The sequence below is a fragment of the Spermophilus citellus genome (genome assembly GCF_964194105.1).
Source record: "Spermophilus citellus genome assembly, chromosome: 3".
NCBI lineage: Eukaryota > Metazoa > Chordata > Mammalia > Rodentia > Sciuridae > Spermophilus > Spermophilus citellus.
Window position 1 is genome coordinate 174,950,322 of NC_138184.1, and position 144,179 is coordinate 175,094,500.

The window sequence follows — 144,179 nt, forward strand, 5'->3', positions numbered from 1 at the left end:
TTTTAACAAGCAGCAGAGACTGTAAACAATGAACCTGACCTTAATTCAAACACGAAGTGATTATGTTTGACAAAGAAATGTAAACACAGCTCCAATTGATTCATGTGCTCACAATTGGTGGCTCATTTGTTATTGTCTTCTCTATAATAGCCTCCATCTGGGATCTGGGGCCTGGGCTGCTACTGGAGTCTCTGCCACTGGTTGAGTTCAGGGCCAACATTCCTTCGTTGATTCATTCATGTATTTCACACATTAATGACACTGGGTTACACACATGAACAAAACATACGTGAACCTTGCACTCACTCTGATAGGCTGAAGACAGATTAACTCACGAAGAAATTAATAGTGAAAATGTGTGTTAAGAACCAGAAATGAGGGGCTGGGATTATGGCTCAGTGGTAGAGCACTTGCCTAGCATGCACAGGACCTTGTGTTCGATCCTCAGTATCATATAAAAATAAACGAATGGAATAAAAGTATTGTGTCCAACTAAAAAAATTAATATTTTTTTTTTTAAAAAGAACCAGAATTGAAGGGGAAGAGAGAGCTCTGAGGGAGAGTGATCAAGAGGGGTAGTCAAGGAAGGCCTGTCTGAGAAGGGACCTGCAAGCTGAAAAGAGCCAGCCATTGGGAAGTAAGTGGGGGCAACAATGTTCAGATGGGGCAAACAGAACTGTGCAAAGACCCTGGAGCAGGAAGAGCTTGGTGTTCTTGAGGGCATGTGGGCCACGGTGGCTAGAGGGAGCCATGGGGGGCAAGTTCCTTGGAATTAGGTAGTTAATGGGAAATACAGGGAAAATAGAAACATGCTAAACAACACATGGGGAGGTAATTATTAAAATACAGACTGTAGAAATACAGACTGGCCCTGTTTAACAGCAAATAGCAAATATTTGACAAGGGAAAAGAGGTAGAGGGGAAACCTATTGAGTGAAAGTCAAAGGCTCAAACCATAGACGCGGAGAAATTGGAGCCCTCAGACATTAGTGGTGGGAATGGAAAGTGGTGCTTATTGGCAGGGACAGCAATCCTGGGGTATGGGCAGCAGCATTTTATTAATGGCCATGAATGCTGCTCCCACCATCTCACACACTTCTGTACCCTGAATGGTTTCTGTTATGGGTTAAAATGTGTCTCTGCAGAGATGTTGAAAGCCTAACCCACAATCTCTCACCTCGGATTATAGCTATCAGGGCACTTCGGAGAAACTGAACCAACAGAAGATTAAATGGCTGGAGAATGGGTGGATACAGATATTTATTGTAAGGAACTGTCCCACGTGACTGGAGGCTGGCGATCTGCAGGGTGAGCCCACAGGCTGCAGACCCCAGGAAAAGCCAGGGTTGCAGCTCAAGTCCAAAGGCAGCCTGCTGGTAGAACTCCTTACTCAGGGAGGCTTTAACGCGGTGGAGACATTGAAGACAGGTATAGAGAGCCCACAGGGACACAAAGAGCTGCTGAACACCCAACGGACTGAATTGAGACTTATTTTGGAAGGTGGTTACCCGCCACAAGATGTCCAAGTACACCTACATCCAAACATCCAAACGAAGCTTTCCACGTTAAGGGCTAATATGCTTCTGATAAGATGCACGTTATGATTCGGATCTGGAATGTCCCCAATATCTCATGTGTTGAAGGCTTGGTCCCCAACGTAGCAATGTTCAGACATGGGGCTTGTGAGAAGTGATCAGATCATGAGACCTCTTACCTCATCAGTGGATTAATCCATCTGATGGATTAAGAACATGAATGGACTTCTAGGAGGTGGAAGAAACTATAGGCAGGTGGGATGTGGTTAAAGGAAGTAGGTCCCAGAGGCAAGCACTGCAAGGGCATTTCTAGTCCCTGGTCCCTGCCAGCCCCTACCCCCACCCCCTCTCCTGACCCCTGCCTGCCTCCCCCATTCCCCCACTCTCTGTGCCTCTTTCTCCTCCCAACTGCCATGAGCTGAATATTTCCCTCCACCACATTCTTCCTCCATGATGCCTTGGTGTCAGTTGGCCATGGACTGAAATCTCTGAAACCATGAGAATAAATATTACAAAATTAAATATTATAAAAATAAATAAATATTAAAATAAATATTATAAAATAAATAAAATAAATATTTCCTCCTCTAAGTTGTATTTCTCAGGTATTTGTCACAGTGACAAAAAACTAACACAGTGCATATTAAGTTAAATTTTTTTGTATGCGTGAAACATTTTGATTACACAAAGAGAGGAACCACATTAAAAAGGAAGAAAACCACAAGTTCTCAAAGCTAAGCACAATCCATCAAGGAAACACAACTAAATTATTTTTATTGGAAGAGCACACGTTATTTACTTACTTTGAAAATTAAGATAATTTTCACTGAAGTTTTAAAAATACACATGCCTGCAAGGATATAAATAATAAAAATTATTTCCATGTTATTTGTGAAATTTCAAAAGTTATATTTTATATATAGTATACCTGATTATATGACAATATTTAGCAGAAACCTAATTTATAGAAACTTCCATAAAATCTTTATGTTTATGATTCTGAAAATACAACATAACAAAAAAAGTTTGATAAAAATATCATCTACTCAATGAGGTTTCTTATTTGGCAATTAATGATTCAAGCATTAAAAACAGTTATTGACTTATTATACCTTCAAAAACAGAAGTTTGCTATAAGCTTTCAAGTATAGTTAATTCTGGGGCTGGGGTTGTGGCTCAGTGGTAGAGCGCTTGCCTATCATGTGTGAAGCACTGGGTTCAATTCTCAGCACCACTTTCAAATTAATAAAATAAAGGTCTATTGACAACTAAAAAAATTTTTTTAAAAATTAGTTAATTTTGTAGACTAAGAATAAAATAGAACCTGTAATTGTAGGAAATGAAAGAGAAAGCAAAAACCTTAAAAAGTTACCAAAAATAAAATACAGATTTCTCAAAAGAAAAATCCAAACAATTTTCAGACTAACAGCAAACTATTCAGGGATAGGAATAGAACCAAAATACAAGGAAAAAATGCCTTTAAGGAGTGAAGAGAAAAATAATTGTCAATCTAGACTTTTATACTTAGCTAAACTATTATTAAAAGTGAACATGCAATTAAGATACTTCCACATACATACAAACTAAAAGCACTTATCGCCCATGGACTCTTGCTGAAAGAATTACTAAAAAGTATAACTAAGAAGAAAAATAAACCCAGAGAAAATGATTGAGAAAGAAACAAAGAAGAGCCAGGTGCAGTGGCACACACCTATAATCTCAGTAATTCAGGAGGCTGAGGTAGGAGGACTGCAAGCTCAAGGCTAGCCTCAGTAACTTAGCAAGACTCTGTCTCAAAAAAAAAAAAAATTACTGTAATCCCAGTGGCTTGGGAGGCTGAGGCAGGAGGGTTGCAAGTTCAAAGCCAGCCTCAGGAAAAAATGAGGTGCTAAGCAACTCAGTAAGACACTGTTTCTAAATAAAAGACAAAAATAGGGCTGGGGATGTGGCTCAGTGGTCAAGTGGCCCTGAGTTCAATCCCAGGTACTCCTCCCCCTCTAAAGAATTAAAAAGGATTGAGGATGTAGTTCAGTGGTTTAATCCCCAGTAACCCTCCTTCTTGGAGGAGGAGGAGAAAAATTATCAAAGATTTACAAAGAAATCTGTAAAATATCTTGATACGTATAAGTACCGACAATATTTATAGTTAAAAAGTACATCTTAGAGGACTGGGGATATAGCTCAGTTGGTAGAGTGCTTGCCTCACATACACATAGCCCTGGGTTCAATCCCCAGCACCACAAAAAAAAAAAAAAAGTTCATCTTAGGGGCACTTGTGAGGCACTGGGTTTGATCCTCAGCACCACATAAATAAACAAAATAAAGGTATTGTGTCCATCTACAACTAAAATATATATATATATATTTCAAAAAAAGCACATCTTAGCCAGGCATGGTGGCACATGCCTGTAATCCCAGGTTAAGGCATGAGGATTGCAAATTCCAAGCCCATCTGGGTAGCTTGGTGAGATCCTGTCCCAAAATTTAAAAAATAAAATAGAATAAAAAGGATTGAGGATGTAGTTCAGTGGTACAGCCTCCTGGGTTCAATTCCCAATACTAGGGAAAAAGAAAAGAAATTTTAAAAAGCACATTGTGTTGTGTATAAAAGTCAAGAAGCTGCTTAATTCTAGCAGAAAACAGAAAATGGGAAGACAGGTGAAGAGGAAAATTAAAAATTGGCTAAGGTCTTTGTTTTGAGAGGAAGAAAATAAAATAAAATTTTAAAAAACCCAGCTAGGATTGCTAGCTAGAGGGTCTGGAGTGTCCGAGGGACCCCCAGTGTGTCATCAGGCTGGCTCTGGCCTTGTCGCAGGAGGTCTGGTGAGTAAAGACATAACTTTAGGCAAAGGCGGTGCAGGAAGGAGAACGTGGAACACCCCGTCCTGAAGAGTCAGATCCTTCCTTGGCACCCGCATGGTGACAGTGACTGGGGTCAAGTCAGCCATCTACTCAGTCTGGGGCTTTGTGATGGATGGGATTACTGTGTACAAGGCAGCAGACTGACCTGTCCAGAACATCCATGGGCCCACGTCCATGCAAATAAGGGGCCCCAGGCCTGGAAAGGCAAGTCCTAGCTTGATTCCTTCCCGCAGTGGGAGAGGCCCTGTTCTCCTGTGAGTGGCCTGCTCTGGCCTGAAGGGAGTTTCCTTCTCTTTTCTTCCAGGTATACTGTGGCAAGAGGTAGATTTTTTTTTTTCATTGTAATAGTTCAATCCTAATAGTTAATCACTTTTTGAATATGAAAAAAAAAAAAGTATTCCAATGTCCCCAATTCTTTAAGCAGATCATGAGGGCTCTGGCTACTTTAGTTTAAAGAGAACTAACTCCAAGACAGCTGATGGGAAGGGAAGTTCCCTCTGGAAACTACCTCACATCTGAAGGAACTATTCCAAAGAAACCAGAGGCCGATAATTGACAATAAAAGTGTAACAATACTAGAAGAAGATAGGTGTATAAATTGGAACAACCTCTTTTTCTTACAGTATTTTTCATATTTTTTTTCCTTTTTACTTAACAATATATCTGAGAATTCATTTTTAGAAATTTAATTCATAAATATATGCTTGTAAGCTCATTACATATGTTGATTGCATATGTTCAGTGATATTTATTGCAACATTATTTGTAACAGAAAAAGTTTGGAAACAAAGAAAACATCCATCAACAGGGACTGTATAAACAGTGATGCAACTATAGAAAGGATACTATGCCATTATAAAAAAGAACGAGCTGCTTTAATGTACTGATATGTTAGAATTTCCAAGATCTATTAAGACAAAAAACCTGGGTGAAGTAGAGTCTATGAGAAGCAGCCGTTTGCACTGAAGCGATGGCGATGCAGATGGTATGTGCTTGGTTTGTGTAGACTGTCTCTAGGAGGACCACTGTAATGGTGGTCTCTTTGGGAACAGGGTAGAACAGGAAGACTTACTTTTCCTTGTTTACTCTTTGAACACTTAGAATTTGGTATTGGGTGCATATTTTACCTAGTTGGAAAAAAAAAATGTGTTTTCTTAAACACTGAGCTCCCCCAGGGATCCGTCAACTGGCGGAATACCGAGGGGGGAACCACGTTATTACAGACCTTGATGCTATTTCTTCCTTAGCCCAGGGGCTTTGTCCTGCCTTTCTCCGGCTCACTCTGCCACTTGCAAACTTCTCAGAGGGCTCCACTCCCAGGCTGCAGCTGATTGAAGCCTGCTCTCACAGCCCCTGAGCGGGCCTCCAACACAGCCCCTGGCCCACTTGGTTGTGACTGTGGGCTTACCTCTTTGTCTCTGGACAGGTTCAAGGTCTCTGGTGGGACAACGGTGTCAGGATAGACCTGAGGATCCTAGTCCCCAGCCCAGGGCCTGGCACATGGTGGGCTGCCCCGGGAGTGACGGCTGGCCAACTGGATGGATGGAAGAAGTGGTGCCTCCAGAGTGTCAGGCAGGAGGCCAGGGAGCTTTTGTCTGTCTTGTTCCTTGCTGTAAACTTAGCGTGGACAGCAGGGCTTGGCACACAGACCGCAGTCAATATTTGCTGAATGAATAAACAAGTGCCCCACAGAGGGAGAAGGAAGAAGTGAGTAGGTGGAATAAAGATATTTGAGCAAGGAGGCAGAGAGTTTAAGTAGGAGGCCTGTTGCTTGGAGCAGGGGTTCTGGGAAAGCCAATGAAGGCCACTGGCTGGACACATATGAGGGAGAGGACCATGGGGCTCCCAGCCAAGTGGCATGGACACTAGTACCCTCCTAAGGGAGAGGGAAGCATTTCCGCTCCTCTGAGAAGCGTGGTGCCTTAGCTTGGCTCTCATTGCTCTGAGTGTGGGCCTGTCTTCAGGGGGGATGCGGGATGTCGGGGTGCTGCAGTGGTGGAGCCTCCCTAGGGTTTAGGTTCCTGCAAGCCTCTGGCTGGATGAAGAGGAACCAGGGATAGAACTTCCCCACAGACACAAAGGCGGTATGGCACGGGCCTCTGGCCAGCTGGCCAGTGCCCGAGGACCAACTCGAGGAACTGAACGGTTGAACATTCTCAGCAAAGCTTCTGTGGTCATGGTCAGTCTGTGTGGTGTCAAGTGCACTGGAGACTGCGTAAGGTGTGTGGGCTGCAAACAATCCATCCACTGGAAAGTGTGTTCCCAGTTCTAAAGTCAACAAGTATTCATAATAAAACACCACTCCTTTGCCGGCACACTAGGCACTTGCTGGTTCCCAGGGGGGTCCCCTGAAATACTTTCAGGGCTGACCCCTGCTGGGCCAGGCAGGAGACTTAGGAGAAGACTCCCCAGTCCTTCATGGAAGCTGGAGGGGGGCCCTGCCCCAAAGGTTCTGGCCCTGGGTGTGAGCAGCCCCATCTACCAGCGGAGAGCAGGTGGATTGGGACAGCTCCATGTGCTGAAGTCAGGGGCCAGGAAAGCAAGGGGCCCCAGGGATCCCTCAGTCTCTTTGTGATCCTGACCCAGGACCTCGGGATCAAAAGGAGATGGGAACTGACACAAGGCAAAGGCCTACCCTTGTGAGGGTCACACCCTCTGGGCTGGAAACAGAAGCTGCAATTACTAGAGAACACACACACACACACACATCAAAATATGACCTTCCTGCTCCCCGGAACCAGGGAGGGCAAAGGAGGAGAGACTCACAAGATCCTGGTGGGAACAGGGTAACATGAAAAATGCTGTGTAGTCAGGCTGAAAATGAAACAGATGTGAGTTTCTTTAATTCAAAGCCTTAATTATTCTGACGTTTTCCATAACTTAATCTGCGCCATCACTTCAGCTCTAATTATGCTTAATGAAATGGATTATTTACAGTAACTAATACGACAGGAAAAACGGAGGGGTGAGAATTGGTAACTTGGCAACCGGTGTCTACTCCGCTTTTTTTATTGAGCTGGTGCATATTGAACACCTACTATGTTTCAGCTCTTGCAAGGTACTACAGACATCCTTCTGGGAAAAATAGTATCGTTAGAGGACAAAATGTGGGCCAGTATCTTTCTATTTGTTATCTCATCCACTGCTTGCCATTTTCAACAGAGCTGGCCTTATTTCCCCTGATTTATGGACGTGAACAGACCTGAGATTCAGAAAGGTTTTGTAATTTGCCCAAGGTCACACAGTAAAACCTGTTTTTTTTTTTTTGTTTTTTTTTTTTTGCCATCTACCTACTTCAGACAGAAGCCTGTAGTCTAACATTCCAAATCTTACTACCCTTCCTGCTTTATACAACTTTTCCTAAGGGGAAAAAGGTTGTCTGTTATTTTAAGCAAGAAAGAGAGTGATCAAAATTGTACTTTTGGAAAATTAACCTGACAGACCTGGTGGGTTGCACTGGTGGCTATGGAGACAATTCAGGTCAGAGGCAAGGACCTTAAACCAGGGTGGTGGCTTCGGGATGTTAGAAGGGGCCTGATGACTCTTGGACTTTGTGGGAGGGAAGGAGGACAGCCTTGCTGCCCTGGGGTTTGGCTAGCAGGGAGCACTGGCTGGCAGTGCCTCTGGGGCAGGTGGCCCACCCCCTGAGCCTTAGATTCCCTTTAGGCTATCGCCAACCCTAATTCAGGGCATGCAAACCACAAGGGCTTTATTTTTCTTTTTTCACTTTTTCAATGGACCTCTGTTAAATATCCCTTTCTTGTCTCTTTTTTTTTTTTTTTAAAGAGAGAGTAAGAGAGAGATAGAGAGAGAGAGAGAGAGAGAGAGAGAGAGAGAGAGAGAGAGAGACAGAGACAGAGAGAATTTTTTTTTTAATCTTTATTTTTTAGTTTTTGGCGGGCACAACATCTTTGTTTGTATGTGGTGCTGAGAATCGAACCCGGGCCGCACGCATGCCAGGTGAGCGCGCTACCACTTGAGCCACATCCCCAGCCCCCTTTCTTGTCTCTTTTAACATCTTACTTTTGTGATAGCCCAGCTACTCAGGAGGCTGAGGCAGGAGGATCACAAGTTTGAGGCCAACCTCAGTAAACTTAGCAAACCCTCAGCAATACAGTGAGACCCTATCTCAATTAAAAAAAATAAATAAAACAAAAGGGCTAGGGATGTGGCCCAGTGGTAGAGTGCCCCTGGGTTCAATTCCTGGGACCATGAAAATAAATAAATAAATACCTCTGGCTTTCTGGTTACCATCAGTTATTCATAGCCCACTACAGTTTAAAGCTTGCATCTCAGACTGGACTTAAATTTCACTTCCTGCCACTGTCCTGTCCCCAGGCTGGCCCAGCTGGGGCTGAGACTCTCCAAGTGTGGCATGACTCCAAGCTCCCTTCTCCCTCTCTGCCTTGGGGTGGAAGATGGGGAGGGGAGGGGGAAAGGGACAGTCTACTCAGCTGGCCCTGGCTCTTGTCTCTCTGTTACTGTGGCAGCTCCTCTTGCTCACAAGGGCTAACTGGCAGGTGTTCTGTGCTGGTTGCCAGTGGGGTGTGTGTGAAGTTCTTGAGAGCACCTGTCGGGGACAGAGAGGTTCTGTCTCAACACCCCCACTCCACTCCTGATGCCAGCCTTGATCTGCTGGATTCCCCCTCCCAGGGGGCAGCCGGACTATGAAAGAAACAGAGAGACGGTTCCTTCCACAGTCCACGACTATTCTTGCTGCCCTCCACCATCCTTCCTCTGTCCTGTGTTGCCCCTCTTCTAAGTGGAGGCTGGAACCCAAACTAAGTCCACTCAATTGTCACTCCTTGTGCCCTGGAGCAGGGCTGCTTGGTGCATAAAAACATGGTAAAGGGACAAAACGACCCCTGAGGGACAGGCCCTACCATTCCCTAGGGGGCTGAAGCCTCATGACCCTAGCAATCTTCATCCGCATTCTTCTTTAGGGTCTGGAGGGGCGGGGTGATGGCTGTAGTCAAGGGCAGCTCTACCAACACACGTCTGCCTTGAAGAGAAGCCAGCTCTGGGCTCCTCTCAATTCAGGACAGCAGAAACATCCCCACCTCTGAGGACACCTGCTGTGGGAATGACAAGCCTGGTTACAGGAGCACGCTGGCTCTCTGCAGAGCCACAGGGTGCATGAGGACTTTTAGGATGGACTGGCTGGAGGCTGCCGAGGCCTGGTTGCTGGGCCCCGTGATCAAAGAACAAACAGTCCTGTGCTGTTTAGAGTCTCCCTAAGTTACCACCAAAGCCTCTGTTTGATTCCTTGCATGGCAACAAAGGCAGGAGGGGAAGATGAGCCGAGTCTGAGATAGACCTTGGGTGTGAGTCTGGAGTCAGTCCTGGATCCGTGCTGGAGGCGCACACAGGCGGGAGCCGTCATCAAGCATGCGGGAAGCCGTCATCCTCCTGGTCCTCCTGGGTGCCACCTCAGGTGGGAGCTCCATTTGGCTTTGGAACCTTGCAGGGCCTACTTGGTTCGCAGGATACCATGGTGTGATAATGTCTTCCATGGTGGGCTTATCTGCAATGACGAATCAGACGCAGCAGCTTCAGGAGGCCTGGGGGCTGGCGCAGGGGTGCAAGAGAGAGGTGCTCTGAGAACCACCATCTAGTCTGTTGGTACAGACTTCACTCTCCCCCATGCTCTGACTGGCTCGTGCTGGAATTTTCATAGCAGCGCTCTGTGCCCATGTCAAGTCAGGCTTTATGGAGTTTATGGCTCCTCTCTGGAGCCTTGGGGGACAACCTGAGGTTGGCAAGTCTGGGGAAACTGAGGTCCTGAGAGGCTACTGTCTTTGTACGGAGCAAAGAAAACACCTTCTGATAGAAAGAACCAAAAATTCAGCCTAATCCTTCTTATATCCTCCTCTTTCTTAATCAAGAGCTTTAAGAACTGGATGATCTTTTTTGATGTTGTCAGTTTGGATTATTGAACTTGAGATTTTTAAATTCTTTTATTTTTGAGTAGGTCATTTATGCATAATGTATGGAATTCAATCATGTTAATTTGCAGATTAATTTAGGGATCATTTACATCTTGGATGAGTTGTGTAGTCAAATACTTAGGGGAGTGTCTGGAACATAGTAAATGCTTAGTAAATGTTAGTGATTATTATTTGTGCAGCTGAGTCTTCCTGACTGAGGAGCAGTGTTCTAGATACTTGTTCAAGTCTTCCTTTGTTTTCCTCAGGAGTATTTTAAGGTTTCCTTCATATAGATATTGCACATTCTGATCATGGCTATTTCTAGTGCTTTCCTTTTCCTATTTTTACATGTGAAGATGGAATCTTTTCTTCCCTTGTCTTTTAACTTATTATTGTATGATATAGGAAATCTATTAGTGCATTATCTCACCATTTATGCTCTTCTTAGTTGATTCACATGCATTTTCCAGGTTTGAAAAGAATGAACATTTCTACTCTTCCTCTCCTATTTTTATACCTTCTATTTCTCCCTCTTATCTAATTGCCAGGCCTATGCCTGCAGACCATTGTTAAATAATAAGAGTGTGCATTTCTGTCCTGTTCCACACTAAACATGATGCTAGCTTTCAGAGCGAAATGTTTGACATACTAAGGGGTTAGCCTTTGTTCTTGTTTTATTGGGAGTTTTTCTAAATAAAAATGGATTTTTAAGTCAAATGCTTTTTTAATGATCTATGGAAATGACCATTTGATTTTCCTCTTTGATCTGCTAACCGAATAAATGCCTGGGTTTCCTAAAGTGGAGGCTTCCTTCAACTTGGGCTTTCAGACCCTGCAGGGAACAGGAGGAACTGTGCAAAGAAGCAGTCCTTGAGCAGCCCAGCCTCTTGCTTGAAGTAAACATTTGCAGTTTCCCAAGAAATATGGGCTTTTAGGCCATAATCATTTGAGTTAAGAGGTGACATTTATTGTCACTGGAGGGGGGGAGAAGAGTAAGGTTAGGAAGAACCCAGTGCCTCCTACTTGAACACTACCATTTGGATTTTTATCATCAGATGTGTGAGAGGAGCAGATCACAAAGGTATGCAACAAATATTTTATATATATATATATATATATATATATATATATATAGATATATATATATATATATATATATATATATATAGATATATATATCACAAAAAGATAATTCCCTGGAGGCTTTCTCAAAATGTCCACATCTTTTGCACATAGTGGGTCCCCAAAGACCATGGATTTTAGCATGCTTTTACTTCCACAGTTCAAATCCTAGTTTGGAAGGGCTATCGGAATGCAAACTCTCCATCTCTCAACTTTTGTGAGTCCAAGTACCCGATCATGACGCTCCTGATATTGCACATTTTTTTTTGGGGGGGGGAGGCTACTGGGGATTGACCTCAGGGGCACTCAACCACTGAGCCACATCCCCAGCCCTATTTTGTATTTTATTTAGAGACAGGGTCTCACTGAGTTGCTTAGTGCCTTCCTTTTGCTGAGGCTGGCTTTGAGCTCTTCCTGCCTCAGCCTCCTGAGCCACTGGGATTATAGACGTGCACCACCCCACCTGGTGATATGGCGCATTCTGATCATGGCTATTTCTAGTGCTTGAACACTGGGGTGACAGGGGATTCTGGGGGCAAGGGCAGACACATCAGCACCTGCCTTCAGCATGCAGGAAGTAGGCATCACCGTACAGTCTCAAATAACATCCTCACAGGCTTCTCTTCCCTTTCCTTGGGCCCTGTGCTTCTTCCAAGGACCAGTTCAAGCCCCACCTCCCTGTGGAGCTGCTTCAGCTTGGGAAGAGCCCTCTTCCCACTGCACCCCGGAGCTCCTCTTGCCTGCATGACTGTTGTGTGCCAACTGCTTGGCACAGTGCCCCACACACTCAGTGGCACTCAGCAAAGTTAGCAGGAGCTGTCATTCTGTAATGCATCTGATATGCGCCTGTCTCGGCTCTTCAACCACACTGCCATCCCTGCCATATCAGGTTTAATGTTTCCTATTACCTTGTAGGTCCCGAGCGCCACACAGAGGAGACCCAATAAATGTTTGTCATTTCATCAACCACCATGCCTTCTGAATCTAGTGTGGATTGATTTTTTTTCCCCATTTACTGATTACCCCCTCACCAAATGCAGAGTTTTAGATTTATTTTTCTGCCTGCTTCATATTGGCATTTAATTTTTTTTTTAGTTGTAGATGGACACAATACCTTAATTTTGTTTATCCATTTTTATGTGGTGCTGAGGATCAAACCCATGGAGGCTTTCTCAAAATGTCCACATCTTCTGCGCATAGTGGGTCCCCACACGTGTGAGGCAAGCACTCTACTGCTGAGCCACAACCCCAGCCCCTTCAGTTTGGCATTTAAATTAGCTTCTGTCCTTTTCATCTCCTATTAGAATGAGGGAAATGAAAGTTTCTCTTTGGGAAGGGATCATGTCCCATTCCAACAACAACTGACAAAGAAAGCACCTTTCCCCATACTGCCAAAAAAATAAATAAATAAACTAGATGAAACTCTCACTGTATTCATGGGAAAGGGTTGAGACAAAATAGCCTTCTCAAGCTGCCTCAGCACTGAAGAACCACCTGTAATTCTCAGAAGATGAAGGTCCTATTAAAGAAGCCTTGGTGTATTTGAACCTACTGCACACAGAACCTGTCTGCATTTTGAGAAAGTCTCCAGAGGACTAGCTTTTGTATGGCTCTCATGGAAATAGAGCATTCCAGGGTTTTTACGGAGAGAAGGGTTCCTTGGTGATGGAGATCTCCATGAACATGCAAAGGTACCAAGCCATCTGCCTGACTTTTGTCCATAGCTGCAAAGCTATGCCCAGTCTCTCCAGGAAGTCCCTGAGCCCATCTTCTGGGCTTGGTACTTTGCTAGGCAATGTCAACAAGTCAGAAAAAGTCCAAGATTCAATGTCTTATGCCCCTAGAGAAACTAGGTATAACTGCTTCTTAATGCTCTCTTCATTGAAAAAGGCAGGAAGATGCAGTCTATTTCCAGAAAGTCTTTCTCAAACACTCGAGTGAGGGCTCAAGTCCCTGGAACCCATCTGCTTTTCACCTTTGTGGAGCTGGTAAAGGTTTGAAAGAAACCAACCCTTCTCAGATCAGAACCTGAGTGATGCTCCAAGGCAAGCAAATTTTTCTCTTGCCAATTATAATATAGTGCCATGTCCAGAATCATTGAGAGAGTTCTCTTCTTTTCCTCTGTGTCCAATTAAAGGCTCTGGTCTATCAATCTTTTCTGCATGGATCAGCTCTTCCAAAAGGAAAGACAAGCATCCCATTCAGAAAGTACACATGGCGGAAATGAGAGCAATAGAAAAAAAGTTGCACATAACAAAACAAACATTCTGTAATCATTCATAGTTTACTGAATATAGGATTTTCATTTATGGTATCTGGGCTGTAACCGTGAGTTCTAGCAAGCCTGGTATGAGCCTGAGTTGTTTTGCTAAAGTTCCTGCACCATGCTGACCCTGATCAAGGCGTGAAGCAATGCTGCTTAGTAATGTGGTTTTGTAACCATGGGTCCTAGGAGTTTCTGCATGGTTTGTACCAGCTTGTAAGCATTGTTTATGGTAACAGTGAGATTGATGATTTGCACCTGGTCTTATCTAGGACCTCACAAGGCTGTGCTGTTGAGGCTGGTTATATAGCAAGAATGTGCCTACAGCAAAAGAGAAAAAATTCCAGCAGAGGCTCCATTTTGGATACTGTATTTCCAAGGTACTTGCTATGTTTTGAATGTGTCTCCCAAAGTTCAGGTCTTAGAAGCAGTTCCCACAGTGAATAGCAATGAGAGATGAAATCTTTAAGAGATGATCAGGTCATTATTGTGGAAGCTAAATGCCATTATGGTGGCAGTGGATTTGATGCTACGAGAGTGGGCTGGACTTGTCTCACAGAATGGTGCCTTCTGCTATGTTATGAAAAAAGCAGGAAGGCCCCTCGATTCAGACTTTCCAGCCTCCAGAACTGTGAGCCAAATAACCTTCCATTGCTTATAAATTACCCAGTCTGCGCTCTTCTGTTACTGCAACACAAACAGACTAAGATAGCATTTGTGCTTACATCTGTGATTCCTGATCTGACAAAGTGTATCCTGCGTGTTCCTTAAAGAAAGAGGGACAACAGGAGCTTGCTCTTGGCCTCTCTGGATCTCTTGCTATGAGGCATTGTTCAGAGGTGATTACGTATAATGTTCATATAATGTTCTTGCTATGTTGTATATTTTTTCCCTATAATAAAACTGTAGATTTGCAAACATTATCACTTGGGTCCTGTGCAAGTTCACCAGCAGTAGAACCTGTTTAAAAGCCCCTGTTGTAGCATCACAGCCCTGAAAGATAGTTGAAGAGGGAGCCCCAGGGAAACTCAGGCAGGGCCCATCCCACCATCACACAATCAAGTAGCAGCAAAGCCGAAGCTGGAAGCAAGGGCTAATTTCAAATCCCTTGCTCTTTTCACAACTCTGATTTCTTTAACTTTTATTTTGATTAGCTACTAGAGAGTGGCACCTCAGACACGCACTATTCTCTCTGTGTACTGAAAACAGAGCTACAAGTTACAGCAGCCACGTCCCTAGAAGGAGAAGGTGGCTTCACCCCACATCCTGAATCTATGTCACCATTTATGGGGTTGGGGGCCCAGGGCAGTCACATCCTCCCCTGTAACTGAGGCTGAGGAGGCCTCACCTCAACACAGACTCCTGGGAGGAGGCCCCAGGAGCTGTTTCTGGGAAGTCGGTGATTCAGGGGAAACAAGTGAGCACGTCAAGCAGCCAGATCTCAAGCACAAGAGAGATGCTGCAGTGGGCTCAGGGACCGATACTAGATCTCCTGCAGGCCTTTCCTTTTTCAAAGTGTAACCTTCAAGCAATTCTAATTTGAGCATTAATTAAGATTCATGTGTAAGTCAAATTCCATTAAACCCTCATTCCTGCTCTTCAGTATTCAGACCGTAAAAGAAAGCCTTCCGGAAGAAAAGTGCAGTGTCTTCCAAAGACCTGGCCCTTGGCCTCTAACCTGCCCTCTGCTACTGCTCAGTGGGGTGCTTTGGGTACACAGCTCAAACTTATCTGTGTAATGAATGGGTTGACCATTTTGAACACTGTATCTTACTAATTGCTCTATTTATAGCACGAGTCACTTTTTAAATTATTGCTATTGCTATTACTAGTACTTTTTTTTTTAAAGCAAAGAAGCTGGAAAAACTGGGTATTTAGATTGCAGTGGGTCTACTTTTCTTATCAGTATCCACAGAATGTCTGCCTTAAAGTTTTTGGATTCAGGTGCACAACCCTGTACCCTGGGAAGAGAAGTCACCAGCCAAATAGAACATTACCAGCAAGAATGTCCACAGAATGGGCATATCCAAGAACAGCCTCTCTAGCCACACGTGGAGCAAACAATCTCCAATACAAATTGCTTGAGGTCAAGGAATCTATCCACTTCTCCTTCCAAAATATCTTCCTCACTACAAAAGATGACCATTCCAGGAAGACTATGAAAAACCCCATATATATATATATATATATATATATATATATATATATATATATATATATATACACACACATACATACACATACATACAAGGAGGCAGTATAGAGCTGTCCTTGAGTCAGATGCCTTGGGTTGGAATGCTGGTGTTCTTTCATGACATTAGACTCCCAGACACAGTAATGCCAAAGTCATGATCGATGCAACAAAACCAACGGATGCTCTCCCAGCAGAGCAAACCAGAACTGTCAGCAGACAATATATGGGGATGACAGCTTCTCTGGTTTCCCTCAGCTCCTCAAAGGGAATGCATCAAGTCTGGTGGCCATGAGAATCTACCTATTCAGGGCAAGGCTGTGGAAAAATCCAATTGGAGCTTAGCAAGCTGCTCATATATGAACCTCAGCAATCTCATTTCCCAGCCCAATTCTTTGTTATTCTAACAAACAAACAAACAAACAACAACAACAATAACAAAAAAACAGCCTCTTATAGATCACATCATCCAGATTTAGCATCCAGGTGGAAGGTCCAATTTCTTATCAAGCCCCGGAGCCATGTTGCTGCAGTGTTCCCAAGTGACAGAATAACTACTGTGTGTCCCAGGTACATGGCTGTGTTGCAGATACAGAGCAACAGACTCTGTGGTAGGTATGGACTGTCAGTTATCTACAAGATCCAGAGGCAGGAAGCCAAGCCCACCACAGTCACTTACTGAGTGTGTGATGACTTCAGGTATGTTAGGAGTGGACGCCATAGGTAGGAAAGCCCCTGGCACTGTGCCTGGTGAGGTGAGGTTTGGTAAATACAGGTGGTTAATTGCTTCAGTCTGTTCATTTGGGTGGGGCAGGCTATTCATAAAAAATAATTTAAAAAGTAGCAAGTTATGTCTTTGCTCCTCAATGGAGGGGCACAAGTCACTGAGGCGCGAGGAGGGGTGGAAAGGAGTACGGGCAAGAAGATGTGGCCCTAGAAAATGAAGTGCCAATCTCTGATTCTGCTGTGGTTGCCCTTGTCTTGCTAAGCAGTGAGGAAACTGTCATGAGCAGCTTGGAGGGTGCCCCGGTGAGTTTTGCTTGTGGAAAAAAGAATGCGAGCATGTTAGGCCTAAAATCTTTGTCCAACCAAAGTGATTCATTACTCTGCTCATTTTGAAAAACTCTTCATGGAAGCATTTCATCTCTAAATATTCCAACCATACTCTTTAGCTCCTGGTTTTTATTGCAAAACTACTATTATATCAGAGTCAAGGTAAATAGATGTAAAAAGCTACTCATAACCACATCACCCGAAACCTCAGGCATTTGCAGTGTGTGAGTCCTTACACCGTCCCTGCGTATAAAGCGCGATAATTCTGTAAGCAAAAATAAAAAGTATGCATTTTAATCTCTAAACTGAAAGTTTGTATTCATGATGTGTTTCTACTTCAATTTTTCTCACACTTCCATTTATTCCTCTGCATCCCTCCGTTGCTGAAATAAAAGCATCCCCTGATAAAGCCAAACCTTTCCCCAGGACTTGACTGTCTCTAGAGTCTTCACATCTTTCAGTAGGACAGATCCTTCTCCTGTCCCTCCTTACCCCTGTGTCTCCTACCATTCTGGGGGTTTGGATCCCAGTGGCAGATGGTGGTCAAGAAGGGGAAGCTGCCTGGGAAGTAGGACCTCAGCGTAAGTCTTGGCTTTGTTATTTGTTATTTGCTATGTGTCTTTCCACAAAGCTTCCTCATCTGTAAAATGGTAATATTAATACCTATCTGAGAGGGGTGGGTTTTTCTGGGGGATAGTGGTACTGGGGATTAAACTCAGGGGCACTCAACCACTAAGCCACATCCCCAGCCCTATTTTGTATTTTATTTAGAGACAGGGTCTCACTGAGTTGCTTAGTGCCTCACTGTTGCTAAGGCTGGCTTTGAACTTGTGACCCTCCTGCCTCAGCCTCCTGAGCTGCTGGGATTACAGCTTGCGCCACAGTGCCTGCCCGAGAGGAGTGTTTTTGAGAAATAAATGAAGTAAAGGATTTTTCATTATACACTTATTTAGAACATTGGGAAAATGGTCATTGTATTCATTTCCTAGGGCTGCTGTGACCAATCACCTCAAATTGGGTGGCTTAAAACATTTTTCTCTCACATAGTTCAGGAGACCAGAAATCCAAAATCAAAGTACTGGCAGGGTTAATTCCTTCTAGAAGCTTTGAGGAAAAAATCTGTTCTGTGCCCACCTCCACCTTGCTTCTGGTGATTGCTTTTTATTCCTTGGCTCGTATCTGTGTCTTTCCAACCTCTGCCTCTGTTATTTCATGGCCTTCCTGTGTCTCTGTGTCCTGCTTCCACATAAGGACACCAGTCTTGGGGTTAGAGCCCACACTAATCCTCTTAACTTTACTAATTACATGGGTGAAAACTATTTCCAAATAGGGTACATTCTGAGGTTCTAGGTGGACAGGAATCTTTTGGGGGGGGGGAACTTCTCTGTCCAGGACAGTCACGGGAACTAGGAAAGCCTGAGAGAATGGGGTCTCCACTGGCTCTCTCTGTGCTGGTCAAGTCTTGCAGAGTATCCCGAGTGTCTTTCTTGGAAGAAATACCCTTTCTCTTAAATTACAAAGGGACTTGTGTGTGACACAGCCTGAGGCAATCCACGTTCCCTAGATTGAGTCTCATTTTCTCCTCTGTGAAAGGGAGTTAATCAATCACCCAAGAAGTGCTGATGGACTCCCTACATGATGTCCAACAACATGGCACTAACAATGACAAAAAAATTGCGTTGAGATGGCTGGTGGATGTGGAGAGGTCACCCAGGAGGTTGGAATTGTCTAGTCATATACAGATGACCTCATGAATCGAACACTGCTGCGGAGATGGAAAACAAAATTACAAACTGCAAGAGAGAGAGAGAGGGTATCCTTACCACACTAGGGCCTTCAAGGCGGCAGGGGCTGGGGGAGGTCCTCTCTCCTTAGATATCACATTTTTCTTTTCCTAGCTCTTCATAAAAACGGGTGTGAGGAAGAAGAAAAGTAGGGAGACAAGTGAAAAAGCAGCAGCTTCATTGACTGAAGGACAGAGCAGATTGCTGGGGTTGTTCCTCGGTTCCCAGAAGGTCTCACATCTCCTTTTCTAGCACTTGGCAGCAGCATTTGTTCTTGGGGAGTGACCAGGTCTCATCATTGCCGTGAACTAAAGCCACAGACCAAGCTGATAAGTCCCCTGTTCCCAGCAAAAAGCTCTGTGCTCATGTCGTTTTGTGTCTTTTTTAAATCCACAGGAGGAGGGACCTTACATCTAATCCACTTACCTGCCACAAGCAACGTGGCAGAGAATTCTCCACCTGAGACCTTGGTGCACAAGTTTTCTGTGAATTTGTCAGTATCATTGTCACCTGTGATCCCAGGATTTCCCCTGATAATCAACTCCAATCCCCTCACTGAAGCCTTCAGGGTGAACTGGCTGTCGGGCACTGACTTCGAGGTAAGCTGCCTTTCACCAGCCCCACCCCCAGGAGAGTCATCTGCAGAGGGGTGGTCCTGAGACGGGGAGGGCTGGCAGTCAAGATCAGTGATCCTTTTCCCTCTTTCCCTTATTTAAACTCCCCTCTATAAGATCCAGTTGTCCTGTCTGGGGCATCCTAGCCAGCGCCCCCTGTACCTGATCCTCTGTAGCCTTTGGACCTTCTTTCTCCATTGCATGCAGTCCCCATTAGCATTAGGAAATTTGTTAGGAAAGGAAGGCTTGTTTCTTTCTGGTGTGTGTGTGTGTGTGTGTGTGTGTGTGTGTGTGTGTGTGTGAGAGAGAGAGAGACTGGGGATTGAACCAAAGGGTTCTTAACCACTGAGCCATATCCCCAGCCCTTTTCTATTTTATTTAGAGACGGGGCCTTGCTGAGTTGCTCAGGCCCTCGCTAGGTTGCTGCAGCTGGCTTGAACTCATGATCCTCCTGCCTCAGCCTCCTGAGTCACTGGGATTACAGGTGTGCACCACCACAACCTTCGAAGGATTGTTTCTTACTGCCAACAATCCACATGACATCAGGTGTTAGGTGTACTACACTAAATCCTTTGGTTTGATAGTTTGGGTATTAATCTCTTTAAAAACCAGGCTCTGATGAATTTGCGTCAACTGATTTTGCTTTTCCGCGATTCTGTGAGTTTTTTAGAAGGAAATCTAAAAGTAGGTTTATTTAATATGCAAGGCATAGGCCCTTTAATAAAATATAAGTCTCAATGTCCACCTCTAATGTGCAACTGTTTCCTCTTGGGTAACTGAGACATAATAGTCAAGAGCTGTGCCACTGTTACTGCTTTCTTGCTCTTTTTTTTTTTTTTCCTTCAGTGCTGGAGATTGAATCCAGGGCCTTGCTCATGTTAGACAAGTGCTTTGCCACTGAGCTACAACCTCAGCCCTGTTGCTGTTTTTCAGTTTGTCATTTGAGTCTTTCTCAAAGTTGTCACTTCCCCACAGGGAGGACCAACTTGCTGGTTGCATGCTTTACACTCTGAGGTCTTCTCAGGATGTCTTTAGGGTCTAGGTGTCTGGATTTACCCATGCTTTGATACTCCCCACCTTGATCCCCTTCCTCAACTGGCCTAGGAACCTCCTGCAATTCTATTCTCAGCCTTGCCATTGGTCCTTGGGGTCTTTGTGGGACCCAGTGGGCTCTGGCCTGCCTGGTCTAGGCTGGGCTGCTTCTGTGAGGCACCTACGGGGTGTTCTTAAGGCAGCTCAACATCAGTCACTAGTAGAGCTTTCCAGAAGTTTGCAGATCTGCTCTAGAGCAGGTCTGCAGAACCTATGACTTGAGGTCAGCACCCAGGCTTCTGGTACTCTGGTCACCCCAGGACAGGGCTCTCTGTTATGTAAGGAGCATGCTTCTGGTCAGTCTCCACTTCAGCATCCTCCCTGCATTGTCAGGCCCAGATTCCAGTCCTGTGACTGCCTGCCTACCTACTCCCTTCATAGCTTGTCTTCAACAGCTGCTGCCTTCTGTTCCCGTCAGTCTTGCCGACTGCTTACACTTACAGAGCACGTCACACATGTGAACACTCCTGAGAGTGTGTTATAGGTGCTTGCCCCTTGTGATCCCCAGAACAATCTAGTGACTGTGTCTGTAGTATTAGTCTCTTTTGCAGATGAGGAAATGAAGCCTGGAGAGTGTAAGTAATTTTCCCTGGGTGGCACAGCTAATGGGCAGCTGAGCTGAGATCGGAAACCAGGCCGTCAGGCTTCAGAGCTCTCATTATTTTTTAAAACAGCTTTGTTGAGATACAATCCACACAGCATATTATCCACTTATATAAATTGTACAATTCAGTGGTCTTTTGTATACTTACAGAGTTGTCCGACCATCACCACACTCTAATTTTAGAAAATTGTCATTATCCCAACATAAAACTATATCCTCATTAGCAGTCACTCTGTATTCTCCTGTTCCCCGTCGCTGGCAACCACTAATCTACTTTTTGTCTTTGCAGATTTGCTTGTTCTGGACATTTCATATGAACAGAATGCATGTGGTCTTTTGTGACTGGCTTCTTTTGCTTAGCATAAAGTTTCGAGGGCCACCCATATTGGAGCATGTATCAGTACTTCCCTCTTTTTATGGCTGAATAATATTCCATTTTATAAGTATATGCCACATGTTGTTTATCCATTCTTCAATTGACAGACATTTGAGTTGTTGCCCCTTGAGAGTTCTCATTCTCAGCCCTGTGGTCTGCTGCCTTTAGTGATATTTCTCTTCCTTCACATTTGCATAAAGCTTCCCAAGAATATTCACATTCTTGATCTCCTGATTTTTACAATTCATAACAGTATTTCAAAGTTTTAATTCTTATTTTAGATGTAATGCAGAAACAGCAAGTTTAAATGATTTTTTTTCAAGACACGGCCATAAAAGATGGGGTAAGAACTTAGCTCAGAGCTGGGCACAGTAGTTTACACCTATAATCCCAGCAGCTCAGGGGGCTGAGGCAGGAGGATTGTGAGTTCAAAGGCAGCCTCAGCAAATTAGTGAGGTCCTAAGTAACTCAGTGAGACCCTATCTCTAAATAAAATATTCAAAAGGGCTGGGGATGTGGCTCAATGGTTAAGTGCCCCTGGGTTCAATCCCCAGTACCAAAAAAAAAAAAAAAAAAAAAAAAAAAAAAAGAAGAAGAAGAAGAAGAAGAACAACAACAACAACAACAACAACAACAACTTAGCTCAGGTGCTCAGGTCTTCTTTCCCAACCCCAGGCTCGGTCTCCTCTTTTGTTGTACATATTGATGGCCATTTTGGTGAGCTCCCAAATCCTTCCTCATGGGGTAGGTATGCTCTTTCCACATTTCGTGTGATTTAAGTAGGACAACCAATCAAGGAAGAATTCCCTCCTATCCCCAAACTCTTGAAATGGCAATGTCTTAGCCCTTCAGCGAACTTAGGCTCAGGCATTTGTTGCATTATCCCTGTGCTCTCTGGGCACCATGCCCTGCAGCTGACCAGACCTCTGCTTTGGTATGAGGATGGGCTTCTTCCTGGAAACCACTCAGCATCGTCAGTGAGCCCGCGAGTCACTCCTGCCCCCTTCCAGGCACGGTAATGCCGTCTCTGTGAAGGAACCTGGCTCCTGCTTGGGTTCTCTCCACACTCTGGAGGCTGATGGCCAGAAGTCTGGTCACTGCTGGCCTTGAGACTCAGTCATGTCTTCTGAGGGTAAGCTCTGAGTTGTGCCAGAGGCCAGGTTTCCCTGCTTTGAGACACGACTGCCAGGACTTCTCAGGTGGGGGTGGGGGGATGTGAGGTGATTAATGATGACGCCATCAGCAACTCACGTTGACAGAACATTTACCATATGCCAGGAATTTCCAGAATGTTTTATGGTTTCATTCATTTACTGTTTACAATAATGCTATGGAGTCCTTTACTGTTTCATTTGCAAGTTAAAGGTGGGAAAACTGAGGTATGGCTGACTCCAGGAATCCTTGTTCATGGCCCCCATGCTGTGCTGGCTCACTATCGCCCAGCAAGAGAGGTGTCAGCCTTAGTCAGCCACAAGCGGCTGATCCTGGGTGGAGGGATTTTCTCCTGCAGCAGCACCCTGAAGGATAGCTCTGAGAAGCCAGTAGCTGGGAAGACAGGAGCTCTCCAGGGTCCTGCACCTGCCACACTTTCATCTGTTCATCTCTTTCCCCATCTATTTTTTTTATATGTGAGGGGTGTTACCAGGGATTGAACTCAGGGGCACAGGACCACTGAGCCACATCTCCAGCCCTATTTTGAATTTTATTTAGAGACAGGGTCTCACTGAGTTGCTTAACTCCTCGCTGTTACTGAGGTTGGCTTTGAACTCGTGATCCTCCTGCCTCAGCCCCCTGAGCCTCTGGGATTACAGGTGTGTGCCACTGCTCCTGGCTAGTCCTGAATTTTAAAAATTTGCTTATTTATTTTGTGATGCATGCTAGGCAAGCACTGTACTACTGAGCTAAATCCCCTTGGTCATGAACATATGCCCAGCCTTGTCCAGGATGACTTCAGATTTAACATACTCTGTAGTGGCTTGCTTGCAATCAAATCAAGGGGTTGCCACTGTCAGATGTAAACTTAGGAGAGTCCCTTCCCCTGTCTTAGTGTCTTTGAATGTAAAATGGAGCGGGGTGGGGGGTTTACCTTTCACAATTGTTAGCATAAATAAAATGCTCCACAAAATGGCTTGACAAGATGCTAACAAGAACAAAGATAATTTTTTCCTTTGTCTGGATAGCAAGACAATTATTTTGGTTCCAAGATATAAAGTTTTTGAGCCCTTTTTTGAGTGGTTAATTTGCTTGCTCTAGATTGTTAGAGTTGGTTCTCAAAGAGAAGGTGGCAATAGGTAATATTTAGGGAAGAGATCCATCCCAGCTTGGGATGCAGGAAGCGAGGGTATCAATCAGGAAAGCGGGTTGACCATCTTAACAGAGGGTCCTGCTCTGGGGAACACACATTTAAAAAAAACTTTCTTCTTTTTAGTTGTAGTTGGACACAATATTTTTATTTATTTATTTTTATGTGTTGCTGAGGATCCAACCCAATGCCTCACATGTGCAAGGCAGGCACTCTACCACTGAGCTACAGCCCCAGCCTGAATGTATATTTTTGATGGCCTCATGTTGACAAAAGTCAGCATTAGCAAGATATTAGTTCTGAGCCAGGCAATGTTCTATGGACTTCTCATGGATTAGCTCATTCATCTTCACCCTATATAATGTTATTTTAACCCCCATTTTATAAATAGGGAAACTGGGGCATGGAAAGGCTAAATAATGGGAAGGCTGAGCTCTAAAATCAGTCAGTCTGGCTCTAGAGTCTGTGATTGTGACCCCTGTGTCACGCTCCTGACCTTCTATATGTAGAACAGCGAGACCACGTCACCTCCATTTAAGTGGCTACCAGATTGACGACCCTGCACAATATGGACACAACCTCTCTTCTTTCTCAATTCTTTGTGTATTCTTCCTCCACTGAGGGATGCATTTACATCTGAGGTTGTCTTGTCCACTCTTAACCAGGCCAGATCTCGAAAACACAATACCCACCACCTCCTCCATGCAGCCTTCTCTGACCACACACAGCTCATGACAAATCGTCTCCCAATCTTCCATAGGACCCTGGCCTGGCTCTTTGTTATAATACTACATATTATGCTTTAGCTGTTTAACTAGGGCAAGGGATATTTCCCTAATTATCATCACTTGGAAGCAAAATCAGGGGAAGGGAAAGAAACTCCCCCAAGGTCACACAGAAGTTTGGTGATGGGAATGGAATTGCAGCCAGGTGCTCTCCCACTGCAGGATGCTGAATAGCTTACCACCTGGCCCCAGTCACATTAGAAATTTAGTCCTTGTTATCTGTCTTCATCTGATTTCTGCTGCTATAACAGAATAGCACAGGCTGGATGATTTATAAGAGAAGAAATTTATTTCTCATAGTTCTGGTGGCTGGGAAGGCAATGTCAAGATGCTGGCATCTGGGCTGGGGATATAGCTCAGTTGGTAGAGTGCTTGCCTTGCATGCAGAAGGCCCTAGGTTCAATCCCTAGCACCACCACACACACACACACACACACACACACACACAAAAGATGCTGGCATCTAGTGAGGGCCTTCTTCATGGGACATGATGTGGCCAAAGCACCTGCGTGGTGAGAGAGCACCCAAGAGAGCAGGAGGGTGGGACAAGAAGCCCAGAAAGCCATGGCAATGAGGGCATCAATCCATCTAAGAAGTGGACCCTCGTGCTCTAATCTCTTACAGGACCCACCTCTCAATATCGTTATGGTGGCAATCACACTTCAAGTAAGTTTTTGTAGGACATTCACACCATAGCAATGTCTCAAAGGGCTGTGAGCTTTGTAGGAGTTCCAGGGGCTGAGCTGATGGCAGAATGTGCCTATAGATGTAAGAGGTCACAGACCAGCCCCAGTTAGCCTCGGCAGGACCCTCCCGACACAGACCCCAAGCGATCCTGCTGGCAACAGCTCTTAATTGTGGTGATGAGTCTCTGGTCCTGGCTCTTGATCTTGCTATCCCGCCTCCAAAATACTAATAGTGCAGAGGACAACACTTCCTGACAATGGAAGGAAGTGGGGGAAGTCACAAGAAGAGGGAACAGTCTGTTGATTAAGGAAATATTCCTTGTGTGTGCAGATGTATCCTTCTCCTCTTGCTCTTTCTGGCTTGTGGCCTTAGGACAATTAGAGTGGAGTGACAAGTTGAGCCTCAGCTGGGCGGCAACCCCAGGAAAGGGCAGCATCCTTTCTTAAAGATGAGAGACAATCCGACTGTATTCGGGGTACCTACAGGACTTTTCTAGAAGCCTGCTCCCAAAGTGTGGTAGGTGTTTAATTCTCAGGCTTTCCGTCTCTGGTGAATTGCACCAGGATATCTCCTGGATATTTTTCTTTCCTGTGAAAAGCAGCCGCACGCACAGGAGCCTTCTGTGTGGAGTGTCATGGGACTTACATTGAGAGCACTAAGACAAAACAACCGTTTCCTCTGGCAGCAAGTGAAAAATGGTCTTCAGGATGCTGGTTGCTTCCTTGCTAGTAAGGACCCTTTGCAAATGTGCGTGTGAAAAAACAGACCTTCTTTCACTAAGAATTTTTCATTTTGTTTTAGGTTGTCACCACTGGAGAGGAACAGCTAGATTTTGAAACAGGACCAAACATATATGACTTGCAGATTTATGTTAAGGATGACGTGGGTGTCACAGACCTGCAGATCCTGACTGTTCAGGTAACAGATGTGAATGAGCCTCCTCGGTTTCTAGGAAGGTTGGCAGAAGGTAAGATACACCAGAGTGTGCAATGCAGCCCAGACGGTGGCATCAGGGAGGACCCTGGAGGACAGAGAAAAACAGAAAAAAAATAAATAAACAAGCAGCTGTTTCCTTGGAAGAGGCAGCTGCTTAACGAGCAGGGAATAGATGAAATGTCCTCCGGCTCAGCACGCCCAGTCACAGTATCCAGCCGTTTACCAAGCCCTCCACAGCCACTGTTTCTCTTGGCCCCTTCCCTGTCCTATGGAGGAAACTGAGGCTCAGGGACCTCAAGAGGGTAATTCTAGAGGACCCTAGGCCAGGCCCATCATAGGCTTGTCACTGTGCTGCAGTCGGAGACTGACTTGCCCCTTCTTCCCGTGGACTCTTCTCCTAGAGGGCACTGAGTGTTCAGGGTCTGCCACAGAGTGGGGACAACATAAGAGTCTCCACTTATGTTGGAACAGGGGAACCTCCTACCTGATCTCGCCAATCTCCTGGCTTTGATCACCACCTGAACTCCAACACCCCCAAATCTCTAATTTGAGTTAAGGTTCTTGGCCGAACTTCTCACTGAAATGTCTGCCTGTCTTACCTGTCATCACCCAGATGTCTAATGCACTTCCCCAACTTAATGTACCCCTAAACCAAGTTCCTGACTCCCACTCCACCCCGCCTCACCCAAGTCTGCTTCCCCTGTGTCTTTTCCAGCTTAGTTAATAGCCACTCTGTCCTTCTGGTTGCTTGGGCCAATATCTTCAGTCACCCCTCCCTGGCTTTCACACCCAACATCCAATCCACCAGGAAATCTTCCCAACTTCCAAATATATCCAGATCCAACCAGCATCTGCACCCCACCAACAACACGGTCCAAGTCACAGTTGTGTCTCACCTGGATGATTGCCAGGGTCCCCCAGCTGGCCTCCTGGCTTCTGCCCCATCCCTCTCCCTGCGCTCACCCCAGTGGATTCTCCAGACAGCAGCCAGAGGGGTCCTGTTAAAATATCAGTTAAAGCAAATCTGAAAACACTGTGAGAACTTCTCACCTCATTCAAACTGACAGCCAGAGTCTCAAGGCCCCTCCAAACTGGCAAGCCCCCTGACACCCCAACACCGCCCGCCCGTCAGCCTCTACCCTCCTCTTCCTCCCCCTCCCCAGCTGGACCCTGCCACAGCTGCTATATTTGAAATTGCAAGGCACCTCTGAGCACTCCCTTCCCTGACTTTGCTCCATACCATTGCTCCCTAACATACACCTATTTTTTTCTGCCAGATTTTATTATCCATATCTTCCCACTGGAATGCAAGCTCCGTGAAAGCGGGGTTTGATTTGTCTGTGAACTCTTGTCTTTCCAGCGTCTAGATCAGCCTTTGGGACATACGGAGCACCGTCTATTTTATTTTATTTTTAACAAAAGTATGAACAGTGATGAAAGTGAAGGAAAGCTCTGCCCCTATCCCTCTCCTCTGGGTTTGAATTTTGATGCTACCACCGATTGGCTGAGGTGACGTCATCGCTTGTCTGAGCCTCATTTGTAAAGTGTCAATAGCATGGAAAGAATAGTTACAATATCTTCTTCACAGGGCTGTTATGAAGATAAAATTTATGTCAGGTCCTCAGCACAGTGCACCTCAAAAGAGTGTTGCTTTTAATAATATCAGTCACTTCTTAGAGCAGGGTTATGGGGCCCCTCAGGCAGGGCCAGGCAATGTGGCCCTGCGTCCATTAGCCAAGACGATCTCTGAGAGAAACTAGATAAGGCACTTGGCCTTTTCCCTAAGCCTCTGCACCCTTCAACTCTTCTCAGTCCCACCGGTGACCCCTCGTTGAGAAGCTCACTTCTGCTGAGATGCCAAGTGCACGTCAAGGGGTCCCTGAGCACAGCTGAGGAACTCTATGCACATTGCAGTGGATGGGGACCTGGAGCAGTCCCATGCTAAAGGCTCCTACCTGTGGTTCTTCCCAGCCCTGCTCAGCAAGCAGCACCTCGTCACTCTCCGTGGAGGAGATCGGAGATGGCTTGACACCATAGCATTTTGTCAGTTCCCATAGATGGCTCGGCACATGCTCGATGGCCGGTGGTCTTCCTCGTGGCCTGGGCTATTGCTGCCCTCTGTCCCATGATGCCAACACACCTGGTTCCACCACTTGCTTTGTCTAATAAAATGTTTCTTCTTCCACTTTGCACACTGGCACAGGTTTAGACCTCTTCATAGCAGAAAGACAAACACCTGGATTTATTTATCAGGTCGAGGCCTTCGATCCAGAAGACACCGGACGAAACATTCCCCTCAGCGTAAGTCTCCTTGTCAAACTAAGAGGCTCTTATGCCCATGGGTTTTGGCCAGGAGCCTGACGTCCTGAGCCTTGGCAGGGCAGGGAGGGTCAGGACAGTGGCCGTCGGGGGAATATGTTGTCCGCTTCCAAATCACAGAACATGGGGATGGTTGGAATGGGTAGGGGGCTCTGGAGACAATTACCCCAGCCTGGATTCAGGGCTCTGTGTGATCTTGGACAAGTTCTTAACCTCTCTGAGCTTCAGTTTCTTTGTGTTTAACCCAAGGAAAATAATAGCACCTACCACAGACGGAGGATGGTGTATATTAGACAATGCATGCAAAGCCACTTAGCAGTGCCTGACATGTCAAAACTGCTCTCTATTATTTTTAAAATCTAAGCTGTTAAAAATCTACCTATACTGTTTTAAAAGTAAGCATAAAATGTATCCCCCAAAGCCAGGTATTAACATAACCGTCTTCAAGAGATAAAGCCAAGCTGCTTGGGTGTGGGACAGGAGACTGGGCCTGGAGAGCTGTCTCACAGTTCAGTCTGAGACGGCTGAAGTCTCTCCTCTCTTTTTTCAGTTCTGTGCCTCAGTTCTTAACTCTGCCCACTAACGTGCCCTGTGTGTACACCGCAGCCCGGCAGCCCAAGTTGGAGAGAAAAAAAAAAAAAAAAGAGCTAATTCCACCTGACCAGCCTCTGCACAGGCCACACTCCTGCCACCTGGCCTTGCAGAGAAGAGCATCCTTGAAATATGGCTCTCAGGGAATTGGTGACACCAGCAAGCTGCTTCCACTGTTCTCTGCATGATTTGTAGCAGCTGCACCAATTTTGCTCACAGGGTGGAAGTGAGCCTTGGGAATACGCGCCAGCCAGCCGTGGAGGCACACATCTGTAATCCCAGAGGCCAGGGAGGCTGAGGCAGGAGGATCTCAAGTTCAAAGCCAGCCTCGGCCACTTAGGAAGGCCCTAAGCAACTTAGCGAGACCCTGTTTTTAAATAAAATATTTTTTTTTAAAGAAAGGGGGTGTGGGAAGGGGCTCTGGGGTTAAGCACCCCTGAGTTCAATTTCTAATACAAAAAAAAAGTCTGTTGGGAACAAACTCCAGGACCCATATAATATAGTCCACAGGATCTGAAACAAAGCTGTTAAAAGATTATAAGACATAACTTAAAGTTAGGGGATAATCTGTTTTTATTAGAAGATGCTTCTGTCCAAACAACAACAAAAAAGGCTCATCCATTAATTCACTCACTTATTCAAGACTCATTCTTGTCAACATTTGCATGGATTAGTGAATAAATGTGCAAACACTGAATGGGATCTCTACTCTGTGCTAAAAGTGATATTAGGTGCTTTCATGACATACTATGACAATGACATGCTAGTTATGTCAAGTAGGAATATGTTTGTCAACAAATAAGGGAAAACTTAACCATAATGGAAAATAGGGCTTTTTTTTTTTTTTTTTTTTTTTTGCTTTCAATCCTGTGACAATAAGCCTAGCGGCAGGCAGGCAGGCCACCTAGGGCTGGTACAACTGCTGCCATCAGGAGCCTGATGCTACTGCTCTTCCACCCAGAGCAGTTGGTTGGCTTAGTCCTAATTTTCTCACCTCCTGATTACAAAATGACTGTTGCATCTCCAATCTTTACCTCTGAATTCCATGTAGGAAGAAGAAAGAAGGAAGTAAGAAAGGGTCAGGGTGAGGGGGTATGATCTACTGATAATAAATTGGGAGACCTTAGTAGCGCTGTTTGTTCAGATTCTTCTTGGCCTCTGAGGATAATGCAGGATCCCTCTGGAATAAGGGTCTTATAACCTACTTCAGGTAGGCCAGAGAACTCCTTTATGACCTTGCTTCAGAGGCAAGCAGAGAGAAGGTCCCAGTGACCTTCCTGCTTATACAGGATGTTCAATTGCCAAGCTGCCATATTTGGGGGTATCGTGTTCTGAGACCTGACACATGCATATACCAAATGATTCTAATTCAATATAATTACCGTGAAGTTTTTATAAGGTCGAACGGCAGGGAGGAGGCAGACAGAAGCAATATCAATTGTGAAGACAAATATTTATTTTTAAATCTCCATTTTAATATATCTCCAAATTATGTAGGCAGCATAAGGTCCTGTCCCCTGTGGGAGCACCCCACAGGTAGGTTGTTACCTTTCCAGATGAGGGGAAGCCGCACAGGTGGGAGGCAACTGCGGTGATATGGTGGTTTTAAAACGTGTGGCTGGCAAAAGGTTTCTGAGAGCAGCTGTGGGGCCTGGAGCTGGTGGTGTCAAGGTGGCTCCTTCGGTGAGGTGGGGTTGTCTGGAGAGAGGCCTCTAGTGTTTAGCACCTGAGCTGGAACTAACAGCTGCACACAAAGTTGACAGCCAGCTTGCAGGAACAGCAATGATCTGGAAGGAAACTTCTGAGACTAGAGCAAGGTAATAACAGTTCAGGAAGTAACACATATGGCCTTTGTACTCAGACATTTTATTCTGGGCACTTGGGGGTACTAAACGACATAGTTTGCTCTCGGTAAAAGTTGAAAGGAGATGGGTTAATTTGCTATTGACCAAACCTGTGATTCTCAACCTTGGCCATACATTGTTGCTGCCAGGAAACTTCAAACACACACAGATGTCTGGGTCTCCCTCCTCACTCCTGAAAGTCTGATGTGATTGACCTGGGGTGTGGCCGAGGCCTCTGGAACATAAAGCCTCAGGTGATATAATGCATAGCAGGGTCACCAGGTCAGTGGGCCCTCTAACTCATGCAGGATAGAAATCAAATACGGCTAACAAAAAATGGGTTAGGAAAAAAATTATTATTGCATAGATTTATTGTGTATAGCAAGATGGCTGTCCCATAGGCAGAGAAGTCAGGCAGCAAAGTGATCCCTCCTTAGAGTGGCAAGAAAGTCAAAGGGTGAACAACATTTATACGTTTGTGAAGCAATATTCACAATGACGGTGCAACCTCTTCTGCACCTGCACCATTTTGCACATGGTCAAAAATGTGTCTAAAATTGTTTTAGGTCCCCCACCTCCACCCCAGGCTTATCTTTTAATGTAGAAATGCACTGAAATAAGAGTTACTTCCAGTCAAGGGGTAGTGGTCAGATTTGCCTGTATCAGTTTTGTGTTTTCTTGTTATTTATCTTGAGCAATGCATGCAGTTGAGGGAAGTCTTTTTACTATCATAATCATAAAGCACATAGTGCTTTTCTGACACCAGTTTATCCTTTAACCTATAGTCCTGCCTCACAAGGACTGAGAACCTCTACTTTAAGACACTGTCTCCCAGATTTTCAGAGTCCCTGTTTTGGGGTTTTGGATTCTGCGGGTCTGGGTTGACTCTGGGAATTTGCATAGTTGCCAAACACCCCGGAGTCTCCTCTGATCAGAAAGGCTGGAAAGCTGGTTTCTGAGTACTTCTTAGAGTGTGTTCAGGCATGCAAATCTATCTGGGCTGCTTTTTAAAATGCAGATTCCTGGACCCTGCGGGAGAACTTTAGAATGCAAACTTCCCCTGGGGATTCTGATGTATACTACCCGGACCACTGACCTGAGCAAGCAAGAACAGGCTTTAATAAAACACCAAAGCATGTGCCTGAAGCATCTAAGGCTTAGTTCATGCCTGTCATCTTGCCTGGTGGCCTCCACGGGTCCCCTTGCTGGTGGCAGCATATAAGGAATGAAGGATAAATTTTAAAAACAGCTCTTGGATACATCCTGAAGCCCCCAACTCCTTTAAAATGACCAATCTTAACAACCCTTATCCAGCTTAATGAAGTGAAATTGTGTCATAGATAATGTGGGAAACAGAGATGTGTCCAAAAATCACTGGTATCTGCTCCCTCCCTTTAAAAGAAATTTGAAAAGCGTGTATGCATTCACCGGGGACCAGCACTGTTCCCCTGAGCTAGGATGTGAACCAGAAATGAGGGCTGCATAGGGACTTTTAAGTGTTCTAGTAGGTATATTAAAAGTACAAGAAAATGGGTGACATTAATTATAATATAGTTTATTTAACTCAATATAAAATGATTAATGAGATATTTTACGTTCTTTTTCCATAGCGTCTTACAGCCTGCTATGCATTTTGCACTTAACAGCTCATCTCCATTCACAGTGGCCACATTTCAAATGCTCAGTGGTCACATGTTCGTGAGGCTAGTAGCTTGTACAGGACACACAGGCTTAGGCCTGTCATTTGTTGCTCCCTCTTTGTGGGGTCATGAGAATGCAGGTAGCATAGGGCTCAGAGGTATGCAGCAAAATATAGAGAAGGATAAGCTGCATGTGAATAATCGTATTTCCTGCCATTTCTTCTTGGGGTGCCCAGCCCAACTCCTTCTCCACCTCCTGAAGGAGGCTCCTTGAGGCCGGCCCCCTCCCACTGGATTCTCACACACACACCCCCACCCCTCTCCTTGGAAATGGCCCCGTGACTGCCTGCGTGACTGCGCAGAGCCTCCTTGGAGACTCTGAGGACGTTAATCGGTTTCGCAGCTGGAGGCAAAGTGATCTAGTGCAGCAGTCCCTCCATTAAGGGGCTTTCTCCTGGCCCTTCCATTAAGGAAGGACTTTTGCATAAAATGAAGAGTGCTTTGTCTTCACCAAGGCAGACAAAGGATTAAATTAAAAGAGCAATAACCTTGCTATTAGCTGGGCTACTGGGAGGGCCACAGAGGAAGTTATTCCCCACTTCCATCTTGCTCCAGGCTCTGAGAAGTGACAGCCCTGTCAAGGTACTGGCTGGATAGGACTGCCTCCATATATCTGGATAAGGAAGGAACCTGGGGCTTTTGCCGGGGCCAGGTAACTGCAATGAGAACCGAGGTCTCCTGACCCCACTCCTACTCACCCCGTTTTCTCCTGTTCTGGCAGTTCTGCCATGGGTGTCCCACCCCTTTCTTTCTTGAGTGACAGCACCCTCACCACACACACCCACACACCACACTCATTCAGCTCCCAGGTGTCTGCCTGCAAAGTCACAACCAGGAGTCTTAGCAAAAGACATTCTAGGGGCTGGGGATGTGGCTCAAGCGGTAGCGCACTTGCCTGGCATGCGTGTGGCCCGGGTTCGATCCTCAGCACCACATACCAACAAAGATGTTGTGTCTGCTGAGAACTAAAAAATAAATGTTAATAAATTCTCTCTCTCTCTCTCTTTAAAAAAAAAAAAAAGACATTCTACACCAGGTTCTCGCCAAATGCTCATAAAAGGAAAAAGCAGTGGTATTAGACAATTCCCACTCCAAAAACATGGCCACTGCGGGTTGCGCCTACTTTGAGAGAGACCCTCTCAGATTCATTCACTATCCTTAACATCAGGGGAGCCTGCAGGTAGCACAGGACCCAGCAGCCTAAGGCAAAGGAGTGACAGAATGTGAGGGGTGAGGGCCTGCAGATTTGTCAGTAAAGGATCACATATTAAAAGCATTTTCCTCTGGCCACGGGGTCTCTTAAAAACATTCCTTAAAAACAAGTACATCTTTACAACCCACCAAGCTCACCCTTAGAACATCACAACGCAGGCAGGAGCCTGGCCAAGGGCTGGCAGCGGGGAGTTTTTTAATGGTTGTTTTTCTTCCTCCAAGGCTTCCTTCCCTCTCTCCTCCCCCACCTGCCACCTCTGAGCAGGGATGGGGATAGAATAGGAGGAGAGAAAGAGAGCAATTGAGGATTTTACAAAAAATATTCAGCTTAAACTGAGAAATGTACCGGGATTGTGGCTTCCTGTTTGTAATTTGCCACAGGCCAGCTGCAAGATTAAGCCAGGTGCTGTTGACCTTCTTGGGTGTGTCTGGGGCCATGCACTCAACATTGGTACTCCCTGGACTTGGAAAAAATGAAGGTTCTTCCTTCCCACTGGAAACTTGGCCTAAGGTGGCCTGTAAATAGATAGCTCTGTTCTCTGGAAGACAGGAGGCTGAATTCTCATTTGTTTGCACTACTGCCCCCCAAAGCAATGGATGGGTTGACTTGTGACTCCAACTGTAGTCAGGGAGCCTGGAGGTGGCCTGCCCCCTGGGGAGCTGACATTTCAGGAAACTGCGCCCACTCCCTCTCACCTTCCTCTCTCCCTATACCAAAGGCATGCTGAAGACAGAATAGGGAAGGAAGGACGGGCTCTCTGTCTTCTCAACAGAAGCTTTTGTGTCCGAGAGAAATCCATAGCTGCAGAGGGACTGCAAATAAAGGAACCTGGGAGGTGGGAAAGGAATAGTCCCAGCGGGGAGACCAGAGAGCCCGTCTGACAAGCATTTGTTAACTGAATTGATCTGATTACTCAGGACTTTTCTTAGCCAGTATGGGTAGAGAGGGGCTGCGTTGGCTTTACATTCTATTTAATTTCTGTTTTCCAAGAATGAATATCAAGGGAGCAACTTTGATTAAACAAGCCTTTAAAAAGGGGGAGAGAATGCCAGGTTTTGCAGAAAGCCTTACCAAGTTCCTGGCAAATGGCCACATGACACAATATTTTTAGTCTATGGATATTATCTCCTTTCTAAGTACAAAAGTGCTATTCCCACGAACAAAGCGTGAAGGTTCAGGGAGAAAAGAAATTAGCCTGGCACTAATACAAAAAAGGAAAAAAAAATATCAAGATTCCGAGAAATCAGCCTCTTAACAGAAATTAAGAAGAATATTCTCTTGCCTCTGGCTCTATGGTTCTCCATACCCTTTCTATCAGTTGCTGTTTCTTTTCTGCTTTCTCTCTTTCCTTTCCACGGAAGTTGTTGAAATTGTAGGCCAAGGGCTGGGGATGTGGCTCAAGTGGTAGTGCGCTCGCCTGGCATGCGTGTGGCCCGGGTTCGATCCTCAGCACCACATACAAACAAAGATGTTGTGTCCGCCAAATACTAAAAAATAAATATTAAAATTCTCTCTCTCTCTCCCTCTCTCTCACTCTTTCTTAAAAAAAAAAAAAGAAATTGTAGGCCAAGCTGGGAAAGATTTCATAGCCAAATCTAGCATTACCACATTGGAACAGATTTTTAAGTAGTGTTTGGCAGGATGGTTTTTCATTGTTATTTTAAGAGTTTCTAAGGTGTCCTGTAAAAGAAAACCCCAATATTGAACACTTAGTAAATACTTATTAAGCATCTGTTACGTGCCAGCCACCATCATAATGCAGGGAATATAGCTATGAATCCAATGAAGCCCTTTCACTCAGGGTCTCCTGTTTTTGCAATATGGGGATCAAATATAGGGGCCTCTCAAGGGCTTTACCACTAAGCTACATCCCCAACCCAAGATTTTAACCTTCTAATGAGTGTTAACAGAAAATAACTCTGCTTTAAGGAAATAAGAAAAGAATTTATTCTGAGTCATATAGGAGTGACCTTGGACCAGGAACACCGATTCAACTCGGGGACACAGATTCAACCTGGGGACACAGATTCAACCTAGCCAGAAAGATATGGTTCTTCTGCAGAAGAAGTTACTCAACTTATAATCACAAAAGAAAGTAGGTGGGATCATCAAGGGACTACAAAGAGGCAGGGAGATCTTTCATAAGATTCAGATGTCCTCTTTAACGAGGTGGGAAAATCTTTACAGGATTCGGATGTTATGGCATTCTTAGCTTTAGGGTTGGTGGAGGCCAGAGGTCTACCAAACTTATATCCCAGGAGTTTTATCAAGTAGTCACGAGAATGCTAACTCAGATATAGAGGTTGATAGGGAATGGCTATTAAAAGGGACTAAAGGCTGAATGTGGTGGCACAGGCCTGGAATCCCACTGACTTAGGAAACTGAGGCAGGAGGATAGCAAGTTTGAGGCCAGCCTCAGCAACGTAGCGAGACCCAAGCAACTTAGTGAAAACCTGTCTCAATAGAAAAAAAATGAAAAGGGGCTGAGGATTTGGTTTAGGGGATAAACACCCCAGGTTCAATCCCCACTACCAAAAAAAAAAAGGGGACTAAAGGTAACCCAAGATAACTTTGGCCTTTGGCTCTTGGTCTGCAACATTCTGTCTCTCCAGTCATGAAGTCCTGGTGCACCGAGGTCAGTCTTCAGGCTCTTCAGTGCAGAGGCAGCTTCTGCAGAGAACTTCACCTCACCTGGGACAGCTGTGGTTAATGTTTGCTGTGGGTACCACTTGCCAAGCACTGTTCTAGCACTTTACCTGGGGCAGGCCCTAGGACATGACTCTTAGCACAAACCCACAGAGCTGTAAAACGGTGGAACCAGGATTCAATCCAGGAAGTCTGGCTCCAGAATCACTGAATTTACCTTACTACTATCACCGCTGTTTACCGTGAAGAGTCCTTGCTTCCCCAAATGCTGAAGTATAACACCAGAGAAGCACCCGGAGGCAAGTGTAGAGTGGAATGGGAAAGACTTTATTATAGGACAGCAGAACAGACATCCCCCAGGAGGAAGAAGGGGACCCGAAAGGCAAAATCCTTAGAAAGGGGAGGTCTTCCCTTTTTATATCTAAGGTTTTCTTTTGTCCTCCCACATTCCTGTCCTTTATTTCCCTCTATCCTACACGAGGTGGGGATGCAGGTGGGAGGGCCAAAAGGTGGGAAAAAGGTGGACCAATGAATGGGGCTGGGAGGAGTGCTCTGGGCAGGAAGGGCCTAGGGTGGTTTGATTAGAATCTCCCTGTTTTGCTGGGAGCTACTTCATTAAATAGTTCTTTAGGACAGTCCAGGGGGCCTTGGGGACATTAACATTTCAATTTCCCCAGTTGTTGTTCTGGTTTTCCCAGGCTCAGATCAGACTCCATTTTCCGATATGGTCTCTATTTTCTTTATTGGACTCGATATCTGACCCTAACTACACTAACTGCCTATCTTTAAATCTGGCTTCACTGCCCCAATTTGTGACCCTTACTTCAGATGACTCTGAGACCTTTTCCTCTATTCCCATCATATCCTATATTTATCCATCTTGGAGTCCCTCTCCCACATCTATTCTATTCCCTCAGTTGACCATAAGGGCCCGTCTGTCATCTCTGTATCCCAAGACCGTTCCTGCTGGCGCCAACTCATCTTTTAGAGCATGCGAAATATATGTGGAAAGACATCTGATTCAGGTGCATATAGTAAATGCTACCCCTATAGTAAATGGCCTCTAAAACTTTGTCCTTCAATCACAATGAACTGGAGCCTCTAATTTGTGAATATGTGAGGATTCTCTGCAGAGAAGGCTCAGGTCAAAGACACAGAACTGTTCTGCATGTGGACAGCTGCCAGACCCAGGAATAGCTGCCCAGAGAGAGAACTGGGCAGTTGGTGGGGACCTTGGGCTGCAACAGAGGGCAGCCAAGGGGTTTATATTATCTGAGAGTTTGGGGGAAATGAATTCTCCTTGGTATTGCCCAAATGTTTCCTCATAAAAACAGGCAGGAAACATCTAAATGACCAGCTAGAAAGTCTTAGTAAAATAAACCCTTATAGGACATTTCTATGCCATCATTAAGTTATAAAATAAGTCTCAGGCATAGGAGGAGATGCTTGATACATCAATGCAAAGAGAAAGATATTACCATTTTGATTAGAACATCACCTCAAGATTTTGAAGTGACTATGTTTGCACAGAAAAGAATGAAAGATTATTCATCAAAATGATGAGATTTTATAAATGACTTATATTTAGTCTTTTAGATACTTTTCCATCTTTCCCAATCTTTGTATTAAAAAGTATCTTCATTATAACTAGAAAGAGATTATGAAATAATAAACAGAAAGTAAATACTTTTAAAAGATGGTTTAAAAGCCTTATACTGGCCCCAAAGGAGACTTTTAATCTATTTTCTGTGTTCTCTCTTCTCATACTGGGAGCTCAGCAGCAATCACACAGAAAATCGTTGGGTTGGAAACCTTGGCCAGTATTTCCTTTGATTCTAGACTTCAGGGGCTATGGCTCTGGTTACAAAACCTCCCCTGATTATCTGTTCCAGAGATCTAAGGCCTTGAGGATAGATCATTCCTCATCCTAGCAGGAATTAATGAACCTTTCTAACCCTAAAGCCCTTTGGAACAAATGGATATAAACATGTAAGTCTCAAATGTTGCTGCAGCCCTTCATATTTTATAGTGCACAACCTCATTTAATCCTGCCAGGAACACAGAGGAGCAATTGGTGGTATCATCCTTGAGTTACAGTAAGGAAGGGAATTGTCCCAGAATTTGCACCCAGCTCTTCTGGTCCGGCCCTTTCCCTCTTTCCTTGACTCCACTGTCTGGGCAAGGAAGCAATCTCGATGAGCACCCAAGGGTAGCACAGCCATGGTCCTCCTGTGGGATTGCTCTTGTGCATATGAGCTCGTGTTCTGAGCAGGGTTCTGAGCAGGGAAGGGTTCTGAGCAGGGAAGGGTTCTGAGCAGGGAATTATCAGGAGAGCTGCCTGAACTCTGGGGGCCATGGTTGACAAAGGTTCTTACTACCTATAGATGTGACAAGGACTTCACCAGAATGAAGTCACAAGGCCACCAGAATGAGATTTAAAAATAGTTCTTTTATAGCCCCAACCCGGGCTCCAACCTGGGCTCTAAGCAGTGCTCAATTTCCTTCTCAGGTCACACTTGTCTTTTCCCTGACTCCGTCATCATTTCAACGACTGCTGCTTGTGTACATTTTTGTACCCTTTTATACTACAAGGTCTTTTAGGAGAGAAGGTCTTATTTACTTTGGCATAGTCCTGTTATTTAGTGGATGGTAGGTGTTCTTAGACAGTGTTGGTTAAAGACAGAATCAAAGCCAGGCATTGTCTGGAAGCAGAGTGAGAATATAATCATGGGGATAAGGGGACTGGACTCAGCAGAGCCTGCCCAGCCAGGGCCCTTTGTATCCTTGCAGGTTCCAATGACCAGCCTCTCAGGGTGTGGTCAGTTAGAGCCAGAGGCTCAGGCCAGCAAATCTGTGTTCAGCAGCTAAGTGTGAGAACTGCCTGTTTGGGCTCATCCTGACTCATCAAAAATGCTCCAAGGGCCAAGAATATAAAATGGGAACCAAACAAACCCATCCGAAGAAAGGTGTACCCATGTGCTGGTTTAATTCTACTTTCCCCCTCGTTTTTTAGTATTTCTTGATTTCTTCCTCAAATAACTTTGGAATGTCTGCTAACGGTACCATCTTCTCCACGACGGAATTGGACTTCGAAGCAGGACCCAACAGGTAGCACGCCAAAGACCTTCCTTCAAGTGGGGTTTAGCTGAGGGGCAAAGAAAAAGTAAGGAAGCAGCCATGTGCTACCTAAAGGCAGCCGGGGCCCTGAGCAGGCTGCTGCTTCACTGTGAGTTCCGTGGACCTTGAACCCAAGGAAGAGCAGATGAGGAGATTGCCTGGAAGGTGTCTTGCCTGTCCAGAACCATCCTCTCCAGACAGGAAGAATGACAGTATGGGCGCCCACACATCAGGAGGATGCTCAGAATCCAGTCTCATTTGAGAGGCAGCTGTCCAGGAAGGGGCTGGCCAGCGGGAGGAACACAGGGTGGGAGGAGCAGGCTCACAGGAGAGGCTGGGCTTCAGAATGATAACCATGGCCTTGGGTGAGCCAGGTAAGGCTCCTGGCCTTGCACCTATCGTGAGAGCTAAGGTATTACTCATGCCATGGGGCCTGGTTCCTCCCAAGCAGGATAGACACTTGGCAGGGACAGTGAGAGGAACCAGGAGACTGAGGGCCCAGCTTGGCTGGCTTGAGCAGATGTCCATCCTAGAGGTGGTGGCTGTGAAGAACAACCACAGAAGGAGAAATGGGGGAGTGGGCTTTCAGAGCCGGGCAGAGAGGGCCAGCATGGCAGGTCTAATGGCTGCAAGGGCATAAGGAGGGGGTGGCCAGAAAGGGGACAGATTCTTGCCTCACTCCTCCCATTCCATTCTCTCCCACCCCTCTTTGTTGTAATGTCAGAAAAACTTGACTCTCTTACTTGCACGGTTTCCCCCACAGCTGCCACCTCATTGTGGAAGTGAGGGATAGCGGAGGCCTCAAAGCCTCCACGATGCTCCGGCTGACCATTGTGAACATCAATGATGAGATCCCTCGCTTTACCAGGTAGGCCTGAGGGTATGCAGGGCTCTCTGGGCAACAGGCACTGACTTTCAAGCCTCCTTGGACATATTTATCACAAGACAGAGAGACGCCCTTTGCTCTGGCCTCAAGGAGAGACAAGAGGCACAAGATCTTCAGTATCTTTTATCTGGGCATCTGGACTTCCATTCTCCACCGTGGCTCCCTGTGCCTTCAGTATCCCACACTCACATGCACCATGGGACTGTGGACATGATAGGGAGAGGATTAGGGGCTGGATGCAATGACTAGTTTGTGGCTTGTCACTGTGCATATGTAGGAGATCATATAAGGCAGATAACTTGTACAATAAGTGTTTCATGTTAATAATAGCAGAATCCTGGAGCATATATCATCAGTCAGGACTCCATAAAGCCTACTCTTAGAGTGTGTCCTTGGTGCCTAAGGCACTCAAAGTTTCTTCCTGCCCTGGTGAATCCAGAAAGACTTCTGGCTGTGTCCACAGCCAAGGTGGGGCAGGTAGGCACTTCCAGCAGGGCAGCTTATGGCAGTGGGTCTGGTACCATCCCAGGCCCAGAGCTGGAAGCCTAGCCTGTGGTAGTTGGGGATGCAGGAAAGGAAAATGGGACTCAGAGTCTGGCTTTTTAATTATAGAGAGTCTGCCTGCCCCAGTACCTGAGATGGGCACAGAAGCGATCTATAAGGAAAATGGAAAAATCACCTGCCTGCATATTAACTGCATGACTGGCTGAGAATAATTCAGCACAGGATACTCTACCAACAAAAAGTGATTAGGATACATGTAGTATTTGTCAATTTCAAATAAAATTAAATAAAAGTATATTTTTTAAAGCCAGGTAGAGTGCTTACAAAAATATTCTAAGATTGGGAGGTATTGAGGTTACTACATTCTCAGGCTAAGCCAGTGCCACTTTGTAAATTACCACAATTGTGAACCTTCTGGATGTGAACCTCTGTCTACAGCCCAGTGTCTAGGGGTCAACATGGAGGTGACAGCAGCAGACAATAATGTTTCCCACATAATGCTTCGCATCGGTGCCTATTGCCGAGTCAGGCTCAGGAAAGCACACTGCATTTCCACTGATGGGTTGTTCCAGATGCACACACCAGTCAGTGCATAAGTAGCTGTGACATCCCAGCTGGGCCTCAGGCTAAGATCCTGGCCAACACAGTTCTGTGGCTTCCTTAGAAACCCCAGGAGGAAGGTAAAGATCTGTGGAGCTGGAACCACTGCGTTCTCTTTTGTTATTACAGAGGATTGAACTCAGGGGCCACTCGACGCTGAGCCACATCCCCACGCTATTTTGTCTTTTATTTAGATACAGGGTCTCACTGAGTTGCTCAGCATCTTGCTTTTGCTGAGGCTGGCTTTCAACTCATGATCCTCCTGTTTCAGCCTCCCAAGCCACTGGGATTACAACAGGCGTGTGCCACTGTGCCTGGCGTCATTGCGTTCTTTGGTGCCATCCCCAGGTGTCGAGTCTATGAGATGGAGAAGCAGATTAATAGGATTTCAAAAGGAAAAATAAGTTCTCCTTAGGGGCAGAGTTTGTAAATCATCTGATTTGTACTATGTCTTCTAGAATGTAGCAATTGGCCTTAGCAGGGAGAGAAATTGACCTTTGCTGGTTTGCCCACCCCCCACCCCAGCCCCTGAGGTCAACCTGAATCTCCATGGTTCTTGTATGTGGTTTGAGAGATGAACCTATTAGGTTCCATCCCTGGGTGGAGACTATTAGCTGTGGGACTCTGTAATTTTCTTTAATTAGTTCCCTTCATTTCAGCGGTCAGTGGAGGGTGAGTTTCTAGGAGCCTGCCCTCCAAAAAAAGGGTATGGGCCAGATCACTGCCCGGCTCTGCCCAGGATGTTCAATTATAAGCTACCTCATCTTTAAGCCATCCACAATGTCAAAGGATCTGCGTGGTGTTGGACTAAGTGCTGACCTGGGGGCTTAGAGGATTCCCTTGGACTTCTGATTTTCCTGTCCCCCCAAACTATAGCTAGCACTGACCATAAATCATTTAATTATGGATTAATAAAACTAAATCTTCCAACTGACTCAAGTGCATTGAGTTTGAATGTGACACAGAGACATAAAACGTAGAAACTGCCCTTCTACCTTCCTTATTTGTTAAGCGCCTGCAATTTATTAATTGCATCGAAAGCCAGTGCTATTTCTGTTGTTGAAAATGTCTCACCATTTCATCCCTGTGTGGTGACAAATGTCTAAATGCTTCGTGGACTCATGATGTGTACTCCAGAAGCCTGTCATTATTAAAGTTGAGCACTTTATTATGAAAGTACCTGACATATTTACTCTTTACAGGTGCTCAGTGCTTGCTATTTTTGCAGAGTGTTTTATTTTAGGTGTCAGCAGGTAGGACTCCCTTGCCTTACCCCTGCCCCCAACCCCCAAACACACATTTCTTTCATATTTACTCTGGGTCTTCTTTTACCCGGTGCCTGGCCATGCCATGAACACTTCAAGCACTTAATGAGTACTGACTCATAGGGACGAAGCCATCCTGTGTCACCCAGAATTCCCACCCTTTCCTGTCACTGTGACCACAGGTACCCACCTACCCCTTGCCCAGGCTCTAGTGATCAGAGGTTATGGGGAAGAGGGTATGAGAATGTAATTGGTACCAGAGCTTTACCAGTCCGCTTTGTATAGATCTGAACCTTCCCAGGCCTTGATGTTGAATGATATTTTGAATGGAGCTGGATCTTGGATCCCAAATCAAATAGATCAAAGATTTTTGTCTTCTTTCAAATTGACCATCAGGGCAGCCGAGGAGAGGCCATTTGACCTGAGGAACCATCATTTGTAGCCTAACCAGCCCCTTCACGGGGCCTGCTCTCCCAGCATGAATCAGAGGAAATTTCCGAGGGGGATTTAACAGTGTGCCACCGGCATTCAGAGCCAGATACCTCTTTAAGGCAGGCCTGTCCTGTGTACTGTAGAATGTTTCATAGAATCTGGCTCTTACCCTTTAGCTATCAAGAGTAGCTCCCTCGCCAAGTTGTGACAACCCCAAATGTGTCCAGATAGAACCCCCATCACCAAGTTAGAACCACTGCCTAAAGGAAGGGCAGAGGGTGGGGGAAGGGAGTTTTCCTCCCAAGGTGTCTTTTCTACGTCCTGGGACAGGCGAAGACCCTGTGGTGATCCACTCTGGCAACACCTAATAATAGAGGTCCTTCTCAAACTGTAAAGTGCATGCCTCTCCCCTGGACATTCTGTGAACATTCCGATAGTCCTTCAGCAGTCTGGGGTGGCTGAGCCTGGACTCTGCATCCTAATGAAGTCCCTGTTGGCCCTGGCTTTGCTGGTCCTGGGAGTGGCCTGGGAAGCAGGGTGAGTCTAGGTGTCAAGGAGTCTTAGTGATCCCTTTGTGAGAAATTAACAGAACTACTCAGTGACAAAAGAAGGAGCGTCCCAGGTGAAAAACAGTGTTGTCACTGAATGGACAGAGGGCTCAGTTGGCCACCGGAGATAGGGTGACTGCCTCTGTACTCTGATTTTGGTTCCTGCCCCCACCCCAGCTTCCTCAGCCCTACCCACTTTGTCTATTTTTGGACCCATCTGTGGTCCGTGTCACAGATGTCCCTGAGAAGGGGTGTGTGGCAGATAAGTGAGAAGACTAATTAATGGGTCTGCTCAGGGGACCCTGGGCAGGGAAACCCAGACCATGGATGATGGGGTGCACCCACAGGAGGCTCCCTCACTGAGGAGGGTGGGGACTCAGGACCCAGGGAAGCCCCTGGTGGGAAGGACTGTGTGAGTGCCTGGGTTGGCCTTGCTCTGCCTGCCCCTGTTCCCTTTGTCTCTCCTTCCTCTGGCTCTACCTCCTTGATGGGAATGGTGAGGCGGGTCTGCAGAAACATTCTGACTCTGACATGAGTGCAGTCACGTAGATCTGAGGTAAAGAAGAGCCCAGGTGGCAACACGCCAACACAGGAAACTGGGAGATCAGAGGTGACCCTTTGCCCACTGAAATGTTTTTCCCTCTGTAAGGAACTTTCTGCAGTTGTTTTAAGCAACAAGCCCCCTTGGTGCCTTCAAAACTACTCAGTTTACCTCAATTACAGAGTTAAAACTTCCAACCTGTTTCTTTCTTTTTTAAAAAAAAAATATTTTTATTAGTTGATGGATCTTATTTATTTATTTAATTGCTTATATGTGGTGCTGAGAATCGAACCCAGTGCCTCACACATGCTAGACAAGCGCTCCACCACTGAGCCACACACCCAGCCCCAACCTATGTTTCTTATTGCTGGCCCTTTACCAAGGCATTGGAGGTCTGAGGAAGATGGGTAAGTTGGTGGTTTGGGGTTATCTTTTAAGAAGTGACCCTTGGAGAACAGTGCTCTGAACTTATATCCTGCCAGGGGGACTTACTTTTCAGTTCAGAGATTTGACCTCATGATTAATGCAACTTGGAAAGATTCTAGTGTAAATTCTACATCCTCAGGCCAAAAAAAAAAAAAAAGACAAGGAAGAAAAAAGTGAGCAAAGATGCTAGAACAGAAGCCTTACAATTTTCCAGCTTCTGGTGGCCTCCACAGGATGGGAGTCAGACACAAGGAAGGAAACCAGCAGTACTAGATGTTGTGTTCAGATGGATTTTTAAAAGAATTTCAGGTAACTTCTGCACAAAAATTGGAAGGGGGATGGGGTTGTGGCTCAGCGGCAGAGCGCTTGCCTAGCATGAGCGGGACCCGGGCTCAATCCTCAGCACCACATAAAAATAAAGGCATTGTGTTGTGTCCATCTACACCTAAAATATAAATATAAAAAAATTGGGAGGAGAGAAGATGGCGAAGATGGCTGGATGGGCTGTGTCTCTATTTTAAAAGATGTTAATGCCACGGCTGATCTGAAATGACATCAGGCAGGCATGTGTCGAGTCAGAGACTGTGGCCTGTGTAAATTGTTGCAATAACAGTGTGGCGCTTTCTTTGCATCCTCAGGGATGTGATCTTTGGAAATACAAAAGCCAGTCACCCCCTCCTTGCAGCGCTGTGTTCTCTCTCCAAGCGAGTGGATGCAACTTCAACAGCGTGGTACTATATTTAGCACGAACCAAAATACCCACCGCCCAGACAGCACCCTCCCATGCCCTGCAGATCAGCTGTGTCTGCTGTATTTCTGTTCTAGCCCAACAAGAGTGTACTCGATCCCGGAGGAACTGAGTGTAGGAACCATCGTGGCCAATATCACAGCTGAGGATCCTGATGACGAAGGCTCTTCCGGCCACCTTCTCTACAGCATGACTACTGTTGGCAACTACTTTGTGATAAACCAGTGTGAGTCACAAACAACTGTCCCTAAGGGCATTCTCTAATTCCATCCTCTGGATGGTCTTACAATATTTTTTCTGTCTTCTGGCCTGGGGCATGCCTTTTTGTCTAGGGTCCTCCTTAGTGACCAAGGAATAGAGGTCTTAAAAGCAGCTGACACAGGAGTTGTGGAAACCAAATAGGACCCAGTGGTGACAGCTACATCATCCTTTGCCTTTGTAGGGTGAGGAGATTTCTTTTCTCACCCATCAGTAGGTTCATGATTGATACCCCTATAATCTGTCTATACCTATACAAGGCAGATTAACAAGGAAAAAAGGCATACACATTTATTTAATGTGAGTTTAGTAAAATTCAGGAACCTTCAGAAACGAAGACTCAAAGATACGGGGAAAACTGCATTTGCGTGCAAAGTTTGATGAAGAAGCAAACAGTTGTGAGTTAGGGCAAGAGGGCAAAGGTGTGGATCTAATGACAATAAGCCAGAGGGGTCTGAGCAAGGCTTGGGTTCAGAGCCTTCTTGACCTGTCTGTGTCTCCCAGTATAAGGGTGCTTCTTTTCTCTGGGCACGGGTAGAGTATCTGGAATGAAGGTCTTATGACTGCTTTTTTTTTTTGTACCCTGGATTGAACCCGGGGGTGCTTAACCACTGAGCCACATGCCCAGCCCTTTTTTATATTTTACTTAAGTTACTTAAGACCTTGCTAAATTGCTGAGGCTGCTTTCAACTCACAATCCTCCTGCCTCAGCCTCCCGAGCTGCTAGGATTACAGGCGTGCACCACCATACCCAGCTCTTATGACCACTTCTGAGGATAGTCAGAAAACTCTCTTATGGCCTACTCCAGGGGGAAGGTAGGAGGGGGTCAGAGAGGCCTTCCGACTCCTGGTGTTTTCTCAGATACCAAAGAGCTATATTGTGGGGTAGTGTGCACCAAACCCCATCAGATTGACGAAGGTGGATATGTGAGGATACATGAGTTACCTACCCTGAGGTACCCCGAAGTCTTTGGAGGAGTGAATCTGTACAGTGTTGAAATAGGATGAAATCAAATATGTAATTTCGGGGCTGGGGTTATGATTCAGTGGCAGAGCATTTGCCTAGCATGTGTGAGGCACTGGGTTCGATCCTCAGCACCACATATAAATACATAAAAAATAAAGGTACATCAACAACTAAAAAATATTTTTAAAAAAATATATGTAATTTCAAAAATCTCTATAATTACAGTGTTAAAAAGTAAAAAGAAGCAAGTGAAGTTAATTTTAAATATGGCATTTTTATTTAATTCAGCAGATCCACAATATTATCATTTCAACATGTAATCAATATTGAGAAGATATTAATGAGCTATTTTAGATTATTTTCTTTGGTACCAATTCTTGAAAGCTTGTTGTATACTTCAAGCACATCTCAGTGAGGACTAGCCCTACGTCAAGTGGTAAATAGCTACACATAGTAAGTGGTAATATATTGAATAGTGTCTCTCTTGATCAATCTGCTAGACTGCGGGGAGTTATTTTCCAATCAGAGTATCTTAGTGCAGAGAAAGAGAGTTTCTCCTTTCTGTAAATGCCACCTTCACTGGAGACTTCATATATATTAGGCATTATGCTGAGTGCTCTACGTGCATTCCACCCCAAATACTCAACACAACCCAATAAAGTTTCATAATTCACACTTTACAGAAGGAGAAACTGAGGCTTAGGGAGAGGTCTGCACAGGTAAAGTGACTTGTTCAAGGTCTTACTGCTCATAGGTCGTGAAGCAGAATACCAGTCCAAGCCAGCTGACCCCAGAGCCTGACCTCTGAGTCACTAGTGGATTATACCACCTCCATAAATTCAGAGCACATTTCCCCAAAGTATTTCACTTGACATAATGATTTATGGAGACGTGCCTTGAACAATCCCAGAAAAACAATGCATTGTTGACCCCATAAGCTTTAGGGCAAGGTACACCTATTCCCAGGGTGGGCAGGCAAAGGAAATCACTGGGCTGAACACCCCACTGCCCTGAAATTGAGGACCTCACTCGGCTAACAGTGTGAGGAAGGACAATCATGGTCAAGAATTCTGTTCTCCCTGGCGTGGTGGCGCACATCTGTCATCCCAGCGTCTAGGGAGGCTGGGGCAGAAGGATTGCAAATTCAAAGCCAGCTTCAGCAATTTAGCAAGATGCTAAGCAACTCAAAGAGACCCTGTTTCTAAATAAAATATAAAAAGGGCTAGGGATGTGTCTCAGTGGTTAAGTGTCCCTGGGTTCAATCCCTGGAACTCCTCCCCCCAAAAGAATTCTGTTCTAAAAAGTATTGCAAAATTGAACTTTTAACCAGCACACATTTGGGGGTTTGTTTTGTTTTTGTACTACTAGTAATTTAAATAAATCAAACCAAGTACTCTGGTTGCAAGTAACAGAAACTAAGGCAAAGCAAACTAAGCATGAGAAAAGAAAAACGGTAGGGGCGTCAATGGAAAGGATACTGGGAGCCAGGATATGGTGGTGCACGCTTGTAATCCCAGTGACTCAGGCAACTGAGGCCGGAGGATGGCAAGTTTGAGAGCAACCTCAGAAACTTGGTGAGACCCTCAGCAACTTAGCAAGACCCTTAGAAAATCTCAAAAAAAAAAAATTTAAGAACTGGGATGTAGCTCAGTGGTTAATCCCCAGTTAATAGAAAAAAGGAAAAAGAAAAGAGATACTGGGTATTTCAGAAAAAGGAGTTGACTAAGAGGACACAGGGCTTAGGAAAGTGTAAATCAGTGCTGCTCCAGAGACCTTGGCGGCTAGAGTTCTGGCTTTTACCTGTAGATCTACTGTCAGCCTCACTGATTCCCCAAGGTACGTCTCTCAGATACAAATTACTCAATAAGAGAACCCACTGGGTCAAACTAGAGTCAGCTATTTGCCACAATCTGTTAGCTATGGGAAAGAACTGAGCCTGGGGCCCTGAAAAATTATAGATATTCCAATAAATGTCTAATACGGGGACTTATATAAGTTTTATTTAAAAACTATTTGAATAGAGAATATTCTCTGTTTAAGTCAGTCCTCGGGTTAAAGCAGTCTTCTCCAGTGTTCTCCTAGTCTCCACACCTTTACTCTTCACTTGTCTTCAGAGGGTCATCTTCTGACCTTTGCCTTCTCAGTGACTGGTACAATCCATGTGGCCCAGAGGATGGACCGAGATGCAGGTGAATTAAGACAGAATCCCACCATTTCTGTGGAAGTTCTGGTGAAGGACAGACCCTTTGGGGGCCAGGAGAACCGCATCCAGATAACCTTTGTTGTGGAAGACGTGAATGACAACCCTGCCACGTGCAGAAAGCTCACCTTCAGGTATTTACCTTTTGAAACTTGTGCTGGGCATTTTGCTTCTTGGGTGGCCCTTGACCTTTTGGCTTCTCTGCCATGTTCTCAGGAGGAAGCAAAGAAACATGGGCATTTGGGGAAATGGCCCATTACAGTAAGTACATTTGCACTGTCTGATTTTGTTCAGAAGGCTTTTTTTCATCATTCCTTTCTCTTCCCTCCCCTTCATTTTCTTTCCTCTTTGTTATTTCCCTTCTCCACTTTCCAACTCTGTTAAGAGCTATTTTTCATTTTGCTCTGTTGGTAAAAAGTACCAGAGGGACTTGTTAGACCTCTCTGGACTGTGCCTTTTCTTTATTTATTGCTACCAGTGGCAAGATGGTGCTGTTAGTTAGCAGCTATAATAGATGCCAGAGACTAAGGATTAGTAACTAGGAACTCCCAGAGAAATGTACTACTAGTAATTTAAATAAATCAAACCAAGTACTTATGTAAAACAAAACAAAGCATCTAATTCACCTTACACCACTTAATAGCATATAAACAAGGGGAAAATGCAGATACAAGTGGGATATGAGTTATTTTGAATAGTTTGATTTGTTCTTTGTCTCACAATCTATTCACAGTTGTTTTAAAATAAACTTCCTTATAATTCTGGGTCCGTATGCCTTTTTGAGGACACTATTGTCTTTCTACTAGCTATTTTGTCAAAACTCCCCAACAAGATCAGCAATTCCCTGGGTTAGCCTTATCTCCGTGTTTTATATACTAGCAAGTCACTGGTTTCTTGGGAGTCTGAAGAGGGCCCTTCTCAAGTTAGAGGAGGCATCTCAGCAGTGACCCTTGCAGGGAGCAAGGGTCTGAAGACCAGAGCATCTGGAGCAATACTGAAGACCAGAGCAGGTCTCTGTTTCAGATGTCCCCATGGGGAAAGTCTCTTGAGTCTTTAACAAGTTTTGCAAGTTTGTTCCAGGTGACTTTGGACCCAATATATAAGTATGCCATGCAAATGACAAAAGACCCTAAAAAAAGATTGTTGTAATCAACAGAAATATAAATTCCTTTATTTCACTTATGAATGATTCCCTGTTCTCTCAGTTGATATACCCAGCATAGTGTTAGAGAGTCAGTGTAACCTTGATATCAAAACAGTTCTCTATTCTGGATGCCTGCCTGATCTGATCATTCAGATCCAGTCTCCACCCTGCCCTATGTGGCAGGAGGCTGACCTCAGGGTACCAACTGGCTTCCTTACCTTCCATCTTCTGTTGACCAATGGGGAGCCCTAGAAAGAGGGAGGAAGTGAAGTCAGTGCAGTCCCCTGGCTGTCTCTCTGTCTGTCCTTTGAGTGTATCCCTCTGCCTTCTGAAGATCCTATAAGACAGCTGTCTGCATACAGCACTCTCCATCCCTGGGTTCTGGTTTCAGGAACTGCTCCCCGACTGGCTTCTCTGGGCCTAGGGTGGTTAGCATTGCACATCCTGAAGTACATCCTGAAGCATTGCACATCCCCTAAAATTCACATGTCCCCTCTGTGTACCTTGGTAACAACCCCTTTACTAAGCCTCTTAGAATTCTCCTATTTTTCCATCTGCTTCCTGTTGAGACCCTGTTAAACTCAGTCACAGGCCCAGATCATGTGACAGGTTCCTACCTCCAACATAAGCATTCCTGTACCTCAGAGTCTCTTAGATGAATAGCAGTGGTTGCCATGGGTAGTCAGGATTTTGACCTGTGTACATAAATTGAACCCAACTTCAGTTAAGAGAAGTCTGGGTTCTAGAGATAGAGTAAGGATGATTTGTAGAGTCACACTTTCTTTGGAAATCTAAATCTATGCCAGCACTAGGTGGTCCTAATACATCTTGGGAAATTTCTCTCTTCATGTCCCACCCATCTAGGCCCTCCTTCTTTCTTCTTTGTTCCCCTCCCCAGAGAGGTAGGTAGGGGTTTCAAGTAAGGAGTAAGAACTCTGGATACCAGTGCTTGCATCTTCTGGAGTCTCCCCTGTTTCCTCCCTTCAGTGTGTATCTATTCATTGCATATTCTGCCTTCCTGTGGTCTCAAATCCCCTGAAGTGGTATCTGTGTTCCAAATTAGCTGATGAAATCACATTTTGAATGCCCTAGGCCATCCAGGCAAGCCCATACAGAGTCCTGCTCTTGATCTTCTCTTCAAATTAGCCCTGAAGGCCAACACTAACTCAGTAACTGGACTAATGATATTTATTACCGGAGCTAATTCTAAACAATGCTCAAGTCTCTCCTCTGAACTTGTGAGGGAGGGTAATTCCCAGTCGGGCTATGAAAGCCAAGATGTGAGGAGACAATAAAAGGGCCCCTTCCTCTGGGCCCCAGGAGTGCAAGTCTGCCCTCCAGGAGCTCAGTCTGTGCATCCCACCACCCAGGAGGACAGGTTAGGGCTGAGAAACCCTGAGCCTGCATTACCACCTCCTCCTGCCCTTAAGCCTTAGTCTCCATCCTAACCATGGCAAAGCCAAGCTCACAAGCAGAACAAAAAGGAAGGACAACGGAAACGAAGTAGCCTCAGTCTCTGACCCTTGTCTCTGAATACTGTGATTTTTGAAGTTTCTGCGGGCAGGGAGAAGAGTGGGTAGGCAGGGCGCCAGCACCCAGCGGCAGCAACGGGGTGGTTGGAGGGTAGCTGTGCACCCAGGGCAGAGTGGCCTGGAGGCGGCGGGCGCCCCCTGCTGCTCACCGCGGGCCCTGTGGGCTCTTAGCCCTTAGCACCGAAGCCTCTGCGGCTTTCCCAGGCTGGTGATGAATGAGCCCAGGGCCCCACTAAGGCATCAAAGGCGACGAGGTAGCCCCCACTTAGGTTGTAAATCGTCAGGCGCTTGCCTGAAAGCGCCTCGCAAGCTGTTTGTGAGCAAGAGGAGGAGAATGCGGGGCCATAGAGAATGCGGCTGGGCTCAGTCACCTCTGCATTGGGAAGGACCTGGGATCAGACAATTGGGAGCTAAGGCCACTTGCCTTTGAAGCAGGGATTGATGAATGAAAAGGAGTGGCTTTCCAAGTGATGCGTTTAGGGGAGAAATACCAAGAGTCAGGGAAGAATGAAAGAACATGCCAGGTTCAATCTCAAACAATGCCACAAACAATAATAATAATAAATAAATAAAAATTAAAAACCTGAGACACTTGGAAGGTTTGAAAGGTCTGGTTTCTGAATTCTTTAGATGGTGAGATCTCCTGACTTCTGCAGAGTTGTAATCAAGGCTCAGATCTCCGAACGCCGTTGCTCTGTGGGCCTGGATATTCCCTGATGGAATTTAAAGTTTACAATGACTCTAAAACTAGGGGCATGAACTTTCTTGGACAAGTCCTAAAACTGCTTTGAATCGCTCTTTCTTCACCTGTAAAATGAGGACAGAGTTCAGACCTCTTGGAGATGAAGGCATTAGAGTTTTAAAAGTGCTTAGTGTAATAGAGCATGCAGCTGCTGTTTAATAAGTGGTGTCTATTCTAAGTTGTGAATGGTACCATGGCATTGTGTGATCAATGCAGGAATGAGGATGTGCAGCTTCCACTCCTGCTAAAACACAGACAGGATTTTTGCCAGTGAGGCATAGTGGAGACTCAAGTACGACTGCTTTCTGTCCAGCAAACAAACCCAGTTATCCTCCACAGCCCAAAGCCATCCTTGCTCCATAGTTACTGAGCCCAGAGCCCATTTTAGCAGCTGTTAAGAGAGGTTGTAGAATGGAAAAGGGGCATAATTTGGTTGCAGAGAGAGGTACAGAGGATAAAACTTAACACGTTAGTCTGGGTGTTCTGAAAACCAGATGCCAAGACAGGACTAAGTGTGCAAGACTTTTATTGGGGAAAATGCCTGTGGGAGAAAACAGGCAGACAGCTGGATGAGGCTGAGGGAGTCTTTAGACCATGATGCAAATCTGACCTGAGTGAAGGAAAGAGGAAGGAATGTGGTTGGAAATGTTCTAGATTGTATGGTTAGTCTAAGGTATGTTCACGAGGCCATCAGGAGTTCTGAAGCCAAAGTCATCTGTCAAAGGACAGAATGAGCCTATCTTAGTATATCTGTCCCACTCAGTCATTGGTACATGGCCTCACTACAAAACCCAGGGACAGATTTCAAAGTACAGCTGGTGGGGCCTGTGGTCAGTTACAGTCCCATGGCTGAAGGTCTTCTAGGCACCTTCTCATGGCAGCCATAATATATTTTTGTAAGAACTTTTGCGAAGGCAAAATATAATTTATACCCAAAGAACAAACACAACCAACCACAAATCTTCCCATGCCTCTCACCACCTTATGAAAATCACGTTTGCAATCTGATTTTATTATTCCTCTCATCGAGAGATGGACCTCTCTCCTTGAATCTGGGCTTTTCCATGTAAATTGCTTTGGCGACTGGAACATTCACAAACACGGCACAATGGAGGCTTGCAAAGTGCTTGTGCATTGGGCTTGCTCTCTCTTGCTGCTTTTGGAACCCTGGGATCTCCATGTGAAGAGCCTGGTAGCCTTCTGAAGGATGAGAGTAAGGAGACCAACCCCCTTCTCACCACCAGCAGTGTGAGCAAGGCCATCCTAGACCTCCGGTCCCAGCTGAACTGCCAGTGACCACAGGAACCAGCCAAGCCCAACAAGAACTGTGGAATAACCCACAGTATCATGAAAAAATAAAATAAAATAAATGCTTGTTGTTTTTAAGCTACCAGATTTTGGGCTGGTGTGTTATGTTTGGGCTGGTGTTAAAGCTCACTGACATGATTTATGTGCATTTCATAGATGGAGAAGCTGAAACTTAGAGACATGATAAAAACTCTCCATGAAATGAAACCTTCAGAGTCTCAGAGTCTTCCACACTAAGCTGGGCCTGAGTTTAGAGATAGCTTTATTCATTTGTGTTATTTATCTAGACCTTGGGTCAACTGAGATTAGGACCCCCAAATTCAACCCTCAATAAATCTCTCTTGAATGAGTGATACTAGGTCATTGGGAGCCTCTCTATTGTACTGGTACGGCTGGGATACTACTCAAGGCATTCCCATCCTTCAAAGCATGGGAGATGATGTAGGATCAAGGGCTGCAAGGGCTGCAAGCGTACAGGGCTTTTCTCTAACCAGATTATAAACTCCTACAGTTTAAGGTTGGGGGTGAAATTTACATTTTTCTTCTTTTCTTCTTTATGACTGTGCTCTCATCTGCTGCTGTCATTCATTCATTCAACAAACTTTTACTGAGTGCCCAAAACAGAGCAAATAAATCTTCCTCAAAGTACTTATGGTCTGGGGGGGGGGGGAACGGACAATAAACAGGATAAATAAGTAAAATATGTAGTATGCTGGATTACATTAAGTGCTAAGATTTAGAAATAAAGAGGGGAACAGGAGGGGAAGCCATGGGCAGGGGTCACTGATATTTTAGATAGGGTAGCCTCACTGGGAAGGTGGTGTTTGATCAGAGGCTAAAGAAAGCCAAAGAGGGAGTGGCTCAGCTCTCTGTTACTATAACAAATGCCTGAGATAATCAACTTATAAAGAGAAAGATTTATTTTGGCTCACAATGTTGCAGGTTTCAGTCCGTGATCAGTTGGCCCCATTACTTAGGTAAGGCAGCACATCATGGTGTAGTGTGCAGCGGAACAAAACCACTCACTTTATGGCTAGGAAACAAAAGACAGCGAGGAAGGGGCCAAGATCCCACAATCCCCTTCAAGGGTATGCCTCCAGTGATCTAAGGATCTCCAAGTAGGCCCCACATCTTAAAGGGTCCCCCATGTCCCAACAGTGCCACCCTGGGGGGCCAAGCCTTTAATACACGGGCCTTTGGGAGACTGTCAATGACAGCAAGTGCAACGACCCAAGGCCAGAGCATGGCAGAGTGTGCAAGGAATGGCAGGAGGTCAGATGGCAGGAGGAGCATGCACCAGGAGCTACAGGAAGTGAGTTCCGAGGGAGAACATGCAGCATGTCACGAGGGTCCTTCAGATCAAAGTTAGATGTCAAGTGAAATGAGGAGCCACTTAGGACATAGGAGCAGAGGACTGACACAATCTGACAACATTTTAACTGGACGCCTCTGGCTGCTATGTTAAAAATAATCTGAAAGGAGGCAAGGACTGCAAAAGGGAGATCTGGGAGGAACTTACTTCAATAACTAAGGACTTGCTTTGAACTGAAAATAAAGCCCAGGTGTGAGCCCAGGGCCTAGGTTAGAAGGAGCTCTCCATCACCATGTGTTGGGGGAAAATACTGACTCTGTGTTTTCACCAGCATTATGGTGTCTGAAACAGCAGCCAACCGGACGTCGCTTCTGGACCTGAACAAATTCTGCTTTGATGAGGACAGCGAAGCACCAAACAACAAATTCAACTTCACCACGCCATCTGGAGTGGGGAGCAGTCACAGATTTTTACAGGATCCAGCTGGCTCAGGGAAAATTGTGGTCAGTTTATGGTCATTGCATCATTAAGAGGGCATTGGGGAAGCTGGTCCAACATGCATAGTTCATTTGCTGCCCCATTGAGAGAAATTTCCAAGGTAACCCCCTCTCAGAGCCTCTGTAACAGACAAATTTAATAGCAAGCTTGCGTCTGGGTCACTCTTTATTTTACGCAGGTACTGGGAATCATTTGTTACACGCATGGCTGGGCTAGGGCGCTGGGGACTGGGCTCTTCTCCCCTTAGCTCCCAGCACGCAGGCCTGCTCAGTGCGCCCTTACAGACACCTTAGTGGCCTGCACTCGGTGCTCACACTGTTTTGTTTATTGGAGGGCTCATTCCTCATATGACGTGCAGGGAGAGAAAGCAGGGCCTGGGCCACGAATGTGTCTTGATGGGTTTCATATCGCATCATAGAACAGCCAGAGACTCAAAGGAGGATAAGACAAGGAGGGTGGGAAGGGCAGTGCAGGGGCAAAAGCAGAATCAGAGCATAGAGGTAGGTCTCAACAAGCTGTGCGAGACCTTCACCTGCCCAAGGCTCCTGCCCAAGGCTCCTGCCCGAGGGTGTGGGTGGTGGTGGTGAAGGTGCCTGCCACAAGGGTGAAGCTGCAAGGCTTTGCCATCAGGGAAAAGAGCAAGCAGCTCACTGCCCCTCACCCCACCTCCTCCTCTACCTATCCGCCCAGCCCGTCTTCAGTCCCCAAGAAAGTCTTGCCAACTTTACTCATACTGTCATCTAAAATTAATTTCTATTATTTTTCTGTTTAGGAAATTATTACATGTTCACTGTAGAAAAGGTAGAGAGTACAGAAAAGCCTTGCCATTCAGTGAGAACCAGTTAATATTTTGATATATGTTTCTTGACTTTTCTATGAGAGTATTTTATGTAAATTATATACATATAGGTTTAAGTATATTAACTAATGGAACTACCTTTGCATAAAAGTTTCAATTCATGCTTTTCTTTAACTAATCTGAAGCCATGGAGGTTGGTAAATTCTTTTTTTTTTTTTTTTTTTTTGATACTGGAGATTGAACCCAGGGGTGTTTTACCACTGAGCTATATCCACAGCTCTTTTTATTTTAGACAGGGTCTCACTAAATTGCCTAGGACCTTGCTAAAGTGTTGAGGCTGGCCTCAAACTTGGAATCCTCCTGCCTCAGTCTCTCAAATTGCTGGAATTACAGATACATGCCACCACGCCTGCCTGTTGGTAAATTCTTTTGAATAAGTTCTCTAGCAGTGCACAATGGTATGGTTTTCACTTTTAAAACCCCCTCAAATGCACGTGAAAAGTGCTTCCAAAAGGATTATGCTAATTTACATATCCTCCAGCAGCATAGGAAAATGTCTTTGTCAGTTTGATGAACAGATTGTTTATTTGTGTAATGTCTCTGTTTTAATCTAGTTGATTGGTGATCTAGATTGTGAAAATCCAAGTAATCTAGCAGCTGGCAATAAATACACCCTGATAATCCAGGTGCAGGACGTGGCCTTTCCTTACTATAAAAGCAAGTATCATTTTGATTTTTTTTCATGTGGTATCTTCCTTGAGCATCAGTGACTAAAGACTGTGCTAAGTAATTGAAGGAGTTGTGCTAGGTCTTCCAGCCTTCTGATTGGGTTCTGATGCAGGGGCCTCCTTTTTCTTGACTGAATTACAACACTTAAGGGTTTTGTAAGGGTCTCTCCGTCTTTAGTCTTGCTCCTTTCTAATGTATCTTCCTTTCTGTCAGTGATTTTTCAGGAAATGCACATGCCATCATATAATTTCCTTGAGTGTGTTTCTCATTGTCAAGTTGAGGTTCAAACTTTGGCTCGGCATACGAGTACTTTCATCATCCCACTGCTGCTTTTTAACTCACTAGAGGCATCTCCTCCCCACCCCGAAAGGCCCTGCCCCCTACTTTTTTCAACTAGACCAAACAGTTTACTGTTGCCCTGAGTGAATCATGTGGTTTTACACCTTGGTATTTTTGCACATGCCTAGAACATTCCCCCATCCCACCCTGTTCATCTGTCTAACTTCGTCCTTGTAAAGTGCCATAGTGACCTGTACCTGTGCTTATCAGGAGGTGACTGCCCTAAACGTCTTCAAGGAAGGAACCATCAGACCTTATCCACCTGTATTCCTGAACCTGCCCAGAAGATGCTTTAAAAATGTTGAATAAACAAATAACAATTCTGACTTAAATTTGTTTCTATTTTCATTTTTTAGATAACATCTACATTTTTATCTTAACAAGCCCAGAAGATGAGTTTCCCCTCATCTTTGATAGGCCATTCTATGTATTCAATGTGTCTGAAATAAGACCAGGTGAGTCAGTCGAGAGGTAGGCCACAGGGCTCTGGTCCAAATGCACACTCTGCTTTCTGCAATGGGAAGGCTCTTTCCAGAGGCCCCCAGGCATGTTTTTCACATTGATTCACAGCTGATTAGTGTTTATCGCACCTCTTATGTTTTTTTAAATTGTCCTTGCTGCTGCTGCATCCTTCAGGTGAAACTGTGTATTGGAGCTGTGGATTAAACTGCATTTCCCTGAATCCCCTGGTTGCTTCCTTGGCGATTTGCCTGATTCTGCTCATCCTCCCTTTTTGTAACCTAAAATTTTCCTCTTGGTTTCCACTGTGATTTTTTTTTTTTTTTTTTTTTTTTGGTCAATTCACTAAGAGAATTGAAACTTGAAAGTAGAACTTTCCCATTTCTCTATTTTCTTCACTTAAAAACAAAATAAAGACATTTTCTCTCTCTGCTCAGATTCACTGGACACTTTTTTCCTGCTGGCCCTTTATTACACTTTGATTTTCGTAGGCTTTTCCCAACAAGAAAGGACTCCTACTCCTAACTTCAGTTTGTCCTCATCTCCCTGGGTTTGAAGGTAATACTGTTTGCTAGCTCTCCTTTATAATCGAGTATATAAACTCTGGAGTGTAACAGACGTCCCCACAGCCTTTGATCTTGAGAACATGGACATTTCTTCCATATTAAAAACCAAACCAAATCCAGAGCACTCCCTCTAAAATGATCTCCTCTTCACTGTCTTCTTTCTTTATTATCGTCTCCATCTCTTGACATTAAGTCTTAAAACACTTAAAAAGAAGGTCCAAAGAAAATGCTTTTAATTCCTTATACCTCACCCAGCAAAAAACTCATTCAGCAGGAATAGGCTTTTTATGAATTCACTGCAATTATTTTTGACCACCTGCTCTGGGTCACACACTAGGTTAAAGAATAAGAGAAGTTTTCTGCCCAGGAGGAGTGTAATTTTTAAGAAAGAACTTCTATAAAACAAGGAAGCTAGAACTCCAACCGCCACACCAATGATATTTGTGAAATAGGCAAAATGGAACTGTATTTTAAAATCTACACTCTGTAATCATCAGTTGCTAAATTCTTTTTTTTAAAGTGCTTTTCATCTTGTTTATAAGAACAATTCATGCTCATTATAGGAAAATCTGAAAAATAGAAAAGACTTTTAGACAGCACTGTTGACAAAAAGATATGTGGGGATGGATGTTCTTTGCCCTGTTGTTTATGATAACAAAATAATTGGTGCCCTCAGAGCCTCTTTAAAGGCATGAATTGTCTTTCACACCTCACAGGACTGTTTGGATCATAGAGCCAATAACCTAGTGGGTGCTCATTAGCATTATTTGAACTTAAGAGAATTGAAGATATAAAACATGCAGGGTCTGAACCGCAAGGAGTCTTCCAAAAGTCTTTCTGCCCAAAGCTGTGAAGATACATGTTCCTGGGCCATCTGCTTCCCCAACCCAGTCAGGACTAATCCCAGGTGCTTTATTCCTCCAGCTAGAACCCGAGTTGGACAGGTGCGAGCAACCGATGGAGACTTCCCCCAGAGCAGCATCGTCTATTCCATCTCCTCTGGAGGGGCCAGCCCCCAGTACCCAAACATATTCTGGATTAATCCCAAGACAGGAGAACTTCAGCTAATAACAAAAGCCGACTATGAGACAACCTCCATCTACATTCTCAGAATCCAGGCCACCAATGGCGAGGACACCAGCTCAGTCACTGTGAGTACATTCACTTATCTAACTGGTTGATCAGGATCTCTCTGCTGCAAAGAGGGATCTTCACAGGGCAAATCTGGCAGAGGCAAGGAGAAATGAGTAGTAGTGCCCAGGACATAAAGATCCACATCTGTATCTGAAGGCCAAGTTTGTGTGTGACTGGGAGAAGCACTGAGATGGATGACCAGACACTGGGTATCTGTTCAACCCACAAACCCACTTTGTGGGACAAGGTTCCTTCTAAGGCCCTTTAAATCTCACTTTGCATTCCATGTGGGCTTGCAGTGAGATGCACATTGCTGGAAGTCGGGTGTGGTCTTATCGTTACCTGTCTCCTCTCCAAGAGTGTTTTGCCATATACACCAAATGGGGTAGATCTCACAATGCTGCTGTATCAGTCAGCTTTATGTCACTATATGAAGTACCTGACGCAGGCTATTCTCACAATTCAGAAAGTTAAAGTCCATGATTAGGTGGACAAATGGATAAATCCCATTTGTTTGGGCTCCTAGTGAAGGTGGGTGGCACGTCATGGTGGGAGTGAGTGGGTATCTCAGAAAGTGCTCACAATTTGAGCAGGAAGCAGAGAGAGAGAAGATGGGCCAGGGTCCCACACTCCCCTTGGGAGCACACCTTCAATGACCTAAGGACCTCTCCCAAGGGCCCATCTCCCACAGGTTCCACCATTTTGGTCCTTGGGGACCAAGCCTTCAACACGTGGACCTTTAGGGGACACTCCTCCAAACCATAGCTGATGTCTACTGCTGCAATGCTTTCCATCCCTTGATGCTGAGAATCCTGGGAAATGCAGATTCTTGTGAGCAGGAGTGGGGCCTGAGATCCTGCATCTCTAGCATGCTTCCCAGTGGTTCTGCTAGTCCATGGCCACATGAGTAGCAGCACATCAGGGTCATAGGAGGGTCTAATAGGTCCACTGGGTCAGGGGTTAGGATTATCTGGGGACAACATCATGACCACAAAGACACAACTATTCCTTGTTCTTTCCCACTAGTAAAGTAAAAGAGCATGAAGGCAAATGGACTCTTAGCTAGCAGCAGATTCCTGTGTGATATAGACAATGACCGGCTTGGAGTCAGGAGAATGAGTTCATTTATCAACTTTGATCTTAATTTTCCAAGGGGGTCTGAACAAGGCTTATCTCTATGTCCTTATTTCGGTACTTCTTAAGTGGAAAGTCCCCTGATAAATCCAATACCCAAATAGTTCAGTTCCTCTGATGACTTGTTTTGAATTAACGGGATGATGTTTTCAATGATGTGTGAGAGACTGGGCATTGCTAGCCGAGGAAAGCTAGAGATAATTGCAGTGTTTGTTAGGCTACGGGGTTTTTTTGAGAAAAAGAATGGACTTTACTGTGGAAGCTAACTAGAGTGAACATTTCAATTTATTCCCAGGCTCAGAAAGGGCTGAAATCCCCAAATTTCAAAAGTAGAATGAATATGACTCAAAATTCATAAGCTTTTTAAAAGGGTAATGAACTAAATGATCATATAAGTCCCTTTCAGCTGACATTCTATGATTCTTGCTGGCAGGCATCCCAGTCTATATATGCCAATTTGCCGGGCACAAAGGACTGTGATGAAAGAGAATAGACTGGCCCCGGCTTGTGGCAGGTCAGCTCCTGGGCTCAGTGTGGTGCTAATAGCCTCGGTTACAGATGAGATCCCAGCTCCACCAGGCCCACTCATTCTGGCCCAGCGCTCCTCAGCCACCGCTGCATGTCAGAATCTGCTGGAGAACATGAAAAACCGTGCCTGGCTCCACCCTCCCGGGATTCCAATTCATTTGGTCTGAAACTGGCTCAAGAAAGCGGAGCCAGGGTTGAGAACCACCAGGGTTCTGTGTCCACCAAAGTTAGAGACTGAGCTTCCAATTCACAAGGGAAGGCAAACAAGGAAGTGCGTGGGGTCCATGCAAATCTATACCCACTTGGGAAAAGAACTCAGCATCAACCTCAGGGAACGCATGCATGGAGGTGCCTGTGTGTATCATGAGGCTTGTGAATATCTGCATAGGCTACTTGCACACACATGTGCATGTGGGTGCAAATGGCAAAGATGTTAACAGGTTGGGATTTATTATAGAAGAGAACTGAATTCAGATCCCAGTTTTGCCTCTTACCAGCTGAATGGTATTAGATCAATTATCTCATCTCTCTAAGTCTTCTTTTCCTCATCCATAAATTGAAACAAAGTGGGGAGGCAGCTTGGTGGTAGAGCACTTGCTTAGCATGCCTGAGGTCCTGAGTTCTAGTCCCCAGTACTATAAAACAAACCAAAAAAATAAAAAAATAAAAAAGGAATTATCATGTATCCTCCTCTTGTGAGGTTAAGTGAGCTTAATCCATGGAAAGTACCTGGCATACAGTAAGCACCCCTTCTTGTTGCTCTAGGTCACTGTGAACATCATTGGAGAAAATGATGAAAAGCCAATGTGTACCCCCAACTCTTATTTCCTAGCCATCCCAGTGGATCTGAAAGTTGGCACAAACATTCAGAATTTCAAGCTGACATGTACCGACTTGGATTCCAGCCCCAGATCTTTTCGCTACTCCATTGGCCCAGGTACAGTATTTGGTGTGGACAGCCCTGGACCTGTCTCCGAGACAGGACTGTGGCATGTGTCCACACACTGGCCCGGGCTCCGTGTGGGGTGGGGTTTGAATGAGGGAGGAGGAATGAGTTGTTTAGTGATCCTTTGCTTTCCGTGCTCCTCTTGGCTTCCCTATCTCACCTAATTCTCCCACACCCATACACTCAGCTGTGCACAGGTCTCAGAATGGGTGAATCCCATTGATAGTGAATCCCATCCCTCAAATTTCCAAACTATGAGTCACATGCCCCTATTAGTGTAATTTTTAAAAAATTGAGTCTAACTCCTCAACCGCCCCTTTTCCTAAAAGCTTGTCACGGGAGGCAGGGCATCCTAGGCCTCTCTCTGGATAACAATAGATTAAATAGATTAAATGCATTTTGAAACTGTGTCCTCAGCAATTCTCTTCTTCGCCATTCATTTTCTCTCTTTAAAAATATACCATTGTGGGGGAAAAAAAGAGCACCTCTCAATGGAAATTAGACCAAAATAGCTCATCTAATGAAGTGCTGGGGCCAGAGATTTAAACCCAAACAAGCAGAGCAATTGCACAGGAAAGAGTAAAAATCCATCTCGGCCGCCTGCTGAGCCCTGGCAGAGCAGGAACTTGAACAGTAGGAAGCCTCTGAGCCGGCTGTGTCACAAAACCCAGGGGCAGACACTGCCTTGAGACTACAGTTGCTGAAGATGGAAATAATCCATACTGAGAACCCTAAGGCCTTTATGGAGCACTTTGCTGCTCAGGGAGTAGAAATTGCATCATCTCCTGCTCCATTTACTGGTTTTCAGTCGGTAATGAGTCTGGAGCCACTGGAGGAATGAGCAGGAGCCATGCCTGGGCTGGCAGCCGTCCTGCCCCAGGCTCCCTGAGCTGTGTGCTGTGAGCCCCAACAGAGCTATGTGCCTGTTTAGTGAGGAGGTGGGGTGAGTTTAGAAGGACCTGAGGCTGCGCTCCATACCAAACCAAGAGGCACCTTCCTTTGGGAAACTCCAGGGACATCGGTAACCTATATGACCAGTCAGGTTCCATGAAAGGCCTGGGGAGAACTTAGCCTGTGTTAGGGATGTGACTGCTCCACCTCTTGCGGCCCACTCGTGGTAATGTTAGGGGACAGACAGATGTGAATGGGAACACGAGTTAAGAGAATAATGTTATAAAATGGGCCCACTGAGCTGACCCCGCATGCTTTCTTTTCAAAGAAGCAATTTACCTGTAGCCCTGCCTGGCCTGAGTGATCAGGATATGTCACATTACTCAGCAAACTACCTGTTCACTGCAGGAGAAATGGAGGCCCAAAATAACGTTGATAAGAGGAGCCCAAGTTACCCTGAAAGTGGAGACTTTTTTGACCAGATCCTGAGACTCTGGGAGATAAGGATAGTTCCTCCTAACCATAAAATTCTCCTAACCATAGAACCCAATCAGTACTGGTCAGCATGGGCCAAGGTGACCTAGAGTTGCCAAGTCGGATGTCAGCCTGCTGTCAGTCAAAAGTCAAGGGGTGGACCTGGATGGGACTCTCTAGAAACTTCTCTGGGATCTCCAATAAAACAAGAGTGCAGGAGAGGCACATGGTCCCTCTTCTTTCTGAGAGGACCCACTCTCTTCCTTGACAGTGTCCCCTTTCCCTTTTCCTATCCCTTCAACAACCTATTCCTGTTACTCTGAGCAACATGTCTGAAATATTTCTGACTTGATCACAATAATCCGGGTTTGAAGTAGGGGACTTTGCACCTTCTCAGTTTCTCAGAAGTCCTCAGCTCTGTAACAGTCTGAGAGTGAGTTACAAGTTATTGCTAAATAAATCCTGGATTGTCAGCTAGTGGGGGCTGTACCATATTATTAAATCTCTTCTGCCTGATGGCACCTAGGACAGGTAGGCTGTGGTGCTTTTCTACTCATCCTTGTTTGCAGCCACTCTGCTTATAAGTGAGTTTCTTTATACTAATGAAATCTCCCATGCAGCCATGACCCAGCCCTGGTGCCTCAGTCACGCCGTCCACCCTCCAGCGTGGACATTCAATGCAGTTTTCTTTTAAACCTCTATCTGCACTCTTCTTCCTTTTACCAACACCCTGGTATCACATCTCATTTAGGCAATATCAACAGTCACTTCACCTTCTCTCCCAATGCTGGCTCCAATGTCACACGTCTGCTGCTTGCATCCAGCTTTGACTACGAGGGTGGCCTTGATAAGATCTGGGACTACACACTAATTGTCTACATAACTGATGACAACTTGCTGTCTGGCAGAAGGAAAGCTGAGGCTCTTGTTGAAACAGGGACGGTGACACTGAGTATTAAAGTCCTTCCCCACCCCACCACCATCATCACCACCACCCCCAGGGTAAGCACTTGGGGGTATGGAATCCTGAACCACGAGCCCTTGTGGTTTATATCAATAGAGCCATTTGATCCAGGAGAAGAGTGGATGGGCTACAAAGAGTTGAGGTATTAGGCTGGATCAGAGTGGCCACCAGGTAGGTAAAGCCCTGGCTGAATCCTTGGACCCTTGGAACTTTTAACGTTACATCCATCCTGGTTTAAAAAAACAAAAACAAAAACAAACAAACAAACAAAAAAAACTACCTTCAGTAGATGAATGGATAAAGAGATTGTGGTATATACACACAATGGAATATTACTTAGCATTAAAAGAGAATAAATCATGGCATTTGCAGGATGGAGTTGGAGAATATCATGCTAAGTGAAGTTAGCCAATTCCAAAAAACCAAAGGCCAAGTGTTTTCTCTGATATATGGATGCTGATCCAAAATGGGTGTGGGGGGAACCATGGGAGAAATGAAGGAACTTTAATAGGGCAAAGGGGAGGGAGGAGAATGGAGAGGACAGGGGGTAGAAAAGATGGTGGTGGAATGAGATGGACATCATTACCCTAAGTACCTGTATGAAGACATGAATGGTGTGATACTACTTTGTGTATAACCAGAGAAATGAAAAATTATGCTCTATGTGTGTACTGTGAATTGAAATGCATTCTGCTGTCATATATAACAAATTAGAATAAATAAATAATTTTAAAAAAAGAAATGCAAATTTTCAGACCCACTCCAGATTATTGTTATGATTAACATTATCATTATTGTTATTGGTATTGGTATTATTTTGTGAAACTGGGAATTGAACCCAGGAGTGCTCTACCACTAAGCTACATTCCCTGCCATTTTTTGTTTTACTTTTTATTTTGAGAAAGGGTCTTGCTATATTGCCCACACTGGCCTTGAATTTGCAATCCTCCTGCCTCAGCTTCCTGAATAGTTGGAAATATGCCACCATGCCCAGTCCACTCCAAATTATTAGTTATACCTCACCCAACCATGATCTCCAAGGAAGGAGGCTGGAACCTGGAATCCCTAACCCCATCTCTAGACCCATTGGATCAGAAACTTGGTGGTGGGGGCCAGCAATCTATGCTTGTAAAGGGAATTCTGTTGTGCATGAAAGGTTGAGAGCTACTGACTTAGAAGGGGAGACAGATTACAATCAAGCACACCAATTAATAAAATAATTGTAGATTGTGGTAATTGTTAAGAAACAAATAGCAGGTGCCATAAAAGAGAAGAAAGAGAGAAACTTGGAATCTGACAAGATTATCTCCCCTGCCCCTCGGAGGAACTGGTCTCTCTTCTTTTGTCCCCTTCCTTCTTCTCCTAGTAAAAGTTGCACCCCTGGTCAGAGGCCCCATATTTGTAGCATACCAGAAGAAAGTTATTGGAGCCTTAGAAAACCACCTACCACGGTGGCCAACTTGCACTTGGCAGAGTCTTCCTGGGAGCTGGGTACTGTTTCTCTCCTGTGCTCCAGTGGATATGACCCCCCATGAGTGGGGCCAGCAAGCTTAAGGACTCTTTGTGTAACTAGTAGGCACCCTTGAGAAAGGCATTGCCACCTTTCTTGGGCTTACAGCATGACCTAGTTATGGCATCTCCATGGCTTGTTTGCTGTGTCTCCTGCTCTAGGAAGCAGATGCTGAACTCGAGGCTCCGCTGTGATAGCAGCCCACTCACCTGGCAGCGCCAGCTGTCTCCAGTGAACACTGAAAAGCCTACGAGGTGTTAGAAAAACAGCTTTCGTGGTTCATGCCTTCTCAGTGAGAGACAAGGGCTATATTAGTCCCTGGATTATGCTGTTATTGCAGAAAAACAGCCAGTGGATCTTTTAGCTTTGGGGAAGGGGACAAGAGACAGAATGAAATTAGGCCTGGAGTTGCTTTTCATTTCTCCAATTTTTCTGGGTTTGGGTCTAATGCGTGCTTTCAAAGACTATAAATATGGCAATAGGTGGAAGCAGCAAGAACAGGGCAGATAGATGTTGGTGTAAGAGCAGGAACAGAGTGGAACGAACACACACACACAGGGAGAGTGCTTAATGTCAAAGACGCAACCACCCTCCGCTCACACTCGGGCTCTCTCTTGTTCAAGCCCAGGATCACTTACCAGGTCTTCAGGGAAAACGTGTATTCTCCATCTGCGTGGTATGTGCCTTTCGTCGTCACCACAGGCTCCGTGTTGCTTCTGGGTCTCTTGGTGTCTCTGATCATCCTGTTGGCCAAAGCCACCCACAGATGCTGTCCCTGCAAGACGGGGAAGACCAAGAAACCTCTGTAAGTTGCTGTGGGCTGGGATTTCCTCAGGATTTTTCAATAGGACAGGATTCCTGGAGTGACAGAGGGAAAAGGAGATAGGGAGGAGGAATCCCAGCTGCCCTTGGGCCTGGTGTGCCCTCTTTGTCATAGGTGGGGCCAAGAAACCATTCCCTGGACTTTCTCTGAAAACCTGCTCTGTCCCTGATGGGATTTCAGTGAAATTGGGCTGTCAGCCTTTTGGTGACCTTGTTCTGCATAAAAGCCTCAGAAAAGCCCTGTTGTGAGTAGTGACAGAATACGGCTGTGCTCTTATTTGTAGAACATTAATAGGAGGTGGTGGAATTAAAGGAAACACAAGAGCGGATAAGGGAATTAAACTTTTGGCTCTCATGATGCAGTTGGGCTTGTGCATAACTAAACCATTATCGTTCTTTGCCTGGATCTCAGGGACTATACACATTGGCCAGTTTTTCTCCTCGCTGTTCTCTCCTGTGGACACATAGGCCTCTTATTGTGACAACCTGTGGAGTGTCCTTTCCTGGTTAAAGTGAGGTAGTAGTGTGAGCAGAACATTGAATTGTCACAGACTTCTCTCAGAGCCACTTTTCTTGTGTCTCAGTAACTCTTACTGTTTGAGCATGGTGAGTCTGAGTGATAACCAATTAAATAAGCAAATTCAAAAAAGCACTTTGCACTGTTCCCTGGTATGTAACAAATGGTTAAAACATCATAGCCATTATTTAAAAAATTTTATTGCATTATTTTTCACAGCTAAGACCCAGTGAGTTTAGGATTCTAGATTTCAAGTTTGGCTTTGCACCCACGTATCTTAGAATATTGAAATCACTGAGTCTCAGGATTCTCAGTTGCAAAAAAGGAGAGGTAATAAGATTGATCTGCCTTTTAAAGGTATTTTTTAAAAAAATATTTTTAGTTGTAGATGGACACAATATCTTTATTTATTTATTTATTTTTTTGAGTGCTGGGAATCAAACCCAGTGCCTCACACATGCTAGGCAAGCACTCTACCACTGAGTCACAACCCCAGCCCTCTTAAAGATATTTTTAAGATTAACTAGTAACTTTCAAATAATTTAAAACCTATGGATGAAATATTATATACAAGTAAAAGGCATTAGCAAACAGATGTGCATTGCATTTTGCCATATTTATTTGGGAAGTTGCTATTGGCAACCTTGACTTCAAGGTAAGAAATCCTTGAGTATTTGCTGAAATTGAAAAAGACATTTTTGTTTGGACTGTACTCACAAGTTTACTTAAAAAATTATCCTAAGGCTGGTGCAGTGGAACATGTTTGTAATCCCAGAAGCTGAGAGAGAAGGATCACATGTTTGAGGCCAACCTTAGCAACTTAGTGAAAACCTGTCTCAAAAGAAAAAAATAAAAAGGGCTGGGGATGTAGCTTAGTGGTAAAGCTCTCCTGGTCAAATCCCCAGTACCAAAAAGAAAAAAAAAAATGATTCTAAAAGAGTGACACTTAAGCTTGTAAGGATGGTGTTATCCTGTGGTGGGATTTGGGTAGAAGTTCTTGAAGGAAGTAATCCAATAGACAGTGCAACTCACGGAATAGATGGCTAAATGTTAAATATGCACCTTGAACCTGGTAGTTTTAACTTACAATCTTAAATACCGTTTCCAGCATTGTTGACTTAAGAAAGAAAACTAGCTAGAAATTTATACCCAAACCTGACATCTTTAGAAGTAAATTGTACCATGTGACCACCAGCATTTGTCAAACAGCAAAGAATCAAAATTAGAATCACAGAAGTATAGATCCGAGTGTATTAGTCGGGGTTCTGCACAGTCCAAGAGGCTGAAGCATCAGAACAAGAGGGATCAGTGATGCTACCCCAGTAGACCAAAAGGGTTCTGGAAACTCCCTGGAGAATCACTGGCAGAGTGTGCTTTGGAAGAGTGAAGAAGTGAGAGTCTGATATCCTCAGGCGATAGCAGAAGCCATCAAGAACCCATTCGAGAAGAATTGAGCCTGCATCTGCCCTTGCTTCCTTGTTCTTCCAACTTTTATTCTATCCAAGCCACCATGCTCCTATTGGATGGTTGGTGCTGCTCATGCTTAGGGAGGGTCTCCACTTCAGTTTGCTATCCCAGATGGCAATCATTCCTAGACACACACTCATTGACACACCAAGAAGCCTCTTAATCATCAGCATATTTTAATCCCATCAGGTTGACAATTCAAATTAACCATTATACCATTAAGATTATCAGGAGAGGGGTCTTAGAGTCCAGATCTAGTTCTTTCTTCATGTTACAGGAAACGAAATTTAACTGCCAGCCCTCAAACTGCCATCTGTGAGCCAACCCCCCTGCTCAGCTAGTTCTGTGGGAGAAAAGGGAGAGAGAATTGCCTGGTCATCTGACCTGGTGATCACGCCCTCGCCGGGTGTCCTCAGCGGAGTCGTCATATTTCCTGAATTCTATAAGGCAATAGTAGTCAAAATTTTCAAACTACCCAAACCTCCCAAGGCCAAAGCCATTGGTGACAACGCCACTTTGTTTGGATCGGGGCAGTTGCCAGGTCTTCTTTTTGGCTCCCATCCCTGATCCCTTTTGCAAATCAGCCCCTGAACCCCAAGCAACACAGTTGCCCAAAGGACCCTATGTTATCTTGTGTTCACCTGTGTGGACCACTTTCAGGTTAATTAATACCCATTCTTTTTCTTCCCCATAGGGCAAAGAAAGGAGGTATGTACAGTGCTTATTCCCTTTGGGTGTTTTGTTTTTTTTTTTTTGCTTGCATGCTCTGTTGTACTACATAAAAAAGGACCCATCAGAGCCAGTTGGCACAATTGTATGTTGGTGAGTTTTTAGCAGCTTCATCGTTGGTAGAATGAAGCACAGTCCAGATGTTGCTGGAGCACAGGAAGGGCTGGATGCATGGTGCCTTTGGCCTACTGGGATAACTCCTGTGGGCCCTGCCTGCTCCCACCCAGGGTCATCTCCAATCAGTTTACCTTCTGCACCTGCGCTTGTTCCCCACTGAGTGGGACAGGAAGAAAGAATCCTCCATGTGTTAAACACAGTATCTACTCAGTACAGCACATGGAGGGGCATGATCCCTCCTGAGGATAGCTAATGCTCTGTCTTGGACACCTGCCTCTTTTGAAAGAACAAGTGAGATTTTATTCTCAGGCTGCAATGGATCTGATCATTTGCACAAATTATTTAGGCCAGACTAGTTAGAAAGAGGGACCGAGGGCAGCCAGATTAGCCGGGAGCTGAACAATTTCAGGAGAGTTTGTAAATTGAGCCAGGTCTGTTTGAAAGCTCTAGGCTTGAGGAAGTGTCTCGTCCTGCCCCTGGCCAACAAGTTGTTGCCTGAAGGTGACCCCAGGCTAGTGGGAGAGACAAGATATAAAATTGAAAAGTGTATTAAAAAAATGTTTGCCTTAGTCACTCCATCCACAGCATGTGTCTGACGTACATAAAGCACGTACATCAGGGTTCAAAATTTGATCATAATGATTATTGATCATATTAAATGAGATTACCTGTGAAATTTCACAAACTGTTTTCAATCCCAGTTATTTTTGAAGAAGGGCATAGATGAAATGAAAAGAAAAAAAAAACCCACATATGAGCGAGTGTATCAACTCAATCTTTCTTTCTGATCTCTAAGTCTATTTGAAAGCTAATTTTGTAGGTCCCCCAAAAAACAATAAGTTGGAAAAATAGTTTAAAAAATTAAGTGTGTGTGTGTGTGCGTGCATTGAAAATACATGTGCATATTTTTCTGAGAAGATGGAAAGCTATCAATGTCTACAGTCAGAAAAATTATTTGCCTTATCTGTAAGACTGGTTTAAAAGCCTGTTTAGGGTATATCTCATTGTGGGGGTAGAATTTTAAGGAAAATTTAACACCCAAGAAACTTAACTGCTGCCTGTTCTCTTCCCTGCAGACATGAAGAAGGCGAACAGAGAGGTAGTGGTGGTGAGTGTGGTCAGCCACAGGCACCTGACTTGGGTGCTGGCTTGTGGTCCTGTGGGGGTGTTTGTCATTCAGGGAGGCATGGTATTTGGCCACTGGAACAGCTTGCTGTGTGACAGAGTTCCTGATAGAATTCCTTCCCTCCACTGACAACGTCTGCTGATGCATTTACAGAAGCACTGACTTTCATAAATATCGAGTCGTGGTGTTTACCGTCTCCACCAGCTCTCCAGCAGAGTGTGTTGGAGGAGTGGAGGTTAAAGACCCCAACTGGCACTTCAGTTTCCAGTGGAATTTAATTTTTCTTTGCTGTTTCCACAACCTTGCAGAAAAGTGATAGAGAAAGAGCACTGCTATCTATGGTCCAGGCTTATCGCTTAGCCACATGGCCTTAGGGACCCCTCAGCTACTTGGAGTTTTAGATTCCTCAGTAGTGAAATGGGAGCAAGTTCACCTGCCCTGAGATAACAGTTGGGGAAATATGGTGAAAATTGTTGGGTGTCACACAAATGCGGAGTTTATAGGGTAGCTGGAGAGTTACCCTGCCACCTCACCCTGTCTCTCACCGAGACTGCTGTCTTCACTGGGAAGTGATGGAACTTGAAGGTGATTCTCCCTTCTCTTCCCCCATGATGAGACTTCATTATGAGCCAAAACTCTGTGAATGAGCACCGTGAGGTGGTTGATGGGGTACACTGGGATTTTTGCTTCAGGCCCATTATCTTAGAGCTTGGACCTCCTTGTTGGTCTACAAATGGGGAGAAGAAGCAGACTTCGGTCTTTGTGGTCTTATTGCCTAAGGCAAGTACCCTTGGGTATGCCTCTCAGAGATGGTCTTAGAACTAGGTAATGCTAAATTAATCTATTAAATAAATAGGTCCTCGTGACTATAAAAAGTGGGGCTGCTTACCTGATCCAGTGGACGAAACCCTGTGGGGAAGGAGAGGTGATTATGTACAAATGTGATGAAAATACAAAGACCAGAGGTCCTCTAAGCTCTAAATGCTGTCCTCATTAGCATACTAAAGACCCTGTGTATGGCATCATGTGAAGGAAGGGGGTGCCATGGGATCAGGGATAGGTGCATTTTGGACACAAGTCAGGTCCTTGAGGATGGCACAGAGTACAGATCATGGACCCAGGGCTTAGGGAAGGCCTGAATGAGACTGTGTATTGGCCTATTTGGGGGAGGGGGCAGCAGGAAAAGGCAGGAGTGCCAGGCTGGTGTGCCAGGGCCAGAGATGGCATGGGAGCTCCTGGGGGCTCCTCTGTGCCTGCTTTGCAAGTCTGCCTTATAATGATCTCACCAAGGTGACACGCTGTGTGGTGTTTCTACTCTTCCTTTGATGCAACTCAGGTGTCACTTACTCAGGATGCTCTTTTAACCACCAAGTCTGGATTAAATGTCCCCCTCACTCCCACCTGTGTCCCCCTCACTCCCACCTGTGTCCCATAGCATCCCACATAGCTCCTCCCACGGTCTTTTGACTGCACAGGAGCCCCGGTTCATCAGTGGCAAGTGGGCAGCAACCACACATGACTTGTTCACCCCAGTGTCCCTAACACCTAGCACAGTGCCTATCACATAGATAAATGTCAAGAAGAAGCTTTGGGTAAGGAACCCGGCTGCGGGGCTGTGAGGATGAGTGGCCTTGCCCGGGGCAGGGGAAGCCTAGGGTTGTGCTTGAAGCTGTCTCTTTCTGCTCTGTAGGAAACTGTCCAGATGAACACAGTCTTTGATGGAGAAGCTGTAGACCCAGGTAATCGACTGGCAAGGTCACCCATAAGAATGCTTTCCCTATCCCAGGCTGGTCTATGACCTTGTCCTGTTTCCTACTCTTCACTCAGTGAATCCATCCAATCATGGTGCCTGTAGTGCAGCGCTGACACTTCTAGGCTAAAATACAACAGGAGATCCACTCTGCACACAGCGGGCGTGCAGGCTGGCAGCGCCGTCCCCTGTGGGTTTCCACTGAAGGGCTCCCGCTCAAGGACACGCCTTTCTTGCCTCCCTGCCGAATTCACAGTTTAGGGAAATGGTGAATTCAAGAACCCACTATTCTCTCTTTTCTTTCCCCCCTGCTCATTGGAACTCTCCCCTCCCCTCATCCTTCCTGAAAGCTTCTAGTACCATCCTATTAGCAGTGGAAGAAATGGCAAGTTTGGCTTCTTCTTTTCCCCTCGATCAGGGCCAAGAATTTCTTCTTGGTTGGCAAGATGAACATAAGGTAAAGCTGGCCTGCAGACTCTCGTCACCCCCACGAAATCAGCTCCCAATTTAGCTCCTTTACACACATCCCTCCACTTACAAAGGCTCAATTATAGACGTGAATAAAGGGAAGGAAACCGAATCCAGGAAGCAAGTGTGCTGGCTCCCCGCCACCCTCACATGCAGACCGCTGTGGTCCTCCTCGCAAGGAGGATGGCTCCTCTCCAGTGAGAAGCTGCTGCTGTTGGAATTAAATTTCCCTCTATTATTAGGCACTTGTTACCATAATGTGCCCACATTAACATAAGTGCTGGTGGGATTCTGAGCAGAGAGGCCACTCGTGCTATACAGAAATGGCAGGAGCCGGGGCTTGACTTAAACCCTATTTCCAGTGCAAAAGCCGGAGGCCTTTTGCAGTTTTTTTTTTTTTTTTTTTTTTTTTTTTTTTTGTGTGTGTGTGTGTGTGTGTTGCAAAGACTTTAAAAGAAGGAGAAGAAATCTGCCAATTGATTTAATGTGAACAAACACATCAGTTAGTGTCTGTGGGCTCTGACACAATCAAAATGGCTCCCTTGCCTCGTCTCCAATGGAGCCACCTATGTGTGTCTGAGTCCTCGAATCTCTACTCACCTAACATAAACAAAAAAATCGAAGTCTTTCCCTCCTTACTTGGTGAGTTCCTTTTTATAGCAGGCATCCAGGGGTCTTTTCAAACAAACCAAATAAATCAGAACATAATGGGTAACCCCATTAGAAACTGAACCTCGGGCTGGGGATGTGGCTCAAGCGGTAGCGCGCTCGCCTGGCATGCGTGCGACCCGGGTTCGATCCTCAGCACCACATACCAACAAAGATGTTGTGTCCGCCGAGAACTAAAAAATAAATATTAAAAAAATTCTCTCTCTCTCTCCTCTCTCACTCTCTCTTTAAAAAAAAAAAAAAAGAAAAGAAACTGAACCTCATTTATCTGATGCCCGCAGGAGTTCAAGACTTCCTTGAAATTGCACTTGACATGGCTTTGAGGCTCTTCTGAACCTTTCTATCCACGAGGTGTGGCACATGCTCCTCGTGTGGTTTGAGTTGCGTGGTTTGGGGCAGGGGCAGGCTGGTGCAGACGGTCTGTGCTGCTCACCAACCTGCTTCTCTGTCTGTGCTTCACGTGGTGCTTGCATGTCTCATTGTTTCTTGGCCATCAGAACGATGTGAGGGAGAGGTGGGGCAAGACAGAAGTATTTGAATTCCTTGGTTTATATGATTGTATTTCTCTCCTCTAGTGACTGGGGAAATCTATCAATTCAACTCAAAAACTGGAGCCAGGAAGTGGAAAGATCCATTAAAACAAATGCCAAAATGGACAGAGCCCAGCCTTCAGGGAGCTGCAGCTGCAGCAGGGTGGGAGCCTGCAAGGAGCATAAGCAAGGAAGGAGACTGGCCGAGTGGCAAAGCCCCCACCCAGGACAGCGGCCCAAGTTCCAAAAGCAAAGACGTCAAGCTGGACACCCGAAGAACAGAAGCCCAGCCCTCACAAGAAGGACATTCTTCAAATCACAAGCAGGAAAGTAAACGGTGGGTAGTTCCCAGGACCACCTAGCAGGAGGGGGGGCCCTGACCCTCAGGGGGGCTGCCTCACCTTAATTTCTACAGGGGTAGGGGTGGGCAAGGCTCAGGTGTGGAAATATGGGCCTGGCCCAGATATGGACATATGGGGCTTAGGGATTCAGATATCTAGGGTCCCAAATGGGAAGGTTGACAAAAGTTAAAAGATAGGGTTTGCTCACATAATTGCCTTTTGTTGAAGTGGCACAAGAAAATTTCTTTCAGGGCTCCGAACTACAGGCGCTTCTGATCAGCTGAGACTGCTCATTTTTAAAAAAAAATGTTTTTTTTTAGTTGTAGATGGACACAATACTTTTTTTGTTTATTTATTTTTATGTGGTGTTGAGGATTGAACCTAGTGCCTCACTTGTGCTAGGCAAGTGCTCTACCACTGAGCCACAATCCCAGCCTGAGTGTTTGAATTCAGAACTGGCGGTGTTTCTTCTTTGCATTGACCAATAGAAAGTTCTATTCAGTTCACCCCAGCAACTGCAGAGGACTTCCTGACACAAATATTGAGGACTACCCCCACATCTGGTTTCACCTAATATTCCCATCTTCACCTATAGATGTAGTTCAACACTATAAGCTTTTGTAAGTCACCTCAATTTTTTAAAATTCAAAAACAGAGCAAAGAAAAAAAAGGTGAGTAAATAATGAGTTGTTCACTTGGGAAGAAGAAAACACAATAGATGCTTCCTATTTTTTTATTGAGATGTCATATTTGACAAAGATCTAAGGGGTTCAACTTGATCCTATGTAGACTTATCCTAGAGAGACAACTACCATTCTGATCTTTATTATCATAGATTTGTTTTGCCATTTTTAAATTTCATATCAACAGGGTCTCACAGGATGTACACTTTCCTTTCTGATGTCTGTGGGCTCAGCCTCACGTCTGTGGGGTGAGCCCAAGGCACTGTGTAGCAGTCATACAACTTTCTCCATCATTGTGTCTGATGCCTTTGGATGCTTATGCCACACTTTATTTACCTATTCTATGCTTGAGTGGGTGCTTCAGCATCCAATAGCTTTTTTTTTTCTTTTTTTCTTAGCTATTGTGAATTAGCACTATGAACTTTATAGTACACGTATTTTGGTGAACACAAATGCTCATTGCTTCTGAACCTATACATATACCTGGGAGCAGGATTGCTGGAGCAATTGCTGAATACTGCTAAAGAGTTCCAAGTTGGTGTATCCTGTTTACACTCCAGCAGCAAGGATTGAGACTTCCAATTGCTCTGCATCCTTGTCAACACTTGGGATTGACAGGTGTTTTAATTTTAGCCATTCTGGTTAAAATGACTCTTGATCCAGGCACAGTGGTACGTGCCTATAATCCAGCAACTTGGGAGACTGAGGCAGGAGGATCACACATTCGAGGCCACCCTTAGCAACTTAGTGAAAACTTGTCTCAAAATATAACATAAAAAGGGCTGGAGAAGACAAGTGTGGTGGTGCAAACCAGTATTCCCAGAGGCTTGGGAGGCTGAGGCAGGAGGATCACAGGTACAAAGTCAGCATCAGCAACCAAGCAATGCCCTAAGCAATTTAGCAAGACCCTATCTCAAAATAAAAAATAAAAAGGGCCTCAAAATGAAATCATTCTTTTCAAAGCTGAACACCAACCTTGTAACCACCTGCCCTGCTTCTTCCCATTTTCTGTGACTGAAGGGCACCATGGCACTCTGAGTGGGGCCACACCACAGGCTGTTGGTCTGAGCACTGAGCTGAGAGTCAATGCATTGTGATGGAACAGAAAATGAAACTCTCCAGCACAGACCTAAGCAGAGACCTGGCAAGCCTCACTTTACCTCTCTGTCCTGCTCCCCAGCTGCTGGCGCCCACGTCCAACAACTATAAGACCCAGTGAGAGTCCATCAGAGCAGCACCCCCTTCCGGCTGGGGCATGAGATGAGAACTCATAGGCCCACAGTGGCCTGAGGGAGGCACAGGACAGCCAGCAAGTGAAGACCTTGGAGAGCGCTGCTGCTTGTTGACAGTGTGCCTGGGCCACAGCGTGACTTAAGAAAGAGACACATTTGTCAAATGCCCTGCTCTGGCCTAGACCAGGCATGGTTTGTTAATAAGGGTGGGTTGTCAGGGAAGTCCCTTGAATGGGGTTTAAATTTTGCAAAAGAAGGTTGAGCCGTTCATTCGTGGAGGTTAAAGTGGGTGAGGTGGCTGATTACCCGTTTGAGACCTTGCAAGTCAGTTAGACCCCTACCTCAGAAGCACTCAGCTTCCATTCAAGTAAAATGAGGCTCGGAGAAGGCTGAAGGGGCCTTGATAACTGTTTATAAGCCCATTAAGGAAGATGAGAAGGAGGGCGGAGGGGACAGCTGTCCTTCCTTCTCCAGCAGTGACAGCATCAGAGGGAATTGTGCTGAACACTCAAAAGGAGAGATTGAAGTCAGGCTCTGGGAGGGACTTCCCGAAGACTAGCATGAAGAGCTCAGCATTTTTCCTAGTGACCAGCCGGAAGAGCTGCTTGTCTTCCAGGCCCCAAGCTGAGCCCAGAGGATCCAGAAAAAAGTAAGAGCGGCCCCAGGAGGCTTGGAGGAGAGAGAATCCTCCTCCCCTTTTTCTTGCACATATTTGGCTGTCAGAAAGGAAATCCAGAAGTCTGAAATCCAGGGCGGAGACCATTGGTTTCTAACGTTTACCAGGTTTGACCGAAAAAAAAAAAAGTTACCTGGATGAAATGAAGGCAGCAATCAGTGTTTGCTTCCATTTCTCTCTCAAGGCCTTCAACACACAGGAATCAACTGTAGCCTGTGTTTACTTTTCCCATCCTGATTCATTTTAAATTTCAGTGGAGATCTTCAGGGAGCAGAGTACTAGGGATTTATTATTGTTGAGGGGCTGAACACTGGCTGAGGTTGGAGATGTTTTGTGCCCTGTAGAAAGCTGAGTCCGCGCCTCAGCAGGCCTGTGTCGAAAACACATGGGATTCACAAACAAGAGATGGCGCTTCTGCTCCTCACAGTCCTCTTTCATGTCTGTGGCTCGATTGTTTGCCTTTTTATTTATGTGTGTATCGATGACTGAGAAAATTAAAGGACAAAATGAGTGAACATTGAAAATGATCACTATTGCAACATGGTATTTCTCACTAAAAACTTAGTGTGTTGAGGGGGTTGGTGGATGCTTTCCATTCACCCAGTGACACTTAAGGAGCAGCTGCATGTGCCCGTTGTGGTTACCTTAGCCAACGTGACAGCCCCAGATCCCTGCCCTTGCAGAGCTTACATTCTGTCTGCCACAGCTGAGTGTAGGTTACTAAAGAGCTAGCCCAACAGATTCTATTTCCAGTTCCATTTCTTTCTTGGATCCTTGAGTTTCTATCCGAAAGATAAATTAACCCCAGCCTGGAATCAAACAACAATAACAGAACTTAGTGGAGAGCCCTTGTCTGAAAGTTGTTGAGATGCCCAAGTGGGGGGTCATCCCTGGGTGATAGAGCCAGAGTACTGCTCCTCCACCTCTAGATGGCAGACCAGAGCCAGGTGTGACTTCTGTGTGATAGGTGAGGTCAGTGAGATATTTAATCTAAAAACTAGGGAAAAGGTCAAATATCAGGAGACTCAGATCACTGAGACCCTCCTGTGTTTCACCTGATTCAAGGGCAAGATGGGACTCTGGTTCCAAGGGAGTAATCCAACTGAGAAGATAACAAGCTCATGGAAGAGGCAATCAAGAACCACCACAGTGGTGCATGACTCTAGTCCCAGCTACTCAGGAGGCTGAGGCAGGAGGATTGCTTGGGTCAGGAGTTCAAGACCTAGAAAATACAGTTAAGACCCTATGTCAAAACAAAAACCAATGAACAAACTAAAAATCAAACCAAACCAAACCAAAACACCCAAAACAAACAAACCAACAAAACCCCCATCAACTACCACATAGACACTTTTTGAGATGTAAATGAGAGCTAGAGGAAGTGGAACAGTCTCGATGCAATGAAGACCTGGAAACTGAAGCAGTCTTAAAAGTGGAGATGAAATCAAAGTGGCATTATGAGCCTGGACTAAAGCATTCGGAACCCTATCTTCAGTTCATTTTCAGCCAGTATTTGTCTCATGTAACCTGGACTGGCCTCCAAGGTATGTAGAAAACACTCAACAAACATTTGTAGAATTGGATTGAATCAAGCAGGCTTGTAGGTAGTTTTCTACCCAAGTGATATAGAGTCACATCTTTTCTAATTAGATATAGATCAACATTATCACCCTCAACAACAAATAGTGAGGGCCCACCCCACCCCACATGTTCTAGGCTCTGGAGATATGGCAATAAATGCAACAATGTTCTTTCTTATTTCTATTCTAGGGAGGAATGAGAGACTGAATACATCCATCTGGACAATGGCTGGGTCACCTATAAAAACAGAACTCCAACTCACAGCCGCAGCAACCTGCCCAGGACACTACCTGGCGTATCTATAACCAACAACCCAGAAATCCAGCCAGCTGGGATTCAGACTTGCAAGAAGCCAGAACTCTAGCTCTAATAACAGTCCAGGAAGCCCAACAATAACCCCTGTAACAATGGAGCCCAAACAACCAGGACTTGATGAATAATTGAAAGCTTCCCTATGTTTTGTTCCTATTTCCAACTTAGAACCAACCAGAGAAAACCAAAGGTACGCCAATCACCTAGACTGCCGCCTCTAGTTAGTCCACCTATAGCTTTCCCAGGTCAACAGCTTGGAGTCAACGTATACCTGAAACCCTCTCATTTTTCCACGTAAAGTTTTACCTCTCTCTGCCTACCTTAGATTGGTAAAACTGTAAAGTTTTACCTCTCTCTGCCCCACCAAAACACCATGCAAGCTGACTCCCTCGCTCTAGCAACTTGGAATAAACAGCCTCTGCTTTCCTCTTGTGGTTGGTCTTTGTTTATTTCTACTGGGATGACAGAGAAACAGATTTGATAAAGAAATATGATCTATAATAATGCATGCTATCTATCTATATCTATATATCTATCTATCTATAGTGTTAATTGAGGTAAATATCATTAAAAAAATAAACAGGGTTGAGGGTTATAGAGATCAGGATGGTCACTTAAATAGGTTGTCAAGGAAGGCCCAGTGTGAGGTGAGAATCCAGCCGTGGAAGTGTGGGAAGGAGCCATGCAGATACCTGGGGAGAACCTTCAAGGCAGAGAGTGAAAGGACAAGGGCAAAATGAGGAACGGCAGGAGAAACACCAATGAGCTGAGGACCAGGGGAGAGGACTTCAGAGAAGGATGTGTAGGGAGACATGTCTGTGTCGGGGGGTGCTGGAGGGTGCAGTCTGCAGGGTATCTGTGGTGAGGGGTTTACCCATGACCTAGGGCCTTGTGGCCCCTTGTCAGGACTTTAGCTTTTACCCCAAGAGTGACTGGGAGCCACTGAAGGCTTTCGAGCAGAGAAGTGACAGAACTTACACTCTGGAAGCATCTCTCTGATTGCTATCGTGGGACTAGACTTAAGGAAGACACGGGACAAGTTTGGAAGGAGAGAGAGACCTATGAGGTGGCTAGCTAATCCAACGAGGAGGGAGTGGCGTCGTGAGCCAGGCCCCAAAGGTGGAGGCAGGTGAAACCTTGGGGCCTGTATTAGTCAGCTTTTTTCTGCTGTGACTGAAGGATCTGACCAGAGCAATCACAGAGGAGGAAAAGTTTATTTGAGGGCTCGCGGTTTCAGAGGTCTCAATCCATGGACAGCAGGCTCCATTCCTCAGGGCTCCAGGTGAGGCAGGAACAACATGGCAGAAGAGTGTGACAGAGGGAAGTGGCTTATGTGGTGATCAGGAAGCAGAGAGGCTCCACTGGCCTGATACAAACATATACCCAAAGCCACACCCCAATTCCCACCTCCTCCAGCCACACCCTACCACTTTTTTACCGCTCAGTTAATCCCTATCAGAGGAATAAATCACCGCTTGGGTTAAGGCTCTCACAACCCAATCATTTCTCCTCTGAACCTTCTTGCGTTGCCTCACAGGTGAGCTTTTGGGAGACACCTCACATCCAAATCATAACAAGGCCCCTCTCTGAAGCAGGGTCTCAGATATGGAAGAAGTTCTGAGTTCTCTTGGGCCCTGTTTCTGTGTCAGATACAGGCTCCCTGGCAGGGTTAATCACTCCCTCAGGGAAAGCTACCAGATACTGTTATTTTAGATAACAGGACCATCTCTCCCTGAGTGTGGCTGCCCTGTGTCTAGTCTGAGATACCTATTACTATTGGAAGGTGCGTTGGCAGAGAACAGAACCCCCAAGTGTTTCTGCCACAATGAACTTCCTTCCAATATTCCAAACAACAATCCTAGAAACCAGAGGGAGTAGGCCTGGACAGGATTTTCCTGGTGTGGGTTCTGTGCCCTTCTGTGAAAAAGTCTACCGGCACCTCACCTGACCTGAGCAGGCATCAGATTGGCTCCTTCTCGAAAACGATGGTTCTGATTAAATGCCTTTCATCTGGACATCTTAGTTATACGAAACTCATGACTTTTGCCTGTGACTCCCAAAGACTCTGAGTTTTTTTGGAAACTTGTCTGTTTGGGGGGACAAAGGGAGATGAATGTTTCTTAGAAAACCAAAGCCTTATACCCAAAGTTTTGGAGACACTCCCTACTTCAAATAGTGTCTCCTACTGCCCCTGTGAGTACAAATCGTAGCAATCAGCCCTGGTTTGGGGTTTGGAAAACATGGCTCTTGCAAGTCTTGAGGCCAAGCTAAGGTGTGTTCTTGAGCTTGAGCTTATTCCTTTGGTACCTCCTGATGAGGCTGAGCATCTCCCTGTTCAAGTCCCAGGACCCCCTATACTCAGAAGCCTTTAAATTCCTTGGATAAAGCCTGTGACTGCTGTAGCTCCTTCAGACCCGGCGCAGCTGAGGGAGGAAAGCTGGTTAATCTGATTTATGGGTAAAGCTCAGGAGAGTTCCACTCCCGCACTGCCTGTCCCATTTGTCCGTCCACAGTCAGAGCACACTCCAGCTGGCTGAGGGTAGTCTTTTTAACTAACAGTTTTATTGAGATGAAATTAACATACAGTAGAATTCAGTGGTTTTTCGTATATTCACAGTTATGCAACCATCACCACAATATAATTCCCAAACATTTTCATTACCCCCAAAATAAACCACACGCCCATGAACGGTCATTGCCATCCCCAGGCCCCTGTCATCTGCTAATCTACTTTCTCTGTGTCTGGATTTGCCTATTCTGAACAGTTTATATAAATGGAGTCACATGGTATTTATCCGTTTGTGTGTCGATTATTTCACGTAGCTTGTTTTCAAGATCCATCCACATCAGTATTTTGTTCCTTTTACAGCCGCAGAATAGTCCATTGTACAAATGCACACATTTTGTTGATTCCATTCTCCAGTCGATGGGTACTGGCTTGTGTCCATTTTTTTGTCTATAATGAATAATTCTGCAATGAGTGATGCTGCAATGAACATTCACATACAAGTTCCCGCACGGACATATGTTCTCATTTAGCCTGGGTATATATCTAGGAATGGAAGTGCTGGGTCACATGGTAACTCTATACTTACCTTTTTGAGAAATTGCCAGTTTCCCACAGTGGCTGCAAAGTTTTACATTCTTACCAGCAGTGCATGAGGATTTCCTAAGATCTTTCAAAGGACAAGTGAGGCACCCTGAGCCCAAGTTGCAGAGTTGGGCATTCAGCCCTTCCTAGATCCCACTCACTGTGGCCTGAGGAGTCTGGAATGCTGGTCCACCTCACCAACATGCATGGCAAAAGCTTTGCTTGTACCTGAGCAGTCTGCAGACAGGCCTCTGAATACCTCATCAGCATGGTGGTGTGGCTGGGCACTCTACCCCCGTGACTGTTAATCCTCACAGCCTCTTCTGGGGATGGCCTGTATCTTGAGGATTAACTGCATTTTACAGATGAGAAAATTGAAGGCTGGAGAGATTAGGGAACATGCCCAGGGGACACAGAGCCAGGCCAACCTGGGTGTGTCTCCTCTGAGCTTAAGTGGGGAGGGTTCAGCTGTATTCTTTTTTTGTGTGTGGGGGGAAGTACCGGGGATTGAATCAGGGGCCCTTGACCACTGAGCCCCATCCCCAGCCCTATTTTGTATTTTATCTAGAGACAGGGTCTCACTGAGTTGCTTAGCACCTTGCTTTTGCTGAGGCTGGCTTTGAACTCGCAATTCTCCTGCCTCAGCCTCCCAAGCTGCTGGGATTACAGGTGTGCACCACTGTGCCTGGCTCAGCTGTATTCTTTATTTTAGTCATTGGATACCTTTTCCGTCAGAACACAAACTCCCAAATGGATCCTCTGAATGAATAGCTCTTTGCCTTGACAGTCCAAGTCTTCTCACGGCTGCAGAAATCAAACATTAACAGGTGCAGAGCCAATACAGCTTCTGAACAAGCAATATGCTCTGAGAGCATCTTTTCCTGAGAAGTGAGAGGTGAGGGTTTGAGATAGCTACAGGTTTAAGGTGTGAAAGGGAAAGTTTGGGGCGTGGAATGGGAATGTTCTACATGCACTCCCTATCCGTTGTTCAACGAAAACAGTCTTATCTTGGTTATGAGTGCACATGTACCTTCCAGGCCAAGATCTGGATTACTCAAAAATAACCTCTTCCTTAAGACCCAAGAGGCTGCAGTTACTCATACTGGCCAGCAGGGGCACTGCCATTTAACTCCAGTGAATGGTCCAGGTAGGTCCCTGGGAAAAGACGGGCTCTTCTTTCCACTTCTGCCCAAGCTTTCCAGGGTCTGTGGCTTCAATGCCTCAGTGCACAGAGCAGCTGCAGGGCACCCAGGGTCAGGATTCTGGCTGGTGGCCATCCCCTCAAAACCACAGCCGCAATGTGGTAGCTGGAAACCAGGGAGGGCCACAACAAACCTTCTGGAGGAAGGAGTATGAGGCCAGCTCCACCCACAAGTGGCCTTTACCCAGAAGGCCCTAGGACAGCTGCCATGGCATTTGGCTAAGCGAACTACAGCCTATTGACCGAGACAGCTCCCAGCTGGGCTCTGAAAGAGTTTATCACTACTGACATAAGCAGAGAGGGTTAGAATAAGCAATGGTGCTTGGCAGCTCTGAAGAGATCCCCTGAACTTTGTTTCCTTTCCACACCATCTTGCTACAGGTTCAGGAGAATGAAGGTCCCAAATTTTGGGTCCTTTTTTGGTTGTTTGTGAGTGTGTGTGTGTGTCAGTGTGTCTATGTCAGGAACCTGTAGTAATAATATCATTTTGCATTTATAGAATGCCTGATATGTGCTGGAGCACCTGGGGATCCTTAACGTTTGTATTTGCATTTGATGCATATCTCTGTAAGTGCTATTTAATTTACATATAGAGCACTGAGTCTTATAAAGAAGTGACCTGACAAAGGTCTCACAACTATAGTAAGTGGCAGGTCTGACTTTGAAGCCACTTTGTGCCAGGCTGGTGTGAGTGCCTGGAAATCCTATAGGCTGAAAAAGGCATTCAGGATGGGGACTGTGCCACTGAATAGCTCATTGGTGTCACTGGGCACCAGGAGAGGGAGATAAAAGAGAATGAAGAGGAAGAAAGGGAGGAGGAGGGGGAAGCAGGGGCAGAGGAGGGCTTGGTGGCCTGAAGCCTCTTACTGGGGAGCCCCCTACCTGGGGGACTGGCAGGAGCAAGCACAGCCTTCATTCTCTCGAGCAGGGCCAACAAAGGGCAGCTGAATCACAGGATTTCTCAAGAAATAAAAATTCCTAGCACACTCCTGGGGCCTCAGGGAGAAAAACTGACAAGTGTTGATTGAAAACAGACTGAGCTGTTGCGCCGCTCACAGCAGAAGGCCTCGCTCTCACAGGTTCACAGCGACACCTAGTGGTCTCTTGGGGCACCTGCTACTTCATGGAAATTGTGAAGACTGTAGGCCACAAGGCCATCTTGGTCCTTCAAAAGGTTTAGGGTCTAGAGCAGACATTTTCTTCTTTCTGTGATGTCCAAGCCCATATTCTTCACAGGTGTCCACCCTCCTGCTTTGTGGACTACGTCAGTATTATAAGGGAAGCACCACCCACCTCTGTGATAGGGGTGGGGCACCCTGGTCAAAGATTGGACTTCCCAAAATTTATCCCCAGGTAGCCAATTGTGTATATCCAACTGACTGCCCCATCCAGATGTTCTGAATTGGTCATCATTTCCTTTGACCTTGTTCTTACGAAATGTAACTAATGTATTTAAGGGCCATACCTTTGCCTGACTTTTACACAAATGAATTCTTTGGTAAGAGATATTTCTTTGTTGGACTACGTGTTCAGAAAATATAATGACTCTACTTCTATATTAGGTCAGAGACCTAAGCTTCTGTAGTGACCCTGGCCAGTAAGTCTGCTTAAAAAATGAAAACCACATCTCTTTCAGGGGTAATGGTACATTAACATTTCTATTCCCTTCCTTACCTCCCCTCACTCCATTTAAGCTCGGGCTAATTTACTTATCTGAAGGCTCTCTGGGGCAGAGTGTGTTCAGTATTAGCACTATGCTTGGGACATAGTAGGTCAAAAAACTATCCTTTCGCTGAATGACTTCAGCTCCTGATTGAGCAGCAGACAGCCACAGGAGGAGAATCAGATAACTCAACCCCCTGGGAATAGCTGCTAAAGGATTATAGACTTTGAAGGGCGACATATCAGACCAGGGAGATGCTTTCCGGAGGTCCTCACCCCACACCTAACTTCTTATTAATGGCAGGGGTGGTGGGTGGTGATTTGTGGTTAAACAGTAGCCAGTGTGGCATTCACAGAGTTATGTCATAAACTGGCATTCCTGGGAGGGCTCCCATGGTCATGCTTTGCAGACCCCCTCAGGAGCCCCCTGGGATTTTTCATTTGAAGAACCCACAAACTTCTGTGAGTTCATTTTTCTGGGAAGGAAACTACTACCCCTAAGCTAAATTTTATCTAAATTATGATGGTCAAATGGCCTTGTGTTAACTGGGTTCCATTCATTGTAAAGAGCAGAGATCTACTGCTTTGTTAGGAGGCCATATGCAGAAATAAAGAGGCTGGGCTCTATTGCTTGGTCCCTTCAGAACCCAGAAGAGGAATAACACCTGTTTGAGGCATAGTATAGTGGATGCAGATCTTATGGGAGTCATCCCAGTATCATCTGAATAGCCTTCCTAAATTTGAGAAACATGCCATTGGAATGGTTTGGATAAGGGTCACCCAAAGGTCCATGTATTAAAGTCTTGGCCCTCAGGGTGGGGCTATTTGGAGGTGTTGATCTAGTGGGAAATCTTTAGGTTATTGGGGGTGTACCTTTGAAAGGCATGTGGGACCCCAGCCTCATCATCTTTTTTTTTTTTTTTTTAACTTTCTGTCTGTGAGGTGAGCAGTTTGCTGTCATGTGCTCTTTGCCACTATCCTCTGGCAGAGGCTTGCAGTAAATGGGTCTACCTGATGTCGAACTGGACCCTCCAGAACTGTCAACCAAAATAAGCCTTTTATCTGTATAAGTTATGTATCTCAGGTATTTCATTATAGTAACAGAAAGCTGATAAATGCAGCCATGTTAAGGGGACCACCTCACCAGGGTGGAGATCAGAACTCAGCAACGATATAGGCATATGACCCAGATTCTGCTACATGATACGGCATCTTGAGACTTCAGCCTAGAAGATTGAAAAGTGAAGGACAGCTGTGACATGAGATTGCATCTTGGTGATGAGAGGTGGTGCAGGGTGGAGGGACAAAGAAACCTGGATGCAACTGAGATGCACACAGTAGTACGCATCAAAGACAGTGGGATCAAGCCTGTGACCAGGCAGGTGGAAAGTTAGATATTGTTCATAGCTATAGAGCCCCAATTTTTCTTTTGCTCTGGTCCGAATGGAGAGTCTGTGAGCCACTAATATGCTTTAATAAATTCTTTTTGTATTTAAACAAACCAGGGTGCATCATGAAAGTGTTCATTGCAAAAGCCATTCAGAGTTTGAGGCTGTAGCTCAGCGATGAGCTCTTGCCTAGCGAGTGCAAGTCCCTGGGTTTGAACCCAGTACTGCCAAAGTGGGGGGAAAAAAGTTCTTTTTTTAAAGGTCATTTGGCATTCAAGTAAACTATAAGAAGTTAAAGTCAGTTTCAGGGTCTTTGCTTCAGAGAGGTTGTACTCAACTATTTGGGGCTTTGGCTATTGTTGCTATCTGTTTAATATCCCTCCAGCAACAACCAATTTCTACAGTATTCTCCTGGGGTTGATATAAAGCCCTGGATCCAGAACTAGGTATGTGACCTGAGCCAGGCCAATCAGATTGCTGCTTCTCCCTGGCTCTGGTGATTGGCTGTGGACCAATCAAGAGCTATTCCAGTGCGGACCATCAAGAGCTATTCCTGGGACTTGTGCTGTAAGCCAGGGAATGACCCTTTTTCTACTGAGGCTGCTGTGCTGGAGGGAGGTAAGCATGAAAACTGAAGCCAACATTGGCCACCTTGTTATGTGTGGGAAGAACCTGCCAATGAAAGAAAACACCAACTGGAAGAGAGCAGAATAAGAGAAAAATACTAATTCCTGATGATATTCAGCATTTGTATCCAGCCACAATTAAAGTCGGTTCTATCCTTAAATTTTTCTATTATGTGAATCATCAGATTCCTTTGTAAGTTCATTTGAGTTGGATTTCTGTTACTTGAAACCAGAAGGGTCCTGACTAATACGTTGGCATACCTTCAAATACTAGAATTTTTGGCAAGCCTTTTAAGGGATTAGATCACAGCCCTACTTATCATAGCATCTGCTTGGCTACTCTTTGAGCCCATGTCTTTATTTATGGCTTCAATATGGTTTGTCCCCTCTGAAATTCACATTGAAATTTGATCGCCTTTGTGGCGGTGCTGGGAGGTGGGACTTCCTGGGGGGTGTTTGGGTCACAGAGGCCCAGAGACCTCGTGAATGGATGAATGCTTTTCTTATAGGAATGAGTTAACTATCAAGGGAATTTGGCCCTGACTTCTCCTGTCTTCTGCATGCACCCACATGCCCATCTGCTTTCTGCCATAAGTTGAAGCAGCATGAGGCCTTCACCAGATGCCAAGCAGATGCTGGTGCCCTGTCTTAAACTTTCCAGCCTCTAGAATGTAAGCTCAATGAGCCTCTTTCCTTTGTAAATTTTCCAGTCTGAATATTCTGTTACAGCAACAGAAAACAGACTAAGACAGGCCCCAACTGCGTTCTCTTCTGTACCGAGACAGTTTCCACATAACCTGGGAGACATGTGGTCGTGTTGGCACACACGTGTCCTTGTGCTCGCCTCTTCCCTCCAGTGTGCATGCTTGTGATCCTCCCACTCTACCTGAAGCCTTCCTCTCAACATTCTGTCTGACACACACACTGTTGTACAATATATATCCTCAGTGGCAACAAAAGGTACATTTTCCACCTCGAGCACAATGTGGTGCCCACCTGTGAAGGCAATGCTGCCAGCCAGCGTGCAGAGGCATCTGGGCTCACAACCACTGGGCCTGGAGCTCCGGCATCAATATGCTCGGTATCTGCAGTCTTCCCTTAACCCCGTCTGAGTGTATCTTTATGATTCTTATCTGCTATCAGTTGGCTTATTTTCTCTTTATTTCTCAAATCAGTTTCCCGAGCAGGGAGATACTCTGATCTAATTGCTAACTCTAATTCTCCTTTGGGAAGAATTGGTTGAGCTGGACCGAATCAGACCATACCGGCTAGTCTCTGGACAGGAGGTCCTGGGTGAGAGGTCCACTTCTATCCATCCACACATGGCCAAGACGGGATGTGGGTCATATGTTGAAAACACAGCAAATGCTGGATAAGGAAAAGCTTGGGGACACCTCTGTCATTGGGAGCTATCACTAGGGCAGTTTTTCTTCGCCAGGAATGACGAGTCTGTTAGCTCCCATGATTGATGCATCTGGTACATTCCCCTGACTCACAAATAATAGGATAAAATCATGAAGATGATGGGGTGGGGAAGATGATAAATGTCAAGCCTGGCTTCACCTTCAACACTGTCTTCTTCCTGAATCATTGGCTGTCTCTGGGAATGTTATCGATTTTTATCTTCCAGAAGCCAAAGGGCTGACTTGGTTTAGGGTTTCTGAGGGACTGGGAGGGAAGAGGAACTTCTAAGCACTGAAAACTCTTTTCCCTGACTCGGAGCACACATCTGCCATGAGATAAGTGGTCTTTAGACAGATTGAGCATTGGGCATAGAGTTGAGAGTTGAGCATTCTCACCTCCTTTCTCCAAGCTGGACAAGGGCATGTGTGCCCTGTAACTTTCCCTGGTAACTGGGAGCATGGCTATGGCTATGGGTGTGCAGCCCTCTAGACTGTTTCTCCTTTACCCCTTAGTGTTGGGTCAGCCCTCCAAGCTGACTCCAGGATGTCTAGCTTCAAATCAAAGTACTTTCAAAACAACCAGGAGACTCCCCAGGAGGCCTTCTCCACACAAGCGCCTGTGGAAGTGTGGAAGCTCTGCCGTTAGCTAACTGTGTGTGATCTAGTGAAGGGAAAGACACCAGGACACCTCCTTTCTTAATCAAATAAAATCACTAACCACCAGAGGGAGGAAATCTGTTGAGGATGGTGGGATGTACCAAAAGCCCCCTTAGAATGTTCTTAGTTGGGTCAGGATAACTGAGGCAGCCACATCTTCCCTGGGTCATCTTCTGCCAAGGTCAAGAGTGCTGTCCTAAAGTTTAATCCTTTTTTGTATGGACAGGCTCCTAGAATCTTAGAATTATAATTTCCAAAAGCTTGATATTTCATTTCTCCAAATTGTTGGACTTTTTCTATTAAAGGGGTGTCTCAAACAAACAAAAAAGGTATCTAGGGCTGGGGATGTGGCTCAAGCGGTAGCGCGCTCGCCTGGCATGCGTGCGGCCCGGGTTCGATCCTCAGCACCACATACCACAAAGATGTTGTGTCCGCCGAGAACTAAAAAATAAATATTAAAAATTCTCCCTGTTTCTCTCTCACCTCTCTCTTTAAAAAAAAAAAAAAAAGGTATCTAATCTAACTAACATAAAAATAACACCAAAGTGACTTGGTCTGACTCTGGAGAAGACGTGGCTTAGTGGTTAAGGGTGTGGACTTTACTATTCCATAATGTACTTGGGTTCAAATATTGACTCCTTCATTATTAACTTTTTGACCTTGTGTAAGTTATTTGAGCTTCTGTTTCCTCCCATGTGAAACGGGGACGATGCTGATGACAATAACTCTGCATTGTGTGTCTATTAAATGAGATTGTGAGCATGGTAAACACTTAGGTGCCAGCTGCTGAGTCTTCTCTGGCTAGGTGGGATTTCCCAGGACGTCCATTAGACCTTTTTCCAGAGACCTCATGGAGTTGTCTGCGCTTTGGAGCCCTTCCAGGGGAGGATGACAAACATCTCAGCTGTGAATCTCCTCCAGCTCTCTTCCTCCTGCCTCTAGGTACCTCCAGCCAAACATCACTGGTTCCAGAAAAGAGAGCCAAGGCAACAGCCGGCTTGGAATGTGCAAGCCTGGACCTGGGCCATTCACCAAGTGGGAATGTGCTGAGCACTGACGGGCAGAAATGACCAGTTTGGAGTTTTCTTTTAGTGGGTGTTGCGGCTTGACGTCCCTGGGCACTGGACTTTCAGTATAGGGATTGGGCATGGTGGAGAAGCCTCACCTCGGCCCATTTATCTTGATCTATAAATGTTAACTGGCTCAACAGGACAGGTCTTCAAGTCCAGGCTCTGGGACAGCTAATCTAAACTCAGCCAGGCTTTTATTGAATCTGTGATCTAAGGAGCTGGCAAATCCCTTAAGAACAGTGTCTGGGAGGTGACAGCCCAGGCAGATCCAGGGCTTTCAGTCTCCCTGTCATTGTGAGAGCTGATGTGCATGTACTTTTCAGTTTGCGAGGGGTTCACAGACCACGTCTAATTTAATCCTTGAAATAATCCTGTAGGTTGGGCAGAGTTTAGAGACAGAAAACTCCCTGTGGAGTTTAAACTCTGTGAAGAAAGTTGAGGTCAATTACTTCACCCCCTTGTTCTGCAGACAAGGAAAGCAAAGCCAGAGAAACCCAGGTCACCTCACTAATGAAGAGCGGCACCAGAGCCAGGACCTGGGAACTTTGTTCTTCTGCCTCACACAGTATGTCTAAGCAGGGGAACTTGAGCTGGCTTGGGAGGCCTGACATGCCGATTTAGGCTAGTGTGGGTCTTAGCCCACGTTCGCATTGCTTCTGGATCAGTCCTGGAGTGAGGAGAGGGAATAAAGCCAGCCTGGGTGGCTGTTCCAGCTTTCAGCTGCCCCAAGGAGCCAGTCTGAGCCTTTTGCAAGTCCCAGTTGGGAATCTCAGATCTCTGATGGGAATTCTGCAACCCTGGGGATGAGTCACCAAGGGATCAGCTGAGCATTCCCTGGCTTGCCTGTTTTCTTCAGAATCTGCCAAAGTGCTGGAACGTGGCTCGGGTGGAACGTGAAGTCCCTCTCTCTGGTCTTAATTCATTAGAATGATGGTGCACAGACTGTGTTCCCAGCATTGGATTTGCAGGTGTGCCTCCAGGTCAGAGGCTGTCCTTAGCCCAACGTCTGGTGGTGCTCCATCAGGAAGGGAGAGGGACATGTCATGAAGAGTGGGGTCCTGAGGGGATCCTGGGTGGCATTATGTGTGAAATCCCCTGAAAGAGCTGCTGCCTTGGGCTCTCCTCTGGGCATGGTGCCAGGCTGGCTGTCCTGAGGTTACTCTTGGGGTTCCTCAAGGTGGGAGGGCACTTCTGGAGGTGCCTCTTAGGGGACATTGGCCACGCATGCACATTTCCTCAGAAACACATCTGCTCAGCCCCACTACAAACAGCATCTTTGCTGAGTTATTTAGCGTCCATTAAGTTCATATTCAAATTAACATGCAGGAGGAGAAAGAGGAGGGGTTACAATCCCCAAAAGGGGTTAGAGAGGCATTTAAAATGTATGAAGATCTGTGTACCAGATGTTTGTGTCACTAAAATAAAATAATAAAACAATACAGAACAAAACATGGCACCAAAAACTCTGTCTCTGAGAGCAAGGAGAAAGCTCAGTGTCTCTCATCCCTTTCTTTTTCAGGCTTTACCCCAAGGTCACAATTGGAGATCACCAACAGTCTTGTGGTGGGTGCTAGACAGCCGTGGAGGCCCAGTGCGTTGGAGTTAGACAGTAGTGTTGGAAGCAATTAGCACCCACACAACAGACCCTTCAAAATCTTAAGCAACTTTGGGACATTGCACAAGGAGGGTTTCAGAGGATGAGCTCACTGTTCTGAGAGCTGTGTCAGAGGCAGGCCTCAGTGCTGAGGGGTGTGTAGTCCTCCTGGGTCAGCAGGGCAAAGGTCAGGAGGTCCTGAGTGAGACACTTGGAGCTCTCTGCATTGCCTAGACAATGAGCCAGTGGGCTCAGGCCACTCCCAGCAGAAGGGGCTGCTCTGAGGCTTCTTTGGTGGGAATGGAGATTCCCACCAAATCCCCTGTGCATGTCCAGGGAGCATCAAAGTACCCCAAAGCCTGAATATCTCCTCAGCCTGCAGTGGCTAGCCTGCGTGTCCCTCCTAGACTGGGAAAATGTTCTGCCATTGGAAACCAGACCCTCACTGTAAGCTCAGCTCTCCCTGACCCTGGGAATGAAGATGAAATGAGAGACAAAGGGCTGTTTTATTTGCTGTTCTCCTTAGGTCTTGTGAACCTCCCTACCAAAGTCTACTCCTTAACCCATGTCAAGTAATAGTATGAAATTGTCTCAATTGTAGTTTGTGAATGGAAGAAACCCAACATGGACCCCGCTGAGGAACACCTGAGTCAGAGCATTTCTGAAACCATGGCCTCTGGGACAGTGAACTGCTAGTAACTGTGAGTAGCACTTTTTATGCCACCATAAAACCCAAAGGCACTTGGCCAAGGAGAAGGCAGGGATCTTGAAAGAGCTGTGGAGCCAGGGAAGCACATTCCATGAAAGAGGATTTCTGCAAGGAAAGCGGCCAGATCTGCTTTGTCAGTGCCCTGGAAGAATCCTTCTCATTTCCTGGTCCTGTTCCACGAGCCACCTACCAGCCCAGGCCCAACCCATTGTGAGATTTCAGTTTTCAGTCCACCGCTGCCTGCTTTATTTCTTAAAAATGGGTAATTCTGCTGCCTTGCTGGAATGCAGTTACATATCTTACTGAAGCCAGCAGCCCTGCAGAATAACTGGTATTTTCCTGTCTATTTAATAGAGATGTCCTTTCCTCTATGCCAAGTGAGCTCTTCCAAACATTTGCATTAGCTCATATACCTGGGAAAATAAGCTTCTTTGCTACCTAATAAAGGGGAGGAGAATGCTTTTCCTAAAAACTGGACTGAACCCTTAATGAACGTTCTGTGTAAGCTTAGGCCCGGTTGTATAGTTGGGGAATGAACATTAAGCTCTGCTTCCTCCTATCTCAGGGCCTTTTATCCTGCAATTCCTCTTTCTGGAACTTGGTCTTTCATTCATTTAGCACATATTGGCGGATCATCTGTTACACACCAGGACCCTGGCACCTACAGGTGCTGGGTGAACAAGCCAGGGGTATGGAGTATAGCAATTAAAGGTAAGGTGTGGTTGGACCCGTATTTATTTCTCACTGGTACCCCATCTGCCAGAGAACATCACTATGAGGACATCTGACCCATGGTTCTCCAAGGTGAACAGCGAAGAAACCTATGGGGAACAGGGGTGAAGAGAGAAATGTGACACTGGGGACAATATAGGAGCACAAGAAAAGCCACCCCTCCTTTCCCAAAATTCATCAGAGCAGTGCCTCTCGAATTTTTTGACTAAAATCCACTATAACAAACAGGTTTCACATTATAATCCAGCATATACACAGATACATGTGTATCCACACAAAAATACACACATCTAGAAAAATTTTGAGACATCGCCAACCTTTACTATGTATGATGACTCTGAAATCCTATTCTCTTCTATTTGATTCTGTTCTGTTCTGATCTATCCAAAATGATGTTCATGAATTTTCCAGTCTAATAATAAGGTGCAAATGTCACTTTGAAATACAATAAAGGCAAAAATATGTAGAAAAGAAGAAAAGAAAACTGTGGGAAGAAGTAACCATTACATCTCTCTTTAACTGCATTCATTGAACCCTTTGTTTAGACCACCAAGGAAAATTCTCCTATAAAGCAAATTCTTCTGTTCTTATTTGCATTTAAGAAGACCCAACCTTCTGCTTTGGGGTTTGCTTAAAGCCAAGCCCAGCCTGATGCCTGTTTTTCGCAGCCTGTGAACTAAGAATGGTTCTAAATGAAAAAAAAAAAAAAAAATCAAAGAAGAATAATTTCACAACACATGAAAATCATATGAAATTCAAATTTCTGTGTCTATACATATTGGATCACAGCCATGCTCGTTCGTTTGCATATTATCTGTGGCTGCCTTTGAGCTACCAGGGCCCAGTTGAGTTGCTGCATTTGAGACCATATGGTCCTCCAAGCCTAAAATATTTACTGTCTGGCCCCAGACAGAAAGAGTTTGCTGACCCCTGGCTTAAAGTGTGATATTTTTAATGCTGGGATGGAGTGACCCTAAAATAAATGATTGCTGGTAGGAGGCCTTTAAAGAGCTGGCTAAAGGAGAATGGCTGGCTTTCCTTGTCTTCCCTCTGGTCCGCAGGACAATCTGTGCTGTACTGCTATTTGGTGAACTCACCTAAACACAGGAACTGGCAAGCAGCCGGCCAAGCACCATCCAGAGACCTCTGCCTGGCTGTCAGGCTCTTTTGTGGCCTGGCCTCTGTGGAGTAGTAGGGGGGCTGGGGCTCAGATAGTGTGGCCCTTGAATAATTCCCCAGTATTGGGCTCTGACTTCTCCATTTGATCTTCTCTCCCCTCTTAGATTTGCTAGTAACACCTTCTCTCTTCTTTTTTTCTCTTTTTCTGTATCTTACATGAATTCTAGGTCAGTGTTTTCCAGCAAAGTAAGTGACAAAGTAAGATTTTGAAATATTAATGAACAGCTTTTTTCATTTGAGGGTCTTTTTTATCTTTACCCTTCCTCCTCTCAGATTCCCTCCTGTCCTAGTGAAGCAGTCGGTTGTCTTGGACTCTTGTTCCAAGGGAAGATGGGGGTGGGTGAGGGTGTCCCTATAGCTCTGACTGTAGGGACAAGAGGCCTTGAGGACTCTCAGCAGAAACCGCTCCAGGAAAACATTAAAGGAGAGATCAAGACTTCCCCCACCTGGCTGTCTGGGCTGAAGTGGGTGGGAAACTGAGAGGGATGCTAACTGAAGAGGAATCAGTAGATAAATGAGGAGATGCAGACCCTGGAGACAGGGAGGCCAGCACTCAGGAGGACATCTCGGCAGAGGAGCCAGGAGGAACAGGCTCGAGCCACCTGGATGGGTCAACCTGCACTGAAGGAAGCTCACCCAGGGGTACAGGCTGGCAGCAGCAGCACTTCCTTGGGTGACTCCACTCTGGCACCATACCATTCCAGCGTTGGCTCTGTCCTCATCTGATGTGGCTAGGAATCACTGCCCTTGCAGTGTTGTCCCCAGATCCGGAATCAGTCCAAGAAACAGAGAAAGGAGCTGGACATCATGAGCATGATGACTGACCTATCCTCGATTTCCATGCTTCCTGAACATCACTAGATGGGAACTAGACGGCCAGGCTGGTGGTGACCCCCAGGATGTGGTGTTTGAGACTGTGTAATGGGATTTGTGTAATTGGATAAGAATGAAAGGAAGGAGCACTAAGTAGCCAGGCAGATATCCACCACACCACACAAGTGTGTGTCCCCATGTCCCATGACTTGATCATGTGATCCCCTTTGTCCTCACGATTGCCTTCCACACAAGTGCCCAGTCTACTATGCCTGGAGGAGGCTGCACTGGGTGCCCAGCCTTCCTCCTGGTCCCTTTGTGATGTGTCAATCATCTCCCTCTGACTCTGGGAGATGGTCCCTGCCTTTTCTGCTCCATTCCTAGGCTAGCTTTGGTTCTTCCTAAGGGGGCCCCACAAGGGAAGGAGGAGGGAGTTGGAGGTGAGGTGAATTCCCTCATCTCTCCACTTGGGCCCAGGACCCTCAGGAGATTCTTCTGACTTGAGAGGTGGAGAGAAGTTTTCTGCAGTCTCCCTGGTGCTAAGGGACATTGGGTCCACTTCCTTCACCTGGTGCCAGAGCTTCGAAGCCTGACCTGCACATCACAGAAGTCAGCACCACCAGTTTCAGCTCAATTACAGCTTGATCTCATTTATTTTCTCCCGTATACTTGAAGTTAGGACAGCTTTAATTTGAAATGGAAATTTATGCAAATACTATGTAAATTAGGTCATTCCCAGATTAACTGGGGGAAAAAAATCTGGTCTCCTTAGCAGGCACCATCTGTTCCCTCCTCATTCTTTCCATATCTGAACCCCATCCTCCCCTTTCCCAATCAACTTGGAAACTTGTTTTCCTGGGGCTGAGAAAAGAGATCTTTGAAGAGAAAGAAACAAATCACCCATCAATTTCCCAGGTAGGTGTTCAGCTGTGTGTTCTGCTGTGGAAGGGGCTGAGGGAGAAGCTGTGGAAGAGGTTTAGGGTTAGCTCTGGGTCAGTGGTTTGGAGGGAGCTCCACATCCTACATGTGTGCCAGTGAGCATCTGACCTCTCTTTCCTGCTGGTCTCTGCAGCCCAGATTCTTTCCCTCCTCCCCTTTGCCTTTGTCTTTGTCAAGGCTTCAAATGGCACCCAGAGACCCTCCTACTCCTTATAGCATTTGGAGTAGGAAGGCTTTGGGGTAGTGCAGTCCTCCAGAGTTGTGGGGGACTTGGTATGTGTGTGTGTGCAGGGGATGGGTGTGGTGGTTGGTTGGCTCAGTGCCCAGGGGAGAGCCTCCGATTCCTCCCCAATGGCTATACTCCACTCCTGCTCCAGAGCAGTGACAGCTTCAGTCCTGATCTGGGAAGGCCAAAGATCCTATTTCTGTAGCTTCAGAAGGCTTCCATTGGACACCTTTAGCCTTCTTGTCCTCATAAAGGGCCTTAATACTATGGAAGCAGGGGCTCCTGGTTATCTTCCTTTAGTGTCATTTTCTTCTTTAAGGAAAGAAAAGTAAGAAGACTTCCTGGCAATTCATTAGTGCTCTGTTCTGCAGTGAAGCAGAGCCACAGCTGACCAATGGCAATAAGTAACTGGAGTGACAAATACTTTTATTGCTGTGTGCCGCTGAGATTCTGAGACTATCTTTTATTGCAGCAAAACTTAATGAGAACTGACTAATTTACTCTTTATAATCTTCATCAAGATGTCCCAAAAGCTGCCTAAAAACTTAAAAAAAATATATTTAATGTATTCCTGTGATATTTTCTCAGTGTTTAGTCCAAATGAAAATAAAAGCATCTTCATAAACCTTTGTTTTTTTCTTGACTCATAATATGACTGTACAAACTGCCCTTGTGTACATGGCTTCAAAACTGACTTCCAGGCAGAGGGAACAGACAGTGTAGGAATATAAGGAGCCTGGAGTCGCTGGATCAGAGTAAGCAAGTGGTACAGGCATAGGAAGGGAGGCCAGAGTGCAGTGTGGGCAGTGGGCCACCCCAGTGTGGGCTCCAAAGGAGGTGCAATTTCAGGAGGGAAGCACAAGGTGGCGCCATGACACTCTTCACAGTCACTGTTGACCACACTTGGCGCTGGTGGTGGAAAAGCAGTCACATTTTCTTACCCTCCAAAATGCCTCTCCCAGGGGATCAAAGTCTGCCAAGTTTGGATGAAGTCATAAACGATGGGCTCTTAGAGGAAGAACTTTGGAGATCTCTTTCTTCAAGAATGACAACATGGGGGCATTTTTCTCTATGTACCAACTCCAGGACTACAGAATCCCCTGAATTCTGAATTACAAAATGAACTTTTGAGGGGAAACTGCCGAAGTTTTTATTTCACTCCAAGGGATCGGTCTATGACTCAAAAGGGGTAAAGAACTTCTGACTTTAACCAGTCATCCCATTAAGGCCACATTTGACAAGAACTTCCTTACCAGCCAATAGCCTGGGCCATATCCACATTATTACCAGATGCCCTGGAGAACTAGATCTGGGAACCTGTGTCCTCTCAGTGGAGGAACCCAGAGAATGCCCTGAACCACTGGGCCCAAGCACTGACGCTGGGGCCCCCCTTTAAGAAACGAGAACTATAGCCCGGCCTGGCAGCACACGCCTGTAATCCCAGCAGCATGTGAGACTGAGGCAGGAGGATTGCAAGTTCAAAGCCAGCCTCAGCAAAAGCAAGGCACTAAGCAACTCAGTGAGACCCTGTCTCTAGATAAAATCCAAAATAGGGCTGGGGATGTGGCTCAGTGGTTCAGTGCCCGTGAGTTCAATCCCTGGTCACTGCCTGCCCCATCCACCAAATAAGAGAACTTTATTGAGGAGCCTGCAAACTCACACACACACACTCTCCGCTGTCTTCACACTGAGCAACTAACATACTGTGCACATGAATGGCCTGTTAGTTTTCAAAGATACCTAAATGGGCCGATGTAAAAATAGTCACAATTAGTGAGGTTACTAAATTCACATTCACTTTGATCATTAGTTTCTCACCCACAGGATGTTCTATGTAAATCTAATATATAATTAGTCTACTATCAATCTAATATATATTAGACTCTAAGTAAGTAATGGAGAGTTGGTCAAATATTTTGAGTTAAACAGAAAACTTTACACTCAAAAAATGGCTGGAACCACTGTCATGGTGAAGGGAATGGAAGAGCCTGGTGTGGAGAAGTTTGATTACCTACAGGTGAACAGGCTGGGCAGGAAGCTAAGTTGGGCAGCCGGTGGAGCATAAAGACAGAAGTGAGAGCCTGTGGGACTGCTCAAGGGGAACCACAGCAGACCAAGGATAGCTCCTCTGATGAGCAAAGATGCAAATTTATAATTCAGTGTCTTCTAAAAGAAAAAAGAAAGCCCCTGCAACAAAACTACTTGCTATTGGTGTTTTAAAATACCCATGAAATCCCACATTTGCCACTGTCTCTTCTCTCCTTCAAGCTGCTGAAGAAGCTTGGCTTCCCCCTCCTTCCCTGAGAACTGGGCTTGAGAACCCAAGCATCCGCCTCCGATATTTAGACCTGCAGGTGGGTGGTTTCCCAGAGACCCCTTAAAAGCAATCCACCAGCAGAAAGCAGAGACTGAGGTTTGGGATTCCTTTGTAGGTATCCTCCCAGCTTTTCTTCAGCTCACTGCTTAAGAATGTCCTTCGGGCTCAGAGGCCAGAGCTCTTGAATATTTATCGAGTGCCTCCTGACACACGTGGGAGACTGAGAACAGGAAAATCAGGCCCAGGCGGGTGTCTGAGGAGCCTGCCTGGGAACTGGCCAGACTTTGCAAGCTTCAAGCTGCCTAGTTTATTCTGCAGAATCCTGCCCTACCCTGCCCTTTTCCCTTGAGATGTGGGTGTGGAGCCGGTGGCTGCCAGGGAGTTGGCTTCTTGTTGCTATTCTCCATGCTGACTTCCATGGCTCCTTTGTAAACAATGGCCTGGGCTCACCATCTCGGCCTAGAGCCCTACCCTGGCAGGATGCAGACTAACGCCGTGTCACAAAGCCTTGCTTTGTGGCCCTGACTGGAAGAGTTGTCACTAGCTAGGAGATGGTCCCTGGCAGATCCTGGCATGTGGTGAGCAGACAGCTCTGTGCTGGTCACAGTATTCAAAGTACTTCCCATTGGATGTCGCATCCTGGGTCCTGAAGTCTCTGCAGGATGTGCTGCCTCTGTCTTCTTGTGGAGCTTGCTGGCCTCAAGTTCATGGGCACTTTGATCACTGACCCTGAACCAGGTACCAGGGAGATTAGGAGCAATAATTTTGGGCCTGGTGATTGTCGCCTGGAGCCTGAGGCCAGCATCCAGGCTGTAGCATATGGCTGTGTCTGTTTCCAGGAATGGCAGCCCTCAGGTTGTGCAGAGCCTTTACACAGTGATCTTCCTCACACCAGGGGGATGTATGGAACCTGCCTACTCCTGCCTCAGAGCACGGGTCCCTAAACAGCACCCTTGAGGGTGGGAGACACAGTCAGAAAGAAATAACATAAGAAGTAAATATCCAGTCAGAAATAAAATAATAAAATCAAAGTAAATATCTCTTTTATCTTGGGATAGGGAATTTCTTAAATAAAATACAGACAAAAACCCGTCAACTCATAAAAGATTAATAATTTCAGCTAATTAAATTTAAGAACCTTGATTCATTGCAAATACTTTCAAGAAACATCAAAGAGAAGACAGAAGCTGGGAAAAAAATATATGTGTTACATACAAAATGACAAAGGGTTAGAATTAAGGACATTGGAGTCCTGCTTTCTTGATGGGGTGGAGGGAGTGGGAAATACAGTTAAGTATGAAAATGGACAAAAATTATGAACAGGTATTTACAGATGGGAAAACACATAGGATCAGTCAACATAAGAAGATGCTAACCCTGTCAGTATCCTGTAAAATGTAAGGCAGAGCCCCAGAGAGACACGTTTCCTGAGTCCAGTCAACCTGCTTCTATCTCCCTGGGCCTGAAGAGCCCTTCTCAGGCTTCTGTCTGGGATGCCTGGCCTGCTGGGCTCCGCAGAGCCCTCTGCCCTTCCTTCCCCCAGCTCTCTTCCCAGCCAGGCCTGAGTCTGACCCTGATTCTTCCCTTTCCTGTATCCATCGGTGGACATAGCAGATCCTCCAGGGCCCACACCCATCCTCAGTCTTCCTCCCATGTCTCAGCAGGCCAACTGAGCCCTAGGGCACACATTTTCTTTTCTTTTCTTTTTTCTTTTTTTGAAACTGACAAATGGATATTTTTTATTCTTATAAAATGTATTTTACAATTTCATGAGAAACGAAACAAAGTATCACATTTTCACACAGAAGGGTAGTCCACTTTAGGACTGAATTCCAGGCTGACCTCAGAACAGAGTCATGATAGGATAACATGGCCATCAATTAGCATCTCCTAAATCAAGTTCAAGTATGAAAGGGGCTGTCTTGGCTGACTGCAGAGCCATCCTTTCCCCCGTGGGCAGCTGTGTCTGGCCATTGGTCTGGGAAGGAACCTCATCATAACACAGCACACGTGCAGACGGGAGCCAGCCCCATGGAGACTATGTGCCTGAGCACTGCTAGCACACTCGGGCCTGCTTCTCAGAATCATGCGACACTTTTCCTCTGGAGCTTACCAGTTTCAGAAACCTCTACTGATTATCCTTTAGACACCTGAAAACACAAACTGAAGTGACCCGCGCTTGAAATGACAACTAGAAACCACGGAGCAGATGGTGAACTTCTGCAACATTCTGTGTCCAACAAAGACCAACACTAAACAGTGGGATTTGGGTGTCACTTCTACTCCTACTGCTCTTAGCAACTGGTGAACCCTTTGGTCCAGTGCAGCTGAGGGACACTTCAGTCAAGGTCTAAATCCTTGCTACACTGCTCTCCTAAGTCTGGCTCAGGGCTCCTCTCCTTCCCGGTGTTTGATCCTCTTTGGATTCTAAGCCAGTCCAGGCACAATGATCACCATTTTTCCTCCATGACCTTTATGAAAACAGCAGGCTGGGTAGTTCTCATCAACTTTATATCTAAGGAGATTTCACTTTTTGTTTTCTCTCTCAGTGTCTCACTCTGTTTCCAGTGTTCACTCTGCAAATCAAGCTCTCATTACTGAGATACATCAGTGAACAAAAAAGTCTCAAATCCTTGCCCTCGTGGAGATTGCACTCCAACAGAGGAGAAAGAAAATAAGCAGAATAAAAAGTGAAACCTATGATGTGCAGAGGGTGGTAAGCAATCCCCAAAACAGCTTTTAGATATTTGCATGGCACTACAGCTGTAAAAATAGATAGTTTTACTGACCACTTATTAATAATGAACATGGGTGGAGCAATCTCTTAGGCCAGGCATTGCATTCAGTGACTATTTATTTATTTATTTATTTATTTCTGATGGTGAAGATCAAGCCCAGGATCTTGTGTATGCCAGGCATGCACTCCACCATCGACCTGCACTCCCAACTTCTCAGTGATTCATTTCAATTGTATGATAACCCAGGTGGTAGGTGTTATTCTTTTGGGGGGTGGGTACCGGGGATTGAACTGAGGGGCACTTGACCACTGAGTCACGCCCCCCCAGCCTTATTTTATATTTTATCTAGAGACAGGGTCTCACAGAGTTGCTGAGCCCCTCATTTTTGCTGAGGCTGGCTTTGAATTCATGATCCTCCCGTAATTCTCTGCTGGGATTACAGGCGTACGCCGCCATGCCGGCTGTAGGTGTTATTCTTATCCCCAGCTTACAGAAGATGAAACTGGTGCACAGGGACTTCTCAAGATCAGCTGCTTAAAAACGGAGTCAGATCTATCACTGTGGAACTATGAACTCTTTATTCTTATTCAAGCTGTGCTATAGTTTGAATGTCTCTACCAAAACTCATGTTGAAATTTAATCAGCATTGTGAGAGGGTCCACTCACGCTGGGATAGAGAATGGACACTTAGTTTGACCGTGGGATTTGGAGGCAGGAACTTTGGGAAGTGATAAAGGTTAAGTGAGGCCATAAGCGGGGGCCTTACTCTAGCGAGACCGTGGCTTTATAAGAAGATGAGGAGGAACCCGAGCGAGGATGTTCTGTTCCAACACGTGTGCCCTGCGCCACCCAGGGACTCTGCAAATGATTTTGCAGAAGATCCTTACTAGATGTGGTCCCTTGGACTTCCCTTGACCTTGGACCTCCAAAACCATGTACTAAATTACTTTGATTCTTTATGATTTATGCACTCTATGGTATTCAGTTACAGCATCAGAAAATGGATGAAGATACTGTGCAATACACCTCTCGACTTCTTCCCTGACCCTGGGCTCCTCTGTACTGCAGGCACCACAGTGGGGCAGGAGTGCGTAGCCACAGCACATAAGAGTGATGAGAGGAGTCTTTCAGTGGGTCTGAAGTGACCACTATCCCCCTCCTGTGCAGAAGGCTTTGCCTGCCCTGCACGTCCAGCTGACCCAATCTTGGCAACAATTGCCTGGAAGTGGCCTTTTAGCCCTGTTTTGGCCCCTGCCAGGAGTGTTTTAACAGGGCACAGTGTTACCCTGCTCTGACTCAGACTCTGCGAGATGGATCCGTGAGTCAGAGGGGCCTCCTGTGGCTTCACTGCCTGCCATCTCAACAAAGCAGGCCTAACCCCCCCAGATCTGTTGGGGCAGCCTGAATGCACTTGGCCAGGATTGAAGGTGGTCTCAGAATGCGGAGTCCCCTGTATCCCCTGGATACTGTTCTCCCTAAGCGGGGTCTATAGCGTAGGGAAGGGGCATACTCTCTATGCCCTTTCTCTGCCCACAGTGGCAGGAAGCTGAACCTGGGAGAGAAGCAGAATGAGTGTATGCCTGTGTGCAAAATGCCTTGAAGCTCAATATGTGAGGCCAAATGCTGGTGCTTGCTCCTCCCTGGCTTGTAGTGGCAAGAACACCAAGTCAATACCGGGGGAATGAGTTCCCGGGTTGGGTTTCTAGTCCTAAGCCATGTGACCTGGGCCAGGTTGCCCAACCTCCCTCTCACACTCAATGTCCAGTGCAGCTGCACTGCTCTCCTAAGTCTGGCTCAGGGCTCCCTTCCTGCCTGCCTCTAGGATTTGTGGTGAGGACCACAGGAAATAATGTACCTGAGTGTGCTCTGTAAAATATAAGGTGACCTAGTGTGTTGGGCATGTCCACAATCCTGGTGGTGTCTGAAATTTGGGGTCCTATTAGAAGGAATCACTATGGGGCTTATTTGGATTTAAGACAAGCAGAAGGCAAAATTCCTGCTCATCAGAAAAGGCCACATGTACCAAACCCCTCCTTGTTCCAGAAACATCCTCTAAGGTTAATTTGTTCCATTTGTTTCTGTGGTGACCCTTCCCAACAATCCTCCACTCCCTCCAACAGGTGAGCGGCTGGGGAGCCAGGAGGAGCTGGGTGAGTGAGTGTCAGAGAGAGCAGGTGTCTGAAGGATCTGGGCTGCAGAGCTTGTGCCATGCTGGGTTTAAACAGGGCCCTGCTGCACGTATCACCCCCATCGGTCACGACAACAGCCACACCATAAGGCCTCTCCCCAGGATCAGTGCGGATCCCAGCAGATGTGCCATTCACCCTCCACAGCGACAGATGTGCCCCTAAAACCAACAAGGTCCCTGCCCTGACAGCTCAGCTGGCTTGTCTTCCTCTCTGGAGAGGGAGGGAGCAAGGATTCTGGTTGTTTAGATAAAGGGAGCTCCCGTTTATGGGGCCCCCTCCTGCTTGCCATATGCTACTTCTGTTTAATCCTCCCAACAGCTCAGTGAGGTATTAGCCCTGTTCCCTCTCTAGGGAAGCTGAGCCTTAGAGAGGCCGTGGCATTCATCTCAGCCTCGCAGTCGGCAGGCAGCAGGCTCAAATTGGAACCCAGATTTGTTGTACCCTAAATCATAGGCTCTGACAAGTCTTGTTATTAACCAGGCCATAAATACTTCGTAAGTACCTGTTCTGTCTCTGGAACTGCTGGGGATACGACAGGCACAGGAGGTGAGGTCTGGGGCTCCCAGGATTGGGGCAAACCTGGAGATAAGTGAGCAGGAGACCTGCAGCAGGTGTTCTCCACTCTTCCATCACATCTGAGCCCAGCAGGGAGTCTGGGGGAAAAGCCAGGAGGATTTCGATGGCCTGGCAGCCACTGAGGATGGGAGGGACAGCTGTCAGGGCCAGAGGGAAGTGTGAGTCATCCCAGCCCAAGATGGACTCAGGAGCTCAGGGTGATTCATGCACATATAAAGAAGCCCAAGCAGGACTTGAGCTCCCATCCAGTTCTCTTTGAGCCTTGGAGGGGTGGTTCAGGCCAACTAAGGGCCAGGCCCCCAGGGGGCAGAGCCTGGGCTCCACCTCTCCCTCTGGTGTCTGTGTGGACATGCCTGTGCCAAGCCCACAGGTTCTGTGAGGACCGCCCATGCCAAGCCCTCTGGTCCGCGTGAGCAGCTGTTTCTATTTTCCCTCCAGCCTCCATTCTGGGAACCAGGCCAGCATTCATAGCCTTTGCCTTTCTGTAAAAGAGAAAACTACTCAGGGCTGCCAGACACTAGAAGCTTGCTCAGGGTGCACTGGCCACATTCTGCTGGCCTGGAAGGCACAGCCTCCTGGGGAGCCCCTGTTCCCTGGGCTGGCCACGTTGAGCCTTCCCCTCTCCTGCAGCAGCTGGAATCCACCTTTGGGGGCCCACTCTTTTCATGGGGGTTCCTCCCTGCTCTTTGTTCCTAAAACAGATCAGCTTCCTGTCCGTCCCAATTTCCAGGGGTGGGGGAGGGGAGCCTCCAATATGTTGTCCCAGGAGAGAGTCCTGCAGCCCTAGTGCTGCCTTGAACCCTCTCAAGATGTGCAGTTTGGCAATGACTTAGGTACAATTAGACTTCAGGCGTTCTGAGATGTGTCTAAGAGCTCAGTCTGAAGCTGAGGTGGGGGAGTAGTTGAGAAAGGTTGAGGGGGGCAGGCTTCATTCACCTTTGTCCCCGGGCCCCTTCCCTGCCTCCAGGGTTAGCTATTGGTACTTGAAATCCAGTGTTCCAAGATGAGTGGAGTTCCTTTCTAGAATAATCTGTGGCATGCTTGTTCACGCCTCTCGACAGCTTCTCCCAACCTCAGAGTGCCCTTGTGACTACAAACAGTTCCACAGGACACACGCAGAGGAACATTCAGTTACAAGCCTCTTGTTTTCTTACATGATTTTCTTGACTGTTTCCCTGGAGGCTTTTATCGAAACGACCTTCTTTTCTAGGCAAACAAGAGGGGAGACTGATCTGTTATCCTCAGAAATTAGAATGCATGAAATTACACTGGCTTTGCCACCAGAGGACAATGAACCCCAGGGACTTGGCATGTGGCTGCCAGGAAAGACCCAGGAAAGAGGATCTTGGAGGTGGGGAATGAGGCTATTGCTTTCAAACACTCCTTGTAAGCAGGTGCCTTGGCCCTGTGCTGGGGCTGTGCTCCTTGGCCCCTTCCCACTGGGCAGCAGCTCAGACACACTCATTGCTATAGGCAAAAGGGCCAAACATATCTGAGATCAAATCTTGACTCTGCTGTGTGACTTTGGGCAAATTCATCAACCTCTCTGCACTTCCATTTCTTTATCTGTCAAAGAGGAATTATAAAACCTAACTCATTGTGTTATTGTAAAAGTTAAATAAAAGAAATGTCAACTATCTCACACAGTATCTGACACATGGTAGGTTCTTAATAAGAATTCTCTTTATTTTCTAAAACCTGGGAAGCTTGAGAATGGGGCTGGCATTAGGAATCTTTGAATATTCACCAACTAGAGTTGCTTGGGATGTCAGATGCATTTGTGAAGGGAATTGGGTGTCTATGAAAATATCATGTGGCCCACAGCACTCAAGGACATTTGAAGTTCTTTAGCAAGAATAAAGAGATTACCTCTTTCATTTGAATTCTAGGGAAAGATGCTCTATGATATGAGTATGATTATACAGAAGTGAAAGTTTTTCCATTTGTGATAGAGGAAAACTATCTCTTTAACTTGGGGCCACATGTTATAGGTGGCTCAACTCCATTCTCTAAGTTCCGTATACTTACATCCTGTCCCAGGTCCTCCCCCAGCCCTGGTTCTTGTCAAGAATGTAAAAAGCTTTATAAGTACAAGAAAGTTGTACAAGAAAGTTCAATAAAGTTGTGCAAGAATGTTCAATAAAGTTGTAGCTTTATTCTAGACAATCCAAAAGCCCATCAATGGGAGAACAAGTTGCAGTATATGTATACAATGAAATATTATAGCTATAAAAAGAGAAAATTCCTGAAACACATGACAAGTGAACCTCAGAGGCATTATGTGAGAGAAAGAAGACACACCTGAAAAAATGCATATGGTGTGGTTCTATGTACATGAAGGTCTAGAGTCAGCAAAAATAATTCTAGATGACAGATGTCAGAGTAGTGGTGAAGGCTTTCTGGGAAGAATGTTCTGTATCTCGATTTGGGTGGTGTTGACATGGGTATATGCATAAACATTCACAAATATGTACACTCAGGAATTATGCATCTCCATGCACAAAAAGCAAACATAAAATATTTAAAAAGAGAAGCTGAAGAGATGTGAAAAAGTCAAGTCAAATGGGGGCCATCCAGCCCAGAGCTGGCCTCAGAAATGAGCACCACAAAGCCCTGTGACCTTCTCCCCTGGGGTCTGTGGACTATAGGATCGAGACACACCCCTGCTGATCCACATTTGGACCCTGGCACCAGCAACAGACCACCTGCTGTAGGATGGTACAGGAGAATGGCCTTTCTTAGTTTTACAGGTAACATTAAGCCAAAATTTTTCTCCAATTGAACCTCTATGAACCCTACTTCTATATATGTCCCTATTTTCCCCCAGTCACCCATCTATGACCCACTACTCACTTGCACCCTACACCCAGTAGGTCCCCACGCTCTTACTAGCATCCTTAATACCTTTAACACTCACCCACTTCTTCTACCCCTAATATCCTAAATCCAGACTACAGCCCCTTCCTGGATGACACCAGTGCCCCCTCCGGTTTCCCAGACCCCAGTGGTCTTGCCTGCCTTCCATTAACACTGCTGAAGGAATCACTGCCCTAAAACACAAATCATTGAAAACCTTAAAGGAGCTCCACAACCTCTAGGGTCAGCCCAAGCTCTTTGCAGAGCTGACACTCTCTCACCCCCAATGTGAACCATCATCCCTGTCTGTCCAGTGTACTGGGCACTGTCCTCAGTGAACCAAAGTTCCTTTCTTTTGTGACAGGCTTTGCGATTGTGTAGGGAAATACAGGTAATAAATATATACATGCGATGACAGGTGGTATTAATGTGAAGGACAGAAAAATCAAGATAAAGGAACAGAGGGTGACCTGGAGATGCCCTTGTTAGACTGTTCAGGGAGGCCACCCCACACAGCAAGTGTGTGCCACAGTCATCCTGCTCTCCTGGCAGGTCCTAGAGCAGGTGTACTCCCAAGGGTCTCTGGGCCTTTGTACACACTGCTTCCTGGACCTACAATGCTCTGGACCATCAAGAACAGTAAAGGGGCTGAGATTTTACCTGACTCACAGGCTTCTATGTTAGCCTGCTAAATTTCATGAATGTTCATAGAAGACATGTCCTGAGTCAGAAGAGGACAGTTTCCTACTCCATGAATACTAGTAGCCAGGGTATCAACATTTTGACATGGGTTTTCTGACCACCAGATGACCCAACACCACCACTCAATAAGATAGATGAGATGTAAATGTGAGACTTGAGACCATAAAAATTAAGATAGGACTAGTTGGGAAAAAGGAACTTGAAGGCATTGCAGCATTTGCAGAGCTTTGGTTGAGGTTCTTGGTAGAAGGTGATGGAAGCCCCACTATCTGCCTTGAGAATCTGCTCAGAGGCTGGTGGGAGATGAAAAAGCCAATAGAAAATTGCAAAGCTGTAGAAGAGGTGCAAAAAAGGATTCTGGAAACCCACAGGATGGCTAGGAGGCCACAGAGGCTAATCTTGAAGATGGGCAGGAATTCTTCAGAAAGACATCTTGAGCTTAATAACAGCACTGCACTCATAAAGTGCACTTGTGAGGCAGGAGACCCTAAAGGTTCACGCTACACAAATGGCGTGTGCCATTTGAGAGGGAGGAGGAAGTGAAACTCCCTACAGAGAGCCCTGGCTAGCGGCCCTGATAAGGAACTTTTCTGTCAGGTACTGTCTAGGCATAGACAGGAGAGAGAGGGCTGCCAATGTGGGCACTAGGGTTACTACTGGGGAAGTGCTGTCCAGGGTGGAGGAGGGGCTGAAGATGGAGGGTGACCTTCCTCAGCACTTTTGCCATAGCTAGAATCTACTCTAGTTCCTCTGGTGAGAATGTGCCATGAGTTCCGCCTGCTTTTCATGCCCTGTTGGCAGGATGTCAGGATCAATGCTGCCAACATAACTACTTCCCACCCACACAACAGTTTCTGAAACCCGAGGCCAGCAGTGGCTGTCCTTTGTTCCTGGAGTCAGGAGGAGCTTGACAGAGCTCAACCCCAACACACCACCTGCTCCACCCTGAGGCTGGGCTCTGTCTTTTGAGCACATGAAGCTCTGCCAGGATAAGGGTGAAGGAGCCACAGACATATTGAGTTGGCAAAGGCTGAGTCATCTCTGACTCCTCCACCTGGCAGATGAAGACACAGAGGCCTGGGGATGAGACCAGGGGATGGCAGCTGCTCCCTGTCCTCACCCCAAATCAGTGCTCTACCATCTCTTTTTATCTTTACCCAAGACTGGGTCAGGAGCCTTTTCTCTGAGGTCCCCTAACAACTCCTGGTGATCCCTGTTAGGTTTATAGACATTCACATTAAAGGCCCCCACTGCCTCTGAGTCTAGCTAGGAGGGTGCCATGTCTTTTTCGTCTGTTGCATAGTAGGTGTTCAAGGAATATTGAATGCTGTAAGTCTGGGCAGGAATAGCCGGCACTCTTTTGGGTCACTGCTTTTTCTTTTTCTTTTTAATATTTATTTTTTAGTTGTAGTTGGACACAATACCTTTATTTCACTTATTTATTTTTTTGTGGTGCTGAGGATTGAACCAGCGCTCTACCGCTGAGCCACAACCCCAGCCTGGGTTGCTGCTTCTTAAACACAGCTGGATCCAACTTCAGAAAAGAAAGTTTCATCTTAATATAAACAGCACTGTTAAACTTAGCAAGTTAAAAAAACTAAATTTCCCTTTTCAGATCTTGGAGTAGAATGAAGATCAGGCCATTTTTGATTCTGTGGCTTCTCTCACCCTTCTTTCTCCAGCCCCAGTTCCACAGTGCTGTCCTCCTAGATAATATTGTGCTGATTTGAGAAGTGGGGTTTGGGGAGGCTGGGCTGAGCAGGTACCTTATTCCCTTTGTCTTGGCTGGGACTATTTTGCTTTGAGGTAGAGTGAAGACAGGACACGGAGAGCAACCCTGGCGTGTGCCCAGACTCCTGTGTGGCATTGCCTTGTGCCCTTATGAAAGGAGTTAGGACACCTACTTTTCCACCCCTGAGAAAATCGCTTTCCTGGGGAGTCAGGGAAAAGGAAACCAGGGCAGAGAAGAGGTCAGGCCACTTGCCACGTTGCCAGTATGGTCCCCCTTTCTCACCTTAACTCTCTACTCTGAGCTCTGACGCTTTCAGTGCAACTGTAGTAAGGTAGACAGCAAACAGGAAGTGAGGTTTAGCAGATATCCCCTTAAGAACACAGGGGAGCTCAGAGGAGCTTGGCTGATACATGCTAGAAGGAAGTTTTGTGTAATGAATAAAAACCACATTGTATCAAAGAGCTCTTGCCCCCAAGATTCTGTGGTTGGTAGCCAGGGGTATTTTGTTGGCATGTATATTCTTCTGATCTCTTAGGAAATGACATTTGTAGGCATTAAAAGCAGGAGTACTTTAGGCCCCTTCCTGAGCCTCTAGGCAACCTTAAAGAATTAAACCACAACACCAAGAATGGATGCTGGTTTGGAGTTTCACCCCCCAAAAGGATGGCCCCGACATCCTCTCCCAAATGGCGGACTTGGGAAGGTTCTGTTTGGAAAGAAGAAGCAACTCTGAGCAGTTCTGGGCCTGTGGAAGGCATGGTTTCATGTTCAAGTTCAAAGGTAAACAGAGCATAGCAGTGGGTTAAAGGGATCGTTTATCTTCTTGCTGATGACAGACATGAGCTCTGGCCCAAGGCCCAAGCTTCTTATCCTTGAAAAACACATTTTACAGATTGTTGGCAAAGGCAGCCAACCCAGATTAAGCTGCCAGACCTAACTATTTTAGATCTTCCTCCTACTCCTCTTGAAAAAATACAAGATAAAGATTTGGAGGGATGCTTCTTCCCTGCATTTGAAAGAGGAATTCAAGGAGAGCTTGGAATTGGATTTGTAGGGGTTTGCTGACCCCAGAAAGCCCAGTGTACAACTTCAGATCAGTTCCATAACAAGAGCTGATTGCATTTCTAATAGGATTCCTTCAAATGGTGGATTCCTAAGGACATTTAAGGATTTATTTACAGATTGTTAACTTGCTTGTCAAAGAACCTGAGGGCAGAGACATTTTAAGCTGACATTTTGGGAGTGCATCCTCAAAGGGTGATCAACCAGAAATAAAGATAAAGAGCCTTTGAAATGGTAATGTGAAGTAATGGGGACAGTATTTCCTTTGATAGGTACCATTTTAGAAAACATCTCTAGTGGAAGGTAAAGCCTAGATGTGCATGTCACTTGCTTTTCACTGACTAATTAATATTTCAGTGACTGGCAATCCTCAGTCATCACCATAAAATTTTTCTAGAAACTGCCACATAAATTGGATCATCATAAAACAGGTTTCTGCAAAATGTATTATATTTTTTATCATGAGAACAAAGTTACAAATTTGGAGTTACATTCCTGATTAGGGACCTGACATCAAACATATCAGATATAAGTTGACAATTTCTGCCAGAAATGCAAAAATAAAAGAACTCTAAACTCCATGCTTTTTATACATAGTAAGTCCATGCTCCAAGTGCTATAAAGTGGGGGTAAAAGTGCCATATGCTTCCCCAGGGTATCCTGTTAGTACTTGCAATTGCTACCTTGCTTGACTATTTTTTAAAAAATATTTTTTTAGTTGTAGATGGACACAATATCTTTATTTATTTACTTTTATGTGGTGCTGGGGATCAAACCCAGGTCTCCTGCATGCAAGGCAAGCGCTCTACCACTGAGCTACAGCCCCAGCCCTTGCTTGACTATTGACTGGTGACTGTTGTCATCTATCACATCAGTACACTAACCCTGAGGTAAGAAAGGCAGGTCTTGGTCCCTGAGTCCATCAGATAAGAAAACTGAGGCTCATGAATGCGTAGCTAGTTGGAAGTGTACCAGAGACTTACAGAATAAGTTTTGTTTGATTTTTTTTTTTTTTTTGGTACTGGGGATTGAACCCAGGAGCACTCAATCACTGTCACATCCCCAGCCCTTTTGTATATTGTATTTAAAGACAGGGTCTTGCTGAGTTGCTCAGGGGCTAAGTTGCTGAGGCTGACTTTAAACTTGTGATCCTCCTGCCTCAGCCTCCCAAATTGCTGGGATTACCAGCATGTGCCACTGTGCCTGGCTTTGACTCTTAACTCTGGTCACTTTTCACAGCACCACAGTGACCACTTATGAAATCCTGCCTATGAGACGGTGGCATTGAATATTTGTTTGTCTAAAGGGATAAGGTTTAAAAGCACATACACTCTAGTTTCCCTACTCCCCCCACCCTTCTTCTTCTTCATCTTCCCATTTCTAAATAAAAACGCCTGTTTTAAATCAAGTCAAATGCCTATGTTACTATGTGGAAACTGAAGGATGTGAGGCTGTGTAAAGGTATACAGAAAACCTCAATAGGGAATTACACAGAAGAAAAGTATAAAACACTACAATACAAACTTGACCTAAAGCAAATGCTTAGAATAAACATGTAACACTCTTATTTGTTTTTTTCTCCTAGAATTTAAATGAGCCCTTTATTACCAGAGTTTTAAAATAAACAAATGAAAAACTGTCTCTAAAAGCTGACACTTTTTTTTTGTTGTTGTTGTTTCTTTCTGAAGAGGTTTTCAAAATATTTCCTGGACTTCAGAACTGCTAGAAGCAGCACAGTGTTCGCTTGACATTTTGTTGACAAGACCTGCAACACTTCACACTTCATTGGAAAGCCATAAAAGCAGGTTCCAGGTCATTAACTGAGTCTTCTAAGAGAAGCTGCTAGCTGCATTCAGATAGTGGGATTAAGAAAAAAATTCTTTTATTACAGTTGTCAGGGTCTTGTTGTTGTTTTTAAAATGGATTTCAAGTGCACAGACTGCAATTAATTAAATCTCTTGATTCATGACACACCATCATCATAGGTCCATGTGTGTCATTTTTACTTCGTTACTTTTTTTTTTTTATTGGTTGTTCAAAACATTACAAAGCTTACTTCGTTACTTTTTTAAATAACAAACATCCGGTGAGACCACTGTCCAACCAAGAATTAGATGCTCACCTTTTACCTCGACCTAGGGAGAAGGCCCCCACTCATCCCCACTGTCTGTCTCTCTTGCATTGGTCACTCTTTTCCTAAATTGGGTGTTTGTAATTCCATCACTCTTTAAAAAAATAATTACCAAATATGCTTGAACACCTACATAGCATCTAGGGTTTTCTCAGTTAATAAAAGTAGCATCACACTTTTCAGTATTTTGTAGCTTCTTCTCACTTGACGCTGTTTCTGAGATATCCACTTTGTCAGGAAAGCTGTAGCTCATTCATCTCACCTGTTGTCGTCCACTGTGTGACTCTCATAAAATATAGTAGAATTTCTTCTGCCAACAAGTATTCATTTTGTATCTATTTCTTTGCGTAAGAAAATATTTCTTGCTATGAACATTCTTCTTCTTCATATTATGCAGGTGCCAATATTTCCCTTGGGTAAGTACCTAGATGTGGAATTCCTGGGTCTTAAAGTATGAACAAACTTACAAGATAACTTCCCGTGATTTTCCAGAGTGCTTACGCTAATTTACACTCTTGCTACATTGCTTCCTGTTACCCTCAAACTTTTATTGTCAGCCTTAATTTTTATAAATAGATGTAAACTGGTATCTTTGCATGGTTTTAATTTACATTTCCTGATAATGAGGCTGAACGTTGCTTCATGTATATTAGTTATATGTATTTCCTCCTCTATGAAATGCCTGTTTGAACTTTTTGCAGTTTTCTATCATTTTTCTTACTGGTGTTAGGAACCTAATATATTCTGCATGCTAACTCTTTGTGCTGTAATAATTTCTCCTAGTTTTAATTTTTCTATTTTCTTTACAGTTTATGTCAATGACTAATTTATGTATAGGAAGTTGTGAATATTGCCTCTAAATGTTTCAAGTATCTCTGTGTCTCATTTAAGAAATTCCTCCCTATTCAAAGATCAGGAAAATATTCATTTATGTTTTTCTGTAAAGGTTAAAAGTCTGTTCTCAGCATTTAAGCTCACACTCTGTTTGATTTTTGTGTATGGAGTGAAGATCTTATTTCATTTTTTCACATGGATAACCAATATTTCTGCCTCATTTGTTATTAAGTCTTTCCTTTCCTGAGTTCACTACTTCTAGCCTGTCTTAAAATTTCAAATATGTATGGGTATAATTGGGCTCTATTCTGTCTACTGGGCAGTTAATTTATTCCTGCACTGATATCATCTTGTCTTAATTACTATAACTTCATAAAAAATCATTGGATCTGCTAGGATAAATTAATTTTCTTCTTCAAAAAATTTTGGTTCCCCTTTGCTCCTCTGTACATATTAGAATCAACTAATGTTCTATGAAAAACCTTTTTGGTATTTTGACCATAATTGATTGCATCTTGTAGATCAATTTGGAGAAATTTGTCTTGCTTATGAAGACCTATATGTTAATAAAGACAGGATATTTCTCCATTTAGATGTCCTTTAATCCTTTTCGCTAAAATTTTATAATTTTTAAGTATAGATTTTGCACATCTTGTTATATTTCTCCCTAGAACTTTTATAGTTTCGTGATTTTCTAAGTCAATAATACTGATACTTATTTTTTAAAATAAATTATGCTTTTTTCAGAGTCTGGTATATGAAAATGAAATTGTGCTTTATATTCTTCTTATCAAAATCTTCTTTTATGTCTAATAATTTATTTTTAGAGTCTTCAGGGATTTCCATGTAGATAATCATATCATCCATAAATAATGCAATATTTTTGGTCTTCTTTCCAATCTTTTTGTGTTTAATTTCTTGACTTACTATATTATACAGGTTCACTTCACAATGCTGATGGAAATGGTGAGGGCAGGCATTTTTACTTTGGTCCTGATTGTTAAAGACAAACTCCCCATGTTTTTGTTGCTGGGCTTTATTTACAGTTGAGATTTTTGAAGTCCCTCACAGCAGCATTTCCATTCCTTTGGCCAGCACTTAGTCACAATGTCACAGATAGCTGCAAGGGAGGCTGGGAAATATACAGTAGTTTTTTAGCCGGGTGGCACCAGTCAAGTGGAGTTCTGCTAATTTGAGATGAAAAGGAAAGTGAATAATTCATTGCTGATGAATAGGGAGTTTCTACTCTGTCTTGTGGCTGTTGCCCCAACACCAAGATAGGCAATCAGGCTAGCATCATAGGGATATTTTTCAAGATACAGTAATGTCTTAGGCCTTTCCATGAAATTACAAAAACAAACAATAACATTGTAAAAAAGCTGCATTTCCTTAACCCTGATCCTGCCTCTCCTGAACTTTGAGTTCCATTCAGGGCCAAACCTAAGACTCCCCACTTGTCATTAGAAACCACATCACTGATCACTTCTTTTCAGTTAAAGAGAAATTTAATTTTAGTTAAATTTTAATTGCCATTGTCATTTGTTACCATTCCATCATTACTTCTTTGTATTTTGTGACTAAGGATTGAACACAGAGTCTCATACATGCCAGGAAAGTGGTCTATCACTGAGTTACTTCCCCAGATTTATTTCTTTATACACACACACACACAAACACACACACACACATATGCACATGTTTTTCTTTTTAAAAAATTATTATTATTATTATTTTACTTTGACACAGGATATACTTAGTTGCCCAGGCTGGCCTTGAACTTGCCATTTTCCTGCCTCAGCCTCCCAAGTTGCTGGGATTAAGGGCATATGCCACCACAGCTGACCACCACTTGTTGTATTTTGAAGGCACTTCCTCAGCCCCGGTAGCTAAGACATTAGATTTGGTGGGCTGTTTCCGGACAATGCAGAGGGAATCATGAGTTAATGCCCAGGTGTGGTTTGTTCGAACTACACTTCTACAGTCCTCATCCCTTAGTGCTTTCCCCCATGCTCTAGCCACCCTGGCATCCTTGCTGTTTTGATTGCCATTTTAAGTTGTGCTGATTTGATTCAGCTTGAACTATGTTTCCCAGAATTCCTGGCTCTGGCTCTTGGCAACAAGAGAACTTGGTGTGAGTTGAGAGGCAGCAGCGAAACAGCAGCGAGAATGCTATGCCAGTGGGTGCGGGGTGCCAGGTTCTGCAGCCACACTCGCGTGTTTTGGGGGCTGGGCTGGTTCACTCTGTCCACTGGGGCAAGTCCCCAGGCTCCCAGCTCCTGCGGCTGTTGCCAGAGCTCCTTCATCTTTCCTGAATCCTGAGCCTGGTACGTGCCGCTCCGCAGTAAAGGCACAGATGGCTTCTGCAGTTCACCTGTGCAGTGGATGGGGGAAGCAGAGAGACCAAGCATGTTCCAGTTTGTCCTTTTGGGTTTGTTCCCATTAGTTCTCAACTTGGCTCCATAGATTACAGTTTATTCTCTTGTATCTGCTTCTGCTGTTTCATGTTCGGCTTTGCTTCTTGACTGACTACTGTTCTTGCTAGTCTACTGTGGCTTTATTCAGGTCCATCACAAATGCAGAGACATCTCCTTCTCTTGGCTTCTTCACAGCTCCCACCATTGCTTCAAGACTAATCCTTTTAATAAATAACTTTGAATAAATATTCCTTATCACTCATAGTTTTCTGCTTTGCACTTAAACACACATGCGCTCCTAGTCTGCACCTCTGCCTTGTCTCTCCCTCTGCTCAGCTCTTAGGTAAACTCGAGATCAACACTCTCATTCTTCAAGATTCACTCCACCTTTTCAAAGAGGCCTATCCTGACCACCTAATCAAAAAACCCTCAATTCTACTTTGCATAGGTTTTTCCCTAAGTATAAACATTTCAATCTCTCTTCTCCCAACCTCCCTCAAACTCTTCTGCTTTTGCTCCTTTTTTGTTCCTGCTACAAAACATTACATCATTTTTAGATAACACATTTTTTAAAAATGTACTGAGATTGGTAAGTCTTTGTTTTCCCTCCTCCTCTACATAGTAAGCACCTCAAGGTACTTTGTCTATTTTGTTCATTGATGTATCCTTGGCACAAAGTAAATACTTAAATGAAAAAATTTTCTCTTCCATGTTTCTGGTTTATCATCTAACCTTTCCATCCAGGTGGCCTAAGTAACTGGGTACATCTCAGGGCCAAAAGCTCCACCATATGTATAAGTAAATGATTTTCCTTTTTCTCCAAAGTAAATTAAGTTGTGTGTGAGGTTGTTGTTTTGATGATTAAGGGGTAAGTAGCGGGAAAGAGTGTTGTGATACTTCTTTCTGGAAAGCAGAGGGGAATAGGCATACTTGAAGGGAAAAAGGGTAGAACAAAGTTTCTCTTCTCTCCAGGGCAGAGAATAACACCGTAACTTAACCCGCCTGACAGGGAGAGAGTGGTTTGGTGCTGTAGTAGTGGGGTTGAGATGGAGGTGGCAGAGAATAGGAAGGAAGGCAGTAGGAAGACAGGAGCGGGAGGTACGTTGCCTTCAATAAGACAGTGGGCACAGAAAGAAGCAGAAGACTAACCAGGCGGTGGACCAGACAAGAAGAGCCACAGTGGGCGCTCCCTCCACCCGGCAGTTGTTAATAGGTCTTATTTGGCACATGCTACCATTTTTTTATTGAAAATTTGTAATATGTTGTATTTGATACATAACTAAGTTTATGCACCATCTTTCTTTAAGTATAAGTCAAGCACAATGAATCTACCAATCAATTTATAACCTAGAACACTCGAGTACTTTTGAAGCCGCCCTGTGCTCCATCTGGAACTCATCCTAGGTAAACACATTTTGAATCTTTTTTTTAATCATCTCCTTGCTTTTTTTTTTTGGCCTGGGGGTGGGGGGTGGGGTTTACCACGGATTGAACTCAGGGGAACTGACCACTGAGCCACATTCCCAGCCCTATTTTGTATTTTATTTAGAGACAGGGTCTCACTGAGTTGCTTAGCACCTTATCTTTGTTGAGGTTGGCTCTGAACTTAAGATCCTCCTGCCTCAGCCTCCCAAAGCACTGCGATATACAGGCATGCACCACTGATTCTGGCTCACCCCCCACCCTTTAAAAAAAAAACAAATATGATTATATACCTACACAATATAGTTTGCTTTTTGCTTCTTTTGAGCTCAATAGTATCACATTGTATGTATTTAGTCTTCTGAAATTTGCTCTTTTCCTTAGCAGTCTGAGATATGTCCACCGTTGTTGCATATAGAAGTGACATTTATTTTCAGAGCAGTGAAGTTCCTAGTTTTAATGTAGTAATCTCATTTATAGTGAATACTTTATGTCTGTTTAAGAAATGCTTCCCCATGCAAGGTCAAGAAGATACTGTTGCACAGTCTATATTACATTTAAAAAAAATTTTAAAGTTCTGCCTCTCATAATTTTTAATTTATCTGAAATTGATTTTAATCATGATCTAACAAAGTGATCTAATTTTTTTTTGATATGGGTAGCCCATTGTCCCAGCATCAAATATTTAAAGAGCCCATTTTTTCCCTACTCATTCTTATCCAAATATTTAAAAATTACACTCCAAGCATTTACTATGTGAGAAGCATTTTCTAGGCATTGAATCTGCAATATCATCTACATGATATCAAATTTACATATATATTCCTTTTTGAATATTTCTTTTATTCATGTTCAATTCATCTCTTCTTTACATACCATATTATATTAATTACAATAGCTTCATAGTAAATGCTATTATTTAGTAGAACAAGTCCTTCCACCACCTTCTCTAGCAGTATCTTGGCTATCTGGGGACTTATGCTTTTCCATAACTATTTTAGACTCATTCTGTCAATATTTTCCAAAAATTTTGGAATTTTGATAGAAATCATATAGATCAGACAAGAGACTTTAGTTTTCATAGCAAAAATCTTGTGCATTTTGTTATCTTTAGCTTCCTAACCTTGTTACTTTAAATGATATGTTATTATCTTATGTTATGCTTTGATTGTTGCTATTGCATAGAAATAGTTTTGTATATTGATCTTACATCCAGCAGCTCGCTTTCTCAACTAATTCTAATGGTCAGTTAGTAGATCACTTTGGGTTTTCTATGTGGACACGTATTATGTGTTAATGATGTTTTATTTTCTTGATTTCTAAAACTTTCTTCCCTGTCCTGTTGTGTTCACAGGGAGTGGGGTACTGGGGATTGAACTCAGGGACACTTGACCACTGAGCCACATCCCCAGCCCTATTTTGCATTTTATTTAGAGACAGGGTCTCACTGAGTTGCTTAGTGCCTTGCTATTGTTACTGAGGATGGCTTTGAACTCTCGATCCTCCTGCCTCAGCCTCCCAAGCCACTGGGATTACAGACATTATTTCATTTTTAAGTACAGTGTTCCATTTCACTCGATCTTTGGTCCACTTAAACATTTGTTTGGCCTCTTTATTCATTCTTTATAGTGATGACCTTGCTTATTTCACTGAGAGTACAGCTTCTTAATTTAATTGCTAACAAATCTACAAACCAACCTTTTGAAATCCTGCTTTTCCCTCCTAGCATAATGAATGAACTATGTTCGCTGTGGCCACGGTCAACTTTTCCTCTTGCGCATCAGGTTTCTTCACCTCTCCCCTTCACAAGGATGTGGTTCTGCAATCAGCCTTCATCCCCTCCTCTGGTACCAGCTTAAAAACATGCTGCAATAACTTAAATCTTAAGCATACAAAAATGCCTTCCTTGATCTCAACATCTTTCTTCAGCTATCTCAATTCTCTGCAAGTGCTCTCTCTCTATATATACATATAGATAGATAGATAGATAGATAGATATAGATATATAAAGAACCTCAAAAGAATCATCCATGTTTGCTAGTTTTTGCCCTCTAGGTGTAAACACCTAGAGCGTACTTATTCATTTAATTTTTAAAAGAGGTAAAGCATTTGGATATATGATACAGATAAACCTCTATTTACACCACTAGGGTTATTTCTGTTATTAGCAATCAAATGCATTTCTTGCTGCCTTAAACTGCCCCCCCACCCCACCCTGCACACTGCTATTAGAAGTAATATGGCACAGTGGGGAAGACAGTGAGTTGAGCCCAGTGAGACTAGCATGGATGTTATTCTCACTCTCAAGCTTATTGCACTTCAGATCCTATTTATAAAGTGAGGGTGTTGTATCTTGGATACTGACATTCTATACTTTCCTCTCAGGTCATGCATGAAATCAGAAGCATGAGCACAACCTGTGATTTAAAATGAAGCTGCACAATTAATATTCTGGATTGAGATTCTAGAAAAGGGAAAGTTTGTATCAAAACTATTTCCATGCTTTGATGATCAGCACCCTGGTCTATCCTGCTAAGCAGGAGGAAAATGAAGATAGAGAAACAGGTAACAGCCCGTTCTCTTTCCTAAGCCTTCCTTCCTTCTACCCAACTGATGAAATACATAGTTTGGCAATTAAAAAAAATAAAAGGGAGGACTTCAGCTTCCCACAAGTTGGAGTACATTTGTTTTTCTTTATTTCTCTTGCTAAATGCAATGAAAAACATGGGACATTATATATAAAACAAAGTTCTCTGCAAGGTGGAGAGATGAAGGAAAACTGGCTCTAGGGACCTCGGGACCCAAGAAACACGGGGAGTTGTCTGGATTTTTCTTTTGCTTCATAAATCCCAGACTTGGAGCTGAAGAACCTGGTGACCTGGAAACAGAGGAGCACTACTCAACAAAAGATGGCTCTCTCTAGCCAAAGGACAAGGAAAGAGACAGCCTAGTACAAACGGAAAATTTAGACAATAACTGCCGTACTCCAGCCAAACATCACAGGAAAAAACTGCTCTCATTTACACTCACATGAGCAAAGGCCACATGAATGGCTGACACTTCCACCCATGTGAGGCTGCGGGGAAAGGCCCTCACTCTCACTGCAGGAGAGGTGACAGAGGAAGCCTCCTGGAACAGAAGGAGTAAGACCCAGAGTCTCATAACATAATACCCCAAATGTTCAGTCTCCATTGAAATCACTCATCATGCCAAGATCCAGTTAGGTCTCCAACCAGAGGGGAAAGGACAAGAAATGACAACACTGAGAAGTTGAGATGTTAGAATTATCTGATAAAGCTTTGAGGCAGTCATGTAAAAACACTCCAAATAATAACAATCTTGCAAATGAAAAATAGTCTCCCAGCAAAGAAATATAAACTCTTGATAAATAAAAGAACCAAATGAAAATTTTAGAAATAAAAATATAGTAATCAAAAACTCAGTGGATGGACTCAAAGCAGAAGAGAAGTCACAGAGGAAAGAAATTTATGAAGTGGAAGACAGAAATAGAAACTGCCTTATTTCTAAACAGAAAATGGATTTTTAAAAAATAAACAGGTCTCAAGAGACCTGTGACACTCAAACACAAAAATCTAACATTCATGTCTTTAAGGTCCTTGGAAAAGAGAGAGAAGATGGGACAGAAAAGCAGAGAAATATTGCCTGAAAACTTTCCAAATTGGGCAAAAGACAAACTCCAGATTCAGGAAACGAGAGAACCCTGACCAGGTGACCCTATTTTATTTGATATACTTTGTTCTCACAATTAATTTTCAGCAATTGTATCCATATTTTACAGTTGTTTCAGTTATAATATAGAAAGTTTAAACAATAAAATTAATAAACTGGTATATAAATCAAACATAGAATGCCACACTCAACAGAATATACATTTAAGCACATGATAACAGTCATGCATCACTTCACGACAGGGACATGTTCTCAGAAATGCACTGTCAGGTGATTTCCTCATTCATCAAACATGCTAGAGCGTGCTTATGCAGACCCAGATGGTATAGCTTTCAATGCACCTGGACTATACGGTAGGAACCATCGTATATGTGCTCTGTCGTTCACTGAAGTTTATACGGTACATAACTGTAGTTAAGTTGTGACTATATACTGGGCCAAAGTCCTTGGAAATTTCAAGGGATTGAACATTGCAGAGATCACGATGTACCTTAGTAGAAAAAAAAATCCCTTTTAAAAATTACAAACTCTATTATGTTTGGAAACACGTTGCTAAATAACCAGTGGAGCAAAGAAAAATTATGATGGGAAATTTTTGAATATATTGACAACTATGGAAAAATATTGTGTATCAAAAACTTGTGAAATAAAGTAGAAATTTTAAGGTATCAAGTATGTATATTAGAAGAAAAGAAAGGTTGAAAAAAATTAATGAGCTAAGTACCATTTCAATGTAGCGGGTGGGGAGGATGAAGCAAACCTAAACAAAATAGAAGAAAAGAACTAATGAAGATAAGAGTAGACATTGCACAAAGAAAATACACATAAAATAGCAAAACAAACAAACAAACAAAACAAGACTCAAAGTAGACCCTTTGAAAAGATGGACCAAATTGACAAACCTTTGGTGATATGAATCAAAAAAAAGTTGGAAGGCTCAAAACAACAGGAATGAGAGAAGAAACAACTGCAGGCAGTGCAGACGTCAGAAACAAAATTAATAGGTTATTCTGAATTTCACACTAATAATTTGAATATCCAGGTGAAAAGTTAGGGAAGAATATAACTGACTCAAAAAGAGTAAATATCTGAATAATCCTATAATCACTACCAAGACTCAATCAGTAATTTAAAAGCAATCCTCCCACAAAGCAAATTCTAGAATTTCTTTCTTTCTTTTTTTTGGGGGGAGGGTACTGGAGATTGAACTCAGAAGCTTTTTACTACTAAGGTACATACAGCCCTGGCTCTCTTGATTTTTTTTTTTTTTTTTTTTTTTTGGAGACAGGGTCTTAAGTTGCTTAGGGCCTTGCTAAATTGCTGAGGCTGGTCTCAAACTTGGGATCCTCCTACCTCAGCTTCTGAGTCACTGGGATTATAGGCATGTGCCACCATGCCAGGCTATCCAGGTAAATTCTATTAAATATTCAAGGCTTTCAATATTAAACAAATTATTTCAGAGTAGTCTTGACTCACTCATTGCACTGGTCTGGGAGAAGTTACCTGTGACATGAATAACCACAGGACCAGTATCCACAGTATTATGGAACTATAGGAAATCACTGAGGGTAAAAGTAGAAATCAACAATTGGCAATTTCACAGAAAGAATATGAACACTGAGAAATGATAAGCTCATTTATAGTTTGGAAAACTAAAACCGGTATGAAACACTTCCCATTTACCAGATGGGCACAAGTTAAGCAATGAAAACAATGCTAGGTGTTGATAAGACTATCCACAGTGGGCTCCCACACCCATGCCTGCAGGGAGTGCAAACTGGTGTTAACTATTTTGGTTTGACATTACCAAAGTGGGACGTGTATATATACTCTACAGTCTATCAATTCCACTGTTACCATTTCATAACAGCAAGAGCTCTGAACAATTCAAATGCCCATCAAAAAAATTGGTCTGTAAATTAAGACATGTTTATACAATAAAACTACATCTGTAAGAATTAATAAACTAAAGGTAAATCCATCAACATGTTTTTTTTTAAATAGCAAGGAAAATAAACAACAAAACAAAAAACAAAAGAAAAACCCAAAAAACAAATCCACATGATTTTATAAATTTCAAAAGCTCACAATCCCACAACCACATGCTATTTAAGATGTAAAAACTACCAAAAAGAAATTAGGCCATGTGCAGTGGCACACACCTGTAATCCCAATCGCTAGGGAGGGTGAGGCAGGAGGATTGTGAGTTCAAAGCCAGCCTTAGCAAAAGGGAGGTGCCAAGCAACTCAGTGAGACCCTACCTCTAAATAAAATACAAAATAGGGCTGGGGATGTGGCTCAGGGTGCCCAAGTTTATCCCCCGTACCAAAAAAAAAAAAAAAAAAAAAAGAGAGAAAGAAATTAACACAATGTTTAGAATTGAGATGCATCAGGGAAGAGCAGTTGAAGAAACTTTGAGGGAACCTGGTAATGTTTCTTCATTTGAGAACTAAAGAGGTACATTTTCATATATTTCTGTATATATACTATTTTTAATAATAAAATTGTTGAATATAGTACATTAGGTATAATTGGACAAACCAAAATACCAAGTTCTCATTCTTGGAATCTGTAAATGTAATTTATTTTGAAAAGGTTTCTGCAGTGATTAAGGATCTTGAGATTATCCATTTGGCCCTAGACTCCATCACAATTGTCCTTGAGAGAGGCAACTGTCTTATGTATCTTTTATACAGGCACAAAAGGCGGCATGTGGATAGGTAGAGACTGGGGTGTTGTGGCTGTAAGCCAAGGAGGTCAACAACCACCAGAAGCTTAGAGGCAAGGAGCGAATTCTCTCTCAAAGCCTCTGGAGGGACTGTGACCTTGATGACATCTTTACTTCACTGAAGAAAATAGATTTTGAACTTCTGACATCTAGAATTATAAGAGGATAAATTTGTCTTTAAGCCACCAAGTTTGTAGGGATTTGTTGCAGCAGCTTCAGGAAACTCATGCAAATAAAGAATGGGTATGATCTGCCTTTGGATGGCTAGGGAGACCCAGCAAAACTCCAGACATTTTGTAGGAGCACCAACTAGCACAGCCAAATTTTTCCCAGCAATGTTCACCAGCTTGAATATCCTCAGTGAGAGTTCACAGAATGATCTATGGTTGGGTTTTCCTAAGGCAGTAGCTAGAGAAAACTGGTATGAGAGAGTAGTAGTTAGGCAGAGTCAAAGAGATGACCAGAAGAGATGAGGAGAAAGTAAGGAAATTAACCAGCCTTCCTGAAAGAACAGATGCAGTGGGAGGATAAAAACCGAAAAGACGGCTGGCTGAGGTCAGAAAGAATTCAGAGGCAATTAAGGACAGAGGTCTAGAGTGTGGTTTTGAAGGTGGGCGAATAAGTGCAACAAGGAAAAGAAAGACACTACAAGGTTCTAGAAAATGATACTGTGATGAAGACCCTGATCACTCAGCTGAGATGTCTACTAAAGTCACAGAGCCTTCCTCTCAGTTCAATGAATGCTGGTCGAAGACTTAAACTGACATAGATCAATTTATTTCAAGAAACAATCCAACAATGCTCACAAATGCCTTTCTATTTCTCATTATGAGAAAAAGCCTTGGGAGTCCTTTCTGTAAATTATAGACAAAGCTAGTTTATAAGGTGCCCAGAAGTAAAGGATCTACATGGTGCTTTTTGTCAACAGGAACCAATGCTACTAAAATTTGTGCACATAGATCACCTGGGGAAAGTTGTTCATGTGCACTCTGGCTCAAAGGTCTGGAGTGTGCTCTGAATTTCTTCTGGCTTCCAAGTGATGCTGTTATCTTCAGGCTGGATTTGGTTCCTCCCCCCTCCCCCGCTGCCTGCATAAGAAATGGGTGAACAATATAAAAAGGAAAAATACATTTTAGGCAGATTTAGCTGGGCTATGCTTAAGACAGAAACTATGTGAATTTTAGCTTTGTTGGGCCCATCCTAAGCATGAGGAATTCTGGGAGCTCTCCATTTCAATGCTAATGGCTGGTAGTCAATGGTTGAATCAGATTAAGTATTTTCCTCTTTTGAAAAAGTAAACCTTAAAAGCCTGGCCCATTTGAAAATGATCTTCCCATGTAGAGAAGACCAATGCTGAATTTGTCCTTTCCACCTCCTTCGATTATGACAATGGCTCAGAGTATAGTGAATACTCAATCAGACCACCAGGTTACTCCAGGGAATCAGACTGTAAATGGTATTGGAAATATGAGATAATTCTTATTTATTAGAATAAGTATATTTAGCAAGGTTGCAGTATACAAGGTCAATAATAAAAAATAAATTGATAGTATATTTCTATATACTATCAATGGATAACTAAATTAACCTATTTACAATGACAAAAATATTAACTACTTAGGGATAAATGACAAAACATGTACAGAATGTATGTATACTGAAAACCACAAAATATTGCTGAGAGAAATAAAGACTTATATACATGTAGAATTCTACCATGTTGGAGTCAGAAGACTTAACATTAGGATGCCAATTCCTCCCAAATTGTTATACAGATTCAACGCAATTCAAATTAAAAGCCCAGTAAGTTTTGTCTGTTTGTTTGTTTGTTTGTTTTGGTGGTAGAAACTAGCAAGCTGGTTCTAAAAACAAAATTTATATGGAAATACGAAATATAGCTAAAAGTACTTGAAAAAGAACAAAATGCTAACCACTGGCTGATTTTGAGACTCATTACAAAGCTACAGTAATCAACATAATGTGGTAATGGCATCAAGTAAGACAAATAGATCAGCAAAACAGAATCTGAGTGCAAAAATTGACTTACACAAGTGTGGATTAAGGCACAAAGGCAAGTCCATGGGGAAAGGGCTGTTTTTCAACAAATGGTGCTGGAACCCGTGATCCATATGCCACAACACCTGTCCCCATAAAAAACCCAAGAACAAAAACTTTTGATCACTACCTTGAACCATATATGAGATCAAATCAAAATGTAAAACTTTAGATGTGAAACTCCAAATCACAAAACTTTTGGACTGATAAGGGGAGCAAAGCAAAACAAAAACACCAGGATATATTTTTCTTTCCTTTTTTTTTTTTTTTGGTACTGGGGATTCAACTCAGGGGCACCAACCACTGAGCCACATCCCCAGCCTTATTTTTTAGAGACAGGGTCTCAAAGAGTTGCTTAGTGCCTCGCCATTGCTGAGGCAGGCTTTGAACTCACAATCCTCCTGTCTCAGCCTCATGAGCCACTGGAATTACAGGTGTGTACCACAGTGCCCAGTGAGGCCTTGCCTCTAAATACAAAATAGGGCTGGGGATGTGGCTCAGTGGCTCAGTGGCCGAGTGTTCCTGAGTTCAATCCCCAGTACCCACCTCCAAAAAAGTATGACACAGAGAAGAAGATTTAGGATACACAAACATAAACCATGAAGAAGATTGTTAAATATTAAAATAAAAAACATTTATATGAAAGAAATCATAAAGAGAAAACAAATAAATATGAGAAAATGGCCAAGCTCAATAGCAATTAGAAATACTCAAAGTTAAAAACATCAAAGATATTTCAAGCTCATCAGATTGGCAATAATCCAGTAGTATCAACTACCGGCAAAAACATGGAGCAAGAGGAACTCTTGCATATTGCTGGTGGGAAACTGAATTGGTTACAAGCACTTTGCTAAATAATTTTGTAATACCTCAGTTACAACTGACTATGTATCTCACATTCTAATATTCCCCATTTTTTATGATATGTTCTGAGAAATCTTCACACCGATTTCAACACAATATTTATTTCTATTTATATTAATGAAGGGCAGGAAAAGGCTGTATTTATAATATTTTATTTCCTTAAAAATAAGATGCAAGTTAAGTACTTGTATAATTATTTTGTACACTCACCTCATGTTATATAATAAAATCATCTAAATGACCTAAAATCATAAAGGACAAACAATACTGCTGTTAACATTAAGAATCTTTGTCCACACAAACTCTATTCACAAAAAAATTAATAAAGATTGTCTATAAATAATTCCCTGCAACCTATCACTTAGGTTAAAGCTTTTATTGCTTGTCTTGAAAATTATCCTATAAATTGCTTGTTTTACCTGAAAAGCTGGTAGTGAAAAAGTAACAGAACTTCTAAGTCTACTCTCATTAGCCTATTAACTTTTCTTCTTCTTCTTTTTTTTTAAAATAAATACACACACACACACACAAACATATACTGGGGATTGCACCAGGGCTGCTTTAACAATGAGCTACATCTTCAGCCCTTTTTATTTTGAGACAGGATCTTGCTAAGTTACTGAGGCTGGTCCTGAACTTGTGATCCTCCTGCCTCAGACTCAGGATTACAGGTGTGTGCCACCAGGCCTAGTCAATAGCCTAATAACTTTTAATTTTATTAACATCATGAACATCTACAATCAGCAGGAAAATATACCCAAACATCCAGGACTCCTTAAGGAATACCGTAAAGGGAGAAGTCTGTACACTTGAAGCTTATCCTGCTTCTCAGCCACAGACCAGCTTCCCCACTAAGCTCCATGGACTGTATGTTAAGAATCTCTACATTAGATGCTACCAAAAATTAGTAATCATAGCTAACACAGAATGCCTACTATTTTCTAGCCTTTACAATTATTTACTCATTTCATTTACTCAGGAACACTCTTTGAGATCAATACTTTCACTATTTCCATTTCTCAGATGAAAAAACAGAGGCATGCAGAGGGTAATTTGCCTCACATTAACTGGCTAGTAAGTGGTGAAGTCAAGATTCAAATTTAGGCAGTTTGTCTCCAAAGCATATACTCTTAATTAGAAATATTTTTTTTTATCTAATTGAATAGTCAATTTAAAAAGGCTATTAAGTTATCAGGAAAACTCAGTCTGAGTTATTTAAGTAAGTATTTTTAAATGAGACTAAAAGAAAAAGGGATAGAACCAGAGTGTCCAAAGTATTTTTATCTGTTTTATTCCTTGCCAAACACTTAAAAGCACTATTATAATTCTATTTCCTGCTTTAAAATCAGTTCCATTTTGCATTGCTGATGCCTTTAAGATGAACATTTCTTTGTAATATAACAATCAGTGCACTCTTTAAACTTCTTTATTAAGTTTGTTGCATAAAACACATACATTCTCATATTGACAATTTTTTCCATGAATAAAAGCAACAAAAATAAGGCAATAGCAAGATATGCTTCACATATAAACAATCATGTTTAAGAATAGGAAATCTGGATCCCTGTACAACAAAAAGATTAGGAAGCAAAATATGAATAAGTACTGTATTTGGAATATACCCAAAATATATGTGAAAAGACAGTACACTCATAATATAGCTTTCTTAGGTTCCTTTATGATGCATAATTCCTTAATCATCCACTTGTGAAAAAAGAATGAATATTAAAAAATGCAAAATTTGAATCACATTTATCTTCACAATATCAACACTAAACTCAAAGTGGCAACTTCATTGACTCTAAATGTTAAGTGTTTCCAAAGTATAAGACAATCTTAATTTTTTTTTTAACCCTCTGCATAGGGTCTGCAATAAAGGGTAGATCATTTATTCTACTTGCAAGGAGACTAGGTCTCAACCTGCACTTAGATGGCACAAGCAACAAAACACAGCAAACAAATATCATTGAGTAATGCCTATACATATAACACCACCTAGCTGAACCGTGTTCTACTTATATGCCAAGCCTATTAAACCACCAGTATAATGGAAGCTTACACATCATGCAACAGAAGTACTTAACCACACATACGTTAGAAATTTCCAAATCTCTGCTCCTAACACAATTTTAGTACATCTATAAAGTACAGCAGGTCATTTAGAAAAAGAAAAATAAAACATACCTAATCTTTGCAAGTACAAATTGTTTTAGAATATGAAGAATGTTCAGATATAAAATTTGAACTAAATATGTTTTTTTCTAAATATGATTTATAAGGTTTTCTTAAACATAGGTCTTAGGTATATGATCTATACAAACTTACCAGTAGTGTTTATTCCAAATAAAGATTTTTTTCCTATTATGATATGATAATATAACCATTTTCTGAATGAACTATTAAGGCTTAAGGTGTAAACATGTTGGAAGGCAAACAATGAAGAAATTACTGTTCATTTACAAATGTGTATCATCTCATAATAGGCCCCTGAATTTCCAAATTTTCATGTCAGTATACATTTACATCTTAAATTCTTAGGAAAGGCACAAGTTTTATGTAAAAAAAAGCAGCAAAATTTTGAACCCACCAATTTATTGAAAAAGCCATTACTTTTATTAGAAACAAGCGCTTCTGAAGATGTTGGCAACAAGTCATAGTACAGACACATACTTCATACAGTGTATCTTTCTCTCCCTTCAATTATATTCCAGCAGGAGGTGGCACACCTCCTTGGCTATGGGAAGCAGAAGTATTTGATGGACTATGTAAGCTTGTCTCTTTGTACACAAACCAAGCATTTCCTCCCCAAAGTATCATATTCAGAAAGCCAAAGATCTACAAAAGAGAAAAATAGACATGAAAATCTAATATCTACTTTCTTTTAAATATTTAACATTTTTAGGAAGTACATCATTTCATTTAATGTCTACTACCACATAGAAAGTGAAATAAAAAAATAAAAACTTCATTTCAAACTACAAAATTTGGATATAATAGACTTATTCTAAAAAATAAAGCTAAATCTCTTAACTCTATAAAACACAAAAATCACAACTAAAAATTTATTACAAAAACGATGAAATTAGATTTTAGAAAACAGAAATTCTCCTTTTATTACTTTGTATTTAGACTTTGGTATTTCAGGGTGAAGAGTTGCAATAGGAATCTGGGCTTCCATCTGTTGGGGCTTTCATTTTCTCTTGTCCAGAATGGTTCTGAACTGTCCGTGTACTCCTTTTTTCTACTTCCCTTTTCTCTCCATCTACTGCCATTTCTTTTACTCCAATCCAACAGCTATAGCCAGAAGAATTTTACTTAACATCTTGTATGGATCAACCCGAATAAATTAATCTTCCCTGATAAACATCTGACCAGACGAAGCCTCATAGGTGAATAAACTCCAGCTACCTTATTTTAACAGTCCTTTATAGATATAATAATGAATTATGAAGAGTGGGATAAGAGGCTTGAGGTAACAGTACTTCCATGTTACTAAAGGGCATATATGCTTTTTATCTTTTTGTGTATTTATGCAAGAAAGTTTTCTGAAATTGTTCAGTTCAAAGTACTGTTATAAAGTTCAAAGTACTAACTTTGATTAATTACAAAGTTATAAAATAAATATTTGGTAAAATTGCTTTATTAATGCAGAATTCATTTTATCTACCAGGAACATACTTTCTTTTCTTTTTCTTTTTTGGTGGTACTGAAGCAATCCGGGGGGTTCTACCACTGAGCAATACCCTAAGCCCTTTTAAAATTAACTTTTGAGACAGGGTTTCACTAAGTTGCTGAGGCAGGTCTTAAACTTTCAATCCTCCTGTCTCAGCCTCCTGAGTAGTTGGTATTACAGATATGCACCACAGTGCCCAGTGGAAAATATTTTCTTAAAACATGACACACATGAGACCTCTCTAAATGCAATATGCTTGGTATATTAATAATATTTTAAATAATGCACTTATCTGGTAAAACAGCAGACAAAATAACATTTAATACATTATATGGGCTAAATTTTATAGATTATTTAAGAAACCATAAAAGTATCACTTTCATGTACCATGTTACTCAAACTCTAATTTAGACAGCAGGCTCTAAGCTAGATGTGGTTCAAACCTTGGTGTGTCATTTGGGTCAATTAACATATGAGCTACACTTTTCCTAATTTTAAAATGGTTATAATACTACCTTTCACATTCCTTTTAGGATAGCTGAATAACTTGAGATACAAAAGCACAATGCCTGGCAAATAATTTCAATTTAAGTCCTGCCTCATCAATTTTAATAAAGCATAAGACTTATTATTAGGATCTTATTAATAGGATCTTATTCAAACCAGCTCACAAGAAATAATTTTCTTGACTTTTCTTCATTGTTATGTAGTCTATATCATAACTAGGATCCTGATAGCTTTGATACAAATAAAAACCAATACATTCAGGCTGGGGTTGTGGCTCTGTGGTAGAGCGCCTAGCACATGAGAGGCCCTGGGTTGGATCCTCAGCACCACATAAAAAATAAGTAAATAAAATAAAGATGATATTGTGTCCAACTAAAAAAATAAATATTAAAAAATACGTTCATGGCCTGGGGATGTGGCTCAAGCGGTAACACGCTCGCCTGGCATGCGCGGGGCACTGGGTTCAATCCTCAGCACCACATTAAAAAAATAAATAAAATAAAGATGTTGTGTCCACGGAAAACTGAAAAATAAATATTAAAAAAATTCTCTCTCTCTTCTCTCTCTTTAAAATAAAAATACATTCATTCAGATTTATTGAAAGTTATTGCTTTCTTAAATTACTAGTAATTTAATTTCTAATAAGCAAAATAAAAATTGCATAAATAATGCATACATACCACTGATACATTTAGGGATCCCATACTAGTCACAGAATGAAAATAACACATCACTTCTGGCTGTTTACAAGATGAAAGTTCCTGAAGAATATTATGACCAGTAGCTATTTTAATATCTGTAAGAGCTTTAGCCCAGGCCGATGTGCTCACCAACCACAAAAAAGTGGCAACCAGAGTAACAACAAAGTCCTGAAGCAAAAATATAGGGAGTTAATAATGAGCAGTCAATTAAAAAATACCACATTTCAAATCTACAATGAGACTGAGATTACATTTAATCCTATGGTACTGACAAATGGCCTTCATGATACTTTATTAAAAAGGTCATACTTGGCTAGAGATGTAGCTCAGTTGGTAGAGTGCTTGCCTTGCATGCACAAGGCCATGGGTTCAATCCCCAGCACCAAACACACACAAAAAAGGTCATACTTAATTCAGTGAATACTGGTTACTAGCATAGTACCTGACGTACAACAGTTAACAAGACTTGTCTGGAGTATAAGATTTTTACAGCAGAAACCAAAGTTTTCCAAAGTTTTCACCACAGTCTCCTCTCAACCACTTGTCCCAGGATCATATCTTAGACCCTGTTATCATCAATGTCTGTGTTCTTCCATAATCTCCTTCAATCATTCCCCTGTCCAACATCACCTCTTTCTGGCTTCCCAATCCCAAAAGTCTTTTGATCCACTAAGAAGTTTGACCCTACCACTTTTTAACTTTCTCAAGTTCACTCATGTTCTCATTTTCCTTAATAATTTATATTCTAAGGTTGTTATAATCTCTTTAATACATTCAACTCCCTTATTCTTATCCTGCTTTTTTTATAGCAATTCTACCCCTGGCTAAATCTAATTCTCCATGAAATGGATACTGGAATGGTAAAAATAATAAAACAAGATCTTTCAAAATTCACAGTCATGATGAATTTGTAGTCATGAATTTAAAAAATGTTTATATTAAAAAAACAAAAAACTCCCAAGACACTTTATTACTAGTAATTTTCTACTGAATCCTTTGCTATTTATTACATTTCCAAGAATATAATTGAGGGTTTTAATATTTTGGATAGTTTTTAACTGAACTAACACGATAAAGAAAGGGAAAAAATTATTCTCCACACCAATCAAATCTCTGCTGAGCGACTCAAAACAGAGCAGGGAGGAAGAGCATGAGAAGAAGATTACCATTAAATAGGGACAAGAGGTGCGTGGGAATGGGAGAGAGAAGGGGAATTGCACGGAAGATGGTAGGAGACCCTCATTGTTATATAAAATTACATATAAGATGGTGTGAGGGGGAAGAAAAAAGAGAGAGAGAGAAACATGTCACAGTAGATTGGGTAGAAAGAGGTGAGGGGAGAGGAGGTGGGGATAGGAAGGGTAGCAGAATATAATAGACATTAGTATGGCCCTATGTATAAACATGGGTGTATAACCAATGTGATCCTGCAATCTGTACACGTGGAAAAATAAGATTATGTACCCCATTTGAATCAAATGTATAATATGTCAAGATCACTGTAATGTTTTGAGCAACAATAAAAAAAATAAAAAATAAATCTCTGCTGAGGAACTAAAATTTTGTCCAGTTGTACTCGTTACAAGAATCTAAATATCATTTTAAGTATGGATTTGTATAACATAAAGCATAAGTACTACATTGTTTGGCTGTCCTGAAAATTAATGACCAAAGTGGAAATAATACAAAATTTATAGATTTGATGCTACCCTAAGCATATAGATACACTCAAAACTATGAGCTTATATATCAGCACCAAAAATCTCTCTAAGTTCAGAAATCAGTTTTAAGGCTTATCATCAGTATTTTTTTTAATAAACTAGATTAGATGTTAATTATTTTACCAGCTTCCTTTGAGTCATTTATTTAGGATAAATATCAGTAATCTCTTACGAGATATAGAAGCTAGGTCATATAGCTTGCACACATGATCCAGACAGCACTGAATAAATACCTTGTGATTAGAGGATAAAAACTGACTAACTGCAGAAACATGGAGTTATTTCCATTTTGCATTTGAGCTCTCTACAGCTTTGGTTCTTTTAAAAGAAGAAAATAGACCAAAGAGAAATGTACAAAAATATTTTAGCTGACATTCTCTATACTGTGGGAACACTCACTCCCCTTTTGACCCCTGTACTTTGCCATAAATCTGCTATAGATATTTTCTAAGTATTTACTAAACATAAAAATTTCTTTTTAGAGAACTGATTTTACATGTTAAACAAGTTCTCTCTAGGTTAAGTTCATAGTTTTGACCAATATATGTCAAATGCCCCTAATTTTCAGGAATTTTCCTCTTTCTAAATTCTTAACTAAAATTACGCCTTTTTTTTTCTGCTTATGCTCTTTATTTTGTTTTTCAAATTGAAGTTTATTCAACAAATTGCAATTGAATTATTTTTCTTAACACTACTACAGTTCTATTAGGTGTATGGTTAATGCTCTCTTTAAATCTACTTTGCTGATGTTTTAAGGCACCACATCCTTTTGTATCAAAAGCTGTAACTTTTCTGAAAAGGATGCAAAGTAAACAGGATGAAGGAAAGTAGAGGTTTATTCTGGCCCCTGCAGATTCTATTTGTCTTACTCAGAACTCTGGTCACACAGCAATCTAAGTGAACCAGCAATCTAAGTAACAGTGCTACCTGGAATTCTGCAATGTACAATCACAGCTGCCTGAGCCCATTCTGTTCCTACTAATCAATTAGGATATGATTTGTAACAGATTTTTTAAATTTGAGATACCCTATTTTTGTTTAGTTTCATTTTCTGGTATTCTGGATTGTCTATACTGCCTGGAACCCTTAAACACCTGCTACTTAACACACACACACACACACACACACACACACACACACACACAGTGCCTAAAAAGAGAACTAAGAGTCAATTTAAAATTTCACAATTGAAATACTTCTAGGAGTACACAGAATTAAAGATACTGCTAAAAAAGCTTGCCCTTGTTAACAAACAGTACCTGAAAATCAATGTCATATTTTGCTACATTTAAAAATGTGGGTACCTCCAAAAAAACCTTTTAAATTAAAAGAATTCAAATTTTAATTTAGAAACAGACCAGAACATTATATGTCACAACAATAACAAAAAACATTATGGAACCAATTCTGGAGCATTTCTTTATATGACCACTAAATTATTCATTCTAAGGTAGAAAATTACTTTTGACTTCCTGAATGATGCAACTACATTCATTTTACAGTTTTATTAGACAGAAAATCTATTTACAAAATAGGAATGTTGCCTTAAGAAGCATAGTATATTTAAAGTTTATTAAATATAAAATGTAAGGAAGAGGCCATTGGCTAGATTCAGTAAAAACTTTGGATAATGACAAGGCAAGAAATAACTTCTAATTATAAAAAACTGACAAAGTGTAATTATCTATATGATCATCCTACTCCCTTTTTTAAAACAAAGCTTGAAAAGTCTACAGAAGCTACAGATTCCTAATATGTAACTTTTGTTAACTAAGCACTGGAAATGAAAATAGTTGACTCGAGTTCATCTTTTTTGAAAGGTACTTAACAAAGAACTATTTTATGAAGACACCTGGTTTTCTTATGTGTTTTCAGATATCTGAGACAGAATAAATCTATATGATGAAAGACTATTTTATTCCTTACTTACCATTTTAATTCTTATGATCCAGGCAGCAAAAATTAAAAGTAAATACATAAATAAAACTTATTTAAAAGTTCCTTTGTGTTTAATCTTCCCTTTAAGGTAAGTTCACAAATAATTCATCAGTGTTTTCTCATAGATACAAATGACTAGATCACACAACACCTCTTTTCCCTTCAAGTCAATAGCACTAATATTTACTTTGAAGTTAATCTTTTATAGTAGAGATCCAATGAAAAAAACATGGTTTATGTCTAAATTTGCCAATAATAATTCAGAGTAGAGTTTATTCTCTAAATCTCAGAGTTATTTTATTTCTAGCCCAGTAAACTCTGAAGCCAAGAAAGGTATCAGAACTTTAAATCCAAATCTTCTGTTAGCATCTCAAAGATTTGAAACAAATTCCACTAATGTGGAACATAAAAAATGATGTGAGACTTTAAATTAAGGAGATTAGCATGAAAGTAGCATAGATGATGTGTAAAGGATTAGGTGTAGTCATATTCCAAAAACATTTTGTTTAAAAAAACAGTGAGTCTGATATGACCTGGGTTTTAATCTGCTGATCTCTCATATAGGCAACTAGAGGGGGGTCTTTGAGGAAAGAAAGAAAAGGTAAGAAGTATTAACACTGTACTAATGATGTAACCTGCAATTCTTCAAATCAAAGGCATTAATTACTGCCCTTTTTTTTGCCCTTAGCAATTTAACAAGCCTTACTACTTAAATTTGAGTTTTTCCATTTTAAAAATAAGGCTAAAAATAAACTTTCCTTGGAGTATGAACAGGCTAACAGAATTGGGTTAATCTTAATAACAAAGAAAGCTCAACCTTGCCTCAAACATTCACCTATTTTGGTTCACTAATGTTGAGCTGAGTTTTGTCAAAATTTTAATTTCCAGACCCCTCCCCCCAAAAAACCTCTTATATATAACTTCAAATATAACCATTTTCATGTTAAAAAAATAAAGTGACTACTTACAATCATGGGAAGTTTACGGCTATCCCGGTATAGATTTGTGTAACCAACATAAAGCAGAAGGGCAGCAATGCAGTACAAGAATACAAAGACTGCAAATGTAACATAGAATTGTGCAGAAGAGGAGTAATCTCCTATGAGGAAATGACTTGACCAATTTCCATTGCACACATTTACAACAGGATGTGAACGAAATGATGCTTGATTCAACCTATTAAAAAAAGGTTCAAATAAATATAAGAATTACTGGATTCTTCTAACAGACACAGAAATACTTAAACAGAATACTGAAATGGCATTTCAAAAAATCCTCCCCAAATATATTAAAAACGTTTCCTTTATGGGGGGTGGGAGGAGAAAAATTCAAATATTTAATTAAACTAAAATTTTCATAATACATTTATATAAATTATATCTGATAACTAACATGATAGATTTAATACAGACTGAATTAAACATTTTCATACCTAGATATTATCTTCCTGCAATAAAAAATTAGCAGAGTAGGAGGGATTATACCAAATATTTTACAATTCGAAACAGACTGTATTCTAAGAGGCAGAGTCCATGTCACTAGCCCTAGGATGGCCAATTATGATAATGATTCACTTAATAATTCACTGGATTAATAGCTGTTTACTGAAATTCACATTGCCATTAATTATCCCATTGATAAACTGCAAAGACACTTATGATTATAAATGCTACTAAGTTCCTTGTACAGAAACTGTACAACAGGGAAAAGAGATAAAATGGCTTTGATGATTAGTAAGCATTTGGTATTTAACATATCCTTAATACAAGATTTTGCTTTATCAACAAAATATCCTTAAAAGATAATGTTTCCACTTATTAAACAAATAAAATAAAACTGAGTCTTGGTCAAGTAAGTAATGTTAGATAAGTGGAAAAAGATTCACACCCTGGCTTAAACACTGGAAAATTTAACAAAGTTTTCAATGAACACTGAAGTCACAAAAAAGATTTCACCAACTAAATGTTCATTTTCATTCAAGAGTAAAAAGGTATGGTATTATGCTAGGGACACAGAGATATTCTTCATTTTATATAAATACATGACTTAAAACTGAAGAACAGTAATTGCAAAAACATGAGAAATCTATTTTCATAAATCATGCTTTGCTCTCTGTGTAAAAGGCTTTACACTAAGGAGACAGAGCATTTTTAATTTCCAACCCACTGTAAGATGACAGAATAAATAATGTCAAGTTGCCATAAAAGGTTCTAAATGCTTAGTCTCATTTTCTATATTTATTTCATCATAGGCTAAGAAAAGTTTGCAGACAGGTATTGGGCTCTGCATCAAATGTAAGCAGCAATAATCACAAATGAGCACTCAATCTAAAATTTCCTACCCCCCATCAATAAGTTGTTGTTAATCTTGATTCAATAAGAAAGTAAAAAAAAAGTCGTTAAAAAAAGTCATAATAAAAAGACAAAACTCACCTGAATGGATAACCGAAAGTAGCTTCAACAGTATGATTTTCAATAATTTTTAAAGGAGGACAATTCACTAGAATTTCTGTTTTGCCCTTAAAACCTCCACAGGTGGCAAAGGCAAAGATGGAAGCAATCTACATAAAGTGAGACCAAAAAAGAAGAGGAGAAGCATTACTGTACCCAAAACAAGGGTCATTAAAATAGTAAGTATATTGATTGCCAAAAACTGGCTCATTAACTTTCTAAAAATTACTAATCATAAATGAAATGTAGTTAATGAAAAACATTTAAACTTTATTTGCAAGTTTTAACAAATGATTTTATTTTCTTGAGTATAATAGAGAAATTAATATGCCAACCCATATCATTTGCCCATACTTCAATGTAAATACTAAATATTACTATGAATCTTTTCTGCAGTGTTGAGAAGTAACCACTATTAAAATTCTGATTCATAACCTTTTTTAGATCTTATTCTGTGTATTTAAAAAGATGGAGATAATATATGTGCATTGTTTAAGTAAACTTTATGTATCATAAACATTTTCCTCTTATTATTAAATATCCTGAATATTTTAATGTCTGTATCTTCCACTGTATGAAGGAATTATAGTTTGATTCCCTATCAACATTTAAGATACTTTGTTGCTGTTGGTCTTTTTTTTTTCCTGCTATAGATAGCATTTGAGAAAAAATATTTAATTCTTCTTCTGTTTGTCTTCTAAATTTTATTCAAAACAAAACAAACAACTCCAGATATGGTTTAGTGACTGAGAACTCAATCCTTTAGCAAATACTTATGGCTCTATTTTCAAAATATATTCCAAATCTGACTTTTTACCACTATGTCCTGATACTTACATCACCATCATATTTTGCCTGGATTTTGGCTATCAGCCTCTATGATCCTGCTGTTTCTGTCTTTGCCCCCACTTCAGTCTACTATCAACACAACAGGTGATCTTTTAAAAATATAAGGTAAAAACCTTTCTCTTTTGCTCAAAACCCCTCAAAGGTTTTTGAGCTCTCTGAATAAAAACCAAAGTTCATATAAAGTTCTGTGAGATCCTTTCTTTCCTTATGTAATAATATTTCTAGGGCTGGGGATGTGGCTCAAGCGGTAGCGCGCTCGCCTGGCATGCGTGCGGCCCGGGTTCGATCCTCAGCACCACATACCAACAAAGATGTTGTGTCCGCCGAGAACTAAAAAATAAATATTAAAAATTCTCTCTCTCTCTCTCTCTCTCTCTCTCTCTCTCTCTCTCTCTCTCTCCTCTCTCACTCTCTCTTTAAAAAAAAGATATTTCTAACCTCATGTTGCTACTTTTTCCTTAATGTGATCTTTCTACACAAAATGGTCTCCTTGGCTATTCCTAACACTTCTTCTTTATTCTCTCTGCCTGGAATACATGGTTACTTCCTCACATACACTGTTCCCTATCCCAATATGATTTTATCAGAGAAGGCTTTTCCTTACCACACTTATAATAAATAACAGTCCCCCGCTCCAGCCTACACTACCTATTCTCTGTATGTATGCTGCTATATTTCTCCTCCATACTTATTATTAATGTCTTTGCCTAAAATTGAAACTTGAAGAGGGCAGGGACTTTGTTGGAGATCACATACACATCCACCCAGTGATAGATTAAATTCAATATGGATCTGATATTGAGTTTACACTGCTAAATGCTTGATGCTATAGTTTGGATAAGCATTCTCCAGAATGGTAACAGTCTTGGTTATCAGTCCTGTGGTGCTATTGGAAAGTGGTTGATCCTTTAAAAGGGAGGTCTAATGAAAGGAAGTTAGATCACTGGGGGCATGCCCTTGAAGGAGATGCTGGGACCCCCCCAACCCCAGCTGTCATGAGGTGAGCAGCTATACTCTACCACTTGCTACCCACCATGATATGCTGCCTTACCATAGGCCCCAAAAGCCACTGCATCGACCAACCATAAACTGAAACGTCTGAAACTGTTAACTAAAATATGCGTTTCCTCTTTTAAGTTGATTGTCTCAGGTATTTTGTTATAGTAAGAGAAAACTACCATACTTGATATTAAGCCTCCCATGAATTAATTGGGGTCTTAAATCTTGTAGGTAATAATCAGTATCTTAACTACTGAGGGATTCTTTTCCCCCATGAAGAAGAGATATGTGAAAGAGAATTTGGTTACAAACATTAAGAGTCTGAAGTAACGTCTAGCACATAGTTTGGAGTCTTCTGTTAAGTGTTCACAGGTAATGATTAAAGAATGGATATTCTCTTAGAATAAATATGAGTGAATATACAGAGTGAAAGAACAAGGCTAGAAAATGAGTCTTAGTATAAACTCACATTTAGGCTTAGAAAAAAATAAGTGAGATAAACAAAATGAACCAGTGTGACAAAATAGAGGCCAAAAATAAACTAGTACATATAGAAAAATTATATCTAACAGTTAGTATTGAATCACTGAAGAAAGGAGGGTGCAGGTTTTAAAGATGTGTTCACAAGCTCTGATACAACTCCCATTAAGAGGTGAGCTTAAATTCCTCTTAAATATGGACTGGACATAGTGACTTGCTTTACAATAGAATATGGTGTAACAAAAGGGTTATCTTTTAATATTAGGTTACTACCTTCCCTTTTCACTCTCTTGAACTGTTCTCATTATCTGGAAGAAACCAACTGCCATGTTGGGAGGATATTCAGACAACTTTTCAAGAGACTCATGTGGCATGGAACCAAGGACTACTAGCAATCACTGCCAAGATTTAGCTTGGAAGTGGAATTTCTGAGACCTACTAACAGTCATGTAAGCGAGCTGAAAGCCTCAAGATGACTGCAACCTCAACGGAAACCTTGGACCAAACCGCAAGGCTTTATTCCTCCCAGATTATTGCCCCAGAGAAATTGTCAGATAATAAGTGTCTTATCTTTAGCTGCTAAGCTGGGTCAATTTCTTATGCATTAATAGATAACTAATGTAAGCAAAGACTGTTCAATAAATTGTCCAAATAAATTGCAGACTTAAATGTAAAATAAGTCCTTAGAAATGAAAATATGTTCCATAGAGAAGGGAAGAATTCAAGATTTTTTAAAAAAGGAAACGTACTAGTAATAAAAGATTCTTAACTTCAATTATGAAAAAGAATTTGGAACTAAAAGTCAGCTTTTGAATGCAAAGCAAATTATAAATTAGATGAAAATATTTGTAATAAATGTCATGTCACAAAGAATCTACTAGTTTATTGATCTAAGGGAAACCCTTGCTCATGTGTACTAAGAGACACATATATGAATATTCACAGTAACATTGTTTAACTATCAAAAAAAGAGGGGGGGGCTGGGGATGTGGCTCAAGCGGTAGAGCACTCGCCTGGCATGCGTGGGGCGCTGGGTTCGATCCTCAGCACCACATGAAAAAAATAAAATAAAGATGTTGTGTCCACAGAAAAACTAAAAAATAAATATTAAAAAATTCTCTCTCTTTAAAAAAAAAAAGGAGGAGGGATAAAGCAATAAGGAATTGATAAAATACAGTAGTATAGTCTTTGTGCGTGCATGTGTGTGTGTGTGTGTATGTGTACTTGCACGTGTGAGAGAGAGAGAGTGTATGTGTGTTGCCCAGATAGAACCCAGGGCCTTGATCATGATAGGGAAGCACTCTACTATTGAGCTGCATCCCCAGCAACCAATGCTATATTCTTACAGTGGGAAGTTATGTAGCACAAACAATATGATCTACAGCTACCCACATCAATATAGATGAGTTGTAGAAACTTAATGCTAAGTTAAAAAACAAAACAAACGTTGTATAAGATTACATAACCATTTTTAAAAAGCCATTTTCTACATCACATATGTGACTATTTTTGTTCAAGCCCTCAACATTTTTCTCTGGGACTAATCCAAGAGACTCTTCCTCTCATTGATAATTTTATTCCAATCACCACTCATCTTTTAAAGTGTGGGCTATAAAACTGCAATGTGCAGTATAGAAGCTACCAGCAACTTGTGGCTGCTGAATATTTTAAATGTAGCTGTATAAATTACAATGTGCTCTAAGCATAAAATACACACCAAATTTTGAAGATTTAGTATGAAAAATGTAAAATAAAACAATTTTTATACTGATTACTTATTAATAACATGGTATATTGGATTAAGCAAAATATATCAAAATTAATTTCACCTCTTTTTAAACTTTTTTAGTGTGGTTAATACTTAAAATTACTACATGGCTCATATCTTTTAATTTGCATTATATTTTCATTAGACAAAGCTACTTTAGAGTGACGTTATACTGATATGAAATAAAAACCTAATGTTACTTCCCTTTAAAGGATTTCCTCACCAATTTTCCAGGTATATACTAAAATGTAAAACTCCTTAATATGTCATAAATGGCATGGCTGATCTAGCCACAACTTTATCTTTCTAAATTTTATCTGCACTATGTTCCCAGCCACATAGGCAGAATTCTATCTCATCATACTATTTATTGTTCCTGAATCACAACACCTATTTGTCTTAGATGTGTATTTTTCTTCTGCTGGGACTGCCTCCCTTCTCTAATGTGGTCATCTTTTTAAGAGAGAGAGAGAGAGAGAGAGAGAGAGAGAGAGAGAGAGAGAATTTTAATATTTATTTTTTAGTTTTCAGCAGACACAACATCTTTGTTGGTATGTGGTGCTGAGGATCGAACCTGGGCCGCAGGCATGCCAGGCGAGCGTGCTACCGCTTGAGCCACATCCCCAGCCCTAATTTGCTCATCTTTTATGGTCCTAACACTTTGTGACAGAACTCACTCTTCTCCTGGGCTGCAATAGATATTAACTCTATTATATATTAACACTACTAAAGGCATTTAAGTGTGTGTATCTTGCTATTTATATATATATATATATAAACTCATTTCCTAACTAATACAAAAATCAGTGAATAAGTGGCAGACTGCTCCATACTATCCAGTTTAGCTTTTAAGATATCTTCTCTACTGCTCTCCTGCCAGGCTGTCATGTTCACACCTGACCTTGTTCAAGATTTTCAGGGCCTACCTAGCAGAACACCTGGTACACAGCAAATGTTGACTAAACACCTTCTTAATTCAGGAAAATATTAATGTGTAAAAACTTAAAGACATAAAATCATATTTCAAATCTTAGTCTTCTTGTTACAAAGAAAACTAAATGCTACATTAGCAATTATGGTCTTTATAAGAAAAAGAGACATTTTAATTTAAAAAGTATAGATTTATAATAAATGAAGTATACAAAATAATCTATAAGTCAAATATTCAACCATCTTAATTCTCCCTACATTCTACTGACATTTTGATCTAGATTGGAAGTTATATGCTGGTGACTCATCAGTAAAACCTGGCCTGCAGATATATTTGTGTAGCCTTTCCAGTATTTATTTTTTAAATGTGAATTTATTGCAACTATTTTAATATCAGGATACTGCACTTAAAAATTAGGATTTCCTGCTTCTCCTGAGCATGTGTGGGAAAACTGATGGCACAACAACATCAGATCCACATTCTCATAAAACAACATTCAGATGGAACTAAGGTGACAGATATCACTTAGGAAAGGGCATGTGCTTTGCAGACTGTCTCCTCTCTATTTTCTTAACCACGAAAAGGATGAATTTTTCTTCCAGTTTGGTTCATTCATTTACTTATGAGAGTAGTTCTATACCTTCAAGTTTGTATACCTATTCCAAAATGAGAAATTCTGGAATGTTGACTAATGTTTCTTTGCCAAGTTTGAAATTCATTTTCCCATCTCTCCTTACTCCATAAATATGGACAAAATGAGTAGGAAGAGCTCAGGAGCAGGGTGATAACAAGCTTCTTTTCAGGTCCAAAAGGTCCCATATTAATCATGACAGCCCCCCCAAGTCACCAGAGAAACAGCCCCACCTATATCTGCCCACATTTCCACACTACAAGACCACCACAAATGATTCCTCACTTATTGAGAGGTCTATAACCTCAGGGTTAATATTACAGCACAGTTTTCTAGAATCACTAATTTAGTACAGAATACTGAAATAATTCGTATACAAGAATATTTAAACTTTTATTTATATACACTTTTAGACTTAAGTATGTAATTAAATTTTATTGTAATAAATATAAATAAAACCCACTCTGAACAGGGATGTCAGAGGGTCACAAGTCAATAATGGGTATCCTGAAGGTAAGGAGAATCCCATACATGGAGGAACAGACAGGAATAACCTCACCTTTTCTTTCATTTTCAGTGTTCATGTATTACAATGTGAATTTGCCTGGCTAAGTTATAGATGCATATTGGGGCTCTATGCAAAAAATTTTTACTCAACAGGAGTTCATGATGAAAAAAAATGGAGATCCCTGGCATTTTCAATGAGTTACCAATCTTACAGCCAGAATTATGATCCAACTCATATTCCTAGATCCTATTCATACTGAGAATTCTACAAGGGACCACTGAAATGCATGTAATTCATGAGTGTTGTTCACATGTTTCTGGTTGCCGGACCCTCACTGCTATCTGGTTTCATCATTAAGCTGAAATCAACTACTTAAATTTCTTTCTGTCCAATGTTTAGTTTATGAAAATGATATAATTGAAATCTTTAGAAATAGACCTAAAAGTATATTATAAG

At 43.3% G+C, this 144,179-nt stretch overlaps 2 protein-coding genes across 4 annotated transcripts in view; one reads left to right on the top strand and one right to left on the bottom strand.

Moving 5' to 3' along the window:
• Positions 1-9,785: 9,785 nt before the first annotated feature.
• Positions 9,786-74,303, top strand: CDHR3 (cadherin related family member 3; the record flags this gene model as incomplete). Its single annotated transcript, XM_081283299.1, has 19 exons — positions 9,786-9,831; positions 19,134-19,336; positions 25,999-26,164; positions 28,337-28,434; positions 39,460-39,554; positions 40,327-40,431; positions 45,591-45,739; positions 48,883-49,072; positions 55,308-55,479; positions 56,888-57,017; positions 57,698-57,796; positions 59,291-59,517; positions 61,928-62,099; positions 64,225-64,475; positions 66,571-66,752; positions 69,448-69,461; positions 70,676-70,707; positions 72,416-72,464; positions 74,188-74,303. Coding segments are annotated over 19 exons (2,496 nt in total), but the record flags the coding sequence as incomplete, so codon positions are not given.
• Positions 74,304-127,977: 53,674 nt separating this feature from the next.
• The window catches only part of SYPL1 (synaptophysin like 1), a 21,743-nt gene continuing 5,541 nt past the window's right edge, over positions 127,978-144,179 (bottom strand). For all 3 annotated transcript variants that reach the window (XM_081287165.1, XM_081287166.1, XM_081287164.1), the window contains exons 3-6: positions 137,540-137,667; positions 136,076-136,283; positions 131,428-131,616; positions 127,978-129,402 (exon numbers count right to left, since the gene is read on the bottom strand). In XM_081287165.1, coding sequence (XP_081143291.1) covers positions 129,268-129,402; positions 131,428-131,616; positions 136,076-136,283; positions 137,540-137,667 — 660 coding nt within the window. In that variant the 3' untranslated portion in view covers positions 127,978-129,267. The remainder of the gene's footprint in view (positions 129,403-131,427; positions 131,617-136,075; positions 136,284-137,539; positions 137,668-144,179) is intronic.